The sequence below is a fragment of the Hemitrygon akajei genome, unplaced genomic scaffold (genome assembly GCF_048418815.1).
Source record: "Hemitrygon akajei unplaced genomic scaffold, sHemAka1.3 Scf000074, whole genome shotgun sequence".
NCBI lineage: Eukaryota > Metazoa > Chordata > Chondrichthyes > Myliobatiformes > Dasyatidae > Hemitrygon > Hemitrygon akajei.
In genome coordinates, this window is record NW_027331960.1 from 4,119,593 (window position 1) to 4,235,043 (window position 115,451).

Below are 115,451 nucleotides of genomic sequence, written 5' to 3' on the forward strand. Positions count from 1 at the left end.
AAAATGCGGACTCTCCAAATGCATCACCCGTTACCTGGTTGGAATGGCAACAGCGGATCTGATGGTGGTTATCGTTGTTGCTTTAGTGGAACAGACCAACAATATCTACATTTATTCCAGATCGCTGCTCATCACTCCTGTATGCGCTCTGACACTTGTATTTAGGGTTGTAACAATGGACTGCTCTGTTTGGTTTACGGTCAGTTTTACCTTCGACCGTTTCATCGCAATATGTTGTCGAAAGCTCGCGGAAAGATACTGCACTGAGAGAACAGCAACGGTGGTTATGGTGACCGTGGTTATAGTAAGCTGTGGACGAAGTGTCCCGTTTTACTTTGCAGTTGAACCTTACGTCATCATTGACAACGTGCCGTGGCGTTGCGCCGTCACGTATGAATATGCCACTTAACCCGTTTGGAAAGGATACGAGCTGCTGGACAGCATTTTAACACCGTTGCTGCCAATTGGCTTAATTCTAGTGTTCAATGGGTTAACAATAAGACACATCATTGCGGCAAATAGAGTCCGCAGGGGGCTTCGGAACAGCAGTGATAAAGGGAAAGATACCGAGGTTGAAAAACGCAGAAAATCGATGATTTTCTTGTTTGCTATATCAGCGAATTTCATATTATTTTGGATTCCTTATGTAGTTCACTCCCTGAAATGGCAAGCGGAAAACTATTTTTATCTGGACAGATATTTGAGTTCCCCGGTATATATACTACAACAATTTGGGTTCATGCTGCAAATTCTTAGTATGTGCACCAACACTTGTATCTATACACTGACACAGAAGAAATTCAAAAAAGAACTGAAAAATGGAATGAATTATGTGTTTACGTTAAATGGACATCTGTGTAGATAACGTCCAAATCCAAATATAAACCGAATAAAACAGTTTTAAAATGAGTAGGTTTAGCAAGTCTGTCATAAATTCATGTGTTGTTGGTTATCTTGAAATTGCAAGGTGTAGTGAAGATTGCTTACTTCATACAGTTAAAAGCAAAAGTCCAATGAGCTGTCGTGATTCACATCACCGGAGATGTGAAGATTAACTGTGACAGATTTGAAAAGTTGTGATGTACTTCCCAAACAGAAAAGGTTAAGAGGGAATTAGGTAGAGGTGCCCAAAATACAGGTTGAAGTATACTGCACACTATCACAAGAGTCTTGACAACCACAAGGGAGAAAATGACATCTGGGCAATCCCGGGTTTAGATGTTTCAAAATGGACAGAGTCGGTTGAAATAGAGTAAAGGGAGTCCTATTGAAAAACATGCATAGTAAAATATCTGTGATAGAATCAGCTGTAGAAATGGAGAACGCCGTGGAAAAAAATGTCTATTTATAGACTCTGAGTAGAACTCAGAAGCAGGAAGGGAGGTCTCACTCGTTTGGGAGTATTCTGTAGAGACCACCGTCCGTCTCCACCCCCATCACTAAGAAAAAATGAAGAGAGCGAGGAATTGACCAGGATATAGATGTTGACCAGGTGCTATATCAACACGGTTGTTGTCATAGAAAGCTTATACTCCGCTAATAATCGTTTGCACTTCTCAGGTTAAAAGTTTTAGGTATGACCGAATTTCTCAGTGTGTCCAGGAAGGAGTGCTGACACAAGAAACGGACAGGCGGACTGGAGATCAGTTAATCCTGGATCTAGTACAAGAAAGTAAAATGCGCCAGGTAACAGATCTCTCTGCGGGTAGGCATTTCAGAACGACAGAGCTCAGCTATTTGACATTTACTAGTACCTTACGCAGGGATATGAGCAGCCAGTATGGAATGTATTTAATTGATGCCATTAGGTGGGAACTTGGAGCCGAATTTGGGAAATTATGTTATCCTTTAAATGCGCAACAATAATGTGCAGAAGGTTTGTAGATCATTTGATTGGGGTTCAGTATAGGCTTGTAACATTGGAGCAGGGAACCAATGGTTGCGTAATGTAACCGTGATTGACAAGAGATATGGAACAGCCCGTCAAGTGGAGGAAATAAAGAGGCAGAAGGTTTACGAAAACAGGGTCAGGCAGGGGTATGGAAAGTCACTATATAGTCAGGAAAGAATTCAACAAAGGACTTAGCAGACTTCGAAGGAGACATGAAAAGCCCTTGGAGTGCCTCAGTAAGTAAGGATGACCAGAGAGAGGATGGGGCAGATCAGCAATAAAAAAAAAGGCAGCATGGGTCTGAGTGCCAAGAGGCAGTGATGGTCCTTACTGATACTTTGTTTCGGTATTCACCAGTGAGCGCGACCTTGATGAATGTGGTGCAGCGAAAAAGGGGAAAGGTTGTGCTGGGACATGCCGACTGAAAACTTGTAAAATATTAAAATAAAGTTTTTCCCGGTGCCAAAAGTGATGTATTCCTGGTAATTAGAAAAAAAGAGCGAAGATATTGCTGCACTTTTGGACAAGATATTTGCGTTTCCAATGGTCACATGTGCAGTAACGGAGAATGGGAGGATGAGAACTCTTATCTTTATTCAAGAACTGTTATAGGGACAGTCTTGAGAATTACAGGCATGTGAGTCTTCCATCAGTAATGGGCAAGCTACTCAGAGAATTTGGGAGAGGGAATTTATAAATATCTAGAGAAAGGCTTCCTGATTGGGGATCTTCAGCACGGTTTTGTGGGGGCAGATCGTCCCTTATGAGACTCACTGAATTATTTGTAAAAGTGAAAAATTGATTTATAAAATTAAAACAGTCGAAACTGAAAATCGGTGTTTCAAAGTCTTTGGCGGAATCTTTTTGTGCTCCCCAAATGAACCAGCCTCCCAAAATGCGAATTTCAAATTCCGAATTCAAGTACATACGAATTTGTCCTAAAGTCAATTTACCTTCAAAAGTGTTTTTTTTCTTAAACGGAGTAGATACACACACATCTTGCCCCCTTTAAACCTGAATGCACGTGGCCGGTATGGAATCCGTGTCTCCCTCTGAAATCAATACCAAAGCAAGCAAATGAAAAAAAAAATTGTTAGGTAGGGTAAAACAAATATCCAAGCTTGTACTTTTCCACCTTCAAAACAGTTTCTGGTAACTTGCGTATACAGAATAATCAGTTAATTGCCAGATTTAATTTCCGTATCAAATATTCTAACGAGCAGAGGGAAGGATGATGGTGGGCGGCCTCAAACTAACACCTCCTGCAATCTTTACCTTGCACAATTCAATATCCTTCTCCTTAGTGAATATCGAAAAAAATAATTTGTTCAAAATCTCCCCCATCTCTTTTGGCTCCACATATAGCTGTCCACTCTGATTCTCTAAGGGACCAATTTTATCCCTCACCATCCTTTGGCTATTAATATTACTGTAGAAACTCTTTGGATTTATTTTCACCTTACTTACCAAAGCAACCTCGTATCTTCTTTAGCTTATCTAATTTCTTTCTTAAGATTCTTTTTACATTATTTATATTCCTCAAGCACCTCAGTTACTCCATACTGCCTATATTTATTGTTGATCTCTCTCTTTTTCCGAACCAAGTTTCCAATATCCCTTGAAAACCATGGTTGTCTCAAACTTTTAACCTTTCCTTTCAACCTAACAGGAACATAAAGATTCTGTACCCACAAAATTTCACCTTTAAATGATCTCCATTTCTCTATTACATCCTTCCCATAAAACAAATTGTCCCAAATTGTCACACTCCTTCTACTTTCTTTCGCATCTCCTCAAACTTAGCGTTTCTCCAATCAAAAATCCCAACCCTGGGTCCAGTCCTATCCTTCTCCATAATTATATTGAAACTAATGGCACTGTGGTCACTGGACCCGAAGTGCTCCCCAACGCATACCTCCGTCACCTGATCTATCTCACTCCCTAACAGGAGATCCAACTTCTCTCCTTCTGTAGTTGGTACCGCTATGTATTGCTGCAAAAAACTACCCTGCACACATTTTACAAACTCCAAACCATCCCGCCCGTTTAAAGAATGGGCTTCTCAGTCTATGTGTGGAAAAGTAAAATCTCCCACAATCACGACCTTGTGCTTACTACAAATATCTGCCATATCCTTCCAAATATGCTCCTCCAATTCTCACTTCCCATTAGGTGGTTTATCATACACTCCTTTAAGTGTTACTACACCTTTCCCATTCCTCAATTCCACCCAAATAGCCTCCCTGGACCTGCCCTCTCATCTATCCTGCCGAAACACCGCTGTAATATTTTCTCTGACAAGCAATGCAACACCTCCCCCTCTTACCCCTCCGATTCTATCACACCTGAAGCAACGAAGTCCAGGAATATTTAGTTGCCAATCACACCCATCCTGCAACCATTTTTTACTAATATCTACAACATCATTTTTCCAGGTATCAATCCATGCTCTAAGTTCATCCACCTTTCTTACAATGCTCTTAGCATGAAAGCAGATGTATTTAAGAAACTCTCCACCTCCTACTCTCTGTCTGCTGCTAACGGTGAAAACAACTTTATTATCCTTTTCCTCCTTCTCCCCTGCACTTTCGGTCTGAGCGCTCCCCTTCTCTGTCACCTGCCTATCCTCCCTCACACACTGTCTACAAGCTTTCTCTATTTCTGCGCTAACCTCCTCTCTCTTAGTCTGTTCAATTTGATTCCCACCCCTCAATCATTCTAGTTTAAAGTCCCCACAGTAGCCTTCGGAAATCCTCTCGCCAGGATATTGGTCCCCCTAGGATTCTAGTGTAACCCGTCCTTTTTGACCAGGTCACACCTGCCCCCTACTCCAATCCCTCAGCCACGCATTTATCCTCCACCTCATTCCATTCCTACTCTCACTGTCGTGTAGCACAGGCAGCAATCCCGAGATTACTACCGTTGCGGTCCTTCTTCTCAACTTCCTTCCTGACTCCCTATATTCTCCTTTCAGGACCCCTTCCCTTTTCCTACCTATGTCATTGGTACCTATATGTACCACGACCTCTGGCTCTTCACCCTCCCACTTCAGGATATCTTGGACGCGATCAGAAACATCCCGATCCTGGCACCAGGGAGGGAAACTACCATCCGGATCTCCTGACTGCGTCCACAGAATCGCCTATCTGGCCCCCTAACTATCGAGTCCCCTATTACTACTATCTTCCTCTTCGTGGCACTACACTTCTAAGCTACAGGGCCGGACTCTGTGCTGGAGGCACGGCCACTGTTGCTTCCCACAGGTAGGCTGTCCCCACTCCCCCCCCCCCCCAACAGTACTCAAACAGGAGTACTTATTGTTAAGGAGTACAGCTACTGGGGTACTCTCTAGTACCTGACCCTTCCCCTTCCCTCTCCTAACCGTGACCCTCCTGTCTGCCTCCCGTGGCACCGGTGTGACCACCTACGTGTAACTCCTCTACATGTAACTCCTCTCTATCATCTCCTCATCTCCCTGACCCATCATCGAGCTGCAGGCCCAGTTCCTTAAAACTGTCCCATTGGAGCTGCAGCAGGCGCAGATGTGGACGTCCGGGAGGCTAGGAAACTCCAGGACCTCCCAGATCCGACAACGAGAACAACAAGCTGCCGTCACACTCATACTTCCCCGTTTCCTCCAATGAAAATCTGAGAGCTAAACTTACCTTGCCTCGCCCGTGTCCGCCTAAGCCCGTTGTGCCCAAGCCCTTCAGCCTTCACTCTGCTCCCCGCACACTTCGCTGCCCACAAACGACACTGCCCGCTGTATGAGGCTGTGATCCTTTTAAAACTTCCGCGCTTCACTGCCCGACGTCACACGCCTGCGCCGTCCCGTTTCTCTTAACTCCGATGAGAAGAAGAAAAAAAAAATAAAATGGCTCCCGCCGCACTCCCGCTCCGATTTTCAGGCTTCCTTCTCCAAATTCCTTATCAAATATTCTAAAGAGCAGGGAAACGAACCTGGCCCGGTGTCAGGTCTCTCAATCAGAGAGCATTTTGGAGAATGTGATCACAATTCTATCTCCTTTACCATAGCATTGGATGGATAGGAACATAGACGTTAGGGAAAAGTTTAATTGTAAGGGGAAATATGAGGCTATCAGACAGGAACTTGGAAGCATAAATTGGAAACAGATGTTCTCAGGGAAACGTTCAGAAAAAAAATGTGGCAAATGTTCAGGAGATATTTGCGTGGATTTCGGAGTGGTGAATTCTAATGAGACAGGTAATTTCATTTGGTAGTGATAGGAATCCGGGAGATTATAATGCTAGCAGGAAGGATGGAATTAGGAGCGCCAGAAGGGGCCGTGAGAACACCATTGCGGTAGAATTAAGGAAAACCCCTAGGCCTTCTTCAAGTATATGAAGAACAAAAGGATAAGACGTTAGAGAATAGGACCAATCAAGTGTGACAGTAGAAAAGTGTGTATGGAAACGGAGGAGATGGCAGAAGTAATTATTAAATAATTTGCTTCAGTATTCCCAAAGGAAAAGATTCTTGGCGACTGTAGGGTGACTTGCAACGGACTTAAAAGCTTGGCCATCCAAATATTAAGGAAAATGATGTACTGGAGCTTTTGGAAAGCACCAAGTTGTATAAGTCACCGGGACCGGACGGGATGTGCACCAGGCTACCTTGGAAAGCGAGGGAGGAGATTGCTGAGCCTCTGGCGATTATCTTTGCATCATCAATGAGGACTGGAGAAGTTTCGGATGACTGGAGGGTTGTGGATGTTGTCCGATTCTTCAAGATAAGAAATAGAGATAACCCAGGAATTTATAGACTAGTGAGTCTTACTTTAGTGGTTGGTATGTTGATGGAGAAGATACTGAGATGCTGGATTTCTGAACATTTGAAGAGTCATAATATGATTAGGAATAGTCCATATGACTTTGACTAATGCAGGTCGTGCCTTACGAGCCTGATTGAATTTTTTGAGGATGTTATTAAGCACAATGTGGCCAATGTTCAGGAGATATTTGCGTGGATTTCGGAGTGGTGAATTCTAATGAGACAGGTAATTTCATTTGGTAGTGATAGGAATCCGGGAGATTATAATGCTTTTAGAACGGAGATGAGGAAGAAAACCGTTAACCAGAGGATGAAAAATCTGTAGAATTCGTTGTCACATTCGGCTGTGGAGGTCAATTCTTTATGCGTAATTAAGATAGAGATTTACGGGCAGAAGGCAGGAGATTGGGGCTGAGGTGGAAAAAGGATCAGGGCATGATCTGATCACAGTACAGACTCGGTGAGCCAAATAGCCTGATTTTGCTCCATTGGATTTTTCACATGGTCTAAGTTGATTACGTTAATGAAACAGGCGAAAAGTACAAAAATTAGGCTGTTTTCTTAGGAATGTGAAGGCATGCGTTAAGTACTAAAATGGCAGCTACTGATTTAGTGACAGTGACGCGTAGTTGTTTTGATCGAATGTGTGAGCGAGTGAAAAAGTTAACAGGATGTGTAAAGTTGATAACAGAAAGAAACGCTAAATGTTCAAAAATAACAACTTTGGAATTACCGTTTATGTTAGGCAATCCTTCGATACAGTGACACCATCCGAAGTCCAGAGAATTACAGGCAATATTATTCTGTCCTGCGAAACAACACACACAAAATGCTGGAGGAACTTACATGCTAGGCAGCTTCTATGGACAAGAGTAACGAATCGAAGTGTCATGCCGAGGTCACTTCATCTGTAATGGAAAGCAAAATATGTCGAAGTAAGTTTATTGGGGGTGGAGGAAGAAGTAGATGGTGGTAGGTGATAGATGAATCTGGGAGACGGTTGGGGCTAGGTAAAGAGCTGTGGAATTGATCGATGAAAGACCTAAAGGACTGGAGAAGGTATTCCGATAGTAGAGGGTAGATCATCATAGAAATAAATAAAGGGGGTGGAGCACCAGAAGGAGAAGATGGAGTTTCAGCAGAGATCAAAATTATTCAGGGATATAGTTTTGTACATTCCGGTACAGCGTAGCTTTAAACACTTTTGCTCCTCGAGCCCCACCGCCCAGCAATCACCCAACTTAATCCTAGCCTAATCACGGGGAAATTTACCATAACCAATTACTTTAAAATACAACACTTAATGAATTGTGTAAGTGAGAAATGATGCATCATAAAACAATATATTTGCAGTATACACAAATAATGAAACATCACAGACTCAACAGCAAATATTAGCGAAGAAATGGTAGATAACGCTTAAGCTGTTCAAATAAGAAACCTTGCTCTTTGCGAGATCAAGTGCAAAGACTACAATGCCCAGACCCATGGGCTGGGACGGTACTAATATGCAGAGGGATCTTGGGTCGGAGTGTGATCGAGGCTCATAAGATTATAGCAATAATAGTCAGGGTAGATATCCCCCCGCAGTGGATCTGCCGAATACCAGAGGGTTACCTGACAGGTGAGGGGCGATAACTTCAATGCCGATTTCCGTGGAGTTGAAGGGAAATAGATTTAGATAGCGGCTCTTAGAGAGACACGGACTGCAAAAGTGCGGGGAATGGAAGGGAATGGACACAGTATTGATGCAGCAGATTATATTCTCTGGGGTAGTGATTTCCAAATTAAATTATTTCCCACAATATATTGGGCTGAGCATCCTGTTCATGTACTGTACTGTTCTGTTGTTTACGGCTTTGGCGGTAGCTCAGCTCATCATGGCAACCATCCGCCTCTCCATAGGCTCTGTCTAGATGTCTCTCTGCCTCACTGAGTCAGCAATATAATAATCAAACTCATCCCAGATCTTTAGTCTTCTCCCGATTCCTCAGGGCAAAAGATACAAACGCCTGGAAGCACAAACCATAAGCTCAAGGACAGCTTCGGTTTCTCAGTTTTCAACCCATTGAACGGTCGCCCGGAACAATCAGATGCTCTCTGGTAGTAAGGAATAGTGAATTTATCGTCGGGGAAATTGACTCATGGCATAGCAGAAAAAAAATGGGGCATATAAACTTAACAGTACCAGGAAGTGAAAGTCTAGAACAACCGACCCAAGCCACAGACGGTAGGCGGAAAAAAGTGGCTACTGGAATTGATGCCTTGCTGAACCGGATGACCTTCGATCACGTGCTCACACAGAAGAGTCACAATATGTGCTGTTAGGTGTAAGGAAAGCTATACCGACCTACATTGCTGACGATTCGAGGAAGGCAATTCACCAGAAGGACTATATTAAACAGTCGGTGGATAAAATTTAGGCAGTGGGGGAAGGGGTGGTTCCGTAACACATTGGATGAAGATTTTGTCTTTCCGGGGTACAAGGATGTTGGTGTGATATTGGATATTTAGTGACGGAACTTTAATAACTGAGTGTGCTATAGATGAATACCTGTTCGACTTACAGCAGATGTTTAGTCGCGTGCTTTAATGCTTATTTACAAAAAAATAAATAACGTTTAATGTGCATACTCTTAATCAGTTTCGTTTCTCCGACTCACCGAATCGGCGAATCTGCTTCCCCGGAAAAATGTCCGCACATCCAATTCTCACAAGTCAGAGATCTCCTTTAAACTTATTTACTTTCACATTTAATGCATGCATGTAGTTCGCATTCCGAAACACTTATTTCTTATCTCCTGCAATGAAGCAGCAAGTTCAGCATAAAACACTCCAAACACAGCCTGAGAGAGTTTTAGAAATCTTCAACACAGCTTTACAACCCTTAAAGTCAATGCCCGGAGCAATAAAGACATACAGGTCACAGGGCTTCTTTACCACCTATTAACCGGCACAAACACGTATTCCATCTCAAAGGACCAGGTGAGCACCTGGTGAGAGAACCTGTCAAATTCTCATTACAAGCAATATAATCAATGAAGCTTTGGCCTGCGTCCAATCCCGACATCGGCAGATTGGAGAAAAGGAGATTTAAGAACTCCATCGTCCGAGAAGAAAATGCAAGATGGGTAGTCGCAGCGTAATGAAGTTTTGATCAAAGATCAATCTGGAGAAGAAGGGACTTCAGTCTGATTCACCGCAAGAGGATAAAACAGCAGGAGCGGTTCGCTCGAGGGTAATGTATTTTTGACGAATGACCAATAGGCGATTGGGATTAAATAATAAGAGCAAATTAAAAGAAGGCAAGGGCAAGTGCAGCAGATATCGTCTGCGTGGCGATAGTCAGAGAGGTGGTCTTAAGGGTTTAGCCCTTCGAGCCTTCAGCGAAGAGAATTTTGACTCAGAGAAAGAAAAAGAAAGAAAAGCTCAAAGTTTTATTTTGCCCTTTTCCCCTGTGTATCTACCCAGTTATGTAGACATGACAGTCAGGATTGTGCAATGATTCTCTTGTGGGAGGTGGGAAGACAGTAAAACCTCTAGATTCGGTAGCACTACAACTCCGAGAAGTGCATCCAGCTGCAGCTTCTGACAAACCGAATTTAGGAGATGTAGATTGCACTGGATGAAATTCTGATCATACAGGAGGCTGAATGGGTGGTGGATAGAAAAAAATAGAGAGGAAGTTACACCCCAGATGCATAACACAAAGTAGAAGAGAGTCAAGACGGGGTAAGGCGTTAAGGAGCCAATGCAGATTACCCAGCAATCACACCCCTCCCCCTCAATAACAGGGAATACCACCTTGGATACTGTCGATGAGTATGATTTAACAGATAAATGTTACAGTGGTCTCGTCTCTGGCGCTGAGACTGCCTCAGTGACTCAGAGGAGAAGGGGAAATAAAGGTACACTATCGTGACAGGGGATTCATTAGTTATGGAAACAAGAAGTAGGATTGTGGACAAGTACAAGTTTACAGGATAGAGTGTTCCCTACAGTCTCTCAGGATCAGGGTCTTCTGCATTCTAAAATGGGCGGCTGAACAGCCAGATGTCGTGTTCTATGTGGTCAATGGCATAGTTATGGCGATTGACAAGGTACTGCAGACTGATTTCAGGGAATTAAGTGCTAAATTAAGAGGCAAGGCGTTCTGGATTGCGATATCAAGTTTGCCACGTACTAGTGGGGCAAGAACAAGGACATTTATACAGTTTAATACTTGGCTATTGAGCTAGTGTAGGGCCGAGTGAATAAGATTTCTGGATCACGAGGGCTCTCTTCCAGGGAAGATGGAAGAAAGCATCCTGTGTGAAAAGGATAGTGGTGACCTGAACGAGAGGGGTCTAATATCCTTGAAGGAAGGTTCGTTTTTGCTGCATGAGGGTTTTAAACTACAGTTGCAGGGAGATAGGAATCAGAGTGGCAGAGCAGTTACATAGCCGAGAGATTGTTCAGACAGATGTTGGCAAGACCTCAGACGATGTTAAGAATCAAATTGTTGAGGATGGTGCGACAAAAGCGAATATGGCAAATACAGAACTCTAAGTGTTGTAGTTGGATTCGGTGCAGAAAGCGGAAAGCGGAATAAGAAAGCGGAACTTGCAGCACAGTTACAGCTTGCTGGGTTTGATGTTGTAGGCATCACTGAATCGTGACTGAAAGAAGATTATAGCTGGGAGCTCAATGTCCAAGGGTACACATTGTCTGGAAAGGATAGGCAGGAGGGCAGATCGTGCGGCGTCACTCTGTTGGTTCAACATGGTATCATTAAAAAGAGGGACATAGGGTTCCATTGTGCTGAATTATTTGTGATAGGGCGAAAGAACCGCAAGTTTAAAAACAAAACACTGCTGGGAGTTGTGTACAGACGCCGAAACAGTAGTAATGATGTGGCCTACAAATTACAACGGGAGGTAGAAGATGCATTCCGGAAGGGCCATGTTACAATTGGCATGGAGATCTTCAATGTGCATGTAGATTGGTGGATATCAGGTGGGTGCTTCATTATGGGATCCATAATTTCTAGAATATCTACTAGATGGCTTATCAGAGCCCCTCGTGTTTGAGCTCAATGGATCGGCTCTTCTGGACTGGGGGATGAGCAATGAACCAAAATTGATAAGAGAGCTCCAGCTATCAGAATCCTTAGGAGAAAGTGATCATAACATGATCGAATTCCCCCTGAAATTTGAGAAGAAGCTAGAGCCAAATGTATCAGTATATCAGTGGAGTAATCGGAATTACAGAGGCTGAGTGAGGAGTTGGCCAGAACTGATTGAGAAAGAAAAAAAACACTGGCAGTGATGACAGCTGAACTGCAATGTCTGGAATTCGCGGAAACAAGCTGGAACGCACAAGATATATACATCTCAAAGAGAAAAAAAAATATTTTAAAGAAATGATGACACAACCATGGCTAATACCACGGCAGAGGATCTGAATGCGCATTTTGCATCAGTCTTCACAGTGGAAGACGTCTGCAGTGAACTGGACATTCAGGAGGGTCATGGAAGTGAAATTTGTGCAGGGAAAACTACGACTGAGAAGGTGGTCAGGAAGCTTCCTCGTCTGTGGTTGGATAAATCTTCTGAACTGATGGAAAGCAGCATCGGGATCTGAAGGGAGTAGCTGGTGAGATTGCGGAAGCATTAACGATGATCTTTCAAGAATCGATGAATTCTGGCATTGTACCGGATGACTGGAAAATTTCAAATTGCAAATGTTACTCCCCTATTTAAGAACGGTGGGAGGCAGCAGAACGGAAACTATAAACCAGTTAGCTTGATATCGGTGTTTGGAAAGTTGTTGGAATCGATTGAAAGGGATGAGATTACCGAGTATCTAGAGGCACACACCAAGGTAGGCTAAAGCCTGAAAGGTAAATCCTGCCTGACAAACCTGTTGCGATTTTATTAGGAAATTACAAGCAGGGTAGTCAAAGGAGATGCAGTAGAAGTGGTGTACTTGGATTTTCAGAAAGACTTTGACAAGGTGCTACACGTGAGGTTGCTTGACAAGTTAAGAGCCCATGGAATTACGGGGAATTTGGTGAAGCCAGGGAAGCATAGGTTGGACAAGAGGGCACGACTTCAGGATTGAAGAATGTCAATTTAGAATTGAGATGAGGACAAATTAGCTTAGTCAGAGGGTGGTAAATCAGTGGAACTTGTTGCCACGAGCGTCTGTGGAGGCCAGGACATTGGATGTATTTAATTCAGGAATAGATAGGTTCTTGATTAACTAGGTCATCAAAGAGTATGTGGTGAAGAGACAGGGAAGTGAGGATGACTGGAAGATTTGGATCAACCCATGATTGACTGGTGTAGCAGACTCAACTGGCCGAATGGAATACTTTCACTTATATCTTATGGTTTTCTGGTCTTAATACGGGATTTCAAAACGAAAATAAAAAGCAAAAGAGAGGGTGAACAATTGAGCAAGATTACTGGGAAGTTGGAGCACTGGAAAGTGATTATGAAGGGACAGATCGAGTATGAAAGTAAGATAGCGAATAATATTAGCAAGGACATCAAACTCTTCTTCATATATAAAAAGTAAGACAAATAGCAAGACTGGACATCAGATCGCTGAACAACGATGCTGGAGATGTAGCAATGTGGGACCATCAAATACCGGAAGAACTAAATAAATATTTTGCATCAGCTTTCGCTGTGGAAGACACTAGCAGTGTGTTGGAAATTTGAGGTGTCATGGGTATGAAGTGTGTGAAGTTACCATTACGGGAGAGTAGGTTAGTGAGTAACTCAAATATCTGAAGGTAGATCAGATGGACCATACGGTGTACACGCCATAGTTGTGAAAGAGTTGGCTGAAGATATGGTTAAAGTATTATAAATGATCTTGCAACAACCACTCGGTCTGCAATGTTTCTGGAAGACTGGAAAATTGTAAATCTCACTTCACTCTTCAAGCAGGGAGAGACAAAAGAAAGGAAAATCTGAGCCAGTTTGTTTGACCACAGGAGTTTGGAAGATGTCCGAGTTAATTATTACTGATGATGTCTCAGTGTACTTGGTGACACATGATAAACTAAGCCGGAGTCAGCATGGCTTCATCCAGGGAAAATCTTGCCTGAGAAATCTAATGGAATTCTTTCAAGGGGGAGCAAGCCGGACAAATGAGATTTTCCGAATGCTTTTGAGAAGGTGCCACACATGAGGCTGCTTGACAAGCTACATGGTAATACAGTGAAGGTTCTAGCATGGACAAAGCAGCGGCTGATGACTGGAGGGGGGGATAGAGCGTTTTCTGACTGGTAGGCGTTGTCCAGTAGTGTTTCACAGGGATCTGTGTTGGGATCTATTCTTTTTTGCGTTATATGTCATTGATTTAGCGATGGAAATGCTGGTTTTGTTGGAACAACTGAAAAATCCCATGACTTCTATAGCTCTGACGATTAACACACTCTCTGTAGTTACTCGCTTTATCCTGATTTCCGTTCTGCAAGATGGAGCAACATAGCTATTTCCCTGTCCCACAGAGTCCTTGGCAATCCGGGGTATTGATACATTGGTTAAGACCCAGCAATCTCATCTCTGCCTCTCTATCCTCAGGCAAATCCCATCAGATGCGAGAATCCATGATTAATATTACAAGTCCACTTTTATTTTAACTCCCTCTTTATTTTGTATTGTTTATTTGAATTAAATTGACTTGATTAGTGACATCATTCAGAAACATGAGGGTAAAAATTTTTTCGATACGTCTTCGTATAAATGAGCAACTTGCAATTGCTGTAATTTCTAAGCAGAAATATGTACGCCAGGATAGTCATTATAACATAGATATGCAGTTGCGTCAGCATTAATTAAACCACCTGATGGCCTGCTGGAAGCTATCCCGGAACTTTTGTTCGCGGCATTTAAAATGTGGTACAGTTTCCCGGATGGTAGCAGCTGGAACAGTTTGTGGTTAGCGTGACCCGGGTCTCTTATGATCCTTCGGACCCTATTTACACACCTGTCTTTGTTTTCGTCCTGAATAGTGGTAAATTCATAAGTACAGATGCGCCGGGATGTTAGAGTCCTGCGATGGAGCGAAGTACAGTGTTCATACCAGGCAGTGATGCAGCCAGTCAGGATGCTCTCAGTCGTGCCACTACGGAAAGATCTTAGAATTTGGAAACCCATACCAAACTTTTTCAAACGTCTCAGGTGAAGGAGGCGCTGTTGTGCCTTTTTCACCACAGAGCTGGCGTGTACAGACCACTCGAGATCCTCGGTGATGCTTATGCCGAGGAATTCGAAGCAGTTCACCCTCTCAACACCAGATCCATTAATGTCAATAGGAACTCAAAGTGAGAAACAATTCCACTGGTCACATCAATCACTGTGCCAAAAATCTTCTGTTTGGGCTTTCCCGAAGTTTCGTACTATCCTCCACTTCTAGTGATCCCGATGGTGAATCCTCACTCTGATCTTCAACCCATCTGCAAGCGTCTTGGCAAAGGATGGGATTATAAGACGACACTGAGACCCGTGTTTAGGAAGGCGGTAAGGAATAATTGTTAACATAATTAGCAAACACAGTAACGTCTCCAGCCTGGTTTTCATTTGAACATTCATGTTTTATTCAATATTTGTAATCATTTATCAATTGTATAGAACTCCATTTTTTCCCGGTTACGGTGTGTGGACCAAGCTCCATAATATACACTGTTGGGCTGCTTCTCAAATAAAACTATTATATGTTTGCATGAATTTTGTGTATTAGTGTTTGTAAAAGAATGTCGATTTGGAACAGTGGAAGCCGAAGGAGAGTGGTCATTCACTGAGTACATGTACAGATATTTGGCTCATTTCTGAACGCGTCCCACTTACCAGAAAACGTCCGTCCCCAACCGATACTTGTTAAGTGTTTTAATACCGTCAAAATTGACCTTTCTCCAATGAAAATTATCAACGCACGAACGTCAACGAGCAAAAAGCTCGCTTACATATTTACATTGAAACCAATCGCTTTGTGATCACGAGTTACAACGAGTTCTTTAAATCAAGCTTCTATCTCTTGCCCCGAATCATTAATTTCATAATAGTACATCAAGTATCGCACACGGCATCGTGTATCGGCAGCTCGTAAACACACAAATTTAAAAAAAAATCCTGAACACATTGGACGATCTCCTACCCATATAGTCCTTTAAAAGTGTGGAATTAACAATCAACGTGCGGAATGTTAAAAACACCTACTCTAACAACCGTAATGATTTGCAATAAACAGCGATATCTCCTCAACATTGGCCGTCTAAATACGATTGACTATTGGGTGATCAGTAAACTATTCCTATTAACGTGATCATTCCTTTCCTCTTTTTCAGTTTCACTCATAAAACCACAATAGTTTAATTCTGCATCTGTGCTGACTGAAGTCAGCCGTGACATTTTCGCTGACTATTAACGCTACATTTCCTGCTTTAGTCCATCCCGCTCTATCACTCTGAAACAAGGAACTCAGGGATACTGAAATCCCAGACCAGATTCTTCTGCAACCAAGTCTCATTAACGGCTAAGTTACCATGATTCCAGGTTCCAAGCCAAGAGTTCATCGAATTATGGTCCGATACTTCTGCTACTGAAGTATACGCAGTGCAGGGCACTAGTCGTACCTTCCTGCAGTTGTGTGAGATCTTATCAAAATGTCGGTACAATCTCTCCACTAACAGTTCTGGCACGCTCCTTCCCACCTCCCTGCAAATGTTGTTTAAACTTAATCATGCAGCGCTAGCTAACCTTCTGCAGGATATTAGCATTTCTAGTTCACGTGCAAATCGTCTTTATCAATGGGTCTCAAGTTCCCTGGAAGAGAGATCGATGGTCGAGAAATCGTATGGCCTCCCTCCTGCACCAGACCCTTAGCCACGTGTTAATCTGCATCATATTTCCTTTACAGGCCTGATTAGGACGCGGCACGAGTCGCTGTCAGAACCCCGAAGATCCTGCCCTACAGCTCAAGCACCTAAATCTCTGAATTTCCATTGCAGAAATTCGTCACTGTTCCTACCGATGTCACTGGCACCGAAATGGAGCCAACCCCTGCCGGCTCACGCTCCTACTGAAGAATGTTCAAGCCTTAATCCAAGTTGTCCCGGACCCTGACACACGGGGGGCAACATACCATCCAGGAATCTGTTCTTCCCTTACCATTCTGAATCACAGACCATACTCAGTGCCAAAGATCCGACCTCTATGTCTTTCCCCTGCTGGATCATCCAACCAGAAACGGAATCCAGGTGTTGCTGACGGTGATGGCCATAGAGATAGTCTGCACTGGGTCTTTAAAACCTTTTTCCTCCAGACTGTCACCCAGTTTTCTGTGTCTTGCACCCTGACAGTCCTACCACTCTATATGTTCTGGTCCATCACGTCCGTGGCCCTGACTGAACCGGAGTTCATCCAGATTCAACTCCAGCACCCTACGACGGATTGTTACACGCTGCAGCCGTTTGCACTTCCCGCAGGTGTCGTCATCATGAACTCTGGAGGCCTCCCCGTCTTCCACATCCCGCGAGGAGCCTTTTACTTAGTCGATGGCCTCCAGAGCCTGTCCCTGCCTCATTTTAATGCGTTCTGTGGTTTTAACACTGGATCAGAGAACCTGAGCGAATTACGTTCTCTTAAGCGTCTAATCTCTCAGAAAGGCCGCAGCTCTATCGTCCAAAACACCCTGTTTCCGTCTCCTCTCTCAGATTAAACATTGACCTACAAGCCTGAACAACATTCTGACTGTCATAACTCATCCATGACGGAATGATGAAGTAAACCCAGGAGACCGAACTGCCTTTCCGCACGATGTCTTATGTTCTTGTGAACCTTGTCACATCTTCGCTTTCTTCCACAATCATCAGATTATTGGGCCTTGTAGTCTACTCACCAACATCCATCTGTAAAGCAGAGCTGCCCGGTATAATTGAACAACCTGTGTTCAGTTTCTGTTGACATTGTTGCGATCAACTCCCACCCAGTTTTCGGATTCAGTCCTGTCTATAAACGTTTATTTCTCTGCTTCCCTAAATGTAAAATTATTGAGTCTTCCAAGCGTTCTCATCCATCTCAGCAAACGTCCTTCACAAATTCTTGCCGAGACGCGTCTCAAGAGTCCTCGATTTGTATTTGTTTTACAGCTTCACTCTCCACAGAAGTTGCCTAACCTGAGAAAATTGTAACATTCTCGCTTTCATTTCCGATTGGCAGGATGATATGCGTGATTGTGTGTATATAACTGCTTACAAATCAGGCATTCATTCCGTTCTCAAACTCAACTCAAAAGTGGTCAGGGTGGCCGAGTGGTCTAAGGCGCCAGACTCAAGGAATGAAAGTCCTTCCGATAAACGGGAGTGTTCTGGTCTCCATCTGGGGTCGTGGGTTCGAATCCCACTCCTGACATAATTTCTGCAAACAAACCCTGGGTTGTTGAGGTGGATTAGAAAAACGGTTGGAATATAAGACTATGTTTTTGACACTGTTCATCGCATTACAACAGATCACCGTACACCGAATTGTGGGTAAGTGATTTATTCAGAAACAATTTCACGGTGAAGGATCTCGTCCCGAAACGCCGACTGTTTACGCCTGTCCATACATGCTGCCTGGTCTGCTAAGCTCCTCCTGGCATACTCAGCTGCTCAATATAGTTTCTAAAGTGAAATGACTGGTTGTCGGAATATTCAATGGATTGGCACGTAGTGTACACTATCACCTTTTGATCAAAAGTCCGGTGTCGGATGGGTAGTAACTGTTCTTGAACGTGGTGGTGCGAGTCCTGGGGCTCTTGTACCATCTACCCGATGGCAGCAGCGCAAAAAGAGCATGGCCGGATGGTGACGACCTCTGACAGTGGATGCTGTTTTCCGATGACAGCGTTTCATGTGGATGTGCCTAATGTTTGTCAGTGCTTTACCCGTGATGCACTGGGCAGAATTCAATAAACTTTTTAAAGATTTTCCTTCAAAGGTGCGGTATTTCCGTACCACGTCTTGTTGCAGACAGACAATATACTCTCTACGACACATCTATAGAAGTTCATCAAGGTTTTTGATGTCATGCTGAATCACCGCAGTCTCCTAAGAAAGCAGAGGAAAGAGTTATACCAACAATTTAAAGTTACTGACGTGCCCCACCTCTGGTTTTCCCTCTGCTGAGGACAACAATCAGTCCTTGGTCTTGCCGACATAGAGTGATAGGGTGTTGGCACATCTTGTTTAAAACGATCCCCTCTTAGTTGAAAGGTATGCCCTAAGAGAGGATCGTTTAAAGACATGTAAACCCTGGAATGGAGATAACTTCTGCGTACTCTACCATTATCTATGCCTCAAAATCTAAGAAACGTCTATTAGATTCCCTCTCACCTCCGATGCGCCAGAGAAAAATAAAAAGTTTGCCCAAACTTTCGCTATTGCACAAACCGTCTAATTCAGGTAGCATCTTGGTGATGCTCTTCTGCACACTCTCCAAATCCGCGTCATCCTTTCTCTGGAGGATGGCCTGAACGGAGTGCAGCACAATTCCAGTGCTGTGATGCTGTATGCTCTGATTCCGCACATGCTCGGCAATCTGAGAAAATGCATCCCGTCCATATTCATTTAAAATCCCAGGATATAGATTGTGTTTATATGTATACCCGCTCAACAAAACAGTCAGTCAGATTATTCCGAAATACAGCTGTTTATCTGGCATGTGGAGAGAGTACTGCAGGGTCGGTCAGGGTGGCCGAGTGGTCTAAGGCGCCAGACTTAAGGCGAGTAAATCGCTTCCTAGTAAGCGCGAGTGTTCTGGTCTCCACCTGGAGTCGTGGGTTCGAATCCCACTCCTGACAAATACTCTATTTTTCACGTGCTGTTTTTTATAATGTAACCACTGTAATTTTACTGCAGCGATCAAAGCGTGGTATGTTTGGGAGTATGAGAAAGATGCAATTAAGATAAAGATTTTGTTTTAGTCACAACAGAGAGCAGAGCAACGGGTTACATGGGATTCAGGCTGCAGATTTTGATGAGAAAGAGGCCTCGTTGAAGAGTGTCTGTGTCACCTTCTTAACCGTGGCTGTTGTTTGGACAGAATGACATTGGGGCCATTCAAACACGTTGTTAGTTTCTATATTGAAACGACATTTTACATAGTCGTTCTTAATCGTACATATGCCGCGGAGATCAGTAACGTGCGTTTAACACCTTTCTGGATTTGGAAATATCGGATTGATCATTCCGGACTGGATTATATTCACATTCCGTTGCAATGCAGATATTTTAAGTCGTACAGCATGGAAAATAGCCTTCGGCCAAATTGGTTCAAAGTTCAAAGCAGAAAGTAAATTTTGCATCACAGCATATCTATATACATATATCACCATTTGCAGCAATGGGATTGACATTCCTGCGGGCATCCAAGAAACACAATAAAATCCATGAAGGGCCGCACTAACAGGACGGTCAAAACACTCAATGTGTACAATACAGCAATCTGTGCAAAGTCAAGTGAAAGAATAATGATAATAGCAATATTAATCGTTATTTTACGCAATAATCCAGGGCGACCATGAAGCTCACTGGAGTTTAGATTTAACCTCTCTCAGAGACAACCAGATGAATTACACATTGACAGAGGATCGAATATGCACGATTTGAAATTATTCACGTAAAGCTGAAAAACTTAATACAGATAGTAAATATGATTTCAAAAGTTATAAAAATAAAATCTGGACAAAATAAGCGTATTGGATTAAACGTAAAGAGAGCTGCAATTGAGGTAGCATAATATATAACAGAACTGCAGGATACAGTACAACTGATGGATGAATACTCTTATTTTATATGTTAATGACTTGGATGCTGGAATTGATGATCATACGGACAGGTTTGCGGTCCAGATGAAGGTAGGTGGAGGTGCAGGAAATCTGGAGGAAGTAGAAAGTCTATAAAATGACAGAGGAAGTGGAGGAGAATGGGCAAAGAAGGGGCAGACATAAAACACAGGCACGAAATGTATGGTGCTGCACTTGAGCAGAAGAAATAAAATGGAAGACTATTTTCTGATCGTAAAGAAAATTGGAAAATCTGAGGAGCAAAAGGACTCAACGTTGTTCGTCCAGCATTCCCTGAAGGTAAATATGCAGGTTGCGAAAGTGGTGAGGAAGGCCAATGGGATGTTCGCGATCATTTCCAGAGGAATGGGGTATGGATGCAGCGATGGGATTTTCAGGTTTTAAAATGCACTGATGAGGCCTTACCTTGAGTACTGTGAGCAGTTTGGAGCCCCTTGTCTGAGACAGGGTGTGCTGTCACTGGAGACGGTTCAGAGGTGGTTTAGAAAATTATTCCTGGGTTGAAAGCTTTGTCATGCGAGAAGCATGTGCTGGTTCTGGGTCTCTACTCAGGGGAATTCAGGAGAGTGAGTGGTTCGCGCATCAAATCACCCCTTGGACAGTCTCTATCACTCGTGTCACCCAGCTGACTACTGGACCGTCTCTCCCCGTGTCTATCACTGATGTCACCCAGCTGACTACTGGACCGTCTCTCCCCGTGTCTATCACTGATGTCACCCAGCTGACTACTGGACCGTCTCTCCCCGTGTCTATCACTGATGTCACCCAGCTGACTACTGGACCGTCTCTCCCCGTGTCTATCACTCGGGTCTCCCGGCTGCTTAGGCGCTCCTGCTCCATGACTAAACTCAGCTTCCCTCTGTTTCATCAGCTGCGGATGAATGCCAGGATCCCCCGCTGGAACCAATCGGCGATACCTGTCTCGGAAAGGGATGCCCTCGGTTCCTCTAATACTGTGGCAAGTACTCTTGGAGAAATCAAACTCAGAACTGCCAGTGGAAAAGGCGTCTTCGCGTTCCAACACGTTATCAGTTAATCTCCTTTTCCATTCCTCGAACATTTCAGCAAATGTAGGGTTTCCGGTCGCTCTTGTTGCTCCCAGAATGTAACATGACAGGTTTAGACAGGATGCACCTCACAGTTCCTCCTTTCCGCTCATCATCCTACTTAGCAGGAACTTGCACCGTCTTAAAAGCAGCTCTGAACACATGGTGCATGGACAAGGTGTTCAAAAAGTTCTCTCTACTTCTCTCTTTGCATGCTCCTTGGAACCTTCTCACAGGAATAAAAAGTTCCATCCGTTTCAATAGTCTCAGTTACTCCAACATCTGCTTCCATAAATGCCAGCTTCAACGAAAAGTAGCCATTGTATGGGTATTTATCAGTACTAAGCCCCAGAATTCCAAGGGCACTAACAGGCACCAATGGCAAGTACGTGGACACGGATTGTAAATGACACTAGACAACAGGATATGACAGCACAATACAGACCCTTCGGCGCTCGATTTTGAGCCAAACCATATATTTCTTTCATCCATTTGCCTGTGCAAGAGGCTCTTAAATACCCCTAATGTTTTAGTTCCACCACAATCCCTGGCAAGTCATTCAAGGCACTCACAACCTTCTGTGTAAAAAAAATTACCCCTGATGTCTCCCATAAACTTCTCTCCCTTAACTTAACTGTGTATGTATGCCCTCTGGTGTTTGCTATTCATGCCCTGGAAAACAGGTACTGGTTAGCACCTTATCTATGCCTCTCATAATCATGTAGACCTCTATAAAGACTCCTTTCATCCTTCTATGCTCCAAAGAAAAATGCTCCAGCTCTGCTAACCATGCCTCATAACACTTGTTTTCCAATCCAGGCAATTTCCCTGTAAATCTCCTCTGCACCCTCTCCATAGCTTCCACATCCTCCTATAATGAGGTGACCAGAATGGAAAACAATACCCTAAGTGTAGTCTCACCAAAGTTTAGTAGAGTTGCAACATGACCTCTCTACTCTTGAACTCAATCCCCCTATTAAGGCCTAGCATCCCATAGGCCTTCTTAACTATTCTATTAATCTGTGCAGCGACCGTGAGGGATGAATAGATTTGAACCCCAATGTCCCTCTGTTCATACACACTCTTAAGTAACAGACCATTAACCCTGTACTCAGCCATCTGGCTTGTCCTTCTAAAATGCATCACCGCACACTTAATCGGATTGAACTCCATCTGCCACTATTCTGGCCAACTCTGCACCCTGTACATACCCTCTTGTAACCTTCGACAACCTACAGCTCCATCCACAACTCCTCCAATCTTCGAGTTATTCCCAAACTTACTCACCCATCCTCCTGCGTCTTCATCCAGGTCATTTATAAACATCACAAAGAGCAGGGGTCCCAGGATTGATCCTTGCAGCACTCCACTAGTCAGCGACCTCCAGGCGGAATACTTTCCTTCCACAACTAACCCCTGCTTTCCTCCAGTAACCATTTTTTTTTTAATCCAAACAGCAAGGATCCACTGATCCCATGCCTCATGACTTTCTGGATGAGTCTTTCGCGGGGTACCTTGTCAAATGCCTTGTTAAAATCGATGTAGACGACATCTACCGCCCTACCCTCATCAATTTATTTTGTTATCTCTTCAAAAAACTCAATTGGGCCCGTGAGGCACGATCTTCCCTTCACAAAGCCATGTTGACTATCCATGAGTAGACTGTACTTCTCCAAATGCTCGTAGGTCCTATCCTTAAGAATCCTTTCCAATGGTTTGCAGACCACCGACGTAAGACTCACCGATCTATACCAGGTCTCACCAGGTTTCTGTTACCTTTTTTAACAAGGAAACTACATTAGCCATTTTCCAATCCTTCGGCACCTCCCCTGCAGCCAAAGAGGATTCAAAGATCATAGCTACTGCTCCAGCGATCTCTTCTCTCACTTGCCACAGCAACCTGGGGTATATCTCGTCCAGACCAGGGGATTTGTGGTTTTTAAGAAGACCCAACACTTCTTCTTCCTTAATCTCCACATTCTCCAGCACACAGGCCTGTTCTATTTCGACCTCACCCTGATCAAGATCCTTTTCACTTATGAATACTGAAGCAAAGTACCCATTTAGTAACTCCCCAACCTCCTGCGCCTCCAGGCACATGTTGACCTCTTTATCCTTTTGCGGCCCCATCTTCATTCTTGTCATCGTTGCTCTTCACATACGCATAGAACACCTTGGGGTTTCCCTTAATCCTAGATGCCAAGGCCTTTTTATGCCCCCTTCAAGCTCTCCTAAATCCTTTCTTAAGCTCCTTCCTACCTATTCTATATTTCTCATGAGCCTCTCCTGCTTCCTGCTTCTTATATCTAACATATGCTTTCTTCTTTCTCTTGACGAGTTGCCTCACATGTTTTGGCAGCCACGGTTCCCTTCTCCTACCACTTTTTCCTTGCCTCAGTGGGACAAACCTATCCTGAACCCAGCACAAGTGTTCCCTAAACTTCCTCCACATGACTTCTGTGCTTTCACCTTTGAACATCTGTTTCCAATTTACTCTCGCTAGTTCCTGCCTCATCCCTTCAGTTAGCCATTCCCCAGTTAAGGACTTTCCCATTGCCTGTTTTTATCCTTTTCCATAGCAATGCTGAAGCTAAGGGAGTTGAGGTCACTCTCACCAAAATGCTCTGCCACCTGATCAGGTTCATTACCTAGAACTAGATCCAGTATGGCTTCTCCTCTCATCAGCCGGTCCACATTCTGTATCAGGAATCCTTCTTGAACACACCTGACAAATTCAGCCCCATCTATCCCCCTTGCAGTCAGGTGGTGTCAGTCAATATGAGGGAAGTTGAAATCACCCATAACAACAACCCTGTATTTCCTGCACCATTCTAAAATCTGCCTGCTTATCTGCTCCTCGGTGTCCCGAGGGCTATTTGGGGGCATATAGACTACTCCCAGCACACGTGATTGTTCCTTTCCTATTTCTGACTTCCACCCTGACCGACTCAATGAACACGCCCTCTGCAGCGTCCTCCCTTTCTATAGACGTGAAACTATCCCTGACGAGTAATGCTACTTCCCCCCACCCCCTTTCTACCTCCCATCCTATTCCTTTTAAAACACCTCAACCTCTGTACCTCCATCAGCCAATGCTGCCCTTCCTCCAGCCAGGTTTCAGTAACGGCCAGTGTCATAACTCCACATACTGATCCATGCTCTAAGTTCATCCATTTTATCCCTAATACTCTAAGCATTGAAATAGACACATTTCAACCTCTTTGTGGCTACATTTATGTTTTATCGCCTGCCTGTCCTTCCTCACTAACTCAGAACACATAGCATCATGCCCTTGTCCTTGTACCCTAATCTCTGCTCTCACATTCTGATTCCCACCCCCTGCCAAACTAATTTAAACCCTCTCCAACAGCTCTAACAAACCTGGCCGCCAGGATATTGGTCCCTTTCCAGTTCATGTGCAGCCGGTCTACTTTGTACAGGTCAGACCTTCCCCAGAAGAGATCCCAATGTTCCAGAAGTCTGAACCGCTGTCCCCTGCACCAACTCTTCAGCCACCCATTCAACTGCCATGACTTCCAGTTCCTCCCCTCTCTGCCTCGTGGCACAGGCAGCAATCCTGAGATTACCACCCTTGCTTTTTAACTTTTATATTAACTCTCTATATTCCTTCTTCAGGACCTCATCCCTACTCCTATCTATGTCATTGGTCCCCACTCGGACCACAGCTGGCTGCTCACCCTCTTTCCTGAGAATACCGAGAACTCGATCCAAGATATCACGGACCCTGGCACCAGGGAGGCAACACACCATCGAGGATTCTCGATCTTTCCCACAGAACCTCTTATCTGTCCCCCCAACTATCGAATCCCCAATCACTACTGCTCTCCTCTTTTCCCTCCTTCCCTTCTCAGCAAAGGGGCCAGTCACTGTGCCAGAGACACAACCACTACAACTTGTCCCTGGTAGGTCATCCCCACCAACAATATCCAAAACAGTAAACTTACTGTTGATGGGAACGGCCACAGGGGTGCTCTGCTCTCTCTGTCTATTCCCCCTCCCTCTCCGGACAGTCACCCAATTAGTTACCTGTCTCCTGACTTTTACGGGAGACTGTCTCCCTGAAACGTCGATCTATTACTGCCTCTGCCTCCCGAATGATCCGAAGTTCATCCAGCTCCAGTTCCCTAACTCGGTTTGACAAGAGCTGAAACTGGTTGCTTCTCTTGCTGGTGTAGTCATCAGAGACAATTGTGCTGTCCCTGACTCCTACATCCTACAATCGGAGCACTGGACTGCCCTATCTACTGCCTCCATCAACAACTCCTAAGTTAATTAAATTAATTAAAGAACCTTACCCGGCCTTACCCACTAGGAGCAAGTTCGTCCTCCGCCTCTGCTCGCCAAAACCTTTCGAGTCAAAGCCTCAAAGCTCCACTGCTGCTCTGGCCCCACTCACTCACTGGCCACTCCGCTTGAGCTACCCCTCTTTTTATTTGTTTGTTGAGCTATTCAATTTCCGATTGCCCAATCAGACTGCTTGGTCACCTGACCTCGACAGCCCAATCAGCTGCTTTCTGCGGAGTCTGATCTATTCAAATCTTTTCATTATTAGTGTCCAAAATAACAAGAGTACATCGAAGTAAATAACACTTACAATGTGTCAAGGAAAAAAAAAACATTGTTTTAAAGATTGAAAAATATGGTAACACAAAAAAAGAAAAGGAAAAAAAAACACTAAAGCAAAGAAAAGTGAGGAAAAAAAATATTAAGAACTCAACCCCGGAGCCATGTGTCATACAAAAAGCTTCTAAAGATAACCATCAAACCGCCAGCAAGAAAAAAAAATACAATTAGATCGTGGAGAAAATTATCAATGAACTCAAATGGTAATAACGAGAAAATGAACCCCTTTTTTTCTCAAAATCAAACACAGGTTCAAAGGTTCAACTTCTAATTTTCTCCAAACTAAGACATAGCATCACTTGGAAGAACCATTGTAACAGAGTGGGAGCCGACGTATCTTTCCACTTCAACAGAATTGCCCTCCTAGCTATCAATGTAACAAACGCTATAACATGTTGGTCAGACAAAGAAATAGCTTGGATATTTTGAGGAATTATTCAAAAAGTACAGTTAATTTGTTAGGTTGTAAATTAATTTTAAGTGCTTTAGAAATTGTAGAAAAAAACTGACTTCCAGAACTGTTCCAGTGTAGAACAAGACTGACACATGTGTGTCAGTGTAGCTGTCTCAGTTTTACATCTATCACAATAACTATCAACATCAGGAAACATTTTAGACAATCTCTCCTTCGTCAAATAGCAATGATGTACAACTTTAAATTGTATCAGTGCATGACTAGCACAAATCGAAGAAGAATTAACCAACTTCAGAACCCATGTCCAGTCCTCCGTCATAAAAGTCAAATTAAGTTCCAATCTTGTTTAATCTTAAATAAAGGACACTTATCCCATTGTGATAGTAATTTATAAATTCTTCCAATGGAACCCTTCATCAAAGGGTTCATACTCGTAATAGTACCTAACAAGCCGGCATTCAATATGTAAGGAAAATTAGTTAAATGTTTTTGTAAGAAATGTCTAACTTGAAGGTATTGTAAAAAGTGTGAGTACGAAAGAGAATATTTATCAACTAATTGTCTATCTTCTTTAAATAGATCCAAAAAAGAATAAATACCTTTATTTTCCAAAGTAAAAAAATTGGATCACTCAAAGAATGCTTTAAAAAATTATAATAAATTAAACTACAAAGTTTAAATTTTTTAAGATTAAAAAATTATGGAACTGGAGCCAAATTTGTAAAGAATACTTAATCACGGGGTATAAATTTAAATTAGCAACTTTAGCTAATTCTATAGCTAATTGTAAAGCAGCTCCCAATAACGAGGTTAAATAAAACTGTTTCTCAGCTTTCAATTCCAAATCTACCCAAATTGGCCGTTCATTCTTATCAACCCAGTGCAACCAAAAGGACATATATTGCACATTAACAGCCCAGTAATACATTCTTAAATTAGGCGAAGTAAGACCTCCATCCTTTTTCAATTTTTGTAAGTGACATTTACTAATTCTTGGTCTTTTATCATTCCATATAAAAGATGAGATAATAGAATCAATCTGATCAAAAAACATCTTCATCAAAAAAACAGGGATATTCTGAAATAAATATAACAATTTTGGTAAAATCAGCATTTTGACTATATGGATGTGACCAACAAGTGAAAATGTAAGTGGGTTCCATCCACTAAATAAATACTTCATAGAATCTACTCAGGGAACAAAATTAGCTTTGTAAAGATCCTTACTTTTTTTAGAGATTATAACACATAAATATCTAAAAGAATCCATAATGTTGAACGGAGTATTACCATATATAGAAACAGATTCATTTAAAGGAAACAGTTCATTTTTATTAAAATTTATTTTATATCCTTAAAAACCTCCAAATTCATTAAATAATTTTAACAAGGCAGGGAGATTCCTCGGGATTAGATACATAAACCAGAAAATCGTCAGCGTAAAGAGAAATCTCATTCACAAGAATCCCATGAATATCTTTACCTTCACGAAGAGTGATACCAAGGGATTCTAATTTTAAGTTAAATAACAAAGGACTTAATAGACAACCTTGTCTTGTCCTCCGTGAAAGCTGAAAAAAGAGATCTACAATTATTAGTAATAACAGAGGCAATAGGAGTTTTATATATCATTCTAATCCAATTATTTAAATTAACACCAAAACCAAATTTCTCTAAAACCTTAAATAAATATTTCCATGCAACTCAATCGAACGCTTTTTCAGCATCGAAAGAGAAGACACATGATGGAGTTTTAAAAGAAGATGGGTATATAATGTTAAATAATCTCCAAACATTTGAAAAGGAATAACGGCTGTCTATAAAGCCTGTTTGATCTTTAAAAATAACTTTACCCAAAAATTTTCCAACCAATTGGCCATTATCTTTGACAGGATCTGAGCATCAACATTCAAAAATGAAATAGGCACAATCCAATTTTTTTATAAAATTCTACAGGGTACCCATCAAGTCCAGGGGCCTTACCAGATGGCACTGAAAAAATAGCTTTATGAATTTTGGCTTCGGTAATTTGGGCATCAAGAGTTTTTTGACCCTTAACAGAAATTCGAGGAAAAACAATCCTTCGTAAAATAAAATAATTTTAGAAGAATCTACTGGAAATTGAGATTTATAAAGTTGTATAAAAATCTTGAAAAATCTTATTAATGTCTTCATATTCCCAAGCCAGGGTACCATCTTTCCTACAGATTTTCAAAATTTGCCTTTTGGCTCTGGCCATTTTTAATTGAGATGCAAGCAGTTTGTTATTTTTATCTCAAAACATATAAAATTGACTTTTTAGCTTAAGCAAATAGCCTTCAATAGGAAGAGTTAATAATAAATTATATTGTGATTGAAGTTCCATCCTTTGTTTAAATGTCAATATTAGGGGAAATCGCATAAATAATATCTAAGTGTTTAACTTGTTTGGTAATCTGATCTAATTCTACTTTAGTTTGTTTTTTCAGGTTAGCAGAATAAGAAATGATCTGACCACCTAAAAATGCTTTAAATGTATCCCATATGATTAATTTAGACATACCCCCTATAACATTAAAAAGAAAAAAATTATTTTACCTGGTTTTCAATGAAGCTAACAAAGTCTGAATTCTGCAATGATGTCTGAGACAGGCGCCAAGGTGGGTGGGCAAGGATGGCATCATCAAATTCGAAAGACAAACTGAAAGCTGCATGAGCAGATACAGCGATAGTGTCATATTCACAATTCTTAACACTAGGCAAGAAGTAAGGGTCAACTATAATATAATCGATCCTTGAATATTTTCTATAAACATGTGACAAAAAAGAATATTCTCTATCATCAGGGTGTAAATATCTGCATAACTCAATCAATCCGAAAATCAGTCAAAAAGGAATCAATAAGTAATGCGGAGTGATTTGGAAGTTGCTGGTTGGTTGAGCTCTTGTCAATCAAAGGATTTAAACAAGTTAAAAGCCCCGCCCATTATCAACATATATTCATTTAAATGAGGCAGTAAAGCAAATACATTTTAAAAAAAAAAAATCATCTGTTAGGACCATACAAATTGACCAAAACAGCTTTTCTGTTACAAATTACTCCTTTAACAATTAAAAATCGACAACAGAATCTGACTTAATGTCCTCTTGAATGAATGAAATATTGGATTTAATAAAAATAGACACTCCCTTAGTTTTACTTTGAGAAGTGGAGTGAAATTGCAAACTCTTCCATGATCCAAAAAACCTGTTTTGATCTCCCGCCCTGATATGTGTCTCCTGGGCAAAAATTGTATCATGTTGAAATCGATTAATGATTTTAAAAGTCTTTTTTCATTTGATAAGATGATTTCAACCACATACATTCTAACATATTACATTGATCTGCTTAGATTCCATACTATAATTTTATTCTACTTTACACATGCGCCGAGCACATACCAATATGGGATGATCAAAAATGGTGGCGATGGAGAATACAACCACACAGAAAACACACATGCTCCGGAACCACCCAATGGGAAAAAAAAACCCTAATTCTAACCCCATCCCACTCCCCCCACAGCCCAGAAAAAGCAGGAAACCTATGATAGAAAACACAGCCAAGACTGCGCTGTCTGTCTGAAAAAAAAGATTAAAAAAGGTTCTCTATCCCTCCCCCAGTTAAAAAATGAAAACCACTGACCTTGTAAGAGGAACGGCAAAGTCTCAACAAAGGAAAATGTTTACATTCCAGCATCTACAAACTATCCCATGTTTATATTTAATCTTTTTTTAAACAAAGAGGAAACCAAAAAATTGTTATCTCTTAAAAAGTAAAAAACAGCTCCATCTTAAACTTAACATTAAATCCCCTAAAAAAGCTTTAAATTCAGTTATAAGATGCAATAATATTCATTATATTAAAAACATTCCAATATATTGAAAATAATTTTAAAAAATAAGCAGTTATTAAAATCTAAAACATATTACCTAGAGAAAACAAGCATAGTGTTTAATAACAGATCAACACAATCTTTAAAACTAATATTATACAAATAATTGAAACCTCTGCTAAGTATATATAAGAGAAGCAAATAGCCCCATTAGTAGGAAAAACTACCAGTTAGTTAATTAAGAAAAAAACACAAAAAATATCAAACCAGATATTAGGTTAAAGGAGTAAGTCCTTTTATGTTCTTTTTCTCTGTCGAATGTCCAAATAACCATTTAAACAGTCATAGCTGAACCATAAATCTTCTTACCAAAAAAAACAATGATATGCAATAATAAACAAATCTCCTAATCTTCTTTTAATAGTCTCTTAATGAAATGTCCAAGTAGCCTTCATAAATCTTCTTTCCGAAATGCTATTATGCAGATAATATGCCAGACAGTTCAATCGGCAGTCGCAGCAGCTATAGTTTAAACAAACGGCAGTGCAACTTTAGGATCACAAAATGTACGAGGAGGAGAATCAGGAGGAAAAACTTTCATCCTTGTTGGGTGACGCAAGGAAGGAAACAATTTCTTATCATATGCCTGTTTCATTACCAGAGCAAATTTTAATCTTTGTTCCATTACCTCCTTAGAAAAATCTTCATAAAAACCGAGCTCAGATGTCTCAAATCTAAAAACTCTGTTTTCTTGCCTGTCACATTATTTGACCTTTAATCCTAAAATAATGAGAACAAACCAGAACAGCCCTTGGTTTATTTGGATCTTGAGATCTCGAAGTAAAAGTTCTGTCTGCTCTTTCTACAGTAGGCGGCTGTGATAGTATAGAAAGAAATAAGGTATGAAAAAGCTTACCAATGTAAGCAGTTAAATCTCCATTTTCAACTCCTTCCTGCAGCCCAACAATTTGTGTATTCCTTCGGCGAGACCTAGTTTCCAGGTCTATAATCTTATTTCGATATCATTCCAAACGAGCTTTACTTTATTTTACTTTCAAGCAATTTTTGCTTAATTATCTTCAATTCCTCTTTGTGTGTAGTGACTTGAGCTTCCAGATCCTTAAGTTTTCCCAGAAATGACATCATTTCATTACTATTCTTTTCAAGTTAGTCTTTAAATGAACTGCGTCCAAGCCATATCTTCAGCCCACAACGGCATTTCATCAGATCCTTCCTTTTGCATCTTTCCTTTCCTGTTGCCTTTATCACTAGGTTCAGACAAGTATTTCCCACTCCTCAAAGATATGTTGTTCCCCTTCAAGAATCAGCAACTGAAGATATTAAATTCAGTTTAAACTAGGGGGAAAGGGACAAAACTAGGAGCAGCTCAGAAACTGCTGTTACTCCATTCACAGACAGGCGCAGCCTCCAGGAGCTATTCAAATCTTGATTGCACAATCCATCTGCCAAAACTACTTGAGCCAAAGCCTCAAAGCTCCACTTCTTCACTGGCCACATTCCACCCCAGTCAATATTAAACTCCAGTCCCATTAAAGGTGAATATGCAGTAGAAGAAACTCCTCCCATGCCCAGAACTGGATGTGGTGAGCAGCAGCAATAATTGCAGAGTTCAGCACCGATAGTCACTCTCAAAATAGCTTTAGCAATGGTGATGGACAAATATCCAGCATGCAGCTTATTGAAACTTTCTCCCCTGTGTGAACCCGGTAGTGTGTCACAAGTGTAACATACTGTGAGATTTCACTGCTAATGTAATGGTCTCTCTGTTATGTTTCACTGCTGAGCTAATGGTCTCTCTGCAGCAGCAATGTTTAGCTTATGACTGGAAATAACAGGGTTTTGGAGTGCCTAGCTATCGAATGGGAGAGATATTGTTCTTTCCTGTGAGTCTGGAAGGTAGACTTTCACAGTCTTTTGCCAGGGAGAGATGAGAAGACACAAATGGAGAGAAAGGGCCCTTTTTCTTTTCTTTGTTTCCTTTACTAATCTTATAGTCAAAGTAAGAATTAAATAGCTCAATTGTTTAATCGCATATTGTGTACCATTTGTTATTTTTGGGGTACTGATTTGTAACAGGGGACACATCATGCAGCATTCACACAAACGAGATTGCTTAGATTTGGCCAAGCTCAGGGGCTATCACCCCCTATATTAAGTTGCTAGCTGAAGCAAGAGTTACATAAGGTTAAATGACCTGAGTGAATCGCTCCCCACATTCACAGCAGGTGAACGGCCTCTCCCCACTGTGAACTCAATGATGCACATTTGGTTGGTTTTGCTGACAGAATTACTTCCCAAAGTCTCAGCAGCTGATCGGCCTCTCTCCTGTGTGAACTCGATTGTGTGTCTGTAGATGAGATGACTGAGTCAATCCCTTCCCACACACTGAGCAGCTGATCGGCCTCTCTCCTGTGTGAACTGACTGATGTCTCTGTAGATGAGATGACTGAGTGAATCCCTTCCAACAGTCTGAGCAGGTGAACGGCTTCTCCCTAGTGTGAACTCTCCGATGTGTTAGTAGGTGAGATGACAGAGCAAATCCCTTCTCACAGTCTGAGCAGGTGAACGGCCACTCACAAGTGTGAAATCGCTGATGTACCATCAGTTGGGATGAGCAAGTGAATCCCTTCCCACAGTCCGAGCAGGTGAATGGCCTCTCCCCAGTGTGAACTCCCTGATGTACCATCAGTTGGGACGAAGAAGTGAATCCCTTCCCACACACTGAGCAGGTGAATGGCCTCTATCCAGTGTGAACTCGCTGATGTACCTTCAGTTGGGACGAAGAAGTGAATCCCTTCCCACAGTCTGAGCAAGTGAATGGCCTCTCCCCAGTGTGAACTGACTGGTGCATCATCAGCTGAGATGACTGAGTGAATCCCTTCCCACACACTGAGCAGGTGAATGGCCTCTCCCCAGTGTGAACTCGCTGATGTACCTTCAGCTTAGATGACTGAGTGAATCCCTTCCCACAGACTGAGCAGGTGAATGGCCTCTCCCCAGTGTGAACTCGCTGATGTACCTTCAGTTCAGATGACTTAGTGAATCCCTTCCCAGAGGCTGAGCAGGTGAATGGCCACTCGCCAGTGTGAACTGACTGGTGGCTCAGAAGGTGAGATGATTTCGTGAATCCCTTCCCACACACTGAGCAGGTGAATGGCCTCTCTCCAGTGTGAACTCGCTGATGTACCTTCAGTTCAGATGACTGAGTGAATCCCTTTTCACACACTGAGCAGGTGAATGGCCTCTCTCCAGTGTGAACTCGCTGATGTACCTTCAGTTTAGATGACTGAGTGAATCCCTTCCCACAGACTGAGCAGGTGAATGGCCTCTCCCCAGTGTGAACTCGCTGATGTACCTTCAGTTCAGATGACTTAGTGAATCCCTTCCCACAGTCTGCGCAGGTGAACGGCCGCTCGCCAGTGTGAACTGACTGGTGGCTCAGTAGGTGAGATGACTTCGTGAATCCCTTCCCACAGACTGAACAGGTGAACGGCCTCTCCCCAGTGTGAACTCGCTGATGTACCTTCAGTTCAGATGACTGAGTGAATCCCTTCCCACAGTCTGAGCAGGTGAACGGCCTCTCTCCAGTGTGAACTCGCTGATGTACCTTCAGTTGGGATGAAGAAGTGAATCCCTTCCCACAGTCTGAGCAGGTGAATGGCCTCTCTCCAGTGTGAACTCGCTGATGTACCTTCAGTTGGGATGAGTAAGTGAATCCCTTCCCACAGTCGAAGCAGGTGAACGGCCTCTCCCCAGTGTGAACTCGCTGATGTACCTTCAGTTGGGACGAAGAAGTGAATCCCTTCCCACAGTCTGAGCAGGTGAATGGTCTCTCTCCAGTGTGAACTCGCTGATGTACCTTCAGTTCAGATGAGCAAGTGAATCCCTTCCCACAGTCTGAGCAGGTGAACGGCCGCTCGCCAGTGTGAACTGACTGGTGGCTCAGTAGGTGAGAAGATTTAGTGAATCCCTTCCCACACACTGAGCAGGTGAATGGCCTCTCCCCAGTGTGAACTCGCTGATGTACCTTCAGTTCAGATGACTGAGTGAATCCTTTCCCACACTCTAAACAGGTGAACGGCCGCTCTCCAGTGTGAACTCGCTGATGTACCTTCAGTTGGGATGAGCAAGTGAATCGCTTCCCACAGTCCGAGCAGGTGAACGGCCTCTCCCCAGTGTGAACTCGCTGATGTACCTTCAGTTGGGACGAAGAAGTGAATCCCTTCCCACAGTCCGAGCAGGTGAATGGCCTCTCCCCAGTGTGAACTCGCTGATGTACCTTCAGTTCAGATGACTTAGTGAATCCCTTCCCACAGTCTGCGCAGGTGAACGGCCGCTCGCCAGTGTGAACTGACTGGTGGCTCAGTAGGTGAGATGACTTCGTGAATCCCTTCCCACAGACTGAACAGGTGAACGGCCTCTCCCCAGTGTGAACTCGCTGATGTACCTTCAGTTCAGATGACTGAGTGAATCCCTTCCCACAGTCTGAGCAGGTGAACGGCCTCTCTCCAGTGTGAACTCGCTGATGTACCTTCAGTTGGGATGAAGAAGTGAATCCCTTCCCACAGTCTGAGCAGGTGAATGGCCTCTCTCCAGTGTGAACTCGCTGATGTACCTTCAGTTGGGATGAGTAAGTGAATCCCTTCCCACAGTCGAAGCAGGTGAACGGCCTCTCCCCAGTGTGAACTCGCTGATGTACCTTCAGTTGGGACGAAGAAGTGAATCCCTTCCCACAGTCTGAGCAGGTGAACGGCCTCTCCCCAGTGTGAACAGACCTGTGCACCTGTAGGTGGGATGATTGAGTGAATCCCTTCCCACAGTCTGAGCAGGTGAATGGTCTCTCTCCAGTGTGAACTCGCTGATGTACCTTCAGTTCAGATGAGCAAGTGAATCCCTTCCCACAGTCTGAGCAGGTGAACGGCCGCTCGCCAGTGTGAACTGACTGGTGGCTCAGTAGGTGAGAAGATTTAGTGAATCCCTTCCCACACACTGAGCAGGTGAATGGCCTCTCCCCAGTGTGAACTCGCTGATGTACCTTCAGTTCAGATGACTGAGTGAATCCCTTTTCACACACTGAGCAGGTGAATGGCCTCTCTCCAGTGTGAACTCGCTGATGTACCTTCAGTTTAGATGACTGAGTGAATCCCTTCCCACAGACTGAGCAGGTGAATGGCCTCTCCCCAGTGTGAACTCGCTGATGTACCTTCAGTTCAGATGACTTAGTGAATCCCTTCCCACAGTCTGCGCAGGTGAACGGCCGCTCGCCAGTGTGAACTGTCTGGTGGCTCAGTAGGTGAGATGACTTCGTGAATCCCTTCCCACAGACTGAACAGGTGAACGGCCTCTCCCCAGTGTGAACTCGCTGATGTACCTTCAGTTCAGATGACTGAGTGAATCCCTTCCCACAGTCTGAGCAGGTGAACGGCCTCTCTCCAGTGTGAACTCGCTGATGTACCTTCAGTTGGGATGAAGAAGTGAATCCCTTCCTACAGTCTGAGCAGGTGAATGGCCTCTCTCCAGTGTGAACTCGCTGATGTACCTTCAGTTGGGATGAGTAAGTGAATCCCTTCCCACAGTCGAAGCAGGTGAACGGCCTCTCCCCAGTGTGAACTCGCTGATGTACCTTCAGTTCAGATGACTGAGTGAATCCCTTTTCACACACTGAGCAGGTGAATGGCCTCTCTCCAGTGTGAACTCGCTGATGTACCTTCAGTTTAGATGACTGAGTGAATCCCTTCCCACAGACTGAGCAGGTGAATGGCCTCTCCCCAGTGTGAACTCGCTGATGTACCTTCAGTTCAGATGACTTAGTGAATCCCTTCCCACAGTCTGCGCAGGTGAACGGCCGCTCGCCAGTGTGAACTGACTGGTGGCTCAGTAGGTGAGATGACTTCGTGAATCCCTTCCCACAGACTGAACAGGTGAACGGCCTCTCCCCAGTGTGAACTCGCTGATGTACCTTCAGTTCAGATGACTGAGTGAATCCCTTCCCACAGTCTGAGCAGGTGAACGGCCTCTCTCCAGTGTGAACTCGCTGATGTACCTTCAGTTGGGATGAAGAAGTGAATCCCTTCCCACAGTCTGAGCAGGTGAATGGCCTCTCTCCAGTGTGAACTCGCTGATGTACCTTCAGTTGGGATGAGTAAGTGAATCCCTTCCCACAGTCGAAGCAGGTGAACGGCCTCTCCCCAGTGTGAACTCGCTGATGTACCTTCAGTTGGGACGAAGAAGTGAATCCCTTCCCACAGTCTGAGCAGGTGAACGGCCTCTCCCCAGTGTGAACAGACCTGTGCAACTGTAGGTGGGATGATTGAGTGAATCCCTTCCCACAGTCTGAGCAGGTGAATGGTCTCTCTCCAGTGTGAACTCGCTGATGTACCTTCAGTTCAGATGAGCAAGTGAATCCCTTCCCACAGTCTGAGCAGGTGAACGGCCGCTCGCCAGTGTGAACTGACTGGTGGCTCAGTAGGTGAGAAGATTTAGTGAATCCCTTCCCACACACTGAGCAGGTGAATGGCCTCTCCCCAGTGTGAACTCGCTGATGTACCTTCAGTTCAGATGACTGAGTGAATCCTTTCCCACACTCTGAACAGGTGAACGGCCGCTCTCCAGTGTGAACTCGCTGATGTACCTTCAGTTGGGATGAGCAAGTGAATCGCTTCCCACAGTCCGAGCAGGTGAACGGCCTCTCCCCAGTGTGAACTCGCTGATGTACCTTCAGTTGGGACGAAGAAGTGAATCCCTTCCCACAGTCCGAGCAGGTGAATGGCCTCTCCCCAGTGTGAACTCGCTGATGTACCTTCAGTTCAGATGACTTAGTGAATCCCTTCCCACAGTCTGAGCAGGTGAACGGCCGCTCGCCAGTGTGAACTGACTGGTGGCTCACTAGGTGAGATGATTTAGTGAATCCCTTCCCACAGACTGAGCAGGTGAACGGCCTCTCTCCAGTGTGAACTCGCTGATGTACCTTCAGTTGGGATGAGTAACTGAATTCTTTCCCACAGTCCAAGCAGGTGAACGGCCTCTCCCCAGTGTGAACTCGCTGATGTCCCTTCAGTTGGGACGAAGAAGTGAATCCCTTCCCACAGTCTGAGCAGGTGAACGGCCTCTCCCCAGTGTGAACAGGCCTGTGCAACTGTAGGTGGGATGATTGAGTAAATCCCTTCCCACAGACTGAACAGGTGAATGGCCTCTCTCCAGTGTGAACTCGCTGATGTATCTTCAGTTGAGATGAGCAAGGGAATCCCTTCCCACAGTCTGAGCAGGTGAACGGCCGCTCGCCAGTGTGAACTGACTGGTGTCTCAGTAGGTGAGATGTTACAGTGAATCCCTTCCCACACATTGAGCAGGTGAATGGCCTCTCTCCAGTGTGAGCTCTCTGATGTACCTTCAGTTTAGATGAGCAAGTGAATCCCTTCCCACAGTCTGAGCAGGTGAACGGCCGCTCGCCAGTGTGAACTTGCTGTTGTGCCATTCGGTCAGATGATTGAGTGAATCATTCCCCACAAATTCAGCAAATGACCAGCCTCTACCCAGTGTGAACTGACTGGTGTGTCCACAGGTGGGATAACTGACTGAATCCCTTCTCACACTTACAACAGGTGAATGGCCTTGTCCCAGTGTGAACTTGCTGATGTACCTTCAGTTGAAATGACCGATTGAATCCGTTCCCACTGTCTGAGCAGGTGAATGCATTCCCCCCGTCTAAAATGACGGGCACACCAGTTGTTCTGATGATCGAGTGAATCCCTTGCTCCTCTTCTTAAATATCTGGACAGAGACAGCAAAACTGGCGTGTTGTGTTCGAGATTCCTGGAGACAAATTCCTTGTCATATTTAACCTGTAAAAAGATTTACAAAATCGATCAATGTGTGTGGGACAACATTTCAGATGAGATCACTTGAGTTGGCAAGGTGTGAGCTGACATCACACTGTTACAGTGAAGTTCAACCCAAGTTGGAGAGAGAAATCATCTTCTAACTGGGCACAGTGCTGGTATCTGGAATGATCATCAAACTCTCTGATGCTCTTCCTGTCTCTACAACATAGGGGCAGTTCTGCCATCTCCAACCTGTGATCTGGCTCAGTTGTCTCTCTCCATTGGTATTATTCCCTGTTCCCAATGAGCTGCATGGGTGCCTGGTCCCACAGGAACTGAAACACTCTCTACGCACCCACCACTCTCTGTGTAAAAAAACTTACCCCTGACATCCCCTCGGTATCTACTTCAAAGCACCATAAAACTATGCCCCCTTGTGTTAGTCATTTCAGCCCTGGGAAAGAAACCTCTGACTATCCACACGATCAATGCCCCTCATCATCTTATCCACCTAAAAAAAAGGCTCTAAACATAAACAAGGAAATTATACATTGCTTTAAGGATTTATTAGAAGTCTACAAAACTATGAGGGAAACGATCGGTTAAATGCCAGCAGCTCTTTCCACTGAGGTTGGGTGGGATGACAACCAGAGGTCGTGGGTAAGTGGGGAAGGTGAAAATTTAACAGGAACATGTGGAAAAGCCCTTCACTGAAATGGTTGCGAGAGTTTGGAATGAGATGCCAGCACAAGTGATGAATGTGAGCTCGGTTTCACCATTTAAAAGAAGTTTGGATGGGAGTCTGGATGGTAGGGGTATGGAGGGCGATGGTCCCGGTGCAGGTAGACGCATCAGACAGCTTAAATGTTTTTTTGGCATTGACTATATGGGCCAAATAGCCTGTTTCTGTGTTGAACTTCTCCATGCTTCTATGATGGAGAAGCTGGTCTAACTTGCTTCGAAGGGAAAACAAGTAGGAGTGACAGTGGAACAGCAATGGCTGGAGTTTCTTGGAGGAACTCGGGAGTTGAGTGATCGATATTTACGAAAGACATGGAAGCATTGGAAAGGCAGGAGGACACAACCATGGCTGAAATGAGAAGCAAAAGACAACATAAAAGCCAAAGAGACGGCAAACAAAAGAGCAAAAACTATTGGGAAGCTTTTAGGAACCAACAGAAGACGACTAAAAAAAAAGTCAGATGAGCTCAGGAATTGGAATGATGATTAATGAGTCAGTCGTAAATGAGTCTTGGCAGCACCCAACAGTCTGATGCATTTAGAGGAACAAAATATCCGGGGCCTCAATATCTCTTGAGAACCAAGGTTCCCTGCACCAGTTACCTTTCAACTTTTATTTTGTCAGGCACATACAAACTCCACCCCCTCAAAATTTCACTTCTGAAGGCCTCCCACTTACAAGTACTCCTTTGCCAGAAAACAGCCTGTCCCAAACCACACTTGTCAGATCCTTTCTGATACCATCAAAATTGACCTTTCCCCAGTTTAGAATCTCAACCCGTGGTCCAGACCTCTCTTTTTCCACATTTACTTTCAATTTCATGGCATTATGATCACTAATTTCTGTCAACAGCCCTGGATCATTTCCTAACAGTTTATTGCACACTTTACATCGGGAATTCTACGTCCTGATTAAGGGCACATTTGACAAACTCTACCCCATCTAGTCCTTTCACAGTGTGGGAATCCCAGTCAATATCTGGGAAGTTAAAATCACCAACTGAATCAACCTTTGTTTCTTGGCATGGTCTGTGATCTCTCTACAAATTTGTTCCTCTAAATCTCTCAGACTGTTGGGTGTAACCAAGTCCCAGTGATGGCTACAATATCATAATTCCCTGTCCTGAGCTCATCTGGCTTTCCTACGATGCTTCTTGCATTGTGATATACACAGCTCAGCACATTCATCGCACCATGCTCAACCATTTGATTGCTGACTCTGTCTGAGGTCTGAACAACATCTGACTGGTGTCAAGAAAACAAACTCTCAATCATTGTCACAAAAGCAAAGGAGCTAATTGTGGATGACAAAAGGAATGGAGACAGGCTAACCCCTATTGGCATCAATGGATCTGGGGTTGAGAGGGTCACCAAGGATCTGACATGGTCTGTATATACTAGCTGTGTTGTGATAAAACACAACAGCACCTCTTTCACCTCAGACGGTTGAAGTTTGGGATGGGGACCCAAATCCTAAGGACCTTCTACAGGAACACAAATGAGAGCATCCTGACTGGCTGAATCACTGCCTGGTAAACTGCACTTCCCTTAATTGCAGGAACCTACAGAGAGGGGTGCACACAGCCCAGCACATCCCTAGATGTGAACTTCCCACTATTCAGGACATTTGCAGAGGCAGGTGTGATAAAAGGGCCCAGAGGATATTGAAGACCCAATTCACCACAACCACAAACTGTTCCTGCTGCTACCATCCAGGAAACGGTCCCACAGCAAAAGGACCAATGGGCTCCGGGAGAACATCTTCCACCAGGCCAACAGACTGATGAATTGATTTCTATGTCATATTGACTGCCCTATCTACATACTATTTGTTATAAATTACTATAAATTACACATTTAGACAGAAACGTAACGTGAAGATTTCTACTACTCATGTAGATGCAGAATGTATGGAATAAATTCAATTCAATTCACCCTCTCCACTATCTGTTCTGTCATTCTGGCTCCCGTTCCCCCTACAACTTATTTTAACCTCATCACACCCCCCCCCCACCCACCACACACATTAGTTCTAGCAAGCCTTACCACTAGGATATTAGATCCCTCTTGTTCTGTTCCCATAACTAACGAATCCCCTATCAACCCTTTGACTTTCCTCTGCTAATAATCCCCAACAGTTTCTAAAGTGGTCCACCTGTTGTTGTGTGGGATAGTCACAAGAGTATTTTGTGAGGGATGTTTAACCTCATCGCTTTCCTTTCCTGTGTCCTGTACCTTGGGTGTAACTCACCTACTTCATGTCATATCTATCACCCCCTCCAACTCCTGGATGATCAGGAATTCATCCATTTCAAGTTCCAACTCCTTCAAGTGCAGGGTTACAAGCTGCAGCTGGATGCACATCTTGTAGGTGAGGGCATCAGGGACACTGGAGGTCTCCCCACCTTCCCACCAATGTCCCCTCTAACTTGTAATGACCAGTGGGCACATAAATCTCGTAATGTGCATTTTTTTACCCAGTGACAACATGTGCACAGAGTATTTTATATAGAGAGGTATTCATTGTAACAGCTAGCAAAGCATTGTCCATAAGAACTTTGATCTCTGAGTTCGATAGAGTTCATCTGCACTCTCAGACAACCTATGTAGCAGGCTTGTAACGGGTAATTAAAACTTTTCTCACCAGAGCTTTTGCACTTTGTCCATATGTGGTTTGCTTGCTAAATTACACTTTAAAATGTCAGATTTCCAAATATCACTCCACTTCTTCACCCTTGTAAATTCTCCAGCAACTTCTGCATCGCCACAATACACACAGGTAACATGAGTATTTCCCCTGAGCACTCCTGGGGAATTGAGGATATATAACAAAATAATTTTGAACCTCTGCAACCTCTGACTAAAAGAATAATTGGGACTGAATAGGAATTTTTGAACTTAAGTAAACTCTGTCTTCAGCGGTTAACTAAGACAGGCTCATTCCCAGTTCTCTGTAGCTTGCAGAGAGACACACTGAGAGCTAATAAAATTATACATTGTAACCTTATTAGTTGATAACATTATACATTATACCCTCATTAGTTGATAACATTATACATTGTACCCTTGTTTGAGTAAAGGGAGGAGGACTTGCTGAAAAGGACAGGAATGAACATCCGTCTGTAACTAAGTCAGGGCCTCGCAAAGGGAATAACTGATAAGGACAGAACAGTACGTGCATCTGCAATTAAAACCTTCATTTAGTGAACTCTCTTATCTAAGTAATTAAGTTTTGCACCAACAGACTTGGTGAGCAAACCAGTTCAAATAATATCTTGCAAATGGTAATGTATGGGGCTTACTATGTATAAATACACGACTGTAACCTGACTGAGTCAGTCCACTTATCAGATGGTGGTAGTGCTTACGTGCCTTCCCTTTGACAACTGGGTCTCAAACTCCTACAGCAGAATGCGCAATAAACTGTGGTGACGATAGCTGGTCTCCTGGGTTTTATTCAAATTCAACTTTAACATTTGGCATCATGAACAGGATCCCAATATAGGGAGTGCCAAGCAGACGGGCTGAGTAAGTGGCTGGACCACTCTGGGGACTGCGGAGACCGACCAGACACCCAATAGGTATTTTGTCATTCTCCGTTAGTTCCTTTCGAGGTACGGTCCCTCGCCCAAGCAGATCGCATACCTTGACGGGATCGGGAAAGAATCTGTTGGGAGACTCATATAAGGTGGGCAAAATTTTACTGAGGAGGCAGATGGGCCAGGTAAATTTTAGTAAGTGGGCAGGAGGTGGTCCCAGGTAAATTTATCAATTTAACTGGAGGTGCCAGCCATGTAAATTTATCAGGTTGTTAATTGAGCAGAAGGCTTTGTGCCGGGTAAAGAACAGAGGTCAATTGCAGTTGTGTGGTATGAGTGGGACAACAGCAGCCCAACACAATATGTGTGAGAGTTTTCCAGACAAGGGAAAAGATTTGCAAATGTTGAGTGCAGCACTGAATAAGAAATTGGGGAACAAAATCTGGCCACTGGGGGGAACCTGGGATATTACCTCATGAGAACAAGCAGTAAATTTGCTAAGGAAAAGGAACTGTGGAAAGAAGTGGAAATTACTGAAAAGGGAATGGAAGGATAAGGCAGATGCAAAGTGGAACAGTACAGTATTAGCAAGTTGGTGGAATAATGCACGTGACAAAGGGATAGAGGTATGCACTGCAGAAGGAACGCCAAAGGTTGGGAGAGGCTAAAAGCGGAGCATGAATGGGTGGATGGGCGCGAAAAACGAGAGCAGGGAAAACAACGTAAGCAAACCAAAGCCGGTCTAGATAGGACTGCAGGGCTGGAAAGTCAGTCTGAAGTTCTAACTGATAGGGGAACAAGGGATCCCGAACCCATGTCTGGCATACCGACCCTGTTTGAGGACAGTGACTGTGATGCTGAGTGCACAATGCGACTCCGCAAGATTTATTCGCTCTGTTGCATGATTCTCTCAGCTGATGAGGGGCGGAAATGGAAGGCAGAACTGAGATACCAAACCTATCTGGAGTTACAGGCGGGAATCCATAATGAGAATGAACAGACAGACCGGATCATTCAAGCCTTGGAAAGGGCTCTCCAGCAACCTGCAAACATCAGTAAAGTACGTCAAAGCAAACCTAAGCCTGGAGAATCGGGACCAGTCTATTGGGAGCGATTTATGGCCTGCTAGAGCACTTTCACAGGAGACCGAGTCTTTAATGATGGAAATCCGTTCCCCAGTTTAAAGCCTTACTGCTCCAATCCTTACCAACTAAGTTAGCCAACATGATTAAAACAAATAATATGGATTGGCCTGACAAAGACCAAAATGGAATGTGACGAGCTTTGACCCGACTTTCGAATCCCGATCGACCCCGAAGGGAACTAATATTAAAGGTAAATATGCTCAGCGGGAAGAAGGACGCGAGCGGGCTATATCTGGGGATCAGAAATGGGAACAAAAACATACCAAGGGACAGGTGGGGACAACAGCCCATTTAGAAATTGAAAAACAAAGGATGTTTCCAACCATGAGTATCACTCCTCAGGAAGAGCCCAACGTAATATTGCAGGTTGCTGGAATTCCGTTTATTATTGATATGGGGGCAACCACATCCACTCTCGATCAGGAAATGCTATCAGAAAATGGAAAATAGCTATCAGACAATCGGTCTGTCTGGGTTCAAAGGCAGGGCACGTACATATTCACGTACCCAGCCACTGCAGGTGGAATTCCAGGGGACCCAGTGTGAGGTTTCATTTACAGTCACCACCAGTCGGGGTGTAATCTAGCAGAGAGAGACTTGCTCTGTCCGTTGGAAGTCGAGATTCTCTGCGTGGACAAGGGTATCACCCTGGAACTAGCGAACAACCGACAACTTCCCCAGTTACCGACCCCCTCAGTGGTGGGCACTTAATCTGGACTCCACTGTGTTTGAACCCCTTCTGCCAGCGGCCGACAATCATGTGACTCTGTGCTATGACCCTCCGGGGTGCTCAACTGAGGAAAGCCAGTATTATGCACCCCTCGAGGGACAGGAGTTCCCAGTCATGGTGATTGGGGAGGTTACAGGAAAAGAGGTCAGCGCATTACTGCCTGAAGTTCCGGATTTCCTTTGGCGACAGACAGGACTGGTGCTTCCCTATATCATTGTCTGGGTTTGCCCTGGGTTAAAGCCAAAGAGCCCAGAGTTCAATTCAGAAGGTTCAAAGGAACATCTAAACAAGCCTGATGCATTTTGGAAACAAGTCCTGTGGACTGATGAAGTTAAAATAGAACTCTTTGATGGCAATGAGAAAAGGTATGTTTGGAGAAAAAAGGGTGCAGAATTTCATGAGAAGAACCCCTCTCCAACTGTTAAGCACGGGGATGGATCGATCATGCTTTTGGCTTGTGTTGCAGCCAGTGGCACGGGGAACATTTACTGGTAGAGGGAAGAATGAATTCAATTAAATACCAGCAAATTCTGGATGTAAACATCAAACTGTAAAAAAGCCGAAGATGAAAAGAGGATGGCTTCTGCAACAAGATAATGATCCTAAACACACCTCAAAATCCACAATGGACTACCTCAAGAGGCACAAGCTGAAGGTTTTGCCAAGGCCCTCACAGTCCCCCGACCTAAACATCATCGAGAATCTGTGGATTGAACTCAAAATAGCAGTGCATGCAAGACGGCTCAAGAATCTCACAGAACTAGAACCCTTTTGCAAGGAAGAATGGGCGAAAATCCCGCAAACAAGAATTGAAAGACTCTTAGCTGGCTACAAAATGCATTTACAAGCTGTGATACTTGCCAAAGGGGGTGTTACTAGGTGTTGACCATGCAGGGTGCCCAAACTTTTGCTTCAGGCCCTTTGCCTTTTTTGTTATTTTGGAACTGTAAAAGATGGAAATTTTAAAAAAAGTTTCCTTGCTTAAAATGTTACTGAAATGTGTGACCTTTAACTTATGCCTTTTGGAAATCAGTTCAACTTTTACTCGTTTAACAGTAACAGAAACTTTGACCGGGGTGCCCAAACTTTTGCATGCCATTGTAATTGAGGAGGACTCTTTTGAATCGGCTGACTCCGCCCAGAAGGCTGAGCTGTTTGCTCTGACTCCTGCCTGTATCCTAGCAACAGACTAAAGTGCGAACGTTCACACAGACTCCTGTTATGAACTGACTACAGGGCTTTGGGGATTCCTGACTTCCTCTGGCCACCCCATTAGTAATGCTACCTTTTTAGACAACTTACTCACCGCTCTACAGCTACCTCAAGTTTTGACTATTATTAAAAGTGCAGCCCATACTGGGGAATGTGATGAGATGTTTAAGGATAATGCTAGGGCTGATGCAGCTGCCAAACAGACAGCCTTGAATACCACACGTTTAGTTCCCCTCGGGAACCCAGCAAGCTCCTATTAGACAAAATCTAAGCACGGGTATGCCGGACTTGTGGGAAATACGTAACTAACAGGAGGACGCCCCTGAAGGAGAGAGCAAACTATGGTCCCAAATGGGTTGCCACCTCGAACCTCAGACCAATTTATGGGTGACCCCTGCGTGAAAGGTCTGTGTTCCCTCCGTGTTCTTACCTATTTTGGTAGATCATGTACATAATTGTACACGCTCGGGCAAGGAAGGAATGGTTAATACATTATTACAAACTTGATTTCCAGAAAGCAGCTGAAAAGCGAGCCAAAGCATGCTTAAACTGTAAAAAAAACACAAATGCTGGAAAGGGGATGCCTTGTGGTTCCGGAACTACCCCCTTGCCTGGTGGACCTTTTTCTTGTTTGCAACTTGAGTTTATAGAATTACTCAGTTATAGGTATTGCTCAGTGATAGTAGATGTATTTAGCAGATGGATTGAAGCTGTTCCTACAACTAATAATACCACTACGACTGCTGTGAAAATATTGCTAAAAGAAATAACTCCTCGCTATGGACTTCCGGAAATGATCAGCTAGGACAATGGGCCAAAATAAATGAGGAAATCTGTAAAGAACTAGCTCTAAAACAGCAGTTCCACTGCACCCATCATCTGAATGCAGCGACATAGTGGAACGAGCCAATGGTACTTTGAAAGATAAGTTGGCAAAACTTAAGACAAGAAACTGGATTGACCTGATTGAAGGTTTTACCCTTAGTCCTATTCCATATGAGAATCACGCCATCAAGTAAGAAATCACCGACAGAAATTATCTACGGGAAGCCCATGAGAACCCCATGAGAACCCCGACCTTGTTTGCCGCTCCTCCCTGAGAGCTTACCTGCAACATTGGATATGCACACCTTGGGGGAGGAGATGGGAAAATACTTATGCAAATTAACAAAAACTCTCTAAAGCTTGCATTCACAGGTACGATAGGCCTATCGAGAGGACGAACCCCAAACTAAAGGTGACCACTCCACCATCGAGACTGGAGATTTTGTCCTGCTCAAGAACTGGGATGGTCAGAAGTTGGAACCAAGGTGGAGAGGACTGTACCAAGTGCTACTGACAACACCTCCTGTAGTGATGGTGGAAGGGCAGCTCCAGCGGATACATCAAACGGACTGTAAACACGTTACTGGCAGAACTGATAAGGACTGAATAATGTACTGGTTAATGCTGATTTTAATGACCCTAAGGGAACGTGACCCTAAGGGAACCTGCCCCTGTCTCGGGAGGCCCCCAGTTTTACACTTTGCTGTCCCTCTGCCACACCTACGCCAAGCACGTAGAGCGGGGAGCATGTTGGGTAAGTGATGAAATTCCCCAACAGGGTCAGACTACGATCCCCATGTCACTGGTGCCCCTGAATACTAGTGGAGTCAATTCAGTTCCGGTGTTTTCTGATAGCCGTAATGGTAGCATTGTCAATTGCACCATATCCAGGTCTGGAAGGCGAGACGGGGGATGGTGTTGCTTCGAGGGTTGGAGTCATGGATCTCCTCCACAAGACACCTCCAAGCTATGGCCGGGGATAACAGTTACATCTCCAGCAGTGGTTCGTACTACTTAGATAGATAGATAGATACTTTATTCATCCCCATGGGGAAATTCAACATTTTTTCCAATGTCCCATACACTTGTTGTAGCAAAAACTAATTACATACAGTACTGAACTCAGTAATAATATGATATGCATCTAAATCACTAACTCAAAAGCATTAATAATAGCTTAAAAAAAAAAGTTCTTAAGTCCTGGCAGTTGAATTGTAAAGCCTAATGGCATTGGGGAGTATTGACCTCTTCATCCTGTCTGAGGAGCATTGCATCGATAGTAACCTGTCGCTGAAACTGCTTCTCTGTCTCTGGATGGTGCTATGTAGAGGATGTTCAGGGTTTTCCATAATTGACCGTAGCCTACTCAGCGCCCTTCGCTCAGCCGCCGATGTTAAACTCTCCAGTACTTTGCCCACGACAGAGCCCGCCTTCCTTACCAGCTTATTAAGACGTGAGGCGTCCTTCTTCTTAATGCTTCCTCCCCAACACGCCACTTGTTGGTGTACCCAGAATGAGAGTGCACCCTATCAAGTGGGAAGTAGTAACTGTACCAAGAGTCAAACTTATGATACCCCTGGACCACTAAATGGAGCTTATTGGGTTTGTGGAAATGGGGCCTATCCCTGGCTGCCGGGAGAAAGAACAGGGCATCAGCATGGAACCACACCCTACCAGACGGGTTCTCGAGGGGGGACGAGGTTTGGAGTGGTTGTTGCTACTTGGCCGACGTTGTGCCACACTTGAGGATCCTGGCTCAGCCTCAGGATCACCCCATTGGAACAGGCAATGAAGGGGTATAACAAAATCTGAGAGATTTTGGATGATTGCCTCTCCCTCCTATGGGGTAGCCAGAAATTCCAGGGAAATAATTAATATACCAGCCGCTCTAGAAGAATTGGCCAATAATACAGCTGGAGCACTGACTGACACTCAAGCACAGGTAACTGAGATGATTGCAATTCGCCAAACAGTGCGACAGAATCGGATGACCCAAGTCTTTATATTAGCAGAAAAAGGAGGGACCTGTGCTATCATAGGTAAGGAATGCTGTACTTATAACCCTGACGAATCTTCCAATATTACTGACTTGTCTAAACACATAACCCAAGAGATTCAGAAAATTCAAGATGTTGCCAGTAAGCTGCACAATTTTGGGACCAGTAAGGCAGGGGGGTGGCCCTGACCCTTCAATATATTCAGGGAATTCTGGGGGTTGTTTTTGCATTTTGGAAGTCTGATTGTATTAATTTTGATTATTGTTTGTATCCTACGGTGCCTTTGGCCATGTTTTGTATCATGTTGCAGAAGCGACAATCTGTTCTGAAAGGTTATCGTGCAATAATAAAAAGGAGTTTTACGGGTATTGGGGGATGTAAGAAATGATTCTTAGACTTGTGAATAACGGGTTAAAATTAAGTGCGGTACATGACAATAATAAACGATTCCCCACTTTAACTGTGTGGGAATATTAGACAGACAGAGCATAACCTCTGGAACTCCTGGAGGGAGATTTCACTGAAGTGTACAAATGTTTGAGAAGCCCGGAAAAACAGAAAAGGCTTCCCTCTTGCATTAATCGGGGTATATATCTTGAAACATTGGCTGCACTTCGACAATTTGTAACAGTGGAATGGAGACGATGAAAAAAGAATGCCCACCCACAATGAGGGTACGTGACAGACCTGGATCTCACTCGCTTGTCCGAACAAAAGAAAAATTAAACTGCACAACCACGAGAAACAAACCCGCAGACGGAAGGAACCACAGATGTGACGTCAGGCATGTGGAGGGGGGAGGGAAGGGGAGGGGAGAGGATTTTTGGTTCCGTGGCTCTCTTCCAGGGAAGGTGGGACCTGCACAGAAGGGACCACAGCAAGAGAGAAGGTTCTTTGGAAACTGAAGAAAAGGTTCTTTGGAAACTGAAGAAATGGCTCTGGAAGACTGGAAAATTGCAAAAGTCACTCCACTCTTCAGGAAGGGAGAGAGACAGAAGAAGGGAAACTATAGGCCAGTTAGTCTAACAGTGGTTTGAAAGATGTTGGAGTCGATTGTTAAGGATGTGAATTCGGGACACTTGGAGGCACAAGATAAAATAGGCTGGACTCAGCATTGTTTCCTCAAGGGAACATCTTGCCTGATAAATTTGTTGGAATGCTTTGAGAAATAATAAGCAGGGTAGACAAAGGAGAATTGGTTGATGTTGTGTACTTGCATTTTCAGACCTTTGACAAGGTGCCACTCATTAACGAGCTCTGAGCCTGGTTTGGCAGCGATGAGGAAGGGGCTGATCTCGGGTTTACATAAATCGAAGGGCGGTTGCAGTGGGAAAGGGTCGGGACCGAGCCAGGCGGCTGGACAGTCTGGGCTGGGAATCTAGGATCAGTTAGTTCTGGTTCCCCAAGCTGTGAGAGTGGATGTCGGTAACGAGGATCTGTTTACGTGTACGGGTGTGGGGTAAATGGTGGGAAAGTTGTGGGGTTACAGGCGGGGTGGAGGGAGGTTGGGGATGTGGGTTATCGGACACAGTGCGACCCGGAAGGATGGGTCCTAGGGAAGATTTACTTGTAAGCAAAGGAGGATCTGGTCCACTGCATCAGATAGCTTTCAGGAAGCAACAAATCTCTCTTTATATTAATCACTGTCTAATCTTGCTGCTAACATTGTGTTTGTCACAGAGCCTAGAGTCTGGGAACAGCTCGATGGTAGGAAGCAGATGGTGATGATGGGAGGCTGTTTACTGGAGTCAAGGCCCGTGCCTCCTGGAGCTCCCCAGGGTAACACCCATTGCTACTTGTCATCTATGTCAATAATCTGGTGGAGAATGTACAGGGAATGGGTAGTCAGCCTGCAGCAAGTAATTGCTAACAATTACTGCTTTTTGTAAGATAGTAAATATAAACACCCCTCTTTCCCTCTCCACACTCAGAACCGACCAAAAGCTACTTGAGAAACTGCAAGTTCTTCAAATGAGCAAACACTGAGGGAATGTGAGTGACTTTAATGAGCTGGGACACTGACAGTACATTACCAGACCTGGAGTGATTGCAACTGGGTCTGACAGACTTAACTGATACATAGATTCTCACCTCAACTATTCCCTACTTTATTTTGTACAGATACTGTAAATTCCAGTGTATAAGCCAAGAATTTGGCCCTAAATTTTGGTTAAGGGGTCAGCTTATACAAAGGGTGCCAAATTTGGAGAAACGAATACAGGGAAGACAGGTCGGATTTATTGGTTGCTTTTGAGTCAAATTCGTTCCACTCTCAACGCATGAATTCTTTGGTTTGTTTAAACTGACATCTAGTGGCTGGAGCACGGAGATCAAACCACCGGGGATGACTGCAATGTCTGTATTTTCAGCTTTCAGTGCTGCTTTTGTCTCACCTGACCAGTGCGCTTTGAACACGTCCCAGACAAGTAGCGACTTCTCCTTCCCAAAATCTTCAGGATGTCGACACCACACCTCTTTAACCCACGACAAGCAACCCGCTTCGTCCACCCAGCAGCGTTCTTGAACATAAACAACACCCCGCGGGAATTTTCTGAGCAATCTTTGTTTTCTGTCTCAACACAAGATCGCGTCTATTCATAAATCGGGCGTACCAACTTCGCGTAGCTTTAAAATTTTCACTGACCTCACGGTGTTTTCAGCCCATTTCAACACTTGAACTCGAATCATTTCTCTGGTAACAATGTATCCAGATGATTGCTGGTGATTCACCGACTCTAAAACCGTTTCTTCCGGTTCTGGCCACCGGCATGTTTTCCCACGGTTTGCACATTTCATCTTTGGCATTTCCCTCAGTGTGTCCTCTGCCTTTCTCCACTCTCTCACACTCTCTCGTTTACACTAAACTTCTTAGCCGCTGCAGAATTATTTGTTCCTTTAGCAAAATCAACAACCTTCAGCTTGAAGCCAGCATCACATCGCATTCGTTTTAATCTTTTGTACATGGCGGTCGCAATCTCAATACTGAGTACACGTACTGATCCCGCCACCCTGTGTTATGTTTTAACGAGATTACGATGGGTGCTAAATGGTTTTGCGGGGGTAATATTTCAGAGGCTTCTTCACCATTGGAGACCTAATCCAAAACTTTCCTCCCTGATTTATTTATTAAGAATTTGCTTATAACGCTCTTCAATGTGTAAGCCTGTTTTCTTAGCAGGTACCGGTTCACAAAATTTTCAGGTTCCGGATCCGGCAAAGCTGAGTACCGGCATGTGAGATCTTGTGATTGTTTCTGGTTAAATCAAAAACCTCTACAAAAGGGGTCGGCTTATACAAAGGTAACATGAAAAAGTCCCTTTTTTAACCTTGAAAATGGGGGTCGGTTTATACTCCGGAATATACGGCATGTAATGTCTAAAGGACCAGTGTCTGAGTAAATGAGACTCACCAAACTTGCTCCTGACTAAATCACTGGAAACCCTGAGTCAGAAGGGTTTCTCTCCAGTCGGTGCTCTCAGTCCTCGGGCTGGTTCACTTGCTGTTGTTCCCTCATCTTCAGTCGTGGTTTGCTTCCAGTTGTGGGTTTTTCTTCCAATAAATCTCTCACCGCAGGTCTAACTTTAACACGAAAGATAATGAAGCACGTTAACAATACAAAGGAGAACAAAATATCTCTGCTCACTGAAATCTAAACATTGAAGACAAATATAACGATCTCAGTGAACAAATCTGTAATTGTCCCTGACACGTCACAAAACCTGATATGAGATAGGAAGGAGTCATCATTCAATCATGGTAAGATATAAGATGTAGGATAGATAGATAGATAGATAGATACTTTATTCATCCCCATGGGGAAATTCAACATTTTTCCAATGTCCCATACACTTGTTGTAGCAGAAACTCATTACATACAATCCTTAACTCAGTAATAATATGATATGCATCTAAATCACTAGCTCAAAAAAAGCATTAATAATAGGAACCTGTCACTGAAACTGCTTCTCTGTCTCTGGATGGTGCTATGTAGAGGATGTTCAGGGTTTTCCATAATTGACCGTAGCCTACTCAGCGCCCTTCGCTCAGCTACCGATGTTAAACTCTCCAGTACTTTGCCCACGACAGAGCCCGCCCTCCTTACCAGCTTATTAAGACGTGAGGCGTCCTTCTTCTTAATGCTTCCTCCCCAACACGCCACCACAAAGAAGAGGGCGCTCTCAACAACTGACCTATAGAACATCTTCAGCATCTCACTGCAGACATTGAATGACGCCAACCTTCTAAGGAAGTACAGTCGACTCTGTGCCTTCCTGCATAAGGCATCTGTGTTGGCAGTCCAGTCTAGCTTCTCATCTAACTGTACTCCCAGATACTTGTAGGTCTTAACCTGCTCCACACATTCTCCATTAATGATCACTGGCTCCATATGAGGCCTAGATCTTCTAAAGTCCACCACCATCTCCTTGGTCTTGGTGATATTGAGACGCAGGTAGTTTGAGTTCCACCATATCACAAAGTCCTTTATCAGTTTCCTATACTCCTCCTCCTGTCCATTCCTGACACACCCCACTATGGCTGTGTCATCAGCGAACTTCTGCACATGGCATGACTCCGAGTTAGATGATTCCATCCATCGAGTCTGCTCCAATCCAATTTCCTCAACCAATCACTGTGGCAAAAAATTCCACAGATCAGACATCTTTTGGCTGAAGAAATTTTTCTCATCTCAGTTTTAAAGGGAAGCATCTTTATTCTGAGACTGTGCTGTCAGATCACAGACTCTCCGTCTAATGGAAACATCCTCTCCATGTCCACTGTATCCAGGCTTTTCAGCATTCAGTAGGTTTACTTAAACCACCCCCTCCCCTTTCACCCCCATCTGAACTCCATTGAGCACAACCCCATAACCATCAAATGCTCCTCATACATAAAGCCGATCATTCCTGAGATTATTCATGTGAACCTTGTTACTAATCCCTCCACCACCCCCACCGTCCCTCTGAACTCCATTGAGCACAGCCCCAGAACCATCAAATGCTCCTCATACATAAAGCCGATCATTCCTGAGATTATTCACGTGTACCTTGTTAGCAACAACTGCACTGAACACATTTCCAAGTATAACAGACCATCAGGAAATATAAACCACTCCAGAGTGAATGTAATAAAAAGAAACCGGAATCATCTGAGTCGCTCAACAGGTAAGGAACTGCTGTGGAGAGAACAAAAAATTTAACGATTCAGGTTCACAATCTTTGTCAGAATGGATTCAGAATTTTTCATTTTTAGTGCAGATCTCCAGCAACTTGAGTTTCTGTTTGATTTCCACTGTCTGACAGACAGGTGACAGCGAGGAGGAATTTCCAAACACAGTTCAAACTCTGAACCCCCCAGGTCTATTTCTACTGGTTCAAACACAGAACAGCCCATTTACTCACAGCCTCTCCTTGAGAGGGATGGAATATAAACTCATTCTCTCCTCAGATTAGCAGCATTGCTTCCAAAGGAACTCCAGAAAAAAACCCACTTGATCCCAAACCAGAAATACTCGCTCAACACCTCGTAAACCCGGGCAGCTTGATCTCCGGGTCCATGTTACTTGGATCTAAACAGGGGTGCAGTGCTGCCGGAGCTCACCGGAGCGTCACTCCAGCACCTCTGTAAAAAAATCAAAATAAACAAGCAAAGAATTTAACAGCGGCTTGCTTGGTAATTATATTATATGATTATTAGTGAATGCAACTGTGCAATACTTTGTTATATTATTAAATTAAGTGTTATATGTTTTATTGTACCAGCATTTACTGAAATGCAGTGATTGGCTATAATCTTCTTAATGTCTTAACTATCACCGTATTCAGTGATTGGCTATAATCTTCTTAATGTCTTAACTATCACCGTATTTCTGTGGAGCTCTGGAATTCATATATATTTATTTCATATTTATTTAGTGTTTGACATTATAAAAAGCCCAATTTGTGTACGTGCTCATCACATGAATGGGGCAAGGAGTCAAAGAAGTTGCCCAGCACATGAAAGGAGCAGGTACCAAATTGGGTGTGACATACGAGGGGCGATTGATAGATTCGTGGCCTAAGGTGGAAGGAGTCGATTTTAGAATAACTAACAATTTTCCATTATCTGAAACAGAAATACCGCAAAAGTTAATAACTTCAAACTTTCTGCATAATCACTCAAAGAGTTGAACTGCAAGTGCATGTACCGTGAGCTGTATAACTTTAGCCGTTCTAACATAGGCCACAAACTAATCAATCACCGCTCGTACGGTTCCGGCAGCTAAAAGATTGGCATTGCACCCCTGCTCCAGCCGTCCGGCAGAGCTCGGGCCCGGCCCTTTCCCAATGCAACCGGCCCCCAATTTACAGAAATCCGCCGAGATCAGACCCCACTCACCCCCCCATTCTAGTCGGAGAACCACGCGCCCCCCCCCCCCCCCCCAACAGCCGCAGTCGGCACTGCGCATGCGTTTAACAGGAGGTTTTCCGCAGCACCACCGGTGGCCGGAGGTCTGCACATCGTCGCCAGTGGCCGGAGGTCCGTACAGCGACACCAGCGGCCGAAGGTCTGCACATCGCCACTGGTGGCCAGCGGTCCCTGCAGCGCCTCCTGTGATCGGAGGCGTGAGGGACAACGGAGAGGTAAATCACAAACGCGGCAAAGTCTGCAGGTAATACACACAAAATGCTGGTGGGACACAGCAGGCCAGACAGCATCTATATTCATCCCCATGGGGATGAATAAAGTATCTATCTATCTATCTATCTATAAGGAGAAGCTGTTATGCCGTTGGCCCCCTCCTTTGTGAGAATCGCAAGAACCTTAGTTAAGGGGGGTCATCTGACCCAAAAGAGGAAGAGACGTGCTGAATGGACACAGAAAAATGGGAGAGAGAGAGACCACGTTCTCCCAAGAAGCAGAATGAAGGTGACCTTGACTATTGTCTCATGGCTGGTTGAGAGAGAGATCGCATTACCTGCAACTTGATTGACACCTGCGATCCCGTGAAGAAGTATAAAGACGGGTCTGAGGGGGGGGGGGAACCCTCAGACGCACCCAGGAGACACCAAGGAAACACGATAGCGATTCCCGTGGGAGCGGGACGCCATTTTGAAGGAAGCCACGTGCGTTAGATTCCGAATTTGAATCTGTGGCTAGAACCAACGAAAGACTGCTTTTAAATAACAACGGGGAAGTCTGCTCCCCTGATTCCAAGGATTTGCTCTGCCAAGACGACGGGCAAGTGTTTATCTTTTCTAAATCATCTCTTTCTCTCTACAACGTGAAAACCCCAGCGGTTCCCGAACGGGAAAAGCCTGCAAACTTCTGAGTGACTCTTTATATTTCCGTTGGACTCAGTATTAACCCCTAGACAACTCTAGAGCTTATTTCTGATTGATTATGGTTACACCGGTGTTTTAGATTGAGTTTTGACGATGTATATGATCTGAATGTTTTGTATTAACCATACGTTTGTGCCCTTTTTGAATAAAACGCTTGAAAATAGTAGCATCCGACTCAGCTGATCCATCTATCTTTGCTGGTAAGTTACCTGGTTACGGGGTTACGTAACAAAGCACTGTCGACATTTCGGGCCGAATGTCTCTTCCTCTCTGACTTTACACGACTGTCGACCCTTTTCGATAGATGCTGCCGGGACTGCAGATTTCTTTGTGGTTGCACTTTAAAGTCTGCAGATGCAGGAAATACAGAGCAACACAAACAAAATGCTGGCGGAACTCAGCAGTCCCGGAAGCATCTATCGAAAAGGGTCGACAGTCGTGTAAAGTCAGAGAGGAAGAGAGGGAGTGGGAGGGAGGAAGATTTGTTCACCGGAAAGAGAAATCGATATTCATGCCATCAGGTTATGGGGGGGGGGGGAGCTACCCAGACGGAATATAAGGTGCAGATCCTGGACCTAGAGGGTGGCCTTAACTTGGCACAAGAGGAGGGGATGGGTTGGCACGTAGAATCGGGTGTCATTCGACGTGTCGAATGAAAATGTTTGGACACCGGGAAGTCCCGCTGGGAGCGGATAGTTCAAAGATCAGTTTATTAACAAAGCAGGTATCCATAAATAACTCTTGCGTTTTTTTTTTCTCCAGAGAACCACAAAACAAAAAAAGAGCATGAAAGTCATTCAGAGAGAAAAATCAAACTCCCACCCCACCCCCGCATCAAAAGGAACGGCATCCGGATCATTAAACCCCGAAACCCACCCCTCCCGCACAAAAGGGAAAAATAATATCGATCCGCCCCCCAAAAAAACAACCCTACCCCGCACAACTGCGGAGGAGCCAGTGTCAACAGTGCAGAGGCGGCCGCATCGGGAGCAGCGGACACAATAGGCGACCCCGGAAGATTCGCAGGTGAAGTGTTGCCTCACCTGGAAGGATGTTTGGACAACGGAGAGAGTTCGGCCATCCGGCCCTTTCACTGTGATACCCCGAACTCCACATCAAATCTGTCCAAACGAATCTGGGCGAACTTTAATGACCAATAAATATAATTCCTCTCAGCGATCAGCTGTCTGAATGAATGACTGACTTTAAAGAGGAAAAGGTGTCTATGGTCCAGATTGTCAGGGTGTTGAGTTTACCAGGAGACAAAGACTGCAGGGACGAGAGGTTTTCTGTTGACTAATACACTGTGTGGGGACCCCGCTGGCAATTCTGGTATTGTGACCCGAATCGAGACAAACACCACGCTGCCAACTCCAACAACACGGCACACCCGTACACATAACCGGGGACTTTACATCTCACAACACTGGATTCATTGATGAAACCCGTGATTAATGTTGTTGTCCCACTGAAATCATCAGAAACGTCCATTCAGGTGTTTTCAAATGGGAGCGCTCTCCCACAGGTGACGTCACATAGGTGAACCCACCCGACTGACGTCACACATAGGTCCCCACACCGTGACCTGCCCTCACGTGCGCGGTGTCTTACGTCACCCTTGCGCTGGAGAGCTCGAGCTTTACCGGTTTAACGGCGGAGCTACCAATCGCGTGACCATCCCCTCCCCCACCGCTGAAAAACAAAGCTTCAAGAGCTTCGCTTTTTCCATTGGTGCGCAGGAATGTAAATCACTGGTTACACCCAATAGCGAAAGCGGACAAGCCGAGAGGGCGTTACCCCGCTGAGTTCGTCTCTCGCTGCGGTGCCGGAGTCTGGACAGAGTGGAACAAATCTCAATGTAAATGTCCGCTTTCTGATTTCTATTTCCTTCCGAGGGAAGTTGGGGAGTTTGTGCAGCGTCTCCTGCGGCCGGAGACTGATGTATCACTGAGAGATAGGAGGAGACCGCTCGGCCCGTCGGTTTGATGCCGGTTCCCCGGGGTGAGGGAGGGAGAGGGGGGATTTTATTGAAAGGATGAAGATGGTGAGAGACGGGGGCGGACAGGATGTTTGTCCCGGTGGGGGACAGGAGGGGCTCATCTGTGGAAATGTCTGAGCCCACGGTGGTGGCGAGCAGAGGGATTCACCACATTGGGGGGCAAACACCGGCAGACTGTTGCCCTGCAAGCGGGGCCAATGGTCCGGGCAAAGTGACAATTATTTGGGATTTGTTGAGACTGTACCTGGAATATGGTGTAAAATCCCGCTCCCCACACTAACACGGGTTTACAGACCAAAGAACAAACTGCCGGAGGAACTCAGTGTGTCGGACAGCATCTGTGGAGGGAAATGGACCGTCAACATTTCGGGCCGAGACCCTCCCTCTGGACTGAGAGTGGACGGGAAATAGTCAGAGAAAAGAGGTGAGGGGTGGGGATGGGGCAAGAGCTGGGGAGTGAGAGGTGGATCCAGGTGAGGGGGGAGGTGGGAAGATGGAAATAGTGACGGGGGGGAGGTGAGTGATTGGGGCAACACCGGGCTGCAGAAGGTGGTAATTAATGCCACTGGCTTCTGTTTTGGGCCCAAATGTTGTTTGTAATATACATAAATGATCTGGATGATGGGGTGGTAAATTGGATTAGTAAGTATGCTGATGATACTAAGGTAGGAGGTGTTGTGGATAATGAGGTGGGTTTTCGAAGCTTGCAGGGAGATTTATGCCGGTTAGAAGAATGGGCTGAACGTTGGCAGATGGAGTTTAATGCTGAGAAGTGTGAGGTTCTACATTTTGGCAGGAATAATCCAAATAGAACATACAGGGTAAATGGTAGGGCATTGAGGAATGCAGTGGAACAGAGAGATCTAGGAATAACAGTGCATAGTTCCCTGAAGGTGGAGTCTCATGTAGATAGGGTGGTGAAGAAGGCTTTTGGAACGCTGGCCTTTATAAATCAGAGCATTGAGTACAGAAGTTGGGATGTAATGTTAAAATTGTACAAGGCATTGGTAAGGCCAAATTTGGAATATTGTGTACAGTTCTGGTCACCGAATTATAGGAAAGATAGCAATAAATTAGAGAGAGTGCAGAGACGATTTACTAGGATGTTACCTGGGTTTCAGCACTTAAGTTACAGAGAAAGGTTGAACAAGTTAGGTCTCTATTCATTGGAGCGTAGAAGGTTGAGGGGGGATTTGATCGAGGTACTTAAAATGTTGAGAGGGATAGATAGAGTTGACGTGAATAGGCTGTTTCCATTGAGAGTAGGGGAGATTCAAACGAGAGGACATGATTTGAGAGTTAGGGGGCAAAAGTTTAAGGGAAACATGAGGGGGTATTTCTTTACTCAGAGAGTGATAGCTGTGTGGAATGAGCTTCCTGTAGAAGTAGTAGAGGCCAGTTCAGTTGAGTCTTTTAAGGTAAAATTGGATAGGTATATGGACAGGAAAGGTTTGGAGGGTTATGGGCTGAGTGCGGGTAGGTGGGACTAGGTGAGATTAAGAGTTCGGCACGGACTAGGAGGGCCGGAATGGCCTGTTTCCGTGCTGTGATTGTTATATGGTTATATGTTATATGGTTATCAACATCCATTGCTGCTGATTTTGCACACACAAATAAATCAAAAGGGATTTCCCCAATGAAATCAATAATTAATTAATCAACACGCCCTCAAATTTGTTCATATCCCAGATGCAGGCCCCAATTTTGTTTTGAACAAAAATTTAGAAACTAAAGATTTAGAAATTAACCAGCAGCAATAGACTACTCCTGGAGTCTAGTTTTGATGTTAAAACCACTATCTTTATTAGTATCTACTTATAATAAATTAAGCAAGATACTAGCAAAAGTTAACAGTGTTATGTGTATATATGTGTGTAAATTGTTACGTACCCATAACTGGGTCACTTACCAGCAAAGATAGAGAGGTCCGTTGAAGTCTGATGGTACTATTTTTAACAGTATTTATTGATAAAAATACACAAAAATAATATCAATGCAAACATACAGATAATATATGTCGTCAATACTAAATCTAAAAGCACGGGTATAATAATAATCAATAAGAAATAACTATCGTTGTGTAGGGGATAATGTATTGTCCGATGGAAATATAAAAGTCACTCAAGTTCATGCAGGCTGCAGCCTTTTGTTGCAGTCAAGAGAGACAGATGTTTTAAACTTGCCGGCTTTCCTTTTTATGATGTCGATCCTTCGAGAGTTCCATTTTCGTAGTCGGTCCTTTAGCTAAGCTGTTCCATGGAAAACTCGTCATCCGGGCAAGGATGGACACACACACGAGTCACCACTGGCTGTCGCTATTAAACGCTGTCACGGGATTTCTATCATTTCTCCTGGTGCGTCGAAAGGGGTTGTTCCCCAGGCCCTCTTTTATCCTTACTCACGGGGTCTCAGATGTCAATCAGGTTGGGATGATGTAATCCCTCAGCCAGCCCCCTCAGCTCATTCCCTGAGGGCTTCAAATAAATAGTAGAGTACTCAATACACAATTCCGTCTCCAAGAGAAAATGGCCGTTTCCCCTGGCTTTGTATCGCTGAGGGGCCAGGACATTCCAAACCCCCTCTCATTTCCTGGGTCTCCTGAGCTGAATTAATAGCGATCTTGTGATTCTCAAAAAGGAGGGTGCTACTTTGTACCCTTCAGCCCCTCAGAGTTGGGGCACAGGCGTAACACCCCCTTTCTTCAACGTGTTTTTTACCATCGGTAAAAAACGAAGTAATACAGAGTCTTACAGGATTAATACAGTTATACATTCAATTCGGCATCTGAACAGTTAACGATTACATTGTCACTTCCTTTAATACCTTAACAACTTATACCTTACTAAAGTCTTGTAGCATTAGACTTCAATTTAATAACCACCTATTTTTATTTATTTCCTTCAGCAAACAAAACTAAAGAGTTGTGATCTTAGCTTACGTGTGTACTACAAAAGTTCATGCAAAATACTAATTTTTATGTTACTTTCAAACTTAACAGTCAAGCTTCCATGGGGGTTGTCTTTATTATTCACATACTTTGTCAAAATCACTTAAAAACGGCTTCTGCTATTTAAAAATGGCGTCCCCATTAACCCTCGCCTCTTTTCCGGTTAATTCCCTCGTGGTGATCTTGGGCACCCTGGCGAAATAGGCTTTCGCCCGCTCCTTTCATAGGAGTTATTTTATCAACAATGTGTTCCAAACTTAGACCATCTTCCGAATTTCCACCCAATTCTTTAATTTTATGCAAGTTGTTAGTTTCCTCTTCAGGAACCTTCAGGCTATTAGTTTTCAGTTTAAACTCTTTGTTCAAACAGCATTTCAAATTCTGCCTTTTCACACCACAATCTAGAATAACAATAGCGTGTGGGGCCCCTTTACCTTCCAGCTCAACCTGTAATTGATTCACAGGCTTTGTGGTACCAAGCCATTGTCTCTGTAGCCTGGTTGCTGCTTCTGATATCAGTCCAGCCTTTAAATTTTCTTCATTCAATTTGGGAACTACACATTTTCCTTTTCCTTCAATAATAATATTCACCTCACCACCTTTGATCTCCTCACCAACTTGTAACACACCTTCGAGCACAAACACCTGGGAACTCTCACTTCCCACTATTACCAAGGTTAACCCTTTCTTCACTGAACCAAGTCCATCTGATCCACAAGGACTGCATTCCTTTTCAACTGAATCAAATACCTCAGACTTTTCCTGAGCTCCATTACTAGGTTCAGTACCACATGCATCCACATCTTGGACAAACTCAAACAAGACATTTGCCTCTTCCAGGCTTTCAATACCCGTACCCGGTCCAAATTCTAAATTCCCCTGATCCTCCCAGCTACTCTCCGGGCAACTCCCTTCCGGAGTAAAACTCAACCCCACGGGTTGAAACAACCTCATCTGCCAACCCAGCAGACTTCTTCAAGGTAAGGGCACCCTTTTCATCGAGGTCTGCCCTCATTTCATTATCGGGAACACCTTTAGATTTTTCCACTTCTTCAAACAGTTCTGCCAAACCAGACAAATCATCCATCTCCAACCCTGGACCTTTTAACAGCTCTATCTGTTTCTCATCTTTATTTCGTGCCTCTAGAACTTTTCTCCTCGCTAAGGGAGGGTCTAACTCCTCTCCCTTACTCTCTTTCACTTTACTACTCTTAGTTTTACCACCCTCTAAACCCTCGTGGTACAGGGTCGGTAAGAACGTCTTGGCCAACTCGATACTGGCCGGATTTAAACTGCTCTCGTTCTCAGCTGCCTTTCTCAACATGCTGCGAGTGATTGCGTATGCGGGATAGATCTTGGAATCTAGGGGCGGGGCCTCCACCGGCTGTCTCCTCAGCTTCATTGCTGACCAAACCTTACCACCGGCTAAATCATTACCCAGAAGGACGTCCGCGTCAGTTCTCGGAAATTCTCATCGCACCCCCATTTCAACTGGTCCAGAGACTAGCTCACAATTCATAATGATCCCATGCAAGGGCACCGTTTCCGTCCCTTTTCCTATTCCTTTCACAGCTACCATTCCCGTCTTGCGACCAAAATCCAGTACCTTACTGCTAATCAATGACAGTTCAGCCCCCGTGTCTCTTCAGATTCGCACGGGAACTGGTGGGTCTCCTTCTCTCACAGACACGGTTCCGTTTGACATACAAGTCTCAGACCCTTCTCGTCTTCTGTCTACCCGGGGCTCTCTGATCAATTTACTGATTACCATGGCACATCCAATAGGGACTGCTGCTTTCCCTTTTCCTGTCTCCTTCCTCGGAGCAAAGCACCTAGATGCAATATGTCCCCCCTTTCCACAATTAAAACAGGTCAAGCCCGGAAATCTCTGGCCGTCTTGCCTCTCCTCCCCAATCTTACCACTAGCTCCTGGTGGGACCTCTGACTCAGCCAGCGGGCTTTCTCTATCGTTCCCACGGTCTCTCTGGGAACTTTTATTCAAGGAAAATTTTATCTTGTGGGTTAGGGCATATTCATCTGCGAACCTAGCAAATTCGGAGATGGACTTATTCGGCTTCTCATTCAAATACATCCGGATATCCTCCGAAACACCACTTTTAAATTCTTCAATCAGAATTAACTCCCTGAGACGCCAAAAATCCTCTTCCACTATTTCTGCTGTACACCAACGATCCAAGAGCACACCCTTCTCATAGGCAAACTCAGTATACATCTGATTCCACCCTTCCTTTAGATTTCTGAACTTTTGTCTATACGCTTCAGTTACCAATTTGTAAGTCCGGAGAATGGTCGCTTTAACTTTGTCATAATCCTCCGCCTCTTCCTCCTCCATGGACAACGCCACATATGCCCATTGTGCTTTCCCTTTTAACACACTTTGTAACAACGCCACCCACTGCTCTTTGGGCCACTTCTCATTCATGCCACCTTCTCAAAAAGCAAGAAATAACTATCAACATCCGTCTCCTCGAACGGAGGTACTAACCTCAACTCCCGACTTACATTAAACCGCTCCTCTCGGTCTGACCCTTGAGCTCTTTGCTCTTGCCTTAACTTCTCCATGTCCAAGTCATGTTGCCCCTGTTTCTCTGCCTCCTCATACTCTCTCTCTTTCTCGGCTCGCTCCTTTTCCTTTTCAGCTGCCTCCAGCTGTGTTAACTGAATTTCATGCTCTCTTTGCTTCTCAGCTCTGTCCTGCTCTTTTTTCACCTCTAACCCCTTTAGCTGGAGCTCATGCTCCCGTTTCACCTCTAACTCCTTTAGCTGGAGTGCATGCTCCCTTTGTTTGTCGGCCCTTTCTTTCTTCTTCTCAGCTGCTTTAATTTAATTTCATGTTCCAACCTTGATTTCTCCAACTCTAACTGAGCCTTCCCAATAGCTGGTACCTTTTCAGGGAATATTTTCCAATACCTCAGCTGAAAGCACATTCTTCTCAATATAATACTGAGTTATGGCCCTTCGCACCTCCCACTTTTTCATTGACAACCTCACCTCTGCGAGGTTTAGCCGCTCCGCCATATTTAACAAGTCCGATTTGGTGGCCGCCTCTAGCGCCTCCAGAGTCGGGTTTTCTATAAATTCATCCACGTCCATCTTTGCTGGTTTCCCGTCTGGCTACCCACATACCAGATCCAAGTTTTGACTTACAAGCCCGAATCACTGGCCTCCCAATTTGGTGTCAAATCTCGAGACAAGAACACCAATTTGTTACGTACCCCATAATTGGGTCACTTACCAGCAAAGATAGAGAGGTCCGTTGAAGTCTGATGGTACTATTTTTAACAGTATTTATTGATAAAAATACACAAAAATAATATCAATGCAAACATACAGATAATATACATCGTCAATACTAAATCTAAAAGCGCGGGTATAATAATAATCAATAAGAAATAACTCTATAATTGTCTCGGGGATAATGTATTGTCCGATGGAAATATAAAAGTCACTCAAATTCATGCAGGCTGCAGCCTTTTGTTGGAGTCAAGAGAGACAGATGTTTTAAACTTGCCTGCTTTCCTTTTTATGATGTCGATCCTTCGAGAGTTCCGTTTTTGTAGTCGGTTCTTTAGCTAAGCCGTTCCGTGGAAAACTCGTCGTCCGGGCAAGGATGGACACACACAGAAGTCACCACCGGCAGTCGCTATTAAACGCTGTCACGGGATTTCTATCGTTTCTCCTGGTGCGTCTAAAGGGGTTGTTCCCCAGACCCTCTTTTATCCTTACTCATGGGGTCTCAGATGTCAATCAGGTTGGGATGATGCAATCCCTCAGCCAGCCCCCTCGGCTCATTCCCTGAGGGCTTCAAATAAATAGTACAGTACTCAATACACAATTCCGTCTCCAAGAGACAATGGCCATTTCCCGTGGCTTTGTATCGCTGAGGGGCCAGGACATTCCAAACCCCCTGTGGATTCTGCGTGTCTTTCTCTCGCTTCCTGCGTCTCCTGACCTGAATTAATAGCGATCTTGCGATTCTCAAAAAGGTGGGGGCTACGTTGTACCCTTCAGCCCCTCAGAGTTGGGGCACAGGCGTAACAATATATAACTCCCAAACTATTGAGCTCGGGGGAAACAAGGCTTAGAGTCTTGAGATGGTAAAGCATGGAAGTTCAGTTCATCCACGGAATAGGTGATGAGAGAGAGATATTTGTAATCCAGGGTAAATGTCGAGAGAAGGCAATTACGTCGAATTCCAAAGGTTCCATTGTGGTGAAACGAGAGAACAGTTGCTGTAGATTTTATGCTTCATCGTTTCAAATCCACATACGAATTATCACCGAAAGTGACTTGTCACAAGGGGTATCGCCTTCAAGTGAATTATCACACCACACCCAGCCAAGCGTTAACACATAAGTAGTCTTCACAGGATACCCCAAATCCGATCCACACCTATGGATCAAATGAGGTGATAACCACACATTCGATGTATGGTGAATCAACACTTAACCCACCCTTGTGGGCATAGGAAAGCTCTAAACAGTGACCCTTGGCCACTAGTTCCCTGGTTTCGATCCTTCCATTTTTCCTCCTTCATCTCCGCCTGACTCTGAGTGTGAGTCCTCGGTTAAAACTAAACAAGCTGTGAGCGATGTAAACAAGCTGCAAGCCCGACTGATTTGCCTTCTTAATCACTCTCTCTCTTAAAATGAATGTCCTCAGCAAGCAAAAGCAAGGAATTAATAAGAATGTGAACTGACTGGTGTGCCAGTAGTTGGGATGACTGAATGACATTCTGAGCAGGTGAATAGTTCAAAATGTGTGAACTGACTGGTGTTTCTGTAGGGTGGATGACCGAGTGAATCCCTTCCCACAGACTGAGCAGGTGAATGGTTTCTCCCCAGTGTGAACTCGCTGATGACTCTGTAGGTTGGATGATTGAGTGAATCCCTTCCCACACACTGAGCAGGTGAACGGTTTCTCTCCAGTGTGAACTCGCTGATGTACCTTCAGTTTATTTGATTCAGTGAATCTCTTCCCACATTCTGAGCAGGTGAATAGCTTCTCCCCGGTGTGAACTGACTGATGAATCAGCAGGTTGGATGATTGAGTGAATCCCTTCCCACACACTGAGCAGGTGAACGGTTTCTCCCCAGTGTGAACTCGCTGATGTACCTTCAGTTTAGATGATTCAGTGAATCTCTTCCCACATTCTGAGCAGGTGAATGGCTTCTCCCTGGTGTGAACTGACTGATGTCTCTGCAGGTTGGATAACCGAGTGAGTTTCTTCCCACAGACTGAGCAGGTGAATGGCTTCTCCCCAGTGTGAACTCGCTGGTGTCTCAGTAGGTGAGATGACCGAGTGAATCCCTTCCCACAGACTGAGCAGGTGAACGGTTTCTCCCCAGTTTGAACTCGCTGGTGTCTCAGTAGGTGAGATGACTGAGTGAATCCCTTCCCACACACTGAGCAGGTGAACGGTTTCTCCCCGGTGTGAACTGACTGATGTCTCAGCAGGCTGGATGACAAAGTGAATCCCTTCCCACAGACTGAGCAGGTGAACGGCCTCTCTCCAGTGTGAACTCGCTGATGTACCTTCAGTTGAGATGACTGAGTGAATCCCTTCCTACAGACTGAGCAGGTGAATGGCTTCTCCCCAGTGTGAACTCGCTGGTGAGTCTGTAGGGTGGATGATTGAGTGAATCCCTTCCCACACACTGAGCAGGTGAACGGTTTCTCTCCAGTGTGAACTCGCTGATGTACCTTCAGTTTAGATGATTCAGTGAATCTCTTCCCACATTCTGAGCAGGTGAATGGCTTCTCCCTGGTGTGAACTGACTGATGTCTCTGCAGGTTGGATAACCGAGTGAGTTTCTTCCCACAGACTGAGCAGGTGAATGGCTTCTCCCCAGTGTGAACTCGCTGGTGTCTCAGTAGGTGAGATGACCGAGTGAATCCCTTCCCACTGACTGAGCAGGTGAACGGTTTCTCCCCAGTTTGAACTCGCTGGTGTCTCAGTAGGTGAGATGACTGAGTGAATCCCTTCCCACACACTGAGCAGGTGAACGGTTTCTCCCCGGTGTGAACTGACTGATGTCTCAGCAGGCTGGATGACAAAGTGAATCCCTTCCCACAGACTGAGCAGGTGAACGGCCTCTCTCCAGTGTGAACTCGCTGATGTACCTTCAGTTGATATGACTGAGTGAATCCCTTCCTACAGACTGAGCAGGTGAATGGCTTCTCCCCAGTGTGAACTCGCTGGTGAGTCTGTAGGGTGGATGACCGAGTGAATCTCATCCCACAGTCCGAGCAAGTGAACGGCCGCACCCCGGTCTGAACTCCCTGGTGTGCCATCAGGTCAGATGTCCGAGTGAATCCTTTCCCAGAAATTCAGCAGATGACCAGCTTCTGACTGGTGTGTCCACAGGTGGGATGACAGACTAAATGCTTTCTTACACACAGAACAGGTGAATGACCTTGCCCGGTGTCAACTTGCTGATGTACCTTCAGTTGAGATGACTGACTGAATCCATTCCCAATGTCTGAGCAGAAGAATGACCTGTCCCCTGTGTAAAATGACGGGCATGCCAGTTGGTCAAATGACTGAGTGAATCCTGCCCCGTAGTCTGATCAGGTAGGATGGTCGATTGAACCCCTTGCTTCACTTCTTAAATATCTAGACAGAGACAGCAAAACTGGTGTGCCATGTCTGACCTTCCGGGAGACAAATTCCTTCTCGTTTTTAACCTGTAAAAAGATTTACAAAATCCATCAATGGGTGTAGGACAACACTTCGGATGAGATTACCTGAGTTGCCAAGGTTTGATCCATCATCACACTGTTACAGTGAGGTTCCACCCAAGTTGCACAGAGAAATCATCTTCTAACTGGGTACAGTGCTGATATTTGGAATAACCATCAATTCCCTGATGCTCTTCTTGTTTCTATAGGAATGGGGCATTTCTGTGGTCTCCAATTTGTGCCTTGGCTCAGTTTGGCTCCCTCCATTGGTATTATTCCCTGTTCCTGCTGAGCTGCATGGGTGCCTGGCCACACAGTAACTGAAAAATTCTCACACAAATAGTCTTTCTTGACGTGCAGCTGGGATTTTCTTATATGTATTATTAACTTAAAGTGCCACAGTTTTAATGCCTTATAAAAATTTCTTGCTGAGATGAATGGTTGGTCCGCACAGCTGTTAAAGGCTCTTGCAGAAAAGTACCAACAAAGAAACAGGCCCTTTGGGCTATCTAGCTTGTGCTAAACTACTTAAACTCCCCAATCCCAACCCCTACCATTCAGGTACCTACACAAAACTCCTTAAATGTTGAAATCCAGCTCACATTCACCATTTGTGTTGGCTGCTCATTCCGCACCCAGATGACCATCTGTGTGAAGAAGTTTCCCCTCATGTTCCCCTTAACATTTCACCTTTCACCCTTAACCCATGGCCTCTGGTTGTAGTTCCACACCATCTCCGTGGTTAAAGCCAGCTTGCATTTTATCTATGACCCTCTATCACAATCAAATCTCTCCTCAATCTTCTACATTCCAAGGAATAAAGTCCTAACCTGTTCAATTTTTCCTCATAACCCAAGTCCTCCAGACCTGGCAAAACCCTTGTGAATTTTCTCTGAACTCTCAGAACCTCTTTTACAACTTTCATCTATCTACTGTTGTCAGTGCTTTGGTTCATGAAGGCCAATGGGCTGAAATCTTTCTTTCCGTCTCTATCTAACTGTGATACCACTTTCAGTGAATTACAGACTTGTATTCCCAGGTCCCTTTCCTCTAAAACACTCCTCAGTGCCCAACCAGTCACTGTGTAAGACCTACACTGGTAGGTCCGACCAAAGTGCAACACCTCACACTTGTCTGCATTAAATTCCATTTTCCATTTCTCAAACCATTTTTCCAGCTGGTCCAAATCGCACTGTAAGCCATGATAGTCTTCCTCCCTGTCCACTACAGCCCAATCTTGGTGTCATCCACAAATTTACTGATCCAGTTAACCACACTATCATCCAGATTACTGATATAGATGACAAACAACAACAGATCAAGCACTGATCCCTATGACACACAACTAGTCACAGGCCTCCAGTCAGAGAGGCAACCATCTGCTACCACACTCTAGCTTCTCCCAAAGACAGTGTCTCATCCAATTTACTATCTCATCTTGAATGCTGAGTGACTGAACCTTCTTGACCCTCCTCCCAAATGAGACTTTGTCAAGTGCCTTGCCGAAGTCCATGTAGACAACATCCACTGCCTTGCCTTCATCCACTTTCCTGATAACTTCGAGAAACTCTATAAGATTGGTGAGCCATGAACTACCAAGCACAAAGCCATGTTGTCTATCCTTAATCAACTCACATCTATCCAAATACTTATATATCCGGTTCCTGCACATAAGTTCCAATAACTTCCCCCTACTGATGTCAAGCACACCAATGTACAATTTCTTAGTTTATTTTGAGAGCCTTTCTTGAACAGCGGAACAACATTGGTTGTCCTCCAATCCTCCACTACCTCACCTGTCACTAAGGATGATTTAAATATCTGTGCTTGGGCCCCGACAACTTCTGCACTTGTCTTCCAAAGGGTCCGAGGGAACAATTTGTCAGGCCCTGGGGATTTATCCATGGCAATTTGCCTTCAGACGGCAAACACCTCCACCTCTGTAATCTGTACAGTGTCCATGAAGTTGATGCTGCTTTGCCTCACTTCTATAGACTCTGTGTCCACCTCCTGAGTAAATACGAATGCAGAAAAAATCTCCCCCATCCATTTTGTCTCCTCATATGGATTACCATTCTGATTTTGTAAAGGATTATTTTTTTCCCTTGCAATCTTTTTGCACTTAACATATCTGCAGAATCCATGAGGATTCTCCTTCACCTTGTCTGCTGGGGCAACGTCATGCCTTCTTTCATCAGTGTTCACTTGAATTTCCTGTATCTCATAAGTAGCCCATTTGTTCCTATCTGCCTGTATGCACCTCCTTTTTATTGATCTGGGAGACGAAAACCAAAGGGGTGATAGAGCTGCATGGTGGGGGGTGGAGGTAAGGGGGGGTTAAACTAACGTCTCAGGGGGAATGGATGCCTGAATAACAGAACAGATAGTAGAGGTGTTATGGAGACAGGTGTTGTTCAGACCTCAGACAAGGTCAGGAATGAAAAACGTTGAGCATGCTGCAGTGAATATGCTGAACCCTGTATATCTCAATGCAAGGAGCATGATAGGAAAGGTGGATGTGTTCAGGTCATGGATCAACACCTGGAATTAAGATACTAGGATCTGGCAACTGTGGACTGGGACAGGCTGCTTTATGGCAAAGGTGTGCTTGGTAAGTGGGAGGCCTTCAAAGTGAAATTTTGAAAGTACAAAGCGGGTATGTGCTTGTCAGAATAAAAGGTAAAGATAGAAACTGCAGGGAACCTTGGATTTCAAGAGATGTTGAGACCCTGGTGAAGCACAAAATGGAGTTTCATAACAGGGATAGGCAGGCAGGTTCTTATGAAGTATAAAATATACAAGAGAACACATAAGAGATAAATCAGGATGGCTAAAAGCAGGCATGAGGTTGCCATTGCAGAAAAGATTAATCATCAGGGATTCCAGAGATAGATTAAGAGCAAAAGGATTTTAAGGCACAAATTTGGTTCTCTGTAAGACCAGAATGCCAATCCACGTATGGAACCAAAGCAGATGGGAGAGATCTTAAATATGTTTTCATCTCTATTTACTCAGGAGATGGACAAAGGTTCTATTGGAGTGTGAAAAAGCCACATTAAAATCGTGGACCCTGTACAGATTAAAGAAGAGATGTTATTTCACTGTTCAACATGGAACATTGAGCATAGAAATCTACATCATATTCCAGGCCATTCAGCCTACAATGTTGTGCCAACCACATAACTTACTCTAGAAACTGCCTAGAATTTCCCTAGCACAGAGCCCTCTATTTCTCTAAGCTCCATGTGCCTATCTAAGAGGCTGTTAAAAACCCCTATTGTATCTGCCTCAACCACCACTGCTGGCAGTGGATTGCACACACACACTATTTTCTAGGTAAAAAACTTACCCTTGCCATCCCCTCGGTAACTATTTCCAAGCACCTTAAAACTATGCCCCCTCGTGTTAGCCATTTCAACCCTGGGGGTAAAACCTCTGGCTATCCACACGATCAATGCCCCTCATCACTTTATACACCTAAAAAAGGGTCTAAACATCAGAAAGTAAATTATACATTGCTTTGAGGATCTGTTAGAATTATGAGGGTATAGATAGGGTAAATGCAAACAGCTTTTTCCACTGAGGTTGGGTAGGATGACAACCAGAGGTCATGGGTAAGTGGGGAAGGTGAAAATTTAATGGGAACATTTGGGAAATCTCTTTAATGAAATGGTCGTGAGAGTGTGGAATGAGATGCCAGCAAAAGTGGTGAATATAAGCCCAGTTTCAACAATAAGAGAAGTTTGATAGGTACTTGGATGGTAGGGTCATGAAGGGTGATTGTCCCTGTGCAAGTAGTTGCATTAGACAGCTTAAATGTGTTCTCGGCATTGACTAGGTTGGCCAAATAGCCTGTTTCTGTACTGAACTTCTCCATGTTTCTATGACAGAGAAGCTGGCCAAACTTGTAAGGGGAAAGGTAGGAGTGACAACGGAGCAGCAATGGCTGGAGTTTCTGGGAGCAATTCGGGAGCTGAGTGATCGATACATCCCAAAGAAGTGGAAGCATTGGAAAGGCAGAATGACACAACCATGGCTGAAATGAGAAGCCAAAACCAACATAAAGACCAAAGAGAGAGCAAACAAAAGAGCAAAAACTATTGGGAAGCTTTTAGAAACCAACAGAAGATGACAAAAAAAAAGTCAGATGAGCTTGCATGGATTTATGATTTGTAGTCATTAATGAGTCTTGGTAGCACCCAACTGTCTGAGGCATCCAGAAGAATAAAATATCCGGGGCCTCAATATCTCTTGAAAACCAAGGTTCCCTGCACCATTTACCTTTCAACTTTTATTTTGACAGGCACATACAAACTCAATACCCTCAAAATTTCACTTCTGAAGGCCTCCCACTTACCAAGTACTCCTTTGCCAGAAAACAGCCTGTCGCAAACCATACTTATCAGATCCTTTCTGATACCATCAAAATTGACCTTTCTCCAATTTAGAATCTCAACCCGTGGTCCAGACCTCTCTTTTTCCATATTTACTTTTGAATCTCATGACATTATGATCACTAATTTCTGTCATCAGCCCTGGATCATTTCCTAACAGCTTATTGCACACTTCTATGTCGGGATTCCTACGTACTGATTAAGGGCACATTTGACAAACTTTACCCCATTTAGTCCTTTTACATTATGGGAGTCCTAGTCAATATATGGAAAGTTAAAATCACTTACTGCATCAAGCTTTGTTTCTTGGCATGGTCTGCGATCTCTCTACAAATTTGTTCCTCTAAATCCCTCAGACTTTTGGGTGCAACAAAGTCCCAGTCATGGCTACAATATCGTAATTCCCTGCCCTGAGCTCATCTGGCTTTCCTACGATGCTTCTTGCATTGTAATATACACAGCTCAGCACATTCATTGCACCATGCTCAGCCATTTGATTGCTGACTCCATCTGAGGTCTGAACAACTTCAGACCAAGCCTGTAAAGATGGGAATCTGCCTCCCCAGTTTAACTCCCTACTGCTCCAATACTTACCAACTAAGTTAGCCAACATGATTAAAACAAATAATATGGATTGGCCTAACAATGACCAAAATCGAATGTGACAAGCTTTGACATATTGTTGAGACCTGACTTTCAAATTCCAATCAACCCTGAAGGGAACTAATATTAAAGGTGAAGATGTTCAGTGGGAAGAAGGACGCGAGAGGGCGATATCTGGGGATCAGAAACGGGAACAAAAACCTACCAAGGGACAGGTGGGGACAACAACCCGTTTTCAAATTAACAAGCAAGGATGCTTCCTGCCGTGAGTACCACCCCTCAGGAAGAGCCCAACGGAACATTGCAAGTTGCTGGAATTCCAATTCCGTTTATGATTGATATGCCGGCAACCACAACCACTCTCAATCAGGAAATTATATCGGAAAATGGATTCCAGCTATCAAACACTACAATCACTCTGTCTGGGTTCGAAGGCACGGAATGCACGTATTCACATACACAGCCACTACAGGTGGAATTCCAGGGGGATTGAGAAAAGCCAGTATTATGCACCCCTCTAGGGACAAAGTTCCCAGTCATATTAGAGAGGTTAAAGGAAGAGAGAACAGTGCATTACTGGCCGAAGATCTGGATTTCCTTCGGTGACAGACAGGACAGGTGGTTCCCCATACCACCGTGAGGGTTTGCCTTGGGTTCAAGTCAAAGAGCCTAGGGTTCCTTGCCTACACCCTGATGAAACAAGCCTCCAGCACCAAGGGAGGCTGGCCAGACTTGGCCGCATGCCAACTCTGATACTGGAAGGACTCAGGTGAAGACAGGACATCTGGTAAGACACTCTTTTAATATTGACCGAACCCAAGAGGCTGTACCCCATCTCTGGGCAATCTCAGGCCATGAAATTGGCCTTGCTTGTTAATTTCTAAAACTGCCCCCCGTCCGGATCACCATGAAAGAAGGACAGACTCTCCCATCCACTCTGCAATATCCCCTCAAGCCCGAGAACTGGAATGTTTTATGAGAATGGAAGCCCTTTTATGGATCCAGCAGGGAAACGATATTCTGGCGATGCGATAGTGACGGACAGTGAAGTAATTGAGCAGGCCTCTTTTGAAGCAGCTGTCTCGTCCAGAAGGCTGAGCCGTTTGCTCTGACTTGTGCCTGTATCCAAGCAACAGATAAAAGTGCGAACAATTACACGGACTCCCGTTATGCATTTGGAGTTGTACATGACTACGGGGCTCTCTGGGAACATGGGGATACCTGATTTGCTCTGGCCACCCCATTAGTAATGCCTCCTTTGTAAACAACTTACTCACCGCTCAACAGCTACCTCGAGTTTTGGCTATTATTAAATGTGCGGCCCACACCCGCATGGCCAACCAGGTCACTGAACTCAATGCTTTAGCAGATTAGACAGCGAAAAGTGCTGCACAATCCTCGATAGTTGTAGTCTCCTCGGATTCCCATCAAGCAATCCTCCATGACTGAAGCAGAACGGGTTTGCCAGACATGTGGGAGGTACGTACTTTTCAGGGGGACGCCTCTGAGGAGGAGTGCAAGCTGTAGTTCCAGGTGGGGTGCCAGAAAGACCCCGACCGAGGTTTCTGGATCACCCCAGCGGGACAGGTTTGTGTTCCTACACAGTTTTTACCTATATTGGTCAATTATGCACACACCTGGAAAAGGAGGGAATGGTTGTTAACCTGCACCCTGCACACCGGGTACGACTCCCTTGACCATTTTCGTGTCTACAAGTTGATGTTACTGAATTGCCTAGAGTACATTGCTATAGATACTGCTTAGTTATTATAGATGCGTTTAATAGATGGATTGAAGCTATTCCAACTACCAATAATACTGTTACGACTGTTGTGAAGGTATTATTACGGGATATAATTCCCAGGTACGGCCTGCCAGAGATGCTGAGCTCTGACAATGGCCCACACTTTGTGGCGAAAGCAAGCGAAGGGGTGTGTAACAAACTAGCTATCAAGCAACAATTCCAGTGTGTACACCACCCACGGGCCGCTGGCTTAGTGGAAAGTGTCAATGGCACTCTGAAGAGTAAATTAGCCAAACTAACAGCGGAGACTGGACTCACTTGGTTGAAGGTCCCACTGTTAGACCTATTCTACATGAGGGTCACCCCACAGGGGAAAACAGTGTTGTCACCAGCTGAAATCATTTATGGACGGCCCATGAGGACACCCTGTGGACCAAGACCTTGTGTACCGTTGTTCCCAGAAAGTCTACCAGGTAAATTGGATATGCATACCCTCGGGGAAGAGATGGGGAAATACATATGCCAACTAAACAAAATTTTCCAAGCATTACATTCACAGGTACGACAGGCTTACAAGGAAGAGAACCACCCCGCAGAGAGCAGTGACTATCCCACCCAAGAAACTGGGAATTTTGTCCTGACCAAGAACTGGGATTGAGGAAACTCAGACCTCGGTGGAGAGGACCATATTAGGTGTTACTGACCACTCCACGGCTCTGAGACTGAAGGGGCAATCTCGGTGGATACATTGAACAGACTACAAACGTGCTACTGAAGGAACAGAGTAGAAGGACTCTCTCGGACTAAAGGAAAAAGTATTGGTTGATTGTGGTGTGATGAACCTTTAGGTTTCTTGTAATTTTAAGAGAGATTGCCTGAGTGACGTCAGCCGCCGGCTTTCTCGGCTCCTGTTTGATTCTTACTGAGAGAGAGGGAGGGGTGGAACTATTTGACCCTGCAGCGTGCTTACACTTGCTCACAGCTTGTGTTTGCATAGCTAACAGTTTGCTTTATTTAAGCAAGGACAGTCAGAGACAGACAGTCAGATGGAGAGAAAGAAAGAAGATGGAAGGTTCGAAACAAAGGACCTAGTGGCCGAAGTTCGGTGTTTGAACTCTCCTGTGCCCACAAGGGTGGGTTGATTATTGATCCAGCAAATACCTGGAAAATACCTGAGGAGGAAGGTAAAGCTGCGTGAGTGCGGGTGACGTCAGCAGCGAGCGCCGGATTTAAAAAGCGACCCACTTTCAGGAGCGGGCAGCGTCAGTGCGAGCAGCGGAGCGGGAGTAGAGTGCTCGTGATCGACATACGACTGGAGATCGGAGGATCAGCCGTTGTAGGTAGGCCGAGACCCTCGGACCTACCTGGAAAATACCTGAGGAGGAAGGTAAAGTTGCGTGAGCGCGGGTGACGTCAGTGGCAAGCGCGGGCTTTAAAAAGCGACCCACTTTTAGGAGCGGGCAGTGTCGATGCGGGCAGCGGAGTGCGCAGGAGCAGAGTGCTGGGCTTTGGCTCAGCGGGCTTCGGCGCAAGAGGACTTCGGCAAGAAGCTTGCTTTTCATTTATTCTGACTAATCTGGGATCAGGTAATGGGGGAGACGGTTAGAGCAGTGGTGTGCTCCGTATGCAGTATGTGGGAGGTCAGGGTCAACACAGTTGTCCCTGATTACCACACCTGCAATAGGTGCATCCAGCTGCAGCTCCTATCAGACCGAGTTAGGGAATTGGAGCAGGAGCTGGATAAACTACGGATCATTCGGGAGGCAGAGGCAGAGATAGATAAGAGTTATCGGGAGGTAGTCACACCGAAAAGACAGGAGGTAGGCAAATGGGTGACAGTGAAGAGAGGCAGGGGGAGCAGACAGAGAGAGAAGAGCACCCCAGTGGCCGTTCCCATCAAAAATAAGTATACCGTTTTGGATACTGTTGGTGGGGATGACATACCAGGAACAAGCTGCAGTGGTCCTGTCTCTGGCACTGAGGTTGGACCTGCGACTAGGAAGGGAAGGAGGGAAGAGAAGAGAGCAGTAGTGATAGGGGATTCTATAGTCAGGGGGGCGGATAGGAGATTTTGTGGGGAAGATCGGGAGTCTCGGATGGTATGTTGCTTCCCTGGTGCCGGGGTCCGAGAAATCTCAGATCGGGTACAGGTTATTCTCGAGTGGGAGGGCAAGGATGCAGATGTTGTGGTCCATGTAGGGACCAATGACGTGGGTAGGATGAGTGAGGGGGTCCTGCGTAGGGAGTTCAGGGAGTTAGGTGCGAAGCTGAAGAGCAGGACCTCCAGGGTAACAATCTCAGGATTGCTACCTGTGCCACGTGCAAGTGAGGCAAGGAACAGGAGGATTATAAAGATTAATACGTGGCTGAGAGGATGGTGCAGGAGGGAGGGCTTCAGGTTTGTGGATAATTGGGCCTTGTTCCAGGGAAGGTGGGATCTGTTCCGAAGGGACGGTTTACATCTGAACTGGAGCGGTACTAACATTCTTGCAGGGAAGTTTGCTACAGCTTCTTCGGGGGGGTTTAAACTAAATTTGCAGGGGGCGGGGATCCAGACTGTGAGAGATGATAGCGAGAGGATGAATAAAGGACAGGTGGGGACTACACGGTTCCAGAATATTAAGTGTGTAGTAGAGGGAGGTGGGGCGGAACAAGTGATAAGGAGGACTCGTGTCAGAGGGATGGTCTGACGGAACATGGAGTTAAATGTGTTGCAAGAATAAGTAAATGGATTGAAGCCCAGGTGCGAATGGGTAACTATGATGTTGTTGGGATAACGGAGACATGGCTGCAGGGAGATCAAACCTGGGAAATGAACGTACAAGGGTATATGTGCATGTGGTAAAGGTAATGTCGCAGTAGTTATGGGGGATTTCAACATGCAGGTGAACTGGGAGAATCAGGTTGGTGCTGGACCACAGGATAGGGAGTTTGTAGAGTGCCTACGGGATGCATTCTTGGAACAGCTTGTACGAGAGCCGACCAGGGACAAGACTATTCTGGATTTAGTGTTATGTAATGAACAGGATTTGATAAGCGATCTCGCAGTAAAGGAGCCATTAGGAGGTAGTGATCACAATATGATAAGCTTTTATCTGCAATTTGAGAAGGATAAGGGCAGCTCGGAGGTGTCAGTGTTACAGATGAACAGGGGAAACTATGAAGCCATGAGGGAGGAGCTGGCCAAAGTTGACTGGACGGATAGCCTAGCAGAAAAGACCGTGGCAGGTATTCTTGGGAATAATGCACAAGGTGCAAAATCAGTTCATCCCCCAGAGAAGGAAGGATTCAAAGGGGGGAAAGGGGCCTCAGTGGTTGACAAAGGAAGTCAGAGACTGCATAGCATTAAAAAAAAGGAAATATGACAGAGCTAAGGTGAGTGGGAGGACAGATGATTGGGAAGTTTTTAAGAAACAACAGAACTTAACTAAAAAGACAATACGGGGAGAAAAAAATGAGGTACAAACGCAAGCTAGCCAGGAATACAAAGGAAGACAGCAAAAGCTTTTTTAGGCATGTGAAGAGAAAAGAAGATAGTTAAGAACAATGTTGGGCCCTTGAAGAATGAATTGGGTGAAATTGTTATGGGAAACAGAGAAATGGCAGAAGAATTTAATGAGTACTTCAGATCTGTTTTCACTAAGGAAGACACAAGCAATCTCCCAGATGTATGGATGGGCCAAGGACATAGGGTAACAGAGGAAATGAAACAGATTGACATTCGGAAGGAAACGGTGATGAGAAGACTGATGGGACTGAAGGCTGACAAATCCCCAGGACAAGATGGTCTGCACCCTAGGGTACTAAGAAGGTGGCTCTGGAAATTGCGGATGCATTGGTAATCATTTTCCAATGTTCCTTGGATTCAGGATCAGTTCCTGAGGATTGGAGAATGGCTAATGTTATCCCACTTTTTAAGAAAGGAGGGAGGGAGAAAACAGAACTATCGACCTGTCAGCCTGACATCGGTGGTGGGAGAGGTGCTGGAGTCCATTATTAAGGATGAAATAGTGGCATATCTAGATAGCAGTGATAGGATTGGGCCAAGCCAGCATGGATTTACCAAGGGTAAATCATGCTTGACTAATCTGTTGGAGTTTTTTGAGGATGTAACCAGGAAGTTAGACGGGGGAGATCCAGTGGATGTAGTGTACCTCGATTTTCAGAAGGCATTTGATAAGGTCCCACATAGAAGATTAGTGGGTAAAATCAAAGCTCAGGGCATCGGGGGGAAGGCATTGACATGGATAGAAAACTGGTTGGCAGATAGAAAGCAAAGGGTAGCGGTGAATGGGTGTTTCTCGGAATGGCAGGTGGTGACTAGTGGGGTGCCACAGGGCTCGGTATTGGGACCACAGCTGTTTACCATTTACGTTAACGATTTGGATGAAGGCATAGAGAATAGCATCAGCAAATTTGCTGATGATACTAAGCTGGGTGGCAGTGTGACATGTGATGAGGATGTTAGGAGAATTCAGGGTGACTTGGATAGAATGGGTGAGTGGGCAGATACTTGGCAGATGACGTTTAATGTGAATAAGTGTGAGGTTATCCACTTTGGGAGTAAGAACAGGAAGGCAGATTATTATCTGAATGGTATAGAGTTGGGTAAGGGAGTAATACAAAGAGATCTCGGAGTCCTTGTTCATCAGTCACTGAAGGTGTATGAGCAAGTGCAGCAGGCAGTGAAGAAGGCTAATGGAATGTTGGCCTTTATTACAAAGGGAATTGCGTACAAGAGCAAGGAAATCCTCTTGCATTTGTACAGAGCCCTGGTGAGACCACACTTGGAGTATTGTGTACAGTTTTTGTCTCCAGGGTTAAGGAAGGTCATCCTGGCTGTAGAGGAAGTGCAGCGTAGATTCACGAGGTTAATTCCTGGGATGTCTGGACTGTCTTACGCAGAGAGGTTAGAGAGACTGGGCTTGTACACACTGGAATTAAGGAGATTGAGAGGGGATCTAATTCAAACATATAAGATTATTAAGGGATTGGACAAGATAGAAGCAGGAAATATGTTCCAGATGCTGGGAGAGTCCAGTACCAGAGGGCATGGTTTGAGAATAAGGGGTAGGTCATTTAGGACAGAGTTAAGGAAAAACTTCTTCTCCCAGAGAGTTGTGGGGGTCTGGAATGCCCTGCCTCGGAAGGTAGTGGAGGCCAATTCCTTGGATGCTTTCAAGAAGGAGCTAGATAGGTATCTTATGGATAGGGGAATCAAGGGATATGGGGACAAGGCAGGAACCGGGTATTGATAGTAGATGATCAGCCATGATCTCAAAATGGTGGTGCAGGCTGGAAGGGCCAAATGGTCTACTTCTGCATCTATTGTCTATTGAATGTGTGATTGTCACTTTGTTGGATCCACTGGAGTGGATCTTTAGGTTTGGCAGTATCCTGTGAAGACCACTTGTGCTAACCCTTGCCTGGGGGTGGTAATTCACTTGTACAGGGTACCCCGTGACAAATCACTGTTGGTGATAATTCCTATAATCCATATGGGGATTTTGATGGAGTATCCCGTGGCTACCACTTTTGTTAACCCTCAACAGGATTTGGGTGTGTTATGTGGTAACCACTTGTGAGAAAGAGATTCTGTGGAAATCACTGTCCGTATTACTTTGTGTGTTGGACCTGGATTGGGAGTACCTTGTGGAATCAAACCTGTGTGTTAACCCTTGCCTGGGTGGTAGTTCCCTTTGAAGACGGTACCCCTGTTATCAGCTAGTTTTGGTGATAATTCATATGTGGATTTGGAACAAAGACGGATAAGATCTTCGGCGACTGTTATCCTGTTTTATCACCATGGAACTTGTGGAATTGGAAGCAATTGCCTACTCTCGACATTCACCTTCGATTACAAATATCTCTTTCTCATCATTTATTCCGTGGATGAGCTGAACTTTCATACTTTACCATCTTAAGACTCTAAGCTTGGTATTCCCTGAGCTCAATGGTTTGGGAGTTATATTTACACATATGTATACACATAACACTGTTAACCATAGAACACTACAGCACAGTACAGGCCCTTCAGCCCTCCATGTTGTGCTGACCCATATAATCCTTTAAAAAATGTACTAAATCCACACTACCACATAACCCTCTATTTTTCTGTCATCCATGTGCCTGTCCAAGAGGCTCTTAAATAGCCCTAATGTTATAGCCTCCACCACCATCCCTGGCAAGTCATTCCAGGCACCCACAACCCTCTGTGTAAAATAACTTACCACTGATGTCGCCCCTAGACTTCCCTCCCTTAATTTTGTACATATGCCCTCTGGTATTTGCTATTGCTGCCCTGGGAAACAGATACTGACTATCCACCCTGTCTATGCTTCTCATAATCTTGTAGACCTCTATCGTCCCCTCTCATTCTTCTACTCTCCAAAGAGAAAAGTCCCAGCTCTGCTAACCTTGATTCATATGACTTGTTCTCCAAACCAGGCAACATCCTGGTAAATCTCCTCTGCACACTCTCCATAGCGTCCACATCCTTCCTATAATGAGTTGACCAGAATTAAACATTAAGAGCAGTCTCACCAGAGATTTGTAGAGTTGCAACATGACCTCTCTACTCTTGAACTCAATCCCCCTGTTAATGAAGCCTAGCATACCATAGGCCTTCTTAACCACCCTATCAACCTGTGCAGCAACCTTGAGGGATGTATGGATTTGAACCCCAAGGTCCCTTTTCATTGTTTTGCTTAAGTTGTTATATTATAAGTAGATACAAATAAAGATAGTGGTGTTAACATCAAAACCAGACTCCATGTGTGGTCTATTGCTGCTGGTTCATTTAAATTGTTACAGGTATGTAACAGTGGTGTTCGTGTTTATGTCTTTAAGAGGGATCACCCCAGCATCCGGGGTCCCCATGTTAACACATTTCTGTGTCTCTGTCACACCGATGCCAAACAGGTAGAACTAGGGGCCTGCTGGGTTTGTGCCAAAATTCCGCAGCATAGTAAAACTATGACTCCAATGTCAGTAATCCCGCTCAACCAGAGTGAGGAACTCTCAGCCTAGGCTTTCACAAATGCCACCCGGGGAAGAGAGATGCGGAACTGGGATCCAGTCAGAGATGACTGTGACTGTCAGTGTTTTCAGGGATGGTATCTCAGGCTCCCACCAAACAGAACTTCCTATACTGGGAAACATGCATCCTGACCATACTTGCAGGTGCCCAGCAGCGGAGAGGAATAACTGAGACTGAGCGATTTTGGACGATCACTTTTCTCTCCTATGGAGTAGCCAGGAATCCACGAAAGATAATCAATTTGGCTACAGCACTTGAGCTGGCCACAACACTGCAGAGGCCCTGACAGAAACGCAGGCCCAAGTAACAGAAATATCCACTGAAATGATTGCAATCCGGCAAACAGTCGTACAGAGTCGTATGGCTTTAGATTTTATCCTAGCTGAGAAAGGGGGAACCTGTGTTATTATTGACACAGAATGCTGCACCTATATCCCTGATGAGTCTACTAACATTACATCCCTCTCCAAGCACACTGCCAGGGAGATTGACAGCATCAAGAAAGTAGGGTAGGATTTACACAGGTTCACCGAAGGGTCGAAATGGTAGTATTTGAAGGCCTGTTTGGTAATATGTGAGGCATGATATTGCATTATGGCTTAATAGTTGTGCATATCATTGTTATAATTACTGTTGTGCACTGTTTTTATCCATTGATAAGTCAATGCTGTACACTGTTGCTTTCTCTGTGAAAAAATTACTGCTTTGTTGATCATGTAATGATCAAAAGGAGGGAGTGGTAAAGTATGTAAAATGGTTAACACTTCCTTAAACAATAGCCGCCTGTTCTTCTGAAAGAAATTGCTGATGATTAGCCAATGTACTAAGCCATGCTGAGCCATATTTCTTCTTGAGGGTAGCTAGCTAGGGTTTCTGGATGTTTATCTGAATTGTGCACTCATGTGTAGAGATAGGACAGCTTCAGTCTGTTCTGTGTGTGTATGTAAGCCATTATGACTATTTTGTAATTTATCTTTAATATAGTAAATAACTTTGGCTCCAGCCTGCCTTGTGTGGTGGGTATCTGGACAGATATATCTGTGGTGTAAGGGGAATTGTTAGTCAGTTAGTGGATTGGGCGGGAACAGTCATAGACTATTCCTGTTTGAGCGACTAACTGAGTAAGCCCCAGATGCTTGGAGTAAAGAGTTTGGAGTTATACGGTCTCTGAGTGACTTTTTCCAAATTCGACTTCCACAGAATGGGAGTGGTTTTAAAGGGCTGGGCTGCTGGAAGCACATTACCAGACCTGGAGTGATTGCAACTGGATCTGACAGAGGCATAACTGGTTCTTCTGGGCACAGTCAGTCTCACTCCAACTGTTTCCTACCTTCCATTTACAGGTATGTAATGTCTAACGGACCAGTGTTTGAGTAAATGAGACTCACCAAACTTTCTCCTGACTGAATCACTGGATTCTCTGAGTCAGATGGGTTCTCTCCAGTTGATGCTCTCAATTCTCGGGCTGGTTCACTTGTTGATGTTCCCTCGTCTTCAGTCGTGGTTTGCTTCCAGTTGGGGTTTTTCTTCCAATAAATCTCTCACCGCAGGTCTAACTTTAACATGAAAGATAATGAAGCACTTTAACAATAGAAAAGAGAACCAAACGTTTCTGCTTAATGTTACTAACAACAAAACTCACTGAAATTTAAACGTTGAAGGCAGATATAATGATCTCAGTGAACAATCTTTCATTGTCCCTCACACGTCACAAAACGATATGGGATAAGAAGGAGCCATCATTCAGTCATGGTAAGACATAAGACACAGGAACAGAATTAGGTGATTCGATCCAGCTGGTCTGCCCCACCACTGGGCAGATGAAAACATGGCTGATTTTCATTCCAACACCATATTTGTAACCCTGAAACTACTTAGCAATCATGAGTATATTAATCTCTGTCATAAATATACCCAAATGGCAGCCTCAACCAACCTCTACAGCAACAAATTACATACATCAGACATCTTTTCAACAAAACAATAATTCTCAGTTTTAAAGGGAACAACTTTATTCTGAGACTGTGCTGCCAGATCACAGGCTCTCCATCTAATGGAAACATCCTCTCTGTGTCCATTGTATCCAGGCTTTTCAGCATTCGGTAGGTTTACTTAACCATACATCCCTCCACCACCCCACTGTCCCTCTGAACTCCATTGAGCACAGGTCCAGAACTCCTCATACATAAAGCCAGTCATTCCTGAGATTACTCTTCTAAACCTCATTAGCAACAACTGTACTGAACACATTACCAGGAAGAACAGACGGATTGGTACCAGGATTATGTTACAGGTAAAAGCTGTGTTTTCTTTACTGTTCTACTATCACAGAATGATCCATTTCCAGGTTAAAACAGGTCCATTTCAGGAAATATAAACCATTCCAGGGTGAGTGTAATAAAAAGAAACTGGAATTACCAGAAACGCTCAGCAGGTAAGGAACAGCTATGGGGAGAGGAACAGTCTTTACAATTCAGGTTAATAACATTTTGTCAGAATGACTTCAAAACATTTTCAGTTTTTAGTGCAGATCTCCAGCAACTTGACTTCCACCGAGTGACAGACTTGTGACAGTGGGGGGGGGGGGGGGGGGAGATTTCCAAACATAGATTGAACACAATACTCATGGTCTTTTTCTACTGTTGTAAACATGAAACAGCCCATTTACTCACAGCCTGTCCCTGTGAGAATGGAATGGGAACTAATCCTCTCCTCAGATTAGCAGTCATTGCTTCCAAAGGAACTCCAGTAACAAACGCTTGATCCCAACAAGAAATACTCATTCAACACCCCATAAGCCCAAGCAGCTCGATCCCCAGGTCCATTTTACCTGGATCAAAAACTGTGATATCCCAGGACCCATCCTCACAGAGTCACACAACTGAATCTGCCACTCACCGACCCTGAGATTCTCACACAATGTCCCTGCATCTCACACTTGGTAGTGCAATCAGGGATTTCCCTACAACCAATATCCAGCTGCTCAAAATTTCTGCTTCATTTCAGAAGGATGACCATCCAGCGCCATCTATAGAAGCACTAACCAATCTCAAAGCCAAAACACCGACAGTTCCATATGCTGGGAATGCCGATCATGGGATTATAGCCCAAGTACCAACTCTTCCAGTACTCTTTGCTGACAGTCACAGTTTGAAAACAATGCACAACAGAACTGGTACCTGATGACCCTCTGGCATTCCAGCTAACAAAAACCAATTCTGGAAATAACTCAGCAAGACCAAAGGTGCAAAAGAACATTTCACAATGAAGACAAGGGTTAGAAGAAAGATTGCTGATATATAACATCGAGATAGTGGGATATAGGGTGGACCAAGTTTGCCCCAGATGCTTGATATACATCACTGAAGCTGGGGGAGAGAGAGGCTGGACAGAGGTTGAACAATATGGGCTGGGAATGAGCAGATGGAACTAGGTGGGAGAAGGGTTCAAGGACAATCACTGATGATCCTCCAGCAATACACAGATACTGAATGAATAGTACATACTACTGTATAAAATATTCTAAAATGACAAAGTTTAAACAAACAGCAAGAACTTTGCCATATATACTTTGACCCTCACCAAATTTTTATCAACACACCATAGAAAGTTTCCCATCCGGACACTTCATGCTCTGCATGGTAACAGCTCTGCCCATGACTGTGAGGAACAGCAGAGACCTTTGGATACTAAACAACATATTACAGAAACCATTCTCCCCTCAAAGAACTCTTTCTAGACTTCCTAGTCCCTTGGTAAAGCAGGCATTGAAATCAAAAATAGAAACATAGTATCATAGAAATTTTACAGCACAATACAGGCACTTCGGACCTCAAAGTTGTGCCAAACATGTCCCTACATTAATTGCTAGGCTTACCCATAGCCCTCCATTTTTCAAAGCTCCATGTACCTATCCAAAAGTCTCTTAAAAGACCCTATCGTATCCACCTCCACCACCGTTGCTGGCAGCCCATTCCAAGCACTCACCACTCTCTGAGCAAAAATCTTACCCCTGACATCTCCTCTATACCTACTCCCCAGCACTGTAAACCTGTGTCTTCTTGTGGCAACCATTTCAGCCCTGGGAAAATGCTTCTGACTATTCACACGATCCCCACAATCTGGGATGTTCTCCTTTTTCACCCACCCCAATCAGGGAGAAGACACAACAGCCATAAAGCTCAGGACAAATGCAAGGAGCCTCAGGAAGCGAGGTGAGTTGGGGGAAGTTAACAGGACTCAGTGGCCAACATCAGATCTCCCCAACACAACATGGAGGAAGCATCACCACCCATCTGGGAACTGTGTGCACACACCACATGATCTTACGTCACAAAGCAGAGGGTGGGGCAGATCTGCAGTAAACAGCCTCACGTGACCTGTCGGCAGGACTTCCATTTCAATTCTGCGGAAAAAGACAGCCTGGGCTCCTGGTTTGGATCATTCAATGCAGATTCAGTGAAGCCGACATATTTTTGATGAGCCCAGATAACTGGAAAATAAATGCGTAACTCGCCCTCAGTTTGGGGCTCACAGCCAACATCGGATCTCCCCGCTCGGGATCGGTCTCAATACTCACCGATGGGAAAGTGATATCTTCAACCCACAGACCGTGATCCAAGAAGTGAGGATCCCTCCCGATCCCGCAGACGATCCACTTCAGCACTGAGCGGAAAGGAAATCACCATCCATCCGAAGACTGTGAGCATGTGTGCAATGATTGTTACATCATCCAGAGGGCGGGGCAGAAACAGACACGCAGATGCTGCCCATCTGCAGTTAAATGGGAGGGGCAAATGTGAACACATAACCGGTGGGGACTCCCAACCCAAGCAGATCACCCCAACTAACCTCCCACTCTAGACATCTCACCTATCCCAGAAGTTCTGGGAGTCTCCCACATATTGACAGCGGCTCCCTGATGCCCAGAAATTATATATAATATCCGGGAAATTATCTTTTTGAGAGTGAGCCAGCAAGAGGGAGAGAGACATCCTGATTAGTCTCTCTTTGTGCTAAGTAGACCTATCAGTTTTCTCTGTGGGTGGGCTTTACAGTCGACCTCTCTCTCTCTTTTATTGTCCATCGGTTCTGTTCAGTGTCTCAACTAACCTTGAAGGACTGGTGCCAAACTACAAAAGTTTGCCAGTTGATTAGTTCTGACGGAAGCTGTCCAAAGTAAAATCTGTGAGCACAGGACAGTTGAGATTCAAAGAGCTCTGCCAGTTGATGAAGCTGATTTTGGTGCTGCCAAATTCTGATTGTGAAGTAGAAATTGCACTCAGAATGGCGTGTCACATTAAGACAGAATTCAGAAGTCTGCTGTCTCACAAAACACTTGCGAATCTGATGTCTTGCAAAATTAACAATTTCATTAATACAGAATGCTGTGAGGTTAAAACTTCTGGCAAAATGCTCTAATTTGCCATGCAAGCCACATCACAGTGTAAGGAATGTTTGCAAAATAGAAAAGCTCTTTGCATTAGTATTTAGTTATTAGCATTGAGACTGCCTACAAAATACTCTACAAGGAACATATATATATATATATATATATATATATATATATACATATATACACACACATATATACATATATATACATATGTGTGTGTCTGTGTGTGTGTAAATAGATTTAATATGTGATCTAATAAATTGTTGTGCTCTTTCATAATCAAATCTCCTGTATGCATACACACTTGGAGGTCGATGGGGGGAGGTGAGGACTTATGGGGTTGTGAGGGGTGGGGGTGGTGGTGCTACATCCCTGAAATTAGTTTTTGCAGGGTAGGATGTCTGCCACAAACTTGCCCCTCACATCTCCTCTCACCTTAAATGTATTGGACATTTCAACCCCTAGGTAAAGATTTCGTATTTCACTCTATCTATTCCTCTGGCAATCTTATAAACGCCCATCCAGTCTCACCCCAGCCAGCGCCGCTCTGGGGAAAACAAAACAAATTTGTCCGAACTCTCGTTATAGCTCATGCCCTCTAATCCAGGCAGTATCCTGGTAAACCTCTTCCACACACTCTCCAAAGCCCCGACATCCTTCCGAGAGTGGGGGCGCCCAGAACTGTATGAAACACTCCAGATGTGGTCTAACTAGTTGTATAAAGCTGCAACACAACTTCCCGACTTTTGAACTCAATGCTTCAACTACTAAAGACTATCATGCCATTTGCCGTCTTAACCACCTGATCAATTTGTGCAGATCTTTCAGGCAGCGATGAGTCTGAAGATCCCTCTGATCATCGACACTGCTCAGGGTTTTGCATTTAACAGAGTCCTGTCTCCCGACATTCCACTCACCGAGCTGCCAAGGGGATCATCACTAATCAAATCTCACTGCGCTTTCTCAAGTCCAGTAGAATTTGTTGCCAAGTGAGAAAGTACGGGCAGGTACAGGCACAGGGAAACACTGACGTGTAGCAGCATCACAGGCAAGTACATTCAGATAACACACGGAACATAAATATGCAATTCTCTGTCAGTAACAATATAGAAACATGTTTAACGTCATCCTGCTAATCGGACCGGAACAACAGGGGCTGAGCGGCGGCTCATCTCAGACGGTTCGGTGTGAAGGTCTCACAACCCGGACCGACCCCGGCAGATTCTGTGAAGGAAGCGAGGCGAGGCCGCCAGTTCGGGAAAGTTCATCCCCTCCCCCTTCAGGTTTCACTGATCACCTTGTGTTTCCTTCTCCCTTCCCCACCCCCACCTTTTATTCTCCAGTCCCGCCGAAGGGTTTCGGCCGGTAACGTTGACTGTACTCTTTTCCTAGCTGCTACCCGGCCTGCTGAGTTCCCCCAGCATTTTGTACGTGTTGCTCGGATTTCCAGCATCTGCAGATTTTCTCTTGTTTGAGTTGGGGAAAGTTTACGGGACATCAGAACTCCGCTCTCGAGACCGGCTCCAGTACTCACCGAAGGGAAATTGTTGGTGTCGCCCGGCAGAGAATAATCCGTCCCCGGCTCCACGCCCCGAAGAGCAAAGATCCTCTCCCGATTCCGATTCCTCCACCGACCCGCTTCCACAAAGAACGAGAGAAACACCGATCATCAAGGACTGAGCTTGCGCGATGTCGTCAGCGCGTCAAACGGGCGGAGCCTCGGAAACAAACCCGCAGATACTGCGTATACGCGGTAAAACGGGTTCAGGTGACGGTGGAGGGTCGCCCATGTGACCCAGTGACTCTGCTCCTCGTCCCTCACACTCTGCCCGACCCATGCTGCATTTCCCCACGTTAATTCATTATTTCCCACATTATTTCATGTTTACGTCAGATACATTTTTAATTTTCCCTCTATATCTTCCCCGTCCCCACCCCTCCACCCTACTGGTTACAGAGTTAGGCATTCCATTCCCACCCCAGACACAAAATTCAGACCCAAATTGGAAATATGCAGATTTCATTTAAATCAGTTTTGTTTATAAACACTCATTTCTATTCACATTTCTCCGGAGCCTCACTGGACAGGAACACTGAAACATCAAGTGAGAAACAGCACGAGGAGACAATTCAGCCCCTCTAACTAGCAACAAGATGGCGACTGATCTCCCATCTCAGCCATATCTTTCGGCCCGATCCTCGTTTCCTCGATTCCTTCAGTCCCCACACATCTGCCGGCCTCCGTTTTATGCGAGGAAGGTCACCGAGTCTTCACCGCCCTCTGTTGTGGGGATTTTCAGACATTCATCACCCTCGGTGTAGAGACATTTCCCCTCATCTTAATCCCAGACAGTCCACCCCCGTTTTCAGAGACTGGGATTCCTGGTTCAACCGGTAATGATGTTGTGCATTTCAATGTGTTCACCTCTCAGTTCTCGATTCTCTAAATGAAAGGGTTATCGCATTTGATTTTTCTTCATATGATGACACACCACTCCAGGGACCAGTCTGGTGAATCTTCATTGCACTCTCTATAACAAATACTCTCTCACCTCTTTGTTAATCCTCTATGGAATTAATTATCACCTTCTGCAGCCCGGTGTTGCCCCAAACACTCACCTCCCACCCCTGTCAGTATTTCCAACTTCCCACCTCCCCCCTCACCTGGACCCACCTCTCACTCCCAAGCTCTTGCCCCATCCCCACCCCTCACCTCTTTTCTCCGACTATTTCCCGTCCACTCTCAGTCCAGAGGGAGGGTCTCGGCCCGAAATGTTGACGGTCCATTTCCCTCCACAGATGCTGCCCGACCCACTGAGTTCCTCCGGCAGTTTGTTCTTTAGTCTGTCTAACCCGTGTTAGTATCGGGAGCCGGATTTTACACCATATTCCAGGTACAGTCTCAACAAAGCACTATGTACTGATTGCAAAGCTATGAAATTGCATGTGAATAGCCTCCCGTTCCCCAACTCCACTCGTTCTGCGTCACCAGCAGACTGCGACATCTCACATCTCGCTGCCTCCGCCAGGACATTAAACTGTGAACAACTGTGGTCAGGGACTGATCTCTGGGATTCTCCAAACGCTACCTCCTTCCAGTCTGAGAACGACCACACACACACTACCGGCAGTCTATCGATCTCCAACGAAAAATCCTAATCACTTACTCCTGAGGTTCAGTAGCATTGCTGTCTCTGAGTTTACCACCGTCAAATGCCAGGAGGGACACAATAATCAGAAAGTCTCTAGTCGCAGCCGTGTAAATAAAATGTGATCTCAGTGAGTGTGTGGCGCATGCTCAGAATGGGAAGGAGATAGACAAACTGAGCCAAGTCATAGACTGATGAAGGGGATGAATGATCATTTTGATTCAGAGGGAAGCAGAGAGTTTGATATTGTGCCTGATGCCGGAACTGTGGCCAGTTAGAAGGTGAAGTCTTGTTCCTCCAAATTGTTTTGAACTGTGACTGTTTTCTTTCTGAAGGCACCATGGAGACTAAAATTATCTGAGTTGAAATGTTGTCCTTCACCCACTGACGTGCGTTGTAAACTTTTAAAAGTGCAGAAACTTCTGTACACTTTTTGTGTATGGGAATCTCAAACACAACAGCACGTTGGTTCCACTGTATCTGCCAGTTTACCAGCGCTTGAATGCCACCGATCCTTCATTGTGGAGGCGGAGATGCTGGAGAAGACAGCGCCCCACTCGCTACAAGAAGAAACCGAACACGTGTCCATGTCCGTGATCTGGTAGGATACATTGCCATGACGTTGCAGCATTGTGACATCATTCACTGGGTCTCATTTTGGAAGGGATTCAGTCGGCCGTTCACCAGCTCCGTGTGGGTGAAGCGAGTCATTCAGTTAACCCACCTTGTGATGCTCCAGTGATTTGACAATAAATAGAGGCCACATTTCTGTCCGGAGTGAGCAAAGAGTTTTACTCAATCATCCCAGCTGCGGCAACACCAGCAACTTCACATCAGGGGGGAAGTTCAAATCAGCTCTGTTTAACCTTCACGGTGACTGAAGGCAGCTGCAGGATCATGAGGGACTGTTACTGTCAGATTCTGCAGTTCTTGTGGCTGCTCGTCGCATCCAGGACTGAACCCTGGTCACTGAGCATTGGAGGAGTCTATTCTGCTGATGTTAGCCTTAAACTAGACTGGTGTTTAATATAGTGGAACTGTGAAAGATAAATCGGTTCTGTATCAAATCCCGTTTCTCAGGTACTTACTGTCTCTACCACACTCACAATGTATACTAATGAGGCCACTCGGCCCATCTTGTCCCTGCCCATGTTTCTGTTCCATATCAGTATTTTAAAATCTATCCCTGCCGCTCCCCCCCCCACCCCACTCCCTCTGGGATGACAGGTTGCAACTAGTCAAAACTCGGTCAGAGAAAAGATTTCCCTTGAATTTCAAGGAATTATATAAATCTAGAACACATCACAAGCCCTTCAGCCCACAATGTTGTGCCAACCAGAAACTGCCTACAATTACCCTACCGCATAGCCCTCTAATTTTTTTAGGGTCCATGTAACAATCTAGGAATCTCTTAAAATACCCTATTGTATCCAACTCCAACACTGTCACCGGCAGTGCATTTCACACACCCACCACACTTTGTGTGGAAAAACTTACCTCTGACATATCCTTTGCAACTTCTTCCAAGCACCTTAAAACCATGCCCCCTCATTTAGCCATTTCAGATGAGCTTACTGTGGTTTTAACGTTCTTCAGAGCTCTGGACTAAGGTGGTTAAACTCCTTCTTCCCTGCTCTTTTCAAAGTTTTGTGTCATTGTCACTCATTTCAAAGGATTGTGCCTCAGACAGCTGGGTTGTTGCAATGCGCCTCCAAACTCTGACAGCAGACTAGAGAGTGAATTTTCAATGGAACAGAGTCAGAAATCAACGAGTTGCCAGCTTGAGTCAGGGCTTTGGGGCTCCAGAAAGAGATAGGGCTTAGGATTTACAAGGAGTAGGAAGAAGAGGAATCAGACCAGCAGGATGTGGCTACAAATGAAAGATCCGAAACATTTTGAAACTGGTCGATCGAAAAGCAAAAGGATGGTTAATTTCTGCAAAATACTGGTGGAAATTATCAGATCAGGCAGCAAGTGCAAAGAGGAATAAATAGACAACGTTTAGGCTGACCCTCTTTAGCATGTCTAGACTGAGTACTCCTCTGCTTACCTGCTGCCTGAACTGCAGAGTTCCTCCTGCATTTTGTGTGTGTGCGTTTCTATATTTCCAGCAACAGCAGAATCTCCTGTGTTTCCAAACTGCATTTGTAAGAATGTTCTCCTTCGGCATTAGACATGCGGAAAGGTTGCTGTTATTAAGTACATTGTTTATAGGAGCTGTATTTTTGCGTTAAAAGAGCTGCTGAGTTTTCTACACAATAAAAAACCTGAGGTATAGGCATGGAACCGGAGCTTGCAGAAACTTTTAATGGCACCGTGATTACCCGGAATGCTCTGCGTCACAATTTTCGCCGTCACTGAAGCACCGATCGAATGCGCAGGCGTCAGGATTGCGGGGTGCTCCCGAATATCGCGCATGCGCAGTACACAAAAGGCCTCAGGATTTCGGCTCCAGGTAAGAAAGAAATCGTGGCGCGTTCTTTCAGCCCCGAATTCGGGGCAATTGCTCTGGATTCCGGACCACCGTAACCCCGGGACAGTTCTGTTCTTTTCCCTCTCTCTCAGCCCAACGATCCGTACACGAGCCCCGGGGAGCTTCCAGTTGATGAGGGAATGGGAACCGATGGATCTCTCAGACAGAGCTGAGCTCCAGCTATCTGAATGCAAGGATTAGGAACTCGGAGAAAGGGAACAAAATCTTTTACATCACCAGTTGAGAAAATCACCTTTGTTCTACCTCCAATCACAAACAAGAGAAAATGTGCAGACATTGAAAATCCAAGCAACACATCCAAAATGCTGGAGGAACTCAGAATTAGTATTCTTTCCCATAGATGCTGTCTGGCCTGCTGAGTTCCTCCAGCATTTTATGTGTGTTGCTTGTTCTATCTCCTGTTGTTTTGAACTTTTGTACCGGTGAGAACATGTTTTGATCCATTCTGTCTGGGTACATAATGATATCAAACACTTTTGCCCTGGGCAACAAGTATCTTTCACATCACAAAGCTGCCAGACTCCAGTCAGTGCCCTTCCCGTCATATTCACTGGCATTGCCAACAATGAGTTCAACACCGTCAGGTGGAGGGTTCAGGGGAAATATTTATGTACAATACAGAAACTGGTGTTACCTGTGAGTATTGTGGCGATGCAGAAGTTGCTGGAGAATTTGCAAGTGGGAGGAAGTGGAGTGATACTTGGAAATCTGACTTTTTAAATCATCATTTAGCAAGCAAATCAGATATGGATGGTGTGCAAAAGCTGGAGTGAGAAAATCCTTCATTATCCTCTGCAGTCCTGCTACACAGGCTGTGTGAGAGTGCAGATGAACTCAATCAAACCTAGAGGAGATCAAAGTTCTGATTAACAGTGTTTTGCTAGCTGTTAAAATAAATACCTCTCTATTTAAAATTCAGTGTACACATGTTGTCAGTGGGTAAAAATTGCACAGCACAAGATTTTTCGACATTACAAATTAGAGGGGACATTGGTGGGAAGGTGGGGAGACCTCCAGTGTCCCTGATGCCCTCACCTACAAATTGTGCATCCAGCTGCAGCTTGTAGCCCTGTAGGTCAGGGAGTTGGAACTTGAAATGCATGAATTCCAGATCATCCGGGAGTTGGAGGGGCTGATAGATATGACAAGAAGAGAGATGAGTTGCACCCAAGGTGCAGGACACAGGGAACTGCGTGACAGTCAGGAAGGGGATAGAGGTTAAATAGCCATCACAGAGTACTCTTCTGGCCATCCCCTGTAACAACAGGTTGAACACTTTAGAAACTGTTAAGGGGGATTACCTCACAGAGGAATATCAAAGGGCTGATAGCTGATTTGCTTGTTAGGGAATTAAAACTAACAGAGGTCTAAGATCCTAGTGGTAAGGCTGGCTCGTGCTAGTGTGTGTTGTGGGGGGTGGGGGGTTAAACTGAAGTGGAGTCAGAATGCCAGAACAGACAGTGGAGAGGGTGAATTGAAATGACTGATACCCTTCGTATATCTGAGGAGTAGAAATCTTTACATTACTTCTCTATCTAAATGTGCAATGTGTAATATATAGTAATTATAGTAAGAACAGTCAATACAATAGTGTCAGCATAAACTAATCAGTCTGATAACTTGGTGGAAGGAGCTGTCCCAGAGCCTGTAGGGCCTGGCTTTTATGTTGTGATACTGTTTCCTGGATGGTGGCAGCTGGAGCAGTTTGTGGTTGGGGGTGATCCTTCGGGCCTTTTCGCGCAACTGTCTTTGTAAATGTCCTGAATAGTGGAAAGTTCACATCTGCATTTAAAAGTAAAATTTTGAGGGTACAGAATCTTTATGTTCCTGTTATATTATCGATGGATAATATAACCCGGTTACTTAGTATTCATTTGGCACAAAAAAGAGAGGAAATGAGTGTGGCAGTTGCTTTGGATGCAGAAAAAGCATTTGATAGATTGGAATGGGATTTTTTATTTAAGGTATTGGAAAAATATGAGTTAGGAAAATCTTTAATACAATGCATTAAAACCTTAAATACTAATCCTCAAGCTAAAGTAGTTACAAATGGTCAGATTTCAACACCATTTTGCTTAACGAGGTCAACTAGACAAGGCTGCCCATTATCACCTGCTTTATTTGTATTGGCAATAGAACCATTAGCTGAATTAATTAGAACAGAATTAGACATTGGGGGCTTTACAGTTGATCAAGAGGAATATAAGATTAATGTATTTGCTGATGATGTTTTGATTTATTTAACAAACCCATTGCAATCTTTGCAAAGATTATCTTTTAGATTGGAAGAATAAAGTAAATTGGGATAAAAGTGAAATTTTACCCCTTACCAAAGGGAATTATAATCAATGTTGATTAGTAACTCAATGTTGATAGTCAATAAACGGGATAAAATATTTAGGTATTAGAGTTGATTATGATGTAAAAAAATTATATAAACAAAATTATTTGCCATTATTAAAAAAATAAAAGAGGATCTTGATAAATGGATGATGTTACCAATAACATTAATAGGTAGTTAATGCTGTAAAAATGAATGTATTTCCTAGATTGCAATATTTATTTCAAACTTTACCAATACAATTACCTCAGAAGTATTTTCAAGAACCGAATAAATATGTAAGGAAATTTCTTTGGAAAGGAAAAATGTCAAGAATATCATTGGAAAAATTTACATGTAAATTTGATTTAGGAGGGTTACAACTTCCAAATTTTAAGAATTATTTTAAAGCAAATCAACTTTGATTTATTGCATCTTTTTTTGATGAAGAAAAACCGGCATGGATTAGAATAGAATTAGATAAGATAGGAGAAAACATACCAGAAGATTTTATATATAAATGGGAATCCAAATGGATACGGGGGAAAAAAATCTCCTATTTTAAGACACTTGATTGATTTATGGAATAAGGTAAATATGGACAATGAGATAAAGAAATCTCTATTAGCAAAAAGAACTTTAATTCAAAATAGGTTTATTCCTTTTACAATGGATAATAAACTTTTACTAATTGGTTCCAAAAGGGGATTAAATATATAGATGATTGTTTTGAAGGAGGTATATTGATGTCGTTTGATCAATTAAAAAATAAATATGAAATATCAAATTAAACTCTGGTCAAACAATGTTGATGCCAAAATCTAGTGAAATAGAAATATTAATTCAAAAAGGAAAAATTAAAAAAATTACATCTTGTATGTATAATTTGATTCAAAAACAGACAATTAAATCAGGAATTCATAAATCAAGACAAAAATGGGAATCTGATTTGAATGTTAAAATTGATGGAAAAAACTGGTCAAGATTATGTTCTGATAGTATGAGAAATACAATAAATGTTCGACCGATTAATACAATATAATTTTTTACATCAATTATATATAACACCACAGAAAATAAATAGATTAAATTCAAATATGTCTGACCAATGTTTTCGATGTAATCATGAAATTGGTACCTTTTTACATTCTACTTGGTCTTGTTTTAAAATTCAACCATTTTGGATAAATCTAAGACTTTTATTGGAACAAATTACTGAAGTACAACTCCCACATAGTCCAGTATTATTTTTATTAGGAGACATTGAAGGGACAATACCGAAACTTAAATTGAATAAGTGTCAGAAAAAATTTATAAAAATTGCATTGGCAGTAGCCAAAAAAGTTATCGCAGTTACTTGGAAATCTGATTTATATTTAACTATGGATTGTTGGAATAATGAAATACATAGTTGTATTCCACTTGAAAAAATTACATACAATCTAAGAAATGAATATGATATATTTTTGAAAATTTGGCTCCCATACCTACAAAAGATAGGATTAAATACATAGGTCCTTTGAAGATAAAATTATAAATTAATTGGGGAAAGTAAAAATCAATATTAAAATTATTTTGAACTCCATGGAGCATGTGGGGATCCTCCGATATCCAGGCAATCTTTCTCTCTTTTTTTTCTTTCTTTAGATAAGGGTTAAGAGGGGGAGGGTTAATATTATTTTTCTCACTATTTTATCATCACATTTATTCTCTGTAGTTTTCTAAAATTTTAATAAATAAAAAAACACAACTTCACGTGGAAAATCTTCAAAAAAGCAAATGTCTGAATTCAGATACTGAAAAGATCTTTTTTTTTCTCACAAGCTTAATAATAAGTTCTTTGTCTCTGAAACGGAGAAAACGCACAACAATATGTCTGTTTTTACCTTGATCCAAAAATTTTAAAGTGCCGATTCTGTGAGCCATTTTGATATCTGAAGGCTGTAAGCAAACCTCTGGAAATAAAGACTGAAGCATTTTTTGCGAAATAATCCGGTGTGTCGGCCAATTCTGATTTCTCTTTTAATCCAACAATTCGAATATTGTTCCGATGTGATCGAGCTTCAAGATCAATGATCCGTTGTTGGGCTTTTTCCAAACGACAGGAAAGGTCCAAAGTACTTCGACTAACTTCTTTAAGATCAAGGCTCAAAGAGTCGACTTTTCCTTCGAATTTCTCTTTTAGTTGAGTTATCTCAATGCTGATATTGCTGATTTGAGATTTTAGTCTCTGTACCCGGGAGTGGGTTCCTCCGAGAATTCGTCAGTTTTTTTGATTTTCCCATTGACCGGGTCCGTATTTCTTATGGCGCTTCTGAGAGTGGCCATAATTATATCTGATCCGACTGAATAAAGTTGAAATTTCTAAGTATAAACCGGAAAAGGGAGAGATTAAAGACGGACAAGAAGCGGCTGTGTCCGACATGTCCATAGCTGGGAGGCTGAGTCCCCTAGAGGAACAAATGTGTAGGTAGATCACAGACCATGCCAAGAAACAAAGGTTGATATGGTAAGCGATTTTAACTTTCCAAATATTGACTGTGTCTCCCATCCTGCAAAAGCACTAGCTGGGGTAGAATTTGGCAAATGTGTCCTTAATCAGTATGTAGAATTCCCAACATAGAAGTGTGCAATATGCTATTAGGGAATGATCCAGGGCTAGTGACAGAAATTAGTGTATGGGAACACTTTGTATTTAGTAATCATAATGCCATGAGATTCCAAGTAAATATGGAAAAAGAGAGGTCTGGGACACAGGTTGAGATTCTAAATAGGAGAAAGGTCAATTTGGATGTTATCAGAAAGGATCTGAGAAGTGTGGACTGGGTCAGGATGTTTTCTGTCAAAGGAGTACTTGGTAAATGGGAGTCCTTCAGCAGTGGAATTTTGAATCTGTGGAGTTTGTATGTGCCTGTAAAATTAAAAGTTGAAAGGTAACTGGTGCAGGGAACCTTGGTTTTCAAAAGATATGGTGGCCCCGGATATTTTATTCCTGTAAATGCTTCAGACTGGTAGGTGCAACCAAGACTCATTAAAGACTACAAATCATAATTCAATGCCCTGAGCTTACCTGATCTTTATTTTAGTTATAACCATATAACGATTACAGCACGGAAACAGGCCATCTCAGCCCTTCTAGTCTGTGCCGAACGCTTACTCTCACTTAGTCCCACTGGCCCGCACTCAGCCCATAACCCTCCATCCCTTTCCTGTCCATATACCTGTACAATTTTACTTTAAATGACAATACCGAATGTGCCTCTACCACTTCTACTAGAAGCTCGTTCCACACAGCTACCACTCTCTGAGTAAAGAAGTTCCCCCTCGTGTTACCCCTAAACTTTTGCCCCCGACTCTCAAATCATGTCCTCTTGCTTGAATTTCTCCTACTCAATGGAAAAAGCCTATCCACGTCAACTCAATCTATCCCCCTCCTTATTTTACATACCTCTATCAAGTCCCCCCTCAACCTTCTACTCTCCAAAGAATAAAGACCTAACTTGTTAAACCTTTCCCTGTAACTTAGGTGCTGAAACCCAGGTAACATTCTAGTAAATCTTCTCTGTACTCTCTCTCTATTTTGTTGACATCTTTCCTATAATTCGGTGACCAGAACTGTACACAATACTCCAAATTTGGACTTACTAATGCCTTGTACAACTTTGACATTACATCCCAACTCCTATACTCAATGCTGTGATTTATAAAGGCCAGCATATCAAAAGCTTTCTTCACCACATGACATTCCACCTTCAGGGAACTGTGCACCATTATTCCTAGATCACTCTGTTCTACTGCATTCTTCAATGCCCTACCATTTACCATGTATGACCTATTTGGATTATTCCTACCAAAATGTAGCACCTCACACTTACCAGCATTAAACTCCATCTGCCATTGTTCAGCCCACTCTTCTAACTGGCCTAAATCTCTCTGCATGGTTTGAAAACTTACTTCATTATCCACAATGCCACCTACCTTAGTATCATCTGCATACTTACTAATCCAATTTACCACCCCATCATCCAGATCATTAGTGTATATGACAAACAACATTGGACCCAATGCAGATCCCTGAAGCACACCACTAGTCACCGGCCTCCAACCTGACACAGTTATCCACCACTACTGTCTGGCATCTCCCATCCAGTCACTGTTGAATCCATTTTACTACTTCAATATTGATACCTAACGATTAAACCTTCTTAACTAACCTCCCGTGTGGGACATTGTCAAAGGCCTTACTGAAGTCCATATAGACAACATCCACTGCTTTACCCTCGTCAACTTTCCTCGTAACCTCTTCAAATAATTCAATAAGATTTGTCAAATATGACCTTCCACGCTCAAATCCATGCTGACTATTCCTAATCAGACCCTGTCTATCCAGATAATTATATATACCATCTCTAAGAATACTTTCGATTAAATTACCCACCACTGACATCAAACTGACAAATCTATAATTGCTAGGTTTACTCTTAGAACCCTTTTTAAACAATGGAACCACATGAGCAATACGCCAATCCTCCGGCACCATCCCCGTTTCTAATGACATTTGAAACATTTCTGTCAGAGCCCCTACTGTTTCTACACTAACTTCCCTCAACGTCCTAGGGAATATCCTGTCAGGACCCGGAGATTGTTGTCTTCTGTTGGTTTCTAAAACTTTCCAATCATTTTTGTTCTATTATTTACCCTCTCTTTGGCATTTATGTTGGCTTTGGCTTCTCATTTCAGTCATGGTTGTGTCCTCCTGCCTTTCCAATGCTTCCACTTCTTTGGGATGTATCGATCACTCAGCTCCCGAATTGATCCAAGAAACTCCAGCCATTACTGCTCCATCGTCATTCCTACCAGTCTCCCCTTCCAATCAAGTTTGGCCAGCTTCTCTGTCAGGGACATGGAGAAGTTCCATGCAACAGGCCATTTGGCCCATCCAGACAATGCTGAAGATTTTTAAACTCTCTGATGCAACATCCTACACTGGGATCACAGCCCTTCATACCCCTACCATCCAGGTACCCATCCAAACTTCTCTTAAATGCTGAAATTGAAATGGCATGAACCACTTGTGCTGGCATCTCATTCCACACTCTCACAACCATTTCAGTGAAGGGTTTTTCCACATGTTCCCCTTGAGTTTTCACATTCCCCACTTACCCATGACCTCTGGTTATCATCACATCCATCCTAAGTGGAAACAATTGCTTGCTCTTACCCTATCTGTACCCTCACAATTGTGTATGCTCTGAACAAATCCTCAAAGCAATGTATAATTTCCTTGTTTATGTTTAGAACCGTTTTTAGGTGTATAAGATGATGAGGGGCATTGATCATGTGGATAGGCAGAGGCTTTTTCCCAGGGCTGAAGTGGCTAACACGAGGGGACAGAGTTTTAGGTTGCTTGAAAATGTGTGCCAAGGGGATGTCGGGGGTAAGTTTTTCACACAGAGAGTGTTGGGTGTGTGGAATGCGAATACAATAGGGTCTTTTATGACACCCTTATACAGGTACATGGAGCTTAGAAAAATAGAGGTCTATGCGTTGGGGAAATTCTAGGCAGTTTCCAGAGTAGGTTACATGGTTGGCACAACTTTGTGGGCTGAAGGGTCTGTAATATGTTGTAGATTTCTATGTTCTATGTTAAACAGCGAAACATAGAAAACCTACAGCCTTTGGCCCACAAAGTTGTGCCGTACATGTGCCTAACTTAGAAATTACTAGGCTTACCTATAGCCCTCTATTTTACTAAGCTCCATGTACCTATCTAAAAGCCTCTTAATATACCCTATCGTATCGGCCTCCACCACTGTTGTCGCACACACTCACCGCTCTCTGAGTAAAAAACTTACCGCTGGCATCTCCTCTGTACCGACTCCACAGCATCTTGAACCTGTGTCCTCTTGTGGCAGCTATTTCAGACCTGGCAAAAAGCCTCTGACTATCCACATGATCAATGCCTCTCATCATGTTGTACAACTCTATCAGGTCACCTCTCATCCTCCTTCACTCCAAGGAGAAAAGGCCGAGTTCACTCAACCTATTCTTATAAGGCTTGCTCACCAATCCTGGCAACATCCTTGTAAATCTCTTCTGCACCCTTTGTATGGCTTCAACATCCTTCCTGTAGTGAGGCGACCAGAACTGAGCACAGCACACCAAGTGGGGTCTGACCAGGGTGCTACATAGCTGCAACATTGCCTCTTGGCTCCCAAATTCAGTTCCATGATTGATGAAGGCCAATACACCATACACCTTCTTAACAACACAGTCAACCTGCGCAGCTGCTTTGAGTGTCCTATGGATTCGGACCCCAAGATCCCTCTGATCCTCCACACTGCCAAGAGTCTTACCATTAATACTATATTCTGCCATCATATTTGACCTGCCAAAATAAACCACTTCACATTTCTCTGAGTTGAACTCCATCTGTCACTTCTCAGCCCAGTTTTGCATCGTATCCATGTCCCACTGTAACCTCTGACAGCCCTCCACACTATCCATAACACCTCCAACCTTTGTGTCATCAACAAACTTACTAACCCATCCCTCCACTTCCTCATCCAGGTCATTTATAAAAATCACAAAGATTAGTGGTCCCAGAACAGATCCCCGAGGCACAACACTGGTCACCGACCTCCATGCAGAATATGACCCACCTACAACTACTCTTTGCCTTGTGTCATTCATTGAAACAACATTGGCTGTTCTCCAATCCTCTTGTACATCCCCCCATCACCAAAGATAATTTAATTATCTCTGCTAGGGATCCCGACAATTTCTGCACTTGCCTCCTGTAGGGTCCGAGGGAGCACCTTGTCATGCCCTGGAAATTTATCCACTCTCATCTGCCTCAGGACAGCAAACATCTCCTGTTCTTTAATTTGTACAGGGACCAGGATTTTAATGCTGCTTTTCCAAACACACCCATAGACCCTGTGTCCATCTCCTGAGTAAATAGAGGTAAAAAAAATTAAGATCTCCTCCATCTGCTTTGGTTCCACACGTGGGTTGCCATTCCGGTCTTCCAGATTGCCTTGCAATCCTTCTGCTCTTACTCTATATCTGGAATCCCTGAGGATTATCCTCCATCTTTTCTGCGAGGGGAATCTCATGCCTTCTTTTAGCCATCCTGATTTACTTCTTATGTGTTCTCTTGCATTTCTTATACTCCGTAGGAACCTGCCTGCCTATCCCTGTTGTGCAACTCCATTTTGTCCTTCACCAGGGTCTCAAAATCTCTTGAAATCCAAGGTTCCCTACAGTTTCTATCTGTATCTTTTATTCTGACAAGCACATACCCACTTTGTACTTTCAGAATTTCACTTTGAAGGCCTCTCATTTACCAAGCACACCTTTGCCATAAAGCAGCCTGTCCCAGTCCACAGTTGCCAGATCCTAGTATCTTAATTCCAGGTGTTGATCCATGGCCTGAACACATCCGCCTTTCCTATCATGCTCCTTGCATTGAGATATACAGGGTTCAGCATATTCACTGCACCATGCTCAACGTTTTTCATTCCTGACTTTGTCTGAGGACTGAACAACATCTGTCTGCACAACACCTCCACTATCTGTTCTGTTATTCAGGCTCCCATTCCCCCTGAGACGTTAGTTGAACCCCCCCTTACCCCCACCCCCCACCATGCAGCTCTATCACCCCTTTGGCTTTCCTATTCCAGATCAATAAAAAGGAGGTGCATACCAGGTACAAGCAAATAGGAACAAATGGGGTACTTATGAAGTACAGTGAATTCAAGTGAACACTTATGAAGAAATAAAAGAAGGCAAGAGTTTGCCCCAGCAGAGAAGATGAAGGAGAATCCTCAGAGATTCTGCAGATATGTTCAGAACAAAACAATTGCAAGGGAAAAAATAAATCCTCTGGAAGATCAGAATGGTAATCCATATGAAGAGACAAAATATATGGGGGATATTTTAAATATTATCTTTGCATCTGTATTTACTCAGGAGATGGTCACAGAGTCTATAGAAGTGAGGCAAAGCAGCACCAACTTCATGGACACTGTACAGATTACAGAGGTGGAGGTGTTTGCTGTCCTAAGGAAAATTGCCATGGATAAATCCCCAGGGCCTGACAAGTTGTTACCTGGGACCCTGAGGAAGTCAAGTGCAGAAATTGTCGGGGCCCAAACACAGATATTTAAATCATCCTTAGTGACAGTTGAGGTACTGGAAGATTGGAGGACAACCAATGTTGATCCGCTGTTCAAGAAAAGCTCTAAAAATAAACTAAGAAATTGTACTTTGGTGAAATTGACATCAGTAGGGGGAATGTTATTGGAATGTGTGTGCAGGAACTGGATATGCAAGTATTTAGATAGATGTGGACTGATTAAGGACAGACAGCATTGCTTTGTGCATGGTAGGTCATGTCTAACCAATCTTACAGAGTCTCTCGAGGAAGTTATCAGGAAAGTTTATGAAGAAAAGGCGGTGGATGTTGTCTACGTCGACTTTAGCAAAGCATTTGACAAAGCTTCATATGGGAGGTGGGTCAAGAAGATTAAGTCACTCAACGTTCAAGATGAGATAGTAAATTGGATCAGACACTGTCTTTGGGAGAAGCCAGAGTGTGGTAGCAGATGATTGCCTCTCTGACTGGTGTGCCACAGGGATCAGTACTGGATCTAGTGTTGTTTGTCATCTATATCAGTAATCTGGATGTTAACATGGTCAGCTGGATCAGCAAATTTGTGGATGAAACCAAGATTGGGGTGTAGTGGACAATGAGGAAGACTACCATGGCTTGCTGATCTGGACCAGCTGGAAAAATGGGTTGAGAAATGGAAAATGGAATTTAATGCAGACGTGTGAGGTGTTTTACTTTGGTAGGACCTTCTTACACAGTGTCTGGTTGGGCATGGAGGAGTGTTGTAGAGGAAAGGGATCTGGGAATACAGGTCTATATTTCACTGAAAATGGTGTCACAGTTCGACAGGGACGGAAGGAAAGATTTTGGCACATTGACCTTCGTAAACCAAAGTACTGAGTACAGGAGATGGATGTTATGCTGACATTGTACAAGGCATTGGTGAGGCCTAGTTTGGAGTATTGTGTGCAGTTTTGGTCTCCAATCTACATGAAAGATGTAAAAGAGGTTGAAAAAGTTCAGAGAAAATTCGCAAAGATGATGCCAGGTCTGGAGGAGATGGGTTAGAAGGAAAGATTGAACAGGGCAGGACTTTATTTCTTGGAATGGAGAAGATTAAGGGGAGATTTGATGGAGGTGTACCAACATTATGAAGGGTCTAGATAAGGTAAATGCAAGCTGGCTTTTACCACTGAGATGGTGTGGAACTACAACCAGAGGCCATGGGTTAAGGGTGAAAGGTGAAATGTTAAGGGGAACAAGAGGGGAATCTTCTTCCCGCAGACAGTTATCCAGGTGTGGAATGAGCAGCCAGCACAAGTGGTGCATGCGAGCTCAATTTCAGCATTTAAGAGTTTTGTATAGGTACCTGGATGTTAAGGGTATGGGAGTCGACAGATTAAATAGTTCAACACAGACTAGATGGGCCAAAGGGCCTGTTTCTGTTGTACTTTTCCATGACTGTGACAAGAACATGAAATAATACTGATATTCATTCAATTCCTCTTAACTGCTGTGGAGACCAACCATTCATCTGGGCAGGGCATGTTAATATTGATTTAAAACTGGCACTTTACATTAGCAGTACATGAAAGAAATTCTCAGCTGAACATCAACAAAGGCTATTTCTGTGAGAGTGTTTCAGTTACTGTGGGGCCAGGCACCCATGCAGCTCAGTGGGAACAGGGAATAATACCAATGGAGAGAGTCAAACTGAGCCAGGTCACAGATTGGAGATGGCAGAAATGCCCGATTCTTGTAGAGACAGGAAGAGCATCAGAGAGATTGATGGTCATTCCAGATCCCATCACTGTACCCAGTTGGAAGATGATTTCTCACTCCAACTTGGGTGGAACTTCACTGTAACAGTGTGATGCTAGATCACACCTTGACAACTCAAGTAAGCTCATCTGAAATGTTGTCCTACACCCATTGATGGATTTTATAAATCTTTTTTCAGGTTAACAACAACAAGGAATTTATCTGTGGGAATCTTGAACACTGTTTTGCTGTCATTGTCCATGTATGTAAGAAGTGGAGTGAGGGATTCACTCAATCATCCTTCCTGCTCAGACTGTGGGGAGGGATTCCCTCAATCATCTGACCGACTGGCACACCTGTCATTTTATACATGGGAGAGGCTGCTCACCTTTTCAGACTGTGGGGATTCAAGGTCATCTCATGAAGGTACATCAGCAAGTTCACACTGGGACAAGTCCATTCACCTGTTCTGTGGGTGAGAAGGGATTCAGTCAGTCATCCCACCCGTGGGCACACCAGTCAGTTCACACTGGGCAGAGGCTGATCATCTGCTGAATTTGTGGGGAAGGATTCACTCGGTCATGTGACCTAATGACACACCAGCGAGTTCACACTGGTGAGCGGCCGTTCACCTGCTCAGGCTGTGGGAAGGGATTCATTTCCTCATCTCAACTGAAGGGACATCAACGAATTCACACTGGAGAGAGGCCGTTCACCTGCTCAGACTGTGGAAAGGGATTCATTTGGTCATCCCAACTGAAGGTACATCAGAGAGTTCACACTGGAGAGAGGCCATTCATCTGCTCAGTTTGTGATAAGGGATTCATTTTGTCATCTCACCTACTGAGACACCAGTCAGTTCACACTGGAGTGTGGCCATTCACCTGCTCGGTCTGTGGGAAAGGATTCACTTCGTCATGTCACCTACAGAAACACCAGTCAGTTCATTCTGGAGAGAGGCCATTTGCCTGCTCAGACTGTGGGAAGAGATTCACTCGGTCATCTGAACTGAAGGTACATCAGCGAGTTCACACCCGGGAGAGGCCGTTTGCCTGCTCAGACTGTGGGAAGGGATTCACTTTGTCATCTCAGCTACTGAGACACCAGTCAGTTCACACTGGGGAGTGGCCATTCATCTGCTCAGTCTGTGGGAAGGGATTCATTGAATCATCCTCCCTACAGGGACACCAGTCATTTCACACTGGGAAGTGGCGGTTCACCTGCTCAGACTGTGGGAAGGGATTCAATCGGTTATCTCACCTACTGCGACACCAGTCTGTTCACAGTGGGGAGAGGCCGTTCACCTGCTCAGAGTGTGGGAAAGGATTCAGTCAGTATTCCAACCTACAAGCACACTGGTCTGTTCACACTGGAGAGCGGGCATTCACCTGCTCAGACTGTGGGAAAGGATTCACTTCGTCATCTAAACTGAAGGTACATCAGCGAGTTCACACAGGGGAGAGGCCATTCACCTGCTCAAACTGCGGGAAGGGATTCACACAGTTAGCTAGCCTACAAATACACCAGTCAGTTCACACTGGAGAGAGGCCGTTCACCTGCTCAGAGTGTGGGAAGGGATTCACACTGTCATCTCAACTGAAGATACATCAGCGAGTTCACACCGGAGAGTGGCCATTCACCTGCTCCGACTGCGGGAAGGGATTCCCTCAGTCATGTCAACTGAAGGTACATCAGAGAATTCACACTGGAGTGAGGCCATTCACCTGTTCAGACTGTGGGAAGGGATTCACTTTGTCATTTCAACTGAAGGTACATCAGAGAGTTCACACCGGAGAGAGGCCGTTCACCTGTTCAGACTGTGGAAAGGGATTCACTGAATCATCTCAACTGAAGGTACATCAGAGAGTTCACACTGGAGAGAGGCCGTTCACTTGCTCAGACTGTGGGAAGGGATTCTCTCTGTCATCTCGTCTACTGACACACCAGTCAGTTCACACCGGGGAGAGGCCGTTCACCTGCTCAGTGTGTGGGAAGGGATTCACTCGGTCCACCGACCTACAGAGACACCAGCGAGTTCACACCGGGTAGAGGCCGTTCACCTGCTGTGATTGTGGGAACCGAATCACTGAGTCAACTAACCTTGTGTAACTCTCGCTTCGGCTAGCAGCTTATTATAGGGGGTGATAGCCCTACAGGCCGGCCAAAAAGAAATCTCGTTTGGGTGGATGCTGTGTGATGTATCCCCTGTTACAGATCAGTACCCCAAAATAACAAACAGTACACAATATGTGATTAAACAATTGAGCTTTAGAATGCTTAATTTGACTATAGGGTTAGTTGAGAAAATAAAGAAAGATAAAGGGCCCACTCTCTCCATTCATGTCTTCGCATCTCTCCCTAGAAAAAGAGCACGAAAATCTCTCTTCCAGATTCACAAGAAAGAACATTTCTTTCATTGGATAGCCCTGCACTCCAAAACCCTGTTATCTCTCATTGTAACCTAAACATTGCTGTTACAGAGAAACCATTACCTCAACAGTGAAACATTACAGAGAGGCCATTATGTGAGCAGTGAAACCTTACAGCATGTTACACATATGACATTCTCCCAGGTTCACACTGGGAGAAGGTTTCAATAAGCTGCATGCTGGATATTTGTCCATCACCGTTGCTGAATGAGATTTTAGAGTGACTGTCAGTGTTGAACTCTGCATTTATTGCTGCTGCTCACCACACCCAGTTCTGCACCCTGGTCACTGGGCATGGGAGGAGTTTCTTCTGCTGCACATTCACCTTTAATGGGACTGGAGTTTGATATTCTACAGAAGTGACAAATAAATCAATTCTATTTTGAACTTTTTCTTCGGTACTTAGTGAGTTCATAACACAACTAGTGTACAGTAGAGAGTCAGCTCAGGCCAGTTGGACCCTGCCAGTGATTCTGTTCCACGATAGGCCTTTTGAATCCTCCCCTTTTTTTCACTTCCCGCTCCCCCTGTGGGATAGGTTCCAGTCACCACTCTGTGGGTGAAGAGGTTTCCCTTAAATTTTCTGTAGACTGAAGAAGTCAAGCTGACTGCAGTTCTGTCTGAGATGTTTTTTGACCGTCAAATCTCTGGGCTGAGGAAGAATGACATTGGGAGCTAATCCCCTTATTCAGGGATCATTTCCACATTATGAGTCATTTTCCCTGCTTCTAAAGGGTTGGTAGAAAGCACCACTGTCCTCTAAACACTGAAAGCAGAATGGGAAACCATTACTTGGATGTTCAATGGAGCAGGGTCAGATACCAGAGGCGGGTCAGCACAGGGCAGAGTTTGGGGCTCTGGTCGTTGGTCTGGGTAAGAACGTATGATGAGGAGAAGGGAATCAGCAGCAGGGCGTGACAACGAATGACAGACTAGCAACATTTGGATGATAATTGGCAGAGAAAATAATTCGCTTGTCTGACTGATGACACAAACAATGCCTGTAGTGAGGTGCCCCATTGGTCCAGGCACATGTGTGTGTTGAGAATGGTTATTTCCATCGAGGGAGTTGTTCCTGCTTGTTTATCCTGTTATGTTATATCTGGATGTTTATTTTAGATTATACTATCAGCAATGATGTATTGATTATCATATTAATTGTGAGATTCTGTCCCTAACTGGATCAGGCTTGAATTTATGGTGCCTTAATAAAGTTAATGTGGTCATTCATGACTTTGTATTTTAAAGCAAGATTTTGGTGAATGATATTTGCCACTTGATTGTACCTGCATAAGTAATCAGATTCAGTTAAACTGCTGCAGAATCCCAGAATGTGTTGGATTGTGTCTGGTTTCTCTGCATTTTCTGCTTGTATTGCCTTGTTTGTTTGTATTGTATGCATTTTTTCTTTTTTTTTCTTTTTTGTTCATCATCTTGTTCTGTATTTCTGCAAGGAACCCCTCTGTTTTTAGGAAGAGGTCTCCAAATCTCAGTCAGGTGCTCGATGCTTCCTTGTCAACATCTGGTCTGCTCATATCGTTGGGATGTCTCCCATGGAGGGTCACAGTCATTGCACTGGTTAATGCTTTCTTCCCTATAAATGATTTATTTTTCTGAGTTTGCCTCTCATTTAAGTTTTCTGGTCTGTATTTCTTATCACAATTGCATTTACACACATGGAGCGTTCAATAATGTTTATTTTTGATAAAAAAATATATACTTAGAAGTTGTATCTGACTGTTGTGTGATTTTTTTTCATGTGTGTTATTCCTCTTCCTGCTCCTGTCCAAGGTAATGTCAGTCTAAGTGGTTTTGAGTGTAAATAGTCTTTTCTAAACTTTTCATTTCAGTTCTTATTTATCTTTGTAAATTTTACTGATTGAAATGGGACCAAGATATCTTCATTAAAAAAAGTCACTGTCAGTATTGATGAAAGTGTTTATTGCCTTTATTGTTTTTGTTAACGATTGAGCTCTGCTTGGCAGGTAGTGAGATTCTGTGGCTCTGTTGGTAATAAGTAAAATCATTAGAAAGACGTGGCATTGGGTTGGAATGTGTAGCATCTCTGTGGGTAGAATTAGAGAACAGCAAATGTAAAAAAAAATCCCTGATGGAAATTGTACAGAGACCTCCTAACAGTAGTAAGTATGTGGTCCACAAGTTACAATGGGAGATAGAAAATGCTTGTCAAAAGGGCAATGTTGCAGTAGTCATGGGGGGTTGTCATGCAGGTGATTGGGAAAATTAGGATGGTGTTTTGGTCTGAAGAGGAGTAATTCCTAGATGCCTACAAGATGCTTTTATAAAGCAGTTCATGTTTGACACAACTTGGGGATCAACTATTCTGGATTGGGTATTGTAATTAACTGGAATTAATTAGGTCACTTAAGTTCAAAGAACCCTGAGGGGCAAGTAATTTTAATATGATCAAATTCACCTGACATTAGAGAAGGAGAAACTAAAGTTGGATGTGGAATACAGAGAATTAGAGAGGCATGAGAGAAAAATTGGTCAAAATTGATTTGAAAGGAACACGGTGAAAACAGAGCAACAATGGCTGGAATTTCTGGAAGCAATTTGGAAGGCACAGGATATATACATCACAAAGAGGAGTTAGTATTCTAAAGGTAAGGTGACAGAACCGTGGCTGATGAGAGAAACCAAACACAACATGAAAACCACAGACAGGGCGTGGAGCTAAAATGACTGGGAAGTTAGAGGATTGGGAAGCTTTTAAAAACAAATAGCATGCAACTAAAATAATTAAGAAGGAAAAGATGGAATACATAGTTGAGCTGGCCAGTAATATTAAAGAGGATACAAGATTTTTCTTCAGGTGGAAGTGGATATCGGACCACTGAAAAATGATGCTGGAGAGGTAGTAATGGGGTGAGGGTGCAAGGTGATGAACTGAATAAGTCTTGTACATCACTCTTAGCTGTCAAAAAAACTGGCAGGAATATGGAATACACAGATGTTAGTGGTCAGAATGTGTAAAGTTACGTTACTCGGGAGAAGGTTCTTGGGAAACAGTCTGAAGGTAAATAGGTCACCTGAACCAGATGGTGTACACCCCAGAGATCTGAAAGAGGTGGCTGAAGAGATGTGGAGGCAGTAGCAATGATCTTTTGAGAATCGTGAAAGAAATTATATCCTAAGTAGTTTTTTTTTCCTTCACTACTCCCCCTCTCCCGGTTTCACCTATCACCTACCCCTTCTTCCACTCCTTTCACCCCAACACTTCTTCCTCTGACTTTTTTCCCCCAGACCTGATTAAGGGTCTTGGCCCGAAACGTCGTCTGTTTACTATTTCCCATATATGCCGCTTGGCCTCCGAGGTTCCACCAACATTTTAGACAATAGACAATAGATGCAGGAGTAGGCCATTTGGCCCTTTGAGCCAGCACTGCCATTCAATGCCATTGTGATCATCCACAATCTGTACCCCGTTCCTGCCTTCTCCTCATTTCCCTTGACTCCGCTATCTTTAAGTGCTCTATCTAACTCTTTCTTGAAAGCATCCAGAGAATTGGCCTCCACTGCCTTCTGAGGCAGAGCATTCCATAGAACCGCAACTCCCCGAGTGAAAAACTTTTTCCTGAACTCCATTCTAAATTGCCTAGCCCTTATTCTTAAACTGCGTCCTCAGGTTCTGGACTCCCCCAACATCAGGAACATGTTTCCTGCCTCCAGTGTGTCCAATCCCTTACGTCAACGCTTTAGATGCAGGCATTGAGAATAACATCAGCAAATTTGCTGATGTTACTAAGCTGGGTGGCAGTGTGACGTGATGAGGATGTTAGGAGAATTCAGGGTGATAGGCTGGGTGAGTGGGCAGATACTTAGCAGATGGCGTTTAATGTGAATAAGTGTGAGGTTGTCCACTTTGGGAGTAAGATCAGGAAGGCAGATTATTATCTGAACGGTGTAGAGTTAGGTAAGGGAGAAATACAAAGAGATCTAGGAGTCCTTGTTCATCAGTCACTGAAGGTGAATGAGCAAGTGCAGCAGGCAGTGAAGAAGGCTAATGGAATGTTGGTCTTTATTACAAAGGGAATTAAGTACAAGAGCAAGGAAATCCTCTTGCATTTGTACAGGGCCCTGGTGAGACCACACCTGGAGCATTGTGTACAGTTTTGGTCTCCAGGATTAAGGAAGGACATCCTGGTTGTAGAGGAAGTGCAGCGTAGATTCACGAGGTTAATTCCTGGGATGTCTGGACTGTCTTACGCAGAGGGGTTAGAGACTGGGCTTGTACACGCTGGAATTAAGGAGATTGAGAGGGGATCTGATTGAAGCATATAAGATTATTAAGGGATTGGACAAGATAGTGGCAGGAAATATGTTCCAGATGCTGGGAGAGTCCAGTACCAGAGGGCATGTTTTGAGAATAAGGGGTAGGTCATTTAGGACAGAGTTAAGGAAAAACTTCTTCTCCCAGAGAGTTGTGGGGGTCTGGAATGCACTGCCTCGGAAGGTAGTGGAGGCCAATTCTCTGGATGCTTTCAAGAAGGAGCTAGATAGGTATCTTATGGATAGGGGAATCAAGGGATATGGGGACAAGGCAGGAACCAGGTATTGATAGTAGATGATCAGCCATGATCTCAAAATGGTGGTGCAGGCTCGAAAGGCCGAATGGTCTACTACTGCACCTATTGTCTATTGTCTAATCTTATATGTTTCAATCTGATCCCCTCTCATCCTTTAAATTCCAGTGAACACAAGCCCAGTCACTGCAATCTTTCAACGTATGACAGTCATGCCATCCCGGGAATCAACCTCGTGAACCTGCGCTGCAGTCCCTGAATAGCAAGAATGTCCTTTTTCAAATTTGGAGACCAAAACTGAACACAATACTCCAGGTGTGGTCTCACCAGGGCCCTGTACAACTGTAGAAGGACCTCTTTGCTCCTACACTCAACAACCGTTGTTATGAAGGCCAACATGCCATTAGCTTTCTTCACTGCCTGCTGTACCTGTATGCTTACTTTCAGTGACTGATGAACAAGGATACCTAGATCTCGTTGTACTTCCCCTTTTACGAATTTGACACCATTCAGATAGTAATCTGCCTTCCTGTTCTTGCCACCAAAGTGGATAACCTCACATTTATCCACATTAAACTGCATCTGCCCACTCACCCAACCTGTCCATGTCAGGAGCGGACATGGAATGGACCCAAATGCAGGACGCAGGCTATGAAGTACTAGGGGTAGGACAGGATGGGGATGCCATGGCATGCATGGGGTAATGCAGCCGGGGCTGGATCCCGGAGGTCAGGCGAGGCAGGAGGATCCCAGAGTTCGTGGCAGACAGGAGGATCCCAGAGTTTGTGGCAGGTGGGAGGATCTCAGAGTTCAGGCGGTGCAGGAGGATCCCAGAGTTAAGGCAGGGCAGGAGGATCCCAGAGTTCAGGCGGGGCGGGAGGATCCCAGAGTTAAGGCAGGCAGAAGAGACCTCAGGGCAGGCCACATAGATCCCGGGCAGGGCCGCCTCCCAGGCGGAAACACGGAGGCCTGGGCAAGGCGCGGGGCACAAGCCATCAGAGGTGAGGGCTAGGAAGGGACTGAACTACCTGTAGGGCAACGGCAACGGCCTGGCTTACCTAACGGGAGCAACGGACAGGAAGGGACAGAACCACCAGAGGGATAACGGCGATGGCCTGGCTTAACCGATGGGGGTAAGGGCTGAAATGGTTGCCTCAAGAGGACAAAGGTTTAAGGTGCTGTGGAGCTAGTACCGAGGAGATGTCAGGGGTACGTTTTTCACTCAGAGAGTGGTGAGTGCGTAGAATGGGCTGCCGGCAACGGTGGTGGAGGCAATACGATAGGGTCTTTTAAGAAAATTTTGGATAGGTATATGGAGCTTAGCAAAATAGAGGGCTACGGATAAGCCGAGCAATTTCTAAGGCTGGGACATGTTTGGCAGAACTTTGTGGGCCGAAAGGGCTGCAATGTTCTGTAGGTTTCCTATGTTTCTATGTTTTAAAAGCAGAACATTGATCTCGGAGTATAGTCTGCGTCTACTACCCGTTAATTTGAACATGGCATGTGACACCCACCTTCTAAGTTCATGTACAATGTTTATCTATGTCATCTGATGGCCATTGACATTGCTGAAACACTTCTACCAACGGAGATTCTTACAAGCTAATTGATGCATCATCGGTCTCTCCACACGATAATGAAAACTTGCAATTTGCTTTTCAGTAAAAGATCTGAATAGGAACAGTGGTTAAAAATGTCTGTTTGATATCTTTTGTTTTTACTTTGAAGGGATTAGCATTTGTTGGAATATCGTTTTGTTGTCTTGTCGTTCTCATTGTTTTTCAACCGAAATGACAACTTTGATATCGAATTCCATCTGATTTTTAAAAAAAATTATGTTTTCTTTATCTTTATGTTGGACGAGGAAACATTGAACGTCCGTAACTATTAAAGGGTAACGCTTTCTGAAACCAAACTCCGTCCAATTGAACGCCCTCCCAAACTGTGCCCACAACCCGGGCTCTATTTGCACCTGTTAGGGTAGCAAAAACACTTAGGAAAATGAACGAGATAAATTAATCGATAAAGGAATGTAATTCATTTCCAGAGTTTGAATGTCATAATTTATTCATTCCACCTGTGAGTATTAAGCATAATGAAGAATATCTTTTGCAAGTTATATAAGAAAAGGATAAACACCAACTTAAGTAGTTTCTGACCAAACACGGAGGTCCAATCAGCGGATTCCAGAGGTGTGATCAGCCTTGGGAGCAGAGGACATTGAGGAGATGATTCTCAGGGCGGCGAATCTGGTATAAACAGGGAGTTTTGTGGGCATTCCAGAGACCCAGTCAGTGTTGGAACAGAGCTCTTTGAATTCAATAAAAGTATGAAAGGGGCAAGCGGGACGGCATTGTCTTGTGTAAACCCCCGGTGAGACTAGGGGCTTCATACTTTGTCTCATGAGGCGTGGACGAAAGGAAACAGAAGCCAAAGAAATACATTAGAGAACTTGGTCGTGGTTGCCCATTGTACAAAGCAGGCAGGAAGGTAGTGGAATGCTCCTCCTGTAGGATGTGGAAAATCATGGAACCTCAGGATCTCCCCGATGACGACACACGCGAGAAGATCAGCCAACTCCAGCTCATGAAATACCGCATTAAGAATCTGGAGCTGGTGTTGGGTGAGCTTAGGACCATCCGGGAGACAGAGCATTTAATAGACAGGACTATTAGCCAGGTGGTTACACCCAGAGGGCAGAATTCGGGCAATCGATGTATGAACACCGAGAGAGGTAAAGGAAGAAGTAAGTAAGTGCAGGGTCTTTCTGCAGCCGTTTCCCTCAGCAACATGTAAACCCCTTTGGATACTGCTGAGGGCGATGACATAGCTGGGCACTGTGGTCGGCTCTGATCCTCAGAACAGGGTGAACTCAAGCATATGTTGAAAGATTAGAGCGACTAGGCTTGTATACACTGGAATTCAGAACGATGAGAGGGGTCTGATTGAAACATATAAAATCATTAAGGGATTGGACACGCTAAAGGCAGGAAGCATGTTCCCGCTGATGGGGGAGTGCAGAACTAGAGGCCACAGTTTAAGAATAAGGGGTAGGCCATTCAGAACAGAGATGTGGAAAAACTATTTCAACCAGAGAGTGGTAATATGTGGAATTCTCTGCCCCAGAGGGCAGTGGAGGCCAAGTCTCTGGATGCTTTCAAGAATGAGTTAGATAGAGCTCTTATAGATAGCGGGGTCAAGGGATATGGGAGTGGGCAGGAACGGGGTACTGATTGTGTATGATCAGCCGTGATCACAGTGAATGGCGGTGCTGGCTAGAAGGGCCGAATGACCTACTCCTGCACCTACTGTCTATTGAATGACATTGGTAGTTAACCTCCTTATGCATAGCTCATTTCCACATTATGAGTCATTTTGCCTGCTTCTAAAGGGTTGTTAGAAAAAAAAAACTGTCCTCTAGAGACTGAAAGCAGAATTGGAAACCATTAGTTGGATGTTCAACGGAGCAGGGTCAGACACCAGAGGTGGGTCTGCACAGGGCAGAGTTTGGGGCACTGGACGCCGGTTAGGATAAGAATGTATGATGAAGAGAAGGGAATCAGCAAAGGGGCGTGACTGCAAATGACAGAAAAGCAGCATTTGGATGCTAATTGGCAGAGAAAATAATTTGCTTGTCTCACTGATGACACAAACAATGCCTGTAGTGTGGTGTCCCATTGGTCGAGGCACATGTGTGTGTTGAGAAGGGTTATAGCTATTGAGGCAGCTGTTCCTGTTTGTTTACAATGTAATATTATATCCGAATGTTTATTTTAGATTATCCTATCTGTAATAATGTATTGATTATCATATAAATTGTGAGATTCTGTCCCTTACTGCATCAGACTTGAACTTATGGTGCCCTAATGAAGTTACTGTGGTCATTCATGTTAAAGCAAGATTTTGGTGAATGATATTTGCCACTTGATTGTACCTGCATAAGTAATCAGATTGAGTTATACTGCTGCAGGATCCCAGA

General features: G+C 44.2%; 2 protein-coding genes and 2 non-coding genes across 5 annotated transcripts; 3 read left to right on the top strand and 1 right to left on the bottom strand.

The window, feature by feature from the left end:
* The first annotated feature begins 17,974 nt into the window (after positions 1 to 17,974).
* On the top strand, positions 17,975 to 18,088 carry trnal-caa (transfer RNA leucine (anticodon CAA)). The gene is made up of 2 exons: positions 17,975 to 18,012; positions 18,054 to 18,088. It is a non-coding gene; the product is annotated as a tRNA-Leu (tRNA).
* A 1,313-nt stretch (positions 18,089 to 19,401) lies between these two features.
* Positions 19,402 to 19,517, top strand: trnal-uaa (transfer RNA leucine (anticodon UAA)). Its single transcript has 2 exons — positions 19,402 to 19,439; positions 19,472 to 19,517. It is a non-coding gene; the product is annotated as a tRNA-Leu (tRNA).
* Positions 19,518 to 27,955: 8,438 nt separating this feature from the next.
* LOC140722302 (uncharacterized) lies at positions 27,956 to 88,333 on the bottom strand. The gene is given in 10 exon segments (XM_073037089.1): positions 27,956 to 29,314; positions 31,398 to 34,361; positions 35,034 to 35,277; positions 35,446 to 35,957; positions 36,126 to 36,713; positions 37,050 to 38,343; positions 41,708 to 41,870; positions 51,921 to 52,090; positions 82,650 to 82,817; positions 88,191 to 88,333. Coding segments are annotated over 5 exon segments (3,828 nt in total). The 5' UTR covers positions 37,977 to 38,343; positions 41,708 to 41,870; positions 51,921 to 52,090; positions 82,650 to 82,817; positions 88,191 to 88,333; the 3' UTR covers positions 27,956 to 29,314; positions 31,398 to 32,804.
* Positions 88,334 to 92,216: 3,883 nt separating this feature from the next.
* LOC140722318 (uncharacterized) lies at positions 92,217 to 108,787 on the top strand. 2 transcript variants are annotated; one of them, XM_073037099.1, is made up of 2 exons: positions 92,217 to 92,260; positions 104,696 to 108,787. In XM_073037099.1, exon 2 carries the CDS (start codon positions 105,088 to 105,090, stop codon positions 106,543 to 106,545), a length of 1,458 nt encoding a protein of 485 aa, XP_072893200.1. In that variant the 5' UTR covers positions 92,217 to 92,260; positions 104,696 to 105,087; the 3' UTR covers positions 106,546 to 108,787. The 2 variants fall into 2 exon arrangements, with proteins under 2 accessions (XP_072893200.1, XP_072893201.1); XM_073037100.1 differs by lacking the exon at positions 92,217 to 92,260 and adding an exon at positions 102,705 to 102,724.
* The last annotated feature ends 6,664 nt before the right edge of the window (positions 108,788 to 115,451 follow it).

Coding starts and splice junctions, on each gene's coding strand:
- LOC140722318 (XM_073037099.1), top strand. CDS start 105,088: ATGACACACCAGCGAGTTCACACTGGTGAGCGGCCGTTCACCTGCTCA.